The sequence below is a fragment of the Falco cherrug genome, chromosome 5 (genome assembly GCF_023634085.1).
Source record: "Falco cherrug isolate bFalChe1 chromosome 5, bFalChe1.pri, whole genome shotgun sequence".
Lineage (NCBI taxonomy): Eukaryota > Metazoa > Chordata > Aves > Falconiformes > Falconidae > Falco > Falco cherrug.
Genome location: NC_073701.1, coordinates 93,536,949 through 93,681,127, shown reverse-complemented (window position 1 = coordinate 93,681,127; position 144,179 = coordinate 93,536,949). Strand labels below are relative to the sequence as shown.

Sequence of the window (144,179 nt, the reverse complement as noted above, 5' to 3'; positions counted from 1 at the left end):
TCCACCGGGGAAGGTGCCAGACAGGAGTTCTCCTGGTAGTTTTTACATTGCTCCGGTAGGCATCAAAAAGACACTACAAAAGTTGTTCTACCTGCTTTCTGGGCTGAGATGGGGAACCGCTGAATTTTGGACTCGGCTGGTGAAAAAATGTTCCAAACACACCCCCTGCACAACTCCACCGGGGAAGGTGCCAGACAGGAGTTCTCCTGGTAGTTTTTACACTACCTTGGTAGGCAGCTGAAAGGCACCACAAAAGTTGTTCTACCTGCTTTCTGGGCTGAGATGGGGAACCGCTGAATTTTGGACTCGGCTGGTGACAAAATTTTAATAAATACACCCCATGCACAACTCCACTAGCGAAGGTGCCAGGAAGGAATTCTCTTGGTAGTTTTTACATTGCTCCGGTAGGCATCAAAAAGACACTACAAAAGTTGTTCTACCTGCTTTCTGGGCTGAGATGGGGAACAGCTGAATTTTGGAGTCGGCTGGTGACAAAATGTTCCAAACACACCCCCTGCACAACTCCACCGGGGAAGGTGCCAGACAGGAGTTCTCTTAGTAGTTTTTACACTACCTTGGTAGGCAGCTGAAAGGCACCACAGAAGTTGTTCTACCTGCTTTCTGGGCTGAGATGGGGAACCTCTGAATTTTGGACTTGGCTGGTGACGAAATGTTCCAAACACACCCCCTGCACAACTCCACCGGGGAATGTGCCAGACAAGAGTTCTGTTGGTAGTTTTTACACTACCTTGGTAGGCACCAAAAGACAGCACAAAAGTTGTTTTACCTGCTTTCTGGGCTGAGATGGGGAGCAGCTGAATTTTGGACTCGGCTGGTGACAAAATGTTCCAAACACACCCCCTGCACAACTCCACCGGGGAAGGTGCCAGACTGGAGTTCTCTTAATAGTTTTTACACTACCTTGGTAGGCATCTGAAAGACACCACAAAAGTTGTTCTACCTGCTTTCTGGGCTGAGATGGGGAACAGCTGAATTTTGGACTCGGCTGGTGACAAAATGTTCCAAACACACCCCATGCACAACTCCACCGGGGAAGGTGCCAGGAACGAGTTCTGTTGGAAGTTTTTACATTGCTCCGGTAGGCATCAAAAAGACACCACAAAAGTTGTTCTACCTGCTTTCTGGGCTGAGATGGGGAACAGCTGAATTTTGGAGTCGGCTGGTGACAAAATGTTCCAAACACACCCCATGCACAACTCCACCGGGGAAGGTGCCAGACAGGAGTTCTCTTAATAGTTTTTACACTACCTTGGTAGGCATCTGAAAGACACCACAAAAGTTGTTCTACCTGCTTTCTGGGCTGAGATGGGGAACAGCTGAATTTTGGAGTCGGCTGGTGACAAAATGTTCCAAACACACCCCATGCACAACTCCACCGGGGAAGGTGCCAGACAAGAGTTCTGTTGGTAGTTTTTACACTACCTTGGTAGGCACCAAAAAGACACCACAAAAGTTGTTTTACCTGCTTTCTGGGCTGAGATGGGGAGCAGCTGAATTTTGGACTCGGCTGGTGACAAAATGTTCCAAACACACCCCATGCACAACTCCACCGGGGAAGGTGCCAGACAAGAGTTCTCTTGATAGTTTTTACACTACCTTGGTAGGCATTTGAAAGGCACCACAAAAGTTGTTCTACCTGCTTTCTGGGCTGAGATGGGGAATCGCTGAATTTTGGACTCGGCTGGTGACAAAATGTTCCAAACACACCCCCTGCACAACTCCACCGGAGAAGGTGCCAGACAAGAGTTCTCCTGGTAGTTTTTACACTACCTTGGTAGGCACCTGAAAGACACCACAAAAGTTGTTTTACCTGCTTTCTGGGCTGAGATGGGGAACCGCTGAATTTTGGAGTCGGCCGGTGACAAAATGTTCCAAACACACCCCATGCACAACTCCACCGGGGAAGGTGCCAGACTGGAGTTCTCTTAATAGTTTTTACACTACCTTGGTAGGCATCTGAAAGACACCACAAAAGTTGTTCTACCTGCTTTCTGGGCTGAGATGGGGAACCGCTGAATTTTGGAGTCGGCTGGTGACAAAATGTCCCAAACACACCCCCTGCACAACTCCACCGGGGAATGTGCCAGACAAGAGTTCTCCTGGTACTTTTTACACTACCTTGGTAGGCACCTGAAAGACACCACAAAAGTTGTTTTACCTGCTTTCTGGGCTGAGATGGGGAACCGCTGAATTTTGGACTCGGCTGGTGACAAAATGTTCCAAACACACCCCATGCACAACTCCACCGGGGAAGGTGCCAGACAAGAGTTCTCTTGATAGTTTTTACACTACCTTGGTAGGCATTTGAAAGGCACCACAAAAGTTGTTCTACCTGCTTTCTGGGCTGAGATGGGGAACAGCTGAATTTTGGACTCGGCTGGTGACAAAATTTTAATAAATACACCCCATGCACAACTCCACTAGCGAAGGTGCCAGGAAGGAATTCTGTTGATAGTTTTTACATTGCTCCGGTAGGCATCAAAAAGACACTACAAAAGTTGTTCTACCTGCTTTCTGGGCTGAGATGGGGAACCGCTGAATTTTGGACTCGGCTGGTGACAAAATGTTCCAAACACACCCCATGCACAACTCCACCGGGGAAGGTGCCAGACAAGCATTCTGTTGGAAGTTTTTACACTACCTTGGTAGGCACCTGAAAGACACCACAAAAGTTGTTCTACCTGCTTTCTGGGCTGAGATGGGGAACAGCTGAATTTTGGACTCGGCCGGTGACAAAATGTTCCAAACACACCCCATGCACAACTCCACCGGGGAAGGTGCCAGACAGGAGTTCTCCTGGTAGTTTTTACATTGCTCCGGTAGGCATCAAAAAGACACTACAAAAGTTGTTCTACCTGCTTTCTGGGCTGAGATGGGGAACCGCTGAATTTTGGACTCGCCTGGTGACAAAATGTTCCAAACACACCCCCTGCACAACTCCACCGGGGAAGGTGCCAGACAGGAGTTCTCCTGGTAGTTTTTACACTACCTTGGTAGGCAGCTGAAAGGCACCACAAAAGTTGTTCTACCTGCTTTCTGGGCTGAGATGGGGAACCGCTGAATTTTGGACTCGGCTGGTGACAAAATTTTAATAAATACACCCCATGGACAACTCCACTAGCGAAGGTGCCAGGAAGGAATTCTCTTGGTAGTTTTTACATTGCTCCGGTAGGCATCAAAAAGACACTACAAAAGTTGTTCTACCTGCTTTCTGGGCTGAGATGGGGAACAGCTGAATTTTGGAGTCGGCTGGTGACAAAATGTTCCAAACACACCCCATGCACAACTCCACCGGGGAAGGTGCCAGACAGGAGTTCTCTTAGTAGTTTTTACACTACCTTGGTAGGCAGCTGAAAGGCACCACAAAAGTTGTTCTACCTTCTTTCTGGGCTGAGATGGGGATTGGCTGGTGACGAAATGTTCCAAACACACCCCCTGCACAACTCCACCGGGGAATGTGCCAGACAAGAGTTCTGTTGGAAGTTTTTACACTACCTTGGTAGGCATCTGAAAGACACCACAAAAGTTGTTCTACCTGCTTTCTGGGCTGAGATGGGGAACAGCTGAATTTTGGACTCGGCTGGTGACAAAATGTTCCAAACACACCCCATGCACAACTCCACCGGGGAAGGTGCCAGGAACGAGTTCTGTTGGAAGTTTTTACATTGCTCCGGTAGGCATCAAAAAGACACCACAAAAGTTGTTCTACCTGCTTTCTGGGCTGAGATGGGGAACAGCTGAATTTTGGAGTCGGCTGGTGACAAAATGTTCCAAACACACCCCATGCACAACTCCACCGGGGAAGGTGCCAGACAGGAGTTCTCTTAATAGTTTTTACACTACCTTGGTAGGCATCTGAAAGACACCACAAAAGTTGTTCTACCTGCTTTCTGGGCTGAGATGGGGAACAGCTGAATTTTGGAGTCGGCTGGTGACAAAATGTTCCAAACACACCCCCTGCACAACTCCACCGGGGAAGGTGCCAGACAAGAGTTCTGTTGGTAGTTTTTACACTACCTTGGTAGGCACCTGAAAGACACCACAAAAGTTGTTTTACCTGCTTTCTGGGCTGAGATGGGGAGCAGCTGAATTTTGGACTCGGCTGGTGACAAAATGTTCCAAACACACCCCATGCACAACTCCACCGGGGAAGGTGCCAGACAAGAGTTCTCTTGATAGTTTTTACACTACCTTGGTAGGCATTTGAAAGGCACCACAAAAGTTGTTCTACCTGCTTTCTGGGCTGAGATGGGGAGCAGCTGAATTTTGGACTCGGCTGGTGACAAAATGTTCCAAACACACCCCCTGCACAACTCCACCGGAGAAGGTGCCAGACAAGAGTTCTCCTGGTAGTTTTTACACTGCCTTGGTAGGCACCTGAAAGACACCACAAAAGTTGTTTTACCTGCTTTCTGGGCTGAGATGGGGAACCGCTGAATTTTGGAGTCGGCCGGTAACAAAATGTTCCAAACACACCCCATGCACAACTCCACCGGGGAAGGTGCCAGACTGGAGTTCTCTTAATAGTTTTTACACTACCTTGGTAGGCATCTGAAAGACACCACAAAAGTTGTTCTACCTGCTTTCTGGGCTGAGATGGGGAACCGCTGAATTTTGGAGTCGGCTGGTGACAAAATGTCCCAAACACACCCCCTGCACAACTCCACCGGGGAATGTGCCAGACAAGAGTTCTCCTGGTAGTTTTTACACTACCTTGGTAGGCACCTGAAAGACACCACAAAAGTTGTTTTACCTGCTTTCTGGGCTGAGATGGGGAACCGCTGAATTTTGGACTCGGCTGGTGACAAAATGTTCCAAACACACCCCATGCACAACTCCACCGGGGAAGGTGCCAGACAAGAGTTCTCTTGATAGTTTTTACACTACCTTGGTAGGCATTTGAAAGGCACCACAAAAGTTGTTCTACCTGCTTTCTGGGCTGAGATGGGGAACAGCTGAATTTTGGACTCGGCTGGTGACAAAATTTTAATAAATACACCCCATGCACAACTCCACTAGCGAAGGTGCCAGGAAGGAATTCTGTTGATAGTTTTTACATTGCTCCGGTAGGCATCAAAAAGACACTACAAAAGTTGTTCTTCCTGCTTTCTGGGCTGAGATGGGGAACCGCTGAATTTTGGACTCGGCTGGTGACAAAATTTTAATAAATACACCCCATGCACAACTCCACTAGCGAAGGTGCCAGGAAGGAATTCTGTTGGTAGTTTTTACATTGCTCCGGTAGGCATCAGAAAGACACCACAAAAGTTGTTCTACCTGCTTTCTGGGCTGAGATGGGGAGCAGCTGAATTTTGGACTCGGCTGGTGACGAAATGTTCCAAACACACCCCATGCACAACTCCACCGGGGAAGGTGCCAGACAAGAGTTCTCTTGATAGTTTTTACACTACCTTGGTAGGCATTTGAAAGGCACCACAAAAGTTGTTCTACTTGCTTTCTGGGCTGAGATGGGGAACCGCTGAATTTTGGACTCGGCTGGTGACAAAATGTTCCAAACACACCCCATGCACAACTCCACCGGGGAAGGTGCCAGGAACGAGTTCTGTTGGAAGTTTTTACACTACCTTGGTAGGCACCTGAAAGGCACCACAAAAGTTGTTCTACCTGCTTTCTGGGCTGAGATGGGGAACAGCTGAATTTTGGAGTCGGCTGGTGAAAAAATGTTCCAAACACACCCCATGCACAACTCCACTAGGGAAGGTGCCAGACAAGAGTTCTCCTGGTAGTTTTTACACTACCTTGGTAGGCACCTGAAAGACACCACAAAAGTTGTTTTACCTGCTTTCTGGGCTGAGATGGGGAGCAGCTGAATTTTGGAGTCGGCTGGTGACAAAATGTTCCAAACACACCCCATGCACAACTCCACCGGGGAAGGTGCCAGACAAGAGTTCTCTTGATAGTTTTTACACTACCTTGGTAGGCAGCTGAAAGGCACCACAAAAGTTGTTCTACCTGCTTTCTGGGCTGAGATGGGGAACCGCTGAATTTTGGACTCGGCTGGTGAAGAAATGTTCCAAACACACCCCATGCACAACTCCACCGGGGAAGGTGCCAGACAAGCATTCTGTTGGAAGTTTTTACACTACCTTGGTAGGCACCTGAAAGACACCACAAAAGTTCTTCTACCTGCTTTCTGGGCTGAGATGCGGAACAGCTGAATTTTGGACTCGGCTGGTGACAAAATTTTAATAAATACACCCCATGCACAACTCCACTAGCGAAGGTGCCAGGAAGGAATTCTGTTGGTAGTTTTTACATTGCTCCGGTAGGCATCAAAAAGACACTACAAAAGTTGTTCTACCTGCTTTCTGGGCTGAGATGGGGAACCGCTGAATTTTGGACTCGGCTGGTGACAAAATGTTCCAAACACACCCCCTGCACAACTCCACCGGGGAAGGTGCCAGACAGGAGTTCTCATGGTAGTTTTTACACTACCTTGGTAGGCAGCTGAAAGGCACCACAAAAGTTGTTCTACCTGCTTTCTGGGCTGAGATGGGGAACCGCTGAATTTTGGACTCGGCTGGTGACAAAATTTTAATAAATACACCCCATGCACAACTCCACTAGCGAAGGTGCCAGGAAGGAATTCTCTTGGTAGTTTTTACATTGCTCCGGTAGGCATCAAAAAGACACTACAAAAGTTGTTCTACCTGCTTTCTGGGCTGAGATGGGGAACAGCTGAATTTTGGAGTCGGCTGGTGACAAAATGTTCCAAACACACCCCCTGCACAACTCCACCGGGGAAGGTGCCAGACAGGAGTTCTCTTAGTAGTTTTTACACTACCTTGGTAGGCAGCTGAAAGGCACCACAGAAGTTGTTCTACCTGCTTTCTGGGCTGAGATGGGGAACCTCTGAATTTTGGACTTGGCTGGTGACGAAATGTTCCAAACACACCCCCTGAACAACTCCACCGGGGAATGTGCCAGACAAGAGTTCTGTTGGAAGTTTTTACACTACCTTGGTAGGCATCTGAAAGACACCACAAAAGTTGTTCTACCTGCTTTCTGGGCTGAGATGGGGAACAGCTGAATTTTGGACTCGGCTGGTGACAAAATGTTCCAAACACACCCCATGCACAACTCCACCGGGGAAGGTGCCAGGAACGAGTTCTGTTGGAAGTTTTTACATTGCTCCGGTAGGCATCAAAAAGACACCACAAAAGTTGTTCTACCTGCTTTCTGGGCTGAGATGGGGAACAGCTGAATTTTGGAGTCGGCTGGTGACAAAATGTTCCAAACACACCCCATGCACAACTCCACCGGGGAAGGTGCCAGACAAGAGTTCTCCTGGTAGTTTTTACACTACCTTGGTAGGCACCTGAAAGACACCACAAAAGTTGTTTTACCTGCTTTCTGGGCTGAGATGGGGAGCAGCTGAATTTTGGACTCGGCTGGTGACAAAATGTTCCAAACACACCCCATGCACAACTCCACCGGGGAAGGTGCCAGAGAGGAGTTCTCCTGGCAGTATTTACACTACCTTGGTAGGCATTTGAAAGACACCACAAAAGTTGTTCTACCTGCTTTCTGGGCTGAGATGGGGAACCGCTGAATTTTGGACTCGGCTGGTGACAAAATGTTCCAAACACACCCCCTGCACAACTCCACCGGAGAAGGTGCCAGACAAGAGTTCTCCTGGTAGTTTTTACACTACCTTGGTAGGCACCTGAAAGACACCACAAAAGTTGTTTTACCTGCTTTCTGGGCTGAGATGGGGAACCGCTGAATTTTGGAGTCGGCCGGTGACAAAATGTTCCAAACACACCCCATGCACAACTCCACCGGGGAAGTTGCCAGACTGGAGTTCTCTTAATAGTTTTTACACTACCTTGGTAGGCAGATGAAAGGCACCACAAAAGTTGTTCTACCTGCTTTCTGGGCTGAGATGGGGAACCGCTGAATTTTGGAGTCGGCTGGTGACAAAATGTCCCAAAAACACCCCCTGCACAACTCCACCGGGGAAGGTGCCAGACAAGAGTTCTCCTGGTAGTTTTTACACTACCTTGGTAGGCACCTGAAAGACACCACAAAAGTTGTTCTTCCTGCTTTCTGGGCTGAGATGGGGAACAGCTGAATTTTGGACTCGGCTGGTGACAAAATGTTCCAAACACACCCCATGCACAACTCCACCGGGGAAGGTGCCAGGCAAGAGTTCTCTTGATAGTTTTTACACTACCTTGGTAGCCATTTGAAAGGCACCACAAAAGTTGTTCTACCTGCTTTCTGGGCTGAGATGGGGAACAGCTGAATTTTGGACTCGGCTGGTGACAAAATTTTAATAAATACACCCCATGCACAACTCCACTAGCGAAGGTGCCAGGAAGGAATTCTGTTGATAGTTTTTACATTGCTCCAGTAGGCATCAAAAAGACACTACAAAAGTTGTTCTTCCTGCTTTCTGGGCTGAGATGGGGAACCGCTGAATTTTGGACTCGGCTGGTGACAAAATGTTCCAAACACACCCCATGCACAACTCCACCAGCGAAGGTGCCAGACAGGAGTTCTCCTGGTAGTTTTTACATTGCTCCGGTAGGCATCTGAAAGACACCACAAAAGTTGTTCTACCTGCTTTCTGGGATGAGATGGGGAACAGCTGAATTTTGGACTCGGCTGGTGACAAAATTTTAATAAATACACCCCATGCACAACTCCACTAGCGAAGGTGCCAGGAAGGAATTCTGTTGGTAGTTTTTACATTGCTCCGGTAGGCATCAAAAAGACACCACAAAAGTTGTTCTACCTGCTTTCTGGGCTGAGATGGGGAGCAGCTGAATTTTGGACTCGGCTGGTGACGAAATGTTCCAAACACACCCCATGCACAACTCCACCGGGGAAGGTGCCAGGAACGAGTTCTGTTGGAAGTTTTTACACTACCTTGGTAGGCATCTGAAAGACACCACAAAAGTTGTTCTACCTGCTTTCTGGGCTGAGATGGGGAACAGCTGAATTTTGGAGTCGGCTGGTGACAAAATGTTCCAAACACACCCCATGCACAACTCCACTAGGGAAGGTGCCAGACAAGAGTTCTCCTGGTAGTTTTTACACTACCTTGGTAGGCACCTGAAAGACACCACAAAAGTTGTTTTACCTGCTTTCTGGGCTGAGATGGGGAGCAGCTGAATTTTGGAGTCGGCTGGTGACAAAATGTTCCAAACACACCCCATGCACAACTCCACCGGGGAAGGTGCCAGACAAGAGTTCTCTTGATAGTTTTTACACTACCTTGGTAGGCAGCTGAAAGGCACCACAAAAGTTGTTCTACCTGCTTTCTGGGCTGAGATGGGGAACCGCTGAATTTTGGACTCGGCTGGTGACAAAATGTTCCAAACACACCCCCTGCACAACTCCACCGGGGAAGGTGCCAGACAAGAGTTCTCTTGATAGTTTTTACACTACCTTGGTAGGCATCTGAAAGACACCACAAAAGTTGTTCTACCTGCTTTCTGGGCTGAGATGGGGAACCGCTGAATTTTGGAGTCGGCTGGTGACAAAATTTTAATAAATACACCCCATGCACAACTCCACTAGCGAAAATGCCAAGAACGAATTCTGTTGATAGTTTTTACATTGCTCCGGTAGGCATCAAAAGACACTACAAAAGTTGTTCTACCTGCTTTCTGGGCTGAGATGGGGAACCGCTGAATTTTGGACTCGGCTGCTGACAAAATTTTAATAAATACACCCCATGCACAACTCCACCGGAGAAGGTGCCAGACAAGAGTTCTCCTGGTAGTTTTTACACTAACTTGGTAGGCATTTGAAAGGCACCACAAAAGTTGTTCTACCTGCTTTCTGGGCTGAGATGGGGAACAGCTGAATTTTGGACTCGGCCGGTGACAAAATGTTCCAAACACACCCCATGCACAACTCCACCGGGGAAGGTGCCAGACAGGAGTTCTCTTAATAGTTTTTACACTACCTTGGTAGGCATCTGAAAGACACCACAAAAGTTGTTCTACCTGCTTTCTGGGCTGAGATGGGGAACCGCTGAATTTTGGACTCGGCTGGTGACAAAATGTTCCAAACACACCCCATGCACAACTCCACCGGGGAAGGTGCCAGACAGGAGTTCTCTTAATAGTTTATACACTACCTTGGTAGGCAGCTGAAAGGCACCACAAAAGTTGTTCTACCTGCTTTCTGGGCTGAGATGGGGAACCGCTGAATTTTGGACTCGGCTGGTGACAAAATGTTCCAAACACACCCCCTGCACAACTCCACCGGGGAAGGTGCCAGAAAGGAGTTCTCCTGGTAGTTTTTACACTACCTTGGTAGGCAGCTGAAAGACACCACAAAAGTTGTTCTACCTGCTTTCTGGGCTGAGATGGGGAACCGCTGAATTTTGGACTCGGCCGGTGACAAAATGTTCCAACCCACACCCCATGCACAAGTCCAGTAGGAAAGGTGCCAGACAGGAGTTCTCCTGGTAGTTTTTACATTGCTCCGGTAGGCATCTGAAAGACACCACAAAAGTTGTTCTACCTGCTTTCTGGGCTGAGATGGGGAACAGCTGAATTTTGGAGTCGGCTGGTGACAAAATTTTAATAAATACACCCCATGCACAACTCCACTAGCGAAGGTGCCAGGAACGAATTCTGTTGGTAGTTTTTACATTGCTCCGGTAGGCATCAAAAAGACACCACAAAAGTTGTTCTTCCTGATTTCTGGGCTGAGATGGGGAACCGCTGAATTTTGGACTCGGTCGGTGACAAAATGTTCCAAAGACACCCCATGCACAACTCCACTAGCGAAGGTGCCAGACAGGAGTTCTCCTGGTAGTTTTTACATTGCTCAGGTAGGCATCTGAAAGACACCACAAAGGTTGTTCTACCTGCTTTCTGGGCTGAGATGAGGAACCGCTGAATTTTGGACTCGGCTGGTGACAAAATGTTCCAAACACACCCCCTGCACAACTCCACCGGAGAAGGTGCCAGACAAGAGTTCTCCTGGTAGTTTTTACACTACCTTGGTAGGCACCTGAAAGACACCACAAAAGTTGTTTTACCTGCTTTCTGGGCTGAGATGGGGAACCGCTGAATTTTGGAGTCGGCCGGTGACAAAATGTTCCAAACACACCCCATGCACAACTCCACCGGGGAAGTTGCCAGACTGGAGTTCTCTTAATAGTTTTTACACTACCTTGGTAGGCAGATGAAAGGCACCACAAAAGTTGTTCTACCTGCTTTCTGGGCTGAGATGGGGAACCGCTGAATTTTGGAGTCGGCTGGTGACAAAATGTCCCAAAAACACCCCCTGCACAACTCCACCGGGGAAGGTGCCAGACAAGAGTTCTCCTGGTAGTTTTTACACTACCTTGGTAGGCACCTGAAAGACACCACAAAAGTTGTTCTTCCTGCTTTCTGGGCTGAGATGGGGAACAGCTGAATTTTGGACTCGCCCAGTGACAAAATGTTCCAAACACACCCCATGCACAACTCCACCGGGGAAGGTGCCAGGCAAGAGTTCTCTTGATAGTTTTTACACTACCTTGGTAGCCATTTGAAAGGCACCACAAAAGTTGTTCTACCTGCTTTCTGGGCTGAGATGGGGAACAGCTGAATTTTGGACTCGGCTGGTGACAAAATTTTAATAAATACACCCCATGCACAACTCCACTAGCGAAGGTGCCAGGAAGGAATTCTGTTGATAGTTTTTACATTGCTCCGGTAGGCATCAAAAAGACACTACAAAAGTTGTTCTTCCTGCTTTCTGGGCTGAGATGGGGAACCGCTGAATTTTGGACTCGGCTGGTGACAAAATGTTCCAAACACACCCCATGCACAACTCCACCAGCGAAGGTGCCAGACAGGAGTTCTCTTGGTAGTTTTTACATTGCTCCGGTAGGCATCTGAAAGACACCACAAAAGTTGTTCTACCTGCTTTCTGGGATGAGATGGGGAACAGCTGAATTTTGGACTCGGCTGGTGACAAAATTTTAATAAATACACCCCATGCACAACTCCACTAGCGAAGGTGCCAGGAAGGAATTCTGTTGGTAGTTTTTACATTGCTCCGGTAGGCATCAAAAAGACACCACAAAAGTTGTTCTACCTGCTTTCTGGGCTGAGATGGGGAGCAGCTGAATTTTGGACTCGGCTGGTGACGAAATGTTCCAAACACACCCCATGCACAACTCCACCGGGGAAGGTGCCAGACAAGCATTCTGTTGGAAGTTTTTACACTACCTTGGTAGGCACCTGAAAGGCACCACAAAAGTTGTTCTACCTGCTTTCTGGGCTGAGATGGGGAACAGCTGAATTTTGGACTCGGCTGGTGACAAAATGTTCCAAACACACCCCATGCACAACTCCACTAGGGAAGGTGCCAGACAAGAGTTCTCCTGGTAGTTTTTACACTACCTTGGTAGGCACCTGAAAGACACCACAAAAGTTGTTTTACCTGCTTTCTGGGCTGAGATGGGGAGCAGCTGAATTTTGGAGTCGGCTGGTGACAAAATGTTCCAAACACACCCCATGCACAACTCCACCGGGGAAGGTGCCAGACAAGAGTTCTCTTGATAGTTTTTACACTACCTTGGTAGGCAGCTGAAAGGCACCACAAAAGTTGTTCTACCTGCTTTCTGGGCTGAGATGGGGAACCGCTGAATTTTGGACTCGGCTGGTGACAAAATGTTCCAAACACACCCCCTGCACAACTCCACCGGGGAAGGTGCCAGACAAGAGTTCTCTTGATAGTTTTTACACTACCTTGGTAGGCATCTGAAAGACACCACAAAAGTTGTTCTACCTGCTTTCTGGGCTGAGATGGGGAACCGCTGAATTTTGGAGTCGGCTGGTGACAAAATTTTAATAAATACACCCCATGCACAACTCCACTAGCGAAAATGCCAAGAACGAATTCTGTTGATAGTTTTTACATTGCTCCGGTAGGCATCAAAAGACACTACAAAAGTTGTTCTACCTGCTTTCTGGGCTGAGATGGGGAACCGCTGAATTTTGGACTCGGCTGCTGACAAAATTTTAATAAATACACCCCATGCACAACTCCACCGGGGAAGGTGCCAGACAGGAGTTCTGTTGGTAGTTTTTACACTAACTTGGTAGGCATTTGAAAGGCACCACAAAAGTTGTTCTACCTGCTTTCTGGGCTGAGATGGGGAACAGCTGAATTTTGGACTCGGCCGGTGACAAAATGTTCCAAACACACCCCATGCACAACTCCACCGGGGAAGGTGCCAGACAGGAGTTCTCTTAATAGTTTTTACACTACCTTGGTAGGCATCTGAAAGACACCACAAAAGTTGTTCTACCTGCTTTCTGGGCTGAGATGGGGAACCGCTGAATTTTGGACTCGGCTGGTGACAAAATGTTCCAAACACACCCCATGCACAACTCCACCGGGGAAGGTGCCAGACAGGAGTTCTCTTAATAGTTTATACACTACCTTGGTAGGCAGCTGAAAGGCACCACAAAAGTTGTTCTACCTGCTTTCTGGGCTGAGATGGGGAACCGCTGAATTTTGGACTCGGCTGGTGACAAAATGTTCCAAACACACCCCCTGCACAACTCCACCGGGGAAGGTGCCAGAAAGGAGTTCTCCTGGTAGTTTTTACACTACCTTGGTAGGCAGCTGAAAGACACCACAAAAGTTGTTCTACCTGCTTTCTGGGCTGAGATGGGGAACCGCTGAATTTTGGACTCGGCCGGTGACAAAATGTTCCAACCCACACCCCATGCACAAGTCCAGTAGGAAAGGTGCCAGACAGGAGTTCTCCTGGTAGTTTTTACATTGCTCCGGTAGGCATCTGAAAGACACCACAAAAGTTGTTCTACCTGCTTTCTGGGCTGAGATGGGGAACAGCTGAATTTTGGAGTCGGCTGGTGACAAAATTTTAATAAATACACCCCATGCACAACTCCACTAGCGAAGGTGCCAGGAACGAATTCTGTTGGTAGTTTTTACATTGCTCCGGTAGGCATCAAAAAGACACCACAAAAGTTGTTCTTCCTGATTTCTGGGCTGAGATGGGGAACCGCTGAATTTTGGACTCGGTCGGTGACAAAATGTTCCAAAGACACCCCATGCACAACTCCACTAGCGAAGGTGCCAGACAGGAGTTCTCCTGGTAGTTTTTACATTGCTCAGGTAGGCATCTGAAAGACACCACAAAGGTTGTTCTACCTGCTTTCTGGGCTGAGATGAGGAACCGCTGAATTTTGGACTCGGCTGGTGACAAAATGTTCCAAACACACCCCATGCACAACTCCACCGGGGAAGGTGCCAGACAGGAGTTCTCTTAGTAGTTTTTACATTGCTCCGGTTGGCACCTGAAAGACACCACAAAAGTTGTTCTACCTGCTTTCTGGGCTGAGATGGAGAACAGCTGAATTTTGGAGTCGGCTGGTGACAAAATTTTAATAAATACACCCCATGCACAACTCCACTAGCGAAGGTGCCAGGAACGAATTCTGTTGGTAGTTTTTACATTGCTAGGGTAGGCATCAAAAGGACACCACAAAAGTTGTTCTTCCTGCTTTCTGGGCTGAGATGGGGAACCGCTGAATTTTGGAGTCGGCTGGTGACAAAATGTTCCAAACACACCCCATGCACAACTCCACCGGGGAAGGTGCCAGACAGGAGTTCTCTTGGTAGTTTTTACACTACCTTGGTAGGCATCTGAAAGACACCACAAAAGTTGTTCTACCTGCTTTCTGGGCTGAGATGGGGAACCGCTGAATTTTGGACTCGGCCGGTGACAAAATGTTCCAAACACACCCCATGCACAACTCCACTGGGGAAGGTGCCAGACAGGAGTTCTCCTGGTAGTTTTTACATTGCTCCGGTAGGCACCTGAAAGACACCACAAAAGTTGTTCTACCTGCTTTCTGGGCTGAGATGGGGAACAGCTGAATTTTGGAGTCGGCTGGTGACAAAATGTTCCAAACACACCCCATGCACAACTCCACCGGGGAAGGTGCCAGACAGGAGTTCTCTTAATAGTTTATACACTACCTTGGTAGGCATCTGAAAGACACCACAAAAGTTGTTCTACCTGCTTTCTGGGCTGAGATGGGGAACCGCTGAATTTTGGAGTCGGCTGGTGACAAAATTTTAATAAATACACCCCATGCACAACTCCACCAGCGAAGGTGCCAGGAAGGAATTCTGTTGGTAGTTTTTACATTGCTCCGGTAGGCATCTGAAAGACACCACAAGAGTTGTTCTACCTGCTTTCTGGGCTGAGATGGAGAACAGCTGAATTTTGGAGTCGGCTGGTGACAAAATTTTAATAAATACACCCCATGCACAACTCCACTAGCGAAGGTGCCAGGAACGAATTCTGTTGGTAGTTTTTACATTGCTCCGGTAGGCATCAAAAGGACACCACAAAAGTTGTTCTACCTGCTTTCTGGGCTGAGATGGGGAACCGCTGAATTTTGGACTCGGCCGGAGACAAAATGTTCCAAACACACCCCATGCACAACTCCACCGGGGAAGGTGCCAGGCAGGAGTTCTCTTGGTAGTTTTTACACTACCTTGGTAGGCACCTGAAAGACACCACAAAAGTTGTTCTACCTGCTTTCTGGGCTGAGATGGGGAACGGCTGAATTTTGGACTCGGCCGGTGACAAAATGTTCCAAACACACCCCATGCACAACTCCACTGGGGAAGGTGCCAGACAGGAGTTCTCCTGGTAGTTTTTACATTGCTCCGGTAGGCACCTGAAAGACACCACAAAAGTTGTTCTACCTGCTTTCTGGGCTGAGATGGGGAACAGCTGAATTTTGGAGTCGGCTGGTGACAAAATGTTCCAAACACACCCCATGCACAACTCCACCGGGGAAGGTGCCAGACAGGAGTTCTCTTAATAGTTTATACACTACCTTGGTAGGCATCTGAAAGACACCACAAAAGTTGTTCTACCTGCTTTCTGGGCTGAGATGGGGAACCGCTGAATTTTGGAGTCGGCTGGTGACAAAATTTTAATAAATACACCCCATGCACAACTCCACCAGCGAAGGTGCCAGGAAGGAATTCTGTTGGTAGTTTTTACATTGCTCCGGTAGGCATCTGAAAGACACCACAAGAGTTGTTCTACCTGCTTTCTGGGCTGAGATGGAGAACAGCTGAATTTTGGAGTCGGCTGGTGACAAAATTTTAATAAATACACCCCATGCACAACTCCACTAGCGAAGGTGCCAGGGATGAGTTCTGTTGGTAGTTTTTACATTGCTCCGGTAGGCATCAAAAGGACACCACAAAAGTTGTTCTACCTGCTTTCTGGGCTGAGATGGAGAACAGCTGAATTTTGGACTCGGCTGGTGACAAAATTTTAATAAATACACCCCATGCACAACTCCACTAGCGAAGGTGCCAGGAACGAATTCTGTTGGTAGTTTTTACATTGCTCCGGTAGGCATCAAAAGGACACCACAAAAGTTGTTCTTCCTGCTTTCTGGGCTGAGATGGGGAACAGCTGAATTTTGGACTCGGCTGGTGACAAAATGTTCCAAACACACCCCATGCACAACTCCACCGGGGAAGGTGCCAGACAGGAGTTCTCTTAATAGTTTTTACACTACCTTGGTAGGCATCTGAAAGACACCACAAAAGTTGTTCTACCTGCTTTCTGGGCTGAGATGGGGAACCGCTGAATTTTGGAGTCGGCTGGTGACAAAATTTTAATAAATACACCCCATGCACAACTCCACCGGGGAAGTTGCCAGACAGGAGTTCTCCTGGTAGTTTTTACATTGCTCCGGTAGGCATCAAAAAGACACTAGAAAAGTTGTTCTACCTGCTTTCTGGGCTGAGATGGAGAACAGCTGAATTTTGGAGTCGGCTGGTGACAAAATTTTAATAAATACACCCCATGCACAACTCCACTAGCGAAGGTGCCAGGGATGAGTTCTGTTGGTAGTTTTTACATTGCTCCGGTAGGCATCAAAAGGACACCACAAAAGTTGTTCTACCTGCTTTCTGGGCTGAGATGGAGAACAGCTGAATTTTGGACTCGGCTGGTGACAAAATTTTAATAAATACACCCCATGCACAACTCCACTAGCGAAGGTGCCAGGAACGAATTCTGTTGGTAGTTTTTACATTGCTCCGGTAGGCATCAAAAGGACACCACAAAAGTTGTTCTTCCTGCTTTCTGGGCTGAGATGGGGAACCGCTGAATTTTGGACTCGGCTGGTGACAAAATGTTCCAAACACACCCCCTGCACAACTCCACCGGGGAAGGTGCCAGACAGGAGTTCTCTTAATAGTTTATACACTACCTTGGTAGGCATCTGAAAGACACCACAAAAGTTGTTCTACCTGCTTTCTGGGCTGAGATGGGGAACCGCTGAATTTTGGAGTCGGCTGGTGACAAAATTTTAATAAATACACCCCATGCACAACTCCACCAGCGAAGGTGCCAGGAAGGAATTCTGTTGGTAGTTTTTACATTGCTCCGGTAGGCATCTGAAAGACACCACAAGAGTTGTTCTACCTGCTTTCTGGGCTGAGATGGAGAACAGCTGAATTTTGGAGTCGGCTGGTGACAAAATTTTAATAAATACACCCCATGCACAACTCCACTAGCGAAGGTGCCAGGAACGAATTCTGTTGGTAGTTTTTACATTGCTCCGGTAGGCATCAAAAGGACACCACAAAAGTTGTTCTTCCTGCTTTCTGGGCTGAGATGGGGAACCGCTGAATTTTGGACTCGGCCGGAGACAAAATGTTCCAAACACACCCCATGCACAACTCCACCGGGGAAGGTGCCAGGCAGGAGTTCTCTTGGTAGTTTTTACACTACCTTGGTAGGCACCTGAAAGACACCACAAAAGTTGTTCTACCTGCTTTCTGGGCTGAGATGGGGAACGGCTGAATTTTGGACTCGGCCGGTGACAAAATGTTCCAAACACACCCCATGCACAACTCCACTGGGGAAGGTGCCAGACAGGAGTTCTCCTGGTAGTTTTTACATTGCTCCGGTAGGCACCTGAAAGACACCACAAAAGTTGTTCTACCTGCTTTCTGGGCTGAGATGGGGAACAGCTGAATTTTGGAGTCGGCTGGTGACAAAATGTTCCAAACACACCCCATGCACAACTCCACCGGGGAAGGTGCCAGACAGGAGTTCTCTTAATAGTTTATACACTACCTTGGTAGGCATCTGAAAGACACCACAAAAGTTGTTCTACCTGCTTTCTGGGCTGAGATGGGGAACCGCTGAATTTTGGAGTCGGCTGGTGACAAAATTTTAATAAATACACCCCATGCACAACTCCACCAGCGAAGGTGCCAGGAAGGAATTCTGTTGGTAGTTTTTACATTGCTCCGGTAGGCATCTGAAAGACACCACAAGAGTTGTTCTACCTGCTTTCTGGGCTGAGATGGAGAACAGCTGAATTTTGGAGTCGGCTGGTGACAAAATTTTAATAAATACACCCCATGCACAACTCCACTAGCGAAGGTGCCAGGGATGAGTTCTGTTGGTAGTTTTTACATTGCTCCGGTAGGCATCAAAAGGACACCACAAAAGTTGTTCTACCTGCTTTCTGGGCTGAGATGGAGAACAGCTGAATTTTGGAGTCGGCTGGTGACAAAATTTTAATAAATACACCCCATGCACAACTCCACTAGCGAAGGTGCCAGGAACGAATTCTGTTGGTAGTTTTTACATTGCTCCGGTAGGCATCAAAAGGACACCACAAAAGTTGTTCTTCCTGCTTTCTGGGCTGAGATGGGGAACCGCTGAATTTTGGACTCGGCTGGTGACAAAATGTTCCAAACACACCCCATGCACAACTCCACCGGGGAAGGTGCCAGACAGGAGTTCTCTTAATAGTTTTTACACTACCTTGGTAGGCATCTGAAAGACACCACAAAAGTTGTTCTACCTGCTTTCTGGGCTGAGATGGGGAACCGCTGAATTTTGGAGTCGGCTGGTGACAAAATTTTAATAAATACACCCCATGCACAACTCCACCGGGGAAGGTGCCAGACAGGAGTTCTCCTGGTAGTTTTTACATTGCTCCGGTAGGCATCAAAAAGACACTAGAAAAGTTGTTCTACCTGCTTTCTGGGCTGAGATGGAGAACAGCTGAATTTTGGAGTCGGCTGGTGACAAAATTTTAATAAATACACCCCATGCACAACTCCACTAGCGAAGGTGCCAGGAACGAATTCTGTTGGTAGTTTTTACATTGCTCCGGTAGGCATCAAAAGGACACCACAAAAGTTGTTCTTCCTGCTTTCTGGGCTGAGATGGGGAATCGCTGAATTTTGGACTCGGCCGGAGACAAAATGTTCCAAAGACACCCCATGCACAACTCCACCGGGGAAGGTGCCAGGCAGGAGTTCTCTTGGTAGTTTTTACACTACCTTGGTAGGCAGCTGAAAGGCACCACAAAAGTTGTTCTACCTGCTTTCTGGGCTGAGATGGGGAATGGCTGAATTTTGGACTCGGCCGGTGACAAAATGTTCCAAACACACCCCATGCACAACTCCACTGGGGAAGGTGCCAGAGAGGAGTTCCCCTGGTAGTTTTTACATTGCTCCGGTAGGCACCTGAAAGACACCACAAAAGTTGTTCTACCTGCTTTCTGGGCTGAGATGGGGAACAGCTGAATTTTGGACTCGGCTGGTGACAAAATGTTCCAAACACACCCCATGCACAACTCCACCGGGGAAGGTGCCAGGAACGAGTTCTGTTGGAAGTTTTTACATTGCTCCGGTAGGCATCTGAAAGACACCACAAAAGTTGTTCTACCTGCTTTCTGGGCTGAGATGGGGAACAGCTGAATTTTGGAGTCGGCTGGTGACAAAATGTTCCAAACACACCCCATGCACAACTCCACCGGGGAAGGTGCCAGACAAGAGTTCTCCTGGTAGTTTTTACACTACCTTGGTAGGCACCTGAAAGACACCACAAAAGTTGTTTTACCTGCTTTCTGGGCTGAGATGGGGAGCAGCTGAATTTTGGACTCGGCTGGTGACAAAATGTTCCAAACACACCCCATGCACAACTCCACCGGGGAAGGTGCCAGACAAGAGTTCTCTTGATAGTTTTTACACTACCTTGGTAGGCATTTGAAAGGCACCACAAAAGTTGTTCTACCTGCTTTCTGGGCTGAGATGGGGAACCGCTGAATTTTGGACTCGGCTGGTGACAAAATGTTCCAAACACACCCCCTGCACAACTCCACCGGAGAAGGTGCCAGACAAGAGTTCTCCTGGTAGTTTTTACACTACCTTGGTAGGCACCTGAAAGACACCACAAAAGTGGTTTTACCTGCTTTCTGGGCTGAGATGGGGAACCGCTGAATTTTGGAGTCGGCCGGTGACAAAATGTTCCAAACACACCCCATGCACAACTCCACCGGGGAAGTTGCCAGACTGGAGTTCTCTTAATAGTTTTTACACTACCTTGGTAGGCAGATGAAAGGCACCACAAAAGTTGTTCTACCTGCTTTCTGGGCTGAGATGGGGAACCGCTGAATTTTGGAGTCGGCTGGTGACAAAATGTCCCAAAAACACCCCCTGCACAACTCCACCGGGGAAGGTGCCAGACAAGAGTTCTCCTGGTAGTTTTTACACTACCTTGGTAGGCACCTGAAAGACACCACAAAAGTTGTTCTTCCTGCTTTCTGGGCTGAGATGGGGAACAGCTGAATTTTGGACTCGGCTGGTGACAAAATTTTAATAAATACACCCCATGCACAACTCCACTAGCGAAGGTGCCAGGAAGGAATTCTGTTGATAGTTTTTACATTGCTCCGGTAGGCATCAAAAAGACACTACAAAAGTTGTTCTTCCTGCTTTCTGGGCTGAGATGGGGAACCGCTGAATTTTGGACTCGGCTGGTGACAAAATGTTCCAAACACACCCCATGCACAACTCCACCAGCGAAGGTGCCAGACAGGAGTTCTCCTGGTAGTTTTTACATTGCTCCGGTAGGCATCTGAAAGACACCACAAAAGTTGTTCTACCTGCTTTCTGGGATGAGATGGGGAACAGCTGAATTTTGGACTCGGCTGGTGACAAAATTTTAATAAATACACCCCATGCACAACTCCACTAGCGAAGGTGCCAGGAAGGAATTCTGTTGGTAGTTTTTACATTGCTCCGGTAGGCATCAAAAAGACACCACAAAAGTTGTTCTACCTGCTTTCTGGGCTGAGATGGGGAGCAGCTGAATTTTGGACTCGGCTGGTGACGAAATGTTCCAAACACACCCCATGCACAACTCCACCGGGGAAGGTGCCAGGAACGAGTTCTGTTGGAAGTTTTTACACTACCTTGGTAGGCACCTGAAAGGCACCACAAAAGTTGTTCTACCTGCTTTCTGGGCTGAGATGGGGAACAGCTGAATTTTGGACTCGGCTGGTGACAAAATGTTCCAAACACACCCCATGCACAACTCCACTAGGGAAGGTGCCAGACAAGAGTTCTCCTGGTAGTTTTTACACTACCTTGGTAGGCACCTGAAAGACACCACAAAAGTTGTTTTACCTGCTTTCTGGGCTGAGATGGGGAGCAGCTGAATTTTGGAGTCGGCTGGTGACAAAATGTTCCAAACACACCCCATGCACAACTCCACCGGGGAAGGTGCCAGACAAGAGTTCTCTTGATAGTTTTTACACTACCTTGGTAGGCAGCTGAAAGGCACCACAAAAGTTGTTCTACCTGCTTTCTGGGCTGAGATGGGGAACCGCTGAATTTTGGACTCGGCTGGTGACAAAATGTTCCAAACACACCCCCTGCACAACTCCACCGGGGAAGGTGCCAGACAAGAGTTCTCTTGATAGTTTTTACACTACCTTGGTAGGCATCTGAAAGACACCACAAAAGTTGTTCTACCTGCTTTCTGGGCTGAGATGGGGAACCGCTGAATTTTGGAGTCGGCTGGTGACAAAATTTTAATAAATACACCCCATGCACAACTCCACTAGCGAAAATGCCAAGAACGAATTCTGTTGATAGTTTTTACATTGCTCCGGTAGGCATCAAAAGACACTACAAAAGTTGTTCTACCTGCTTTCTGGGCTGAGATGGGGAACCGCTGAATTTTGGACTCGGCTGCTGACAAAATTTTAATAAATACACCCCATGCACAACTCCACCGGGGAAGGTGCCAGACAGGAGTTCTGTTGGTAGTTTTTACACTAACTTGGTAGGCATTTGAAAGGCACCACAAAAGTTGTTCTACCTGCTTTCTGGGCTGAGATGGGGAACAGCTGAATTTTGGACTCGGCCGGTGACAAAATGTTCCAAACACACCCCATGCACAACTCCACCGGGGAAGGTGCCAGACAGGAGTTCTCTTAATAGTTTTTACACTACCTTGGTAGGCATCTGAAAGACACCACAAAAGTTGTTCTACCTGCTTTCTGGGCCGAGATGGGGAAACGCTGAATTTTGGACTCGGCTGGTGACAAAATGTTCCAAACACACCCCATGCACAACTCCACCGGGGAAGGTGCCAGACAGGAGTTCTCTTAATAGTTTATACACTACCTTGGTAGGCAGCTGAAAGGCACCACAAAAGTTGTTCTACCTGCTTTCTGGGCTGAGATGGGGAACCGCTGAATTTTGGACTCGGCTGGTGACAAAATGTTCCAAACACACCCCCTGCACAACTCCACCGGGGAAGGTGCCAGAAAGGAGTTCTCCTGGTAGTTTTTACACTACCTTGGTAGGCAGCTGAAAGACACCACAAAAGTTGTTCTACCTGCTTTCTGGGCTGAGATGGGGAACCGCTGAATTTTGGACTCGGCCGGTGACAAAATGTTCCAACCCACACCCCATGCACAAGTCCAGTAGGAAAGGTGCCAGACAGGAGTTCTCCTGGTAGTTTTTACATTGCTCCGGTAGGCATCTGAAAGACACCACAAAAGTTGTTCTACCTGCTTTCTGGGCTGAGATGGGGAACAGCTGAATTTTGGAGTCGGCTGGTGACAAAATTTTAATAAATACACCCCATGCACAACTCCACTAGCGAAGGTGCCAGGAACGAATTCTGTTGGTAGTTTTTACATTGCTCCGGTAGGCATCAAAAAGACACCACAAAAGTTGTTCTACCTGCTTTCTGGGCTGAGATGGGGAACAGCTGAATTTTGGAGTCGGCTGGTGACAAAATGTTCCAAACACACCCCATGCACAACTCCACCGGGGAAGGTGCCAGACAGGAGTTCTCTTAATAGTTTATACACTACCTTGGTAGGCATCTGAAAGACACCACAAAAGTTGTTCTACCTGCTTTCTGGGCTGAGATGGGGAACCGCTGAATTTTGGAGTCGGCTGGTGACAAAATTTTAATAAATACACCCCATGCACAACTCCACCAGCGAAGGTGCCAGGAAGGAATTCTGTTGGTAGTTTTTACATTGCTCCGGTAGGCATCTGAAAGACACCACAAGAGTTGTTCTACCTGCTTTCTGGGCTGAGATGGAGAACAGCTGAATTTTGGAGTCGGCTGGTGACAAAATTTTAATAAATACACCCCATGCACAACTCCACTAGCGAAGGTGCCAGGAACGAATTCTGTTGGTAGTTTTTACATTGCTCCGGTAGGCATCAAAAGGACACCACAAAAGTTGTTCTACCTGCTTTCTGGGCTGAGATGGGGAACCGCTGAATTTTGGACTCGGCCGGAGACAAAATGTTCCAAACACACCCCATGCACAACTCCACCGGGGAAGGTGCCAGGCAGGAGTTCTCTTGGTAGTTTTTACACTACCTTGGTAGGCACCTGAAAGACACCACAAAAGTTGTTCTACCTGCTTTCTGGGCTGAGATGGGGAACGGCTGAATTTTGGACTCGGCCGGTGACAAAATGTTCCAAACACACCCCATGCACAACTCCACTGGGGAAGGTGCCAGACAGGAGTTCTCCTGGTAGTTTTTACATTGCTCCGGTAGGCACCTGAAAGACACCACAAAAGTTGTTCTACCTGCTTTCTGGGCTGAGATGGGGAACAGCTGAATTTTGGACTCGGCTGGTGACAAAATGTTCCAAACACACCCCATGCACAACTCCACCGGGGAAGGTGCCAGACAGGAGTTCTCTTAATAGTTTTTACACTACCTTGGTAGGCATCTGAAAGACACCACAAAAGTTGTTCTACCTGCTTTCTGGGCTGAGATGGGGAACCGCTGAATTTTGGACTCGGCTGGTGACAAAATTTTAATAAATACACCCCATGCACAACTGCACCGGGGAAGGTGCCAGGAAGGAATTCTGTTGGTAGTTTTTACATTGCTCCGGTAGGCATCTGAAAGACACCACAAGAGTTGTTCTACCTGCTTTCTGGGCTGAGATGGAGAACAGCTGAATTTTGGAGTCGGCTGGTGACAAAATTTTAATAAATACACCCCATGCACAACTCCACTAGCGAAGGTGCCAGGGATGAGTTCTGTTGGTAGTTTTTACATTGCTCCGGTAGGCATCAAAAGGACACCACAAAAGTTGTTCTACCTGCTTTCTGGGCTGAGATGGAGAACAGCTGAATTTTGGACTCGGCTGGTGACAAAATTTTAATAAATACACCCCATGCACAACTCCACTAGCGAAGGTGCCAGGAACGAATTCTGTTGGTAGTTTTTACATTGCTCCGGTAGGCATCAAAAGGACACCACAAAAGTTGTTCTTCCTGCTTTCTGGGCTGAGATGGGGAACCGCTGAATTTTGGACTCGGCTGGTGACAAAATGTTCCAAACACACCCCATGCACAACTCCACCGGGGAAGGTGCCAGACAGGAGTTCTCTTAATAGTTTATACACTACCTTGGTAGGCATCTGAAAGACACCACAAAAGTTGTTCTACCTGCTTTCTGGGCTGAGATGGGGAACCGCTGAATTTTGGAGTCGGCTGGTGACAAAATTTTAATAAATACACCCCATGCACAACTCCACCAGCGAAGGTGCCAGGAAGGAATTCTGTTGGTAGTTTTTACATTGCTCCGGTAGGCATCTGAAAGACACCACAAGAGTTGTTCTACCTGCTTTCTGGGCTGAGATGGAGAACAGCTGAATTTTGGAGTCGGCTGGTGACAAAATTTTAATAAATACACCCCATGCACAACTCCACTAGCGAAGGTGCCAGGAACGAATTCTGTTGGTAGTTTTTACATTGCTCCGGTAGGCATCAAAAGGACACCACAAAAGTTGTTCTTCCTGCTTTCTGGGCTGAGATGGGGAACCGCTGAATTTTGGACTCGGCCGGAGACAAAATGTTCCAAACACACCCCATGCACAACTCCACCGGGGAAGGTGCCAGGCAGGAGTTCTCTTGGTAGTTTTTACACTACCTTGGTAGGCACCTGAAAGACACCACAAAAGTTGTTCTACCTGCTTTCTGGGCTGAGATGGGGAACGGCTGAATTTTGGACTCGGCCGGTGACAAAATGTTCCAAACACACCCCATGCACAACTCCACTGGGGAAGGTGCCAGACAGGAGTTCTCCTGGTAGTTTTTACATTGCTCCGGTAGGCACCTGAAAGACACCACAAAAGTTGTTCTACCTGCTTTCTGGGCTGAGATGGGGAACAGCTGAATTTTGGAGTCGGCTGGTGACAAAATGTTCCAAACACACCCCATGCACAACTCCACCGGGGAAGGTGCCAGACAGGAGTTCTCTTAATAGTTTATACACTACCTTGGTAGGCATCTGAAAGACACCACAAAAGTTGTTCTACCTGCTTTCTGGGCTGAGATGGGGAACCGCTGAATTTTGGAGTCGGCTGGTGACAAAATTTTAATAAATACACCCCATGCACAACTCCACCAGCGAAGGTGCCAGGAAGGAATTCTGTTGGTAGTTTTTACATTGCTCCGGTAGGCATCTGAAAGACACCACAAGAGTTGTTCTACCTGCTTTCTGGGCTGAGATGGAGAACAGCTGAATTTTGGAGTCGGCTGGTGACAAAATTTTAATAAATACACCCCATGCACAACTCCACTAGCGAAGGTGCCAGGGATGAGTTCTGTTGGTAGTTTTTACATTGCTCCGGTAGGCATCAAAAGGACACCACAAAAGTTGTTCTACCTGCTTTCTGGGCTGAGATGGAGAACAGCTGAATTTTGGAGTCGGCTGGTGACAAAATTTTAATAAATACACCCCATGCACAACTCCACTAGCGAAGGTGCCAGGAACGAATTCTGTTGGTAGTTTTTACATTGCTCCGGTAGGCATCAAAAGGACACCACAAAAGTTGTTCTTCCTGCTTTCTGGGCTGAGATGGGGAACCGCTGAATTTTGGACTCGGCTGGTGACAAAATGTTCCAAACACACCCCATGCACAACTCCACCGGGGAAGGTGCCAGACAGGAGTTCTCTTAATAGTTTTTACACTACCTTGGTAGGCATCTGAAAGACACCACAAAAGTTGTTCTACCTGCTTTCTGGGCTGAGATGGGGAACCGCTGAATTTTGGAGTCGGCTGGTGACAAAATTTTAATAAATACACCCCATGCACAACTCCACCGGGGAAGGTGCCAGACAGGAGTTCTCCTGGTAGTTTTTACATTGCTCCGGTAGGCATCAAAAAGACACTAGAAAAGTTGTTCTACCTGCTTTCTGGGCTGAGATGGAGAACAGCTGAATTTTGGAGTCGGCTGGTGACAAAATTTTAATAAATACACCCCATGCACAACTCCACTAGCGAAGGTGCCAGGGATGAGTTCTGTTGGTAGTTTTTACATTGCTCCGGTAGGCATCAAAAGGACACCACAAAAGTTGTTCTACCTGCTTTCTGGGCTGAGATGGAGAACAGCTGAATTTTGGACTCGGCTGGTGACAAAATTTTAATAAATACACCCCATGCACAACTCCACTAGCGAAGGTGCCAGGAACGAATTCTGTTGGTAGTTTTTACATTGCTCCGGTAGGCATCAAAAGGACACCACAAAAGTTGTTCTTCCTGCTTTCTGGGCTGAGATGGGGAATCGCTGAATTTTGGACTCGGCCGGAGACAAAATGTTCCAAAGACACCCCATGCACAACTCCACCGGGGAAGGTGCCAGGCAGGAGTTCTCTTGGTAGTTTTTACACTACCTTGGTAGGCATTTGAAAGACACCACAAAAGTTGTTCTACCTGCTTTCTGGGCTGAGATGGGGAATGGCTGAATTTTGGACTCGGCCGGTGACAAAATGTTCCAAACACACCCCATGCACAACTCCACTGGGGAAGGTGCCAGAGAGGAGTTCTCCTGGTAGTTTTTACATTGCTCCGGTAGGCACCTGAAAGACACCACAAAAGTTGTTCTAACTGCTTTCTGGGCTGAGATGAGGAACCGCTAAATTTTGGACTCGGCCGGTGACAAAATGTTCCAAACACACCCCATGCACAACTCCACCGGGGAAGGTGCCAGACAGGAGTTCTCTTAATAGTTTTTACACTACCTTGGTAGGCATCTGAAAGACACCACAAAAGTTGTTCTACCTGCTTTCTGGGCTGAGATGGGGAACCGCTGAATTTTGGACTCGGCTGGTGACAAAATGTTCCAAATACACCCCATGCACAACTGCACCGGGGAAGGTGCCAGACTGGAGTTAGTTGGTAGTTTTTACACTACCTTGGTAGGCATTTGAAAGGCACCACAAAAGGTGTTCTACCTGCTTTCTGGGCTGAGATGGGGAACAGCTGAATTTTGGACTCGGCTGCTGACAACATTTTAATAAATACACCCCATGCACAACTCCACTAGCGAAGGTGCCAGGAACGAATTCTGTTGGTAGTTTTTACATTGCTCCGGTAGGCACCTGAAAGACACCACAAAAGTTGTTTTACCTGCTTTCTGGGCTGAGATGGGGAACCGCTGAATTTTGGACTCGCCCAGTGACAAAATGTTCCAAACACACCCCCTGCACAACTCCACCGGGGAAGGTGCCACAAACGAGTTCTGTTGGTAGTTCTTACACTACCTTTGTAGGCATTTGAAAGATACCACAAAAGTTGTTCTACCTGCTTTCTGGGCTGAGATGGGGAACCGCTGAATTTTGGAGTCGGCTGGTGACAAAATTTTAATAAATACACCCCATGCACAACTCCACCAGCGAAGGTGCCAGGAAGGAATTCTGTTGGTAGTTTTTACATTGCTCCGGTAGGCATCTGAAAGACACCACAAGAGTTGTTCTACCTGCTTTCTGGGCTGAGATGGGGAACAGCTGAATTTTGGACTCGGCTGGTGACAAAATTTTAATAAATACACCCCATGCACAACTCCACTAGCGAAGGTGCCAGGAACGAATTCTGTTGGTAGTTTTTACATTGCTCTGGTAGGCATCAAAAGGACACCACAAAAGTTGTTCTTCCTGCTTTCTGGGCTGAGATGGGGAACAGCTGAATTTTGGACTCGGCCGGAGACAAAATGTTCCAAACACACCCCATGCACAACTCCACTGGGGAAGGTGCCAGGCAGGAGTTCTCTTGGTAGTTTTTACACTACCTTGGTAGGCACCTGAAAGACACCACAAAAGTTGTTCTACCTGCTTTCTGGGCTGAGATGGGGAACGGCTGAATTTTGGACTCGGCCGGTGACAAAATGTTCCAAACACACCCCATGCACAACTCCACTGGCGAAGGTGCCAGACAGGAGTTCTCCTGGTAGTTTTTACATTGCTCCGGTAGGCACCTGAAAGACACCACAAAAGTTGTTCTACCTGCTTTCTGGGCTGAGATGGGGAACAGCTGAATTTTGGAGTCGGCTGGTGACAAAATGTTCCAAACACACCCCATGCACAACTCCACCGGGGAAGGTGCCAGACAGGAGTTCTCTTAATAGTTTATACACTACCTTGGTAGGCATCTGAAAGACACCACAAAAGTTGTTCTACCTGCTTTCTGGGCTGAGATGGGGAACCGCTGAATTTTGGACTCGGGTGGTGACAAAATTTTAATAAATACACCCCATGCACAACTCCACCGGGGAAGGTGCCAGGAAGGAATTCTGTTGGTAGTTTTTACATTGCTCCGGTAGGCATCTGAAAGACACCACAAAAGTTGTTCTACCTGCTCTCTGGGCTGAGATGGGGAACCGCTGAATTTTGGACTCGGCTGGTGACAAAATTTTAATAAATACACCCCATGCACAACTCCACTAGCGAAGGTGCCAGGGATGAGTTCTGTTGGTAGTTTTTACATTGCTCCGGTAGGCATCAAAAGGACACCACAAAAGTTGTTCTACCTGCTTTCTGGGCTGAGATGGAGAACAGCTGAATTTTGGACTCGGCTGGTGACAAAATTTTAATAAATACACCCCATGCACAACTCCACTAGCGAAGGTGCCAGGAACGAATTCTGTTGGTAGTTTTTACATTGCTCCGGTAGGCATCAAAAGGACACCACAAAAGTTGTTCTTCCTGCTTTCTGGGCTGAGATGGGGAACCGCTGAATTTTGGACTCGGCTGGTGACAAAATGTTCCAAACACACCCCATGCACAACTCCACCGGGGAAGGTGCCAGACAGGAGTTCTCTTAATAGTTTTTACACTACCTTGGTAGGCATCTGAAAGACACCACAAAAGTTGTTCTACCTGCTTTCTGGGCTGAGATGGGGAACCGCTGAATTTTGGAGTCGGCTGGTGACAAAATTTTAATAAATACACCCCATGCACAACTCCACCGGGGAAGGTGCCAGACAGGAGTTCTCCTGGTAGTTTTTACATTGCTCCGGTAGGCATCAAAAAGACACTAGAAAAGTTGTTCTACCTGCTTTCTGGGCTGAGATGGAGAACAGCTGAATTTTGGAGTCGGCTGGTGACAAAATTTTAATAAATACACCCCATGCACAACTCCACTAGCGAAGGTGCCAGGGATGAGTTCTGTTGGTAGTTTTTACATTGCTCCGGTAGGCATCAAAAGGACACCACAAAAGTTGTTCTACCTGCTTTCTGGGCTGAGATGGAGAACAGCTGAATTTTGGACTCGGCTGGTGACAAAATTTTAATAAATACACCCCATGCACAACTCCACTAGCGAAGGTGCCAGGAACGAATTCTGTTGGTAGTTTTTACATTGCTCCGGTAGGCATCAAAAGGACACCAGAAAAGTTGTTCTTCCTGCTTTCTGGGCTGAGATGGGGAATCGCTGAATTTTGGAGTCGGCCGGAGACAAAATGTTCCAAAGACACCCCATGCACAACTCCACCGGGGAAGGTGCCAGGCAGGAGTTCTCTTGGTAGTTTTTACACTACCTTGGTAGGCATTTGAAAGACACCACAAAAGTTGTTCTACCTGCTTTCTGGGCTGAGATGGGGAATGGCTGAATTTTGGACTCGGCCGGTGACAAAATGTTCCAAACACACCCCCTGCACAACTCCACCGGGGAAGGTGCCACAAACGAGTTCTGTTGGTAGTTCTTACACTACCTTTGTAGGCATTTGAAAGATACCACAAAAGTTGTTCTACCTGCTTTCTGGGCTGAGATGGGGAACCGCTGAATTTTGGACTCGGCTGGTGACGAAATGTTCCAAACACACCCCCTGCACAACTCCACCGGGGAAGGTGCCAGACAGGAGTTCTCTTAATAGTTTATACACTACCTTGGTAGGCAGCTGAAAGGCACCACAAAAGTTGTTCTACCTGCTTTCTGGGCTGAGATGGGGAACCGCTGAATTTTGGACTCGGCTGGTGACAAAATGTTCCAAACACACCCCATGCACAACTCCACCGGGGAAGGTGCCAGAAAGGAGTTCTCCTGGTAGTTTTTACACTACCTTGGTAGGCAGCTGAAAGACACCACAAAAGTTGTTTTACCTGCTTTCTGGGCTGAGATGGGGAACCGCTGCATTTTGGACTCGGCCGGTGACAAAATGTTCCAACACACACCCCATGCACAAGTCCAGTAGGGAAGGTGCCAGACAGGAGTTCTCCTGGTAGTTTTTACATTGCTCCGGTAGGCATCTGAAAGACACCACAAAAGTTGTTCTACCTGCTTTCTGGGCTGAGATGGGGAACAGCTGAATTTTGGAGTCGGCTGGTGACAAAATTTTAATAAATACACCCCATGCACAACTCCACTAGCGAAGGTGCCAGGAACGAATTCTGTTGGTAGTTTTTACATTGCTCCGGTAGGCATCAAAAGGACACCACAAAAGTTGTTCTTCCTGCTTTCTGGGCTGAGATGGGGAACCGCTGAATTTTGGACTCGGTCGGTGACAAAATGTTCCAAAGACACCCCATGCACAACTCCACTAGCGAAGGTGCCAGACAGGAGTTCTCCTGGTAGTTTTTACATTGCTCAGGTAGGCATCTGAAAGACACCACAAAGGTTGTTCTACCTGCTTTCTGGGCTGAGATGGGGAACCGCTGAATTTTGGACTCGGCTGGTGACAAAATGTTCCAAACACACCCCATGCACAACTCCACCGGGGAAGGTGCCAGACAGGAGTTCTCTTAGTAGTTTTTACATTGCTCCAGTTGGCACCTGAAAGACACCACAAAAGTTGTTCTACCTGCTTTCTGGGCTGAGATGGAGAACAGCTGAATTTTGGACTCGGCTGGTGACAAAATTTTAATAAATACACCCCATGCACAACTCCACTAGCGAAGGTGCCAGGAACGAATTCTGTTGGTAGTTTTTACATTGCTCCGGTAGGCATCAAAAGGACACCACAAAAGTTGTTCTTCCTGCTTTCTGGGCTGAGATGGGGAACCGCTGAATTTTGGACTCGGCCGGAGACAAAATGTTCCAAACACACCCCATGCACAACTCCACCGGGGAAGGTGCCAGGCAGGAGTTCTCTTGGTAGTTTTTACACTACCTTGGTAGGCACCTGAAAGACACCACAAAAGTTGTTCTACCTGCTTTCTGGGCTGAGATGGGGAACGGCTGAATTTTGGACTCGGCCGGTGACAAAATGTTCCAAACACACCCCCTGCACAACTCCACTGGGGAAGGTGCCAGACAGGAGTTCTCCTGGTAGTTTTTACATTGCTCCGGTAGGCACCTGAAAGACACCACAAAAGTTGTTCTAACTGCTTTCTGGGCTGAGATGGGGAACCGCTGAATTTTGGAGTCGGCTGGTGACAAAATGTTCCAAACACACCCCATGCACAACTCCACCGGGGAAGGTGCCAGACAGGAGTTCTCTTAATAGTTTATACACTACCTTGGTAGGCATCTGAAAGACACCACAAAAGTTGTTCTACCTGCTTTCTGGGCTGAGATGGGGAACCGCTGAATTTTGGAGTCGGCTGGTGACAAAATTTTAATAAATACACCCCATGCACAACTCCACTACCGAAGGTGCCAGGAAGGAATTCTGTTGGTAGTTTTTACATTGCTCCGGTAGGCATCTGAAAGACACCACAAGAGTTGTTCTACCTGCTTTCTGGGCTGAGATGGAGAACAGCTGAATTTTGGAGTCGGCTGGTGACAAAATTTTAATAAATACACCCCATGCACAACTCCACTAGCGAAGGTGCCAGGGATGAGTTCTGTTGGTAGTTTTTACATTGCTCCGGTAGGCATCAAAAGGACACCACAAAAGTTGTTCTACCTGCTTTCTGGGCTGAGATGGAGAACAGCTGAATTTTGGACTCGGCTGGTGACAAAATTTTAATAAATACACCCCATGCACAACTCCACTAGCGAAGGTGCCAGGAACGAATTCTGTTGGTAGTTTTTACATTGCTCCGGTAGGCATCAAAAGGACACCACAAAAGTTGTTCTTCCTGCTTTCTGGGCTGAGATGGGGAACCGCTGAATTTTGGACTCGGTCGGTGACAAAATGTTCCAAAGACACCCCATGCACAACTCCACTAGCGAAGGTGCCAGACAGGAGTTCTCCTGGTAGTTTTTACATTGCTCAGGTAGGCATCTGAAAGACACCACAAAGGTTGTTCTACCTGCTTTCTGGGCTGAGATGGGGAACCGCTGAATTTTGGACTCGGCTGGTGACAAAATGTTCCAAACACACCCCATGCACAACTCCACCGGGGAAGGTGCCAGACAGGAGTTCTCTTAGTAGTTTTTACATTGCTCCAGTTGGCACCTGAAAGACACCACAAAAGTTGTTCTACCTGCTTTCTGGGCTGAGATGGGGAACCGCTGAATTTTGGACTCGGCTGGTGACAAAATGTTCCAAACACACCCCATGCACAACTCCACCGGGGAAGGTGCCAGGCAGGAGTTCTCTTGGTAGTTTTTACACTACCTTGGTAGGCACCTGAAAGACACCACAAAAGTTGTTCTACCTGCTTTCTGGGCTGAGATGGGGAACGGCTGAATTTTGGACTCGGCCGGTGACAAAATGTTCCAAACACACCCCCTGCACAACTCCACTGGGGAAGGTGCCAGACAGGAGTTCTCCTGGTAGTTTTTACATTGCTCCGGTAGGCACCTGAAAGACACCACAAAAGTTGTTCTAACTGCTTTCTGGGCTGAGATGGGGAACCGCTGAATTTTGGAGTCGGCTGGTGACAAAATGTTCCAAACACACCCCATGCACAACTCCACCGGGGAAGGTGCCAGACAGGAGTTCTCTTAATAGTTTATACACTACCTTGGTAGGCATCTGAAAGACACCACAAAAGTTGTTCTACCTGCTTTCTGGGCTGAGATGGGGAACCGCTGAATTTTGGAGTCGGCTGGTGACAAAATTTTAATAAATACACCCCATGCACAACTCCACTACCGAAGGTGCCAGGAAGGAATTCTGTTGGTAGTTTTTACATTGCTCCGGTAGGCATCTGAAAGACACCACAAGAGTTGTTCTACCTGCTTTCTGGGCTGAGATGGAGAACAGCTGAATTTTGGAGTCGGCTGGTGACAAAATTTTAATAAATACACCCCATGCACAACTCCACTAGCGAAGGTGCCAGGGATGAGTTCTGTTGGTAGTTTTTACATTGCTCCGGTAGGCATCAAAAGGACACCACAAAAGTTGTTCTACCTGCTTTCTGGGCTGAGATGGAGAACAGCTGAATTTTGGACTCGGCTGGTGACAAAATTTTAATAAATACACCCCATGCACAACTCCACTAGCGAAGGTGCCAGGAACGAATTCTGTTGGTAGTTTTTACATTGCTCCGGTAGGTATCAAAAGGACACCAGAAAAGTTGTTCTTCCTGCTTTCTGGGCTGAGATGGGGAATCGCTGAATTTTGGACTCGGCCCGAGAAAAAATGTTCCAAACACAGCCCATGCGCAACTCCAACGGGGAAGGTGCCAGACAGGAGTTCTCTTAATAGTTTTTACACTACCTTGGTAGGCATTTGAAAGACACCACAAAAGTTGTTCTACCTGCTTTCTGGGCTGAGATGGGGAACAGCTGAATTTTGGACTCGGCTGGTGACAAAATGTTCCAAACACACCCCATGCACAACTCCACCGGGGAAGGTGCCAGACAGGAGTTCTCCTGGTCGTTTTTGCATTGCTCCGGTAGGCACCTGAAAGACACCACAGAAGTTGTTCTACCTGCTTTCTGGTCTGAGATGGGGAGCGGCTGAATTTTGGAGTCGGCTGGTGACAAAATGTTCCAAACACACCCCATGCACAACTCCACTGGGGAAGGTGCCAGACAGGAGTTCTCTTGGTAGTTTTTTACATTGCTCCGGTAGGCACCTGAAAGACACCACAAAAGTTGTTCTAACTGCTTTCTGGGCTGAGATGGGGAACCGCTGAATTTTGGAGTCGGCTGGTGACAAAATGTTCCAAACACACTCCATGCACAACTGCACCGGGGAAGGTGCCAGACAGGAGTTCTCTTAATAGTTTTTACACTACCTTGGTAGGCATCTGAAAGACACCACAAAAGTTGTTCTACCTGCTTTCTGGGCTGAGATGGGGAACCGCTGAATTTTGGAGTCGGCTGGTGACAAAATTTTAATAAATACACCCCATGCACAACTCCACTAGCGAAGGTGCCAGGAACGAATTCTGTTGGTAGTTTTTACATTGCTCCGGTAGGCATCAAAAAGACACTAGAAAAGTTGTTCTACCTGCTTTCTGGGCTGAGATGGAGAACAGCTGAATTTTGGAGTCGGCTGGTGACAAAATTTTAATAAATACACCCCATGCACAACTCCACTAGCGAAGGTGCCAGGGACGAGTTCTGTTGGTAGTTTTTACATTGCTCCGGTAGGCATCAAAAGGACACCACAAAAGTTGTTCTTCCTGCTTTCTGGGCTGAGATGGGGAATCGCTGAATTTTGGACTCGGCTGGTGACAAATTTTAATAAATACACCCCATGCACAACTCCACTAGCGAAGGTGCCAGGAACGAATTCTGTTGGTAGTTTTTACATTGCTCCGGTAGGCATCAAAAGGACACCAGAAAAGCTGTTCTTCCTGCTTTCTGGGCTGAGATGGGGAATCGCTGAATTTTGGACTCGGCCGGAGACAAAATGTTCCAAAGACACCCCATGCACAACTCCACCGGGGAAGGTGCCAGGCAGGAGTTCTCTTGGTAGTTTTTACACTACCTTGGTAGGCATTTGAAAGACACCACAAAAGTTGTTCTACCTGCTTTCTGGGCTGAGATGGGGAATGGCTGAATTTTGGACTCGGCCGGTGACAAAATGTTCCAAACACACCCCATGCACAACTCCACTGGGGAAGGTGCCAGAGAGGAGTTCTCCTGGTAGTTTTTACATTGCTCCGGTAGGCATCTGAAAGACACCACAAAAGTTGTTCTACCTGCTTTCTGGGCTGAGATGGGGAACCGCTGAATTTTGGACTCGGCCGGTGACAAAATGTTCCAAACACACCCCATGCACAACTCCACCGGGGAAGGTGCCAGACAGGAGTTCTCTTAATAGTTTTTACACTACCTTGGTAGGCATCTGAAAGACACCACAAAAGTTGTTCTACCTGCTTTCTGGGCTGAGATGGGGAACCGCTGAATTTTGGACTCGGCTGGTGACAAAATGTTCCAAACACACCCCATGCACAACTCCACCGGGGAAGGTGCCAGACTGGAGTTAGTTGGTAGTTTTTACACTACCTTGGTAGGCATTTGAAAGGCACCACAAAAGGTGTTCTACCTGCTTTCTGGGCTGAGATGGGGAACAGCTGAATTTTGGACTCGGCTGCTGACAACATTTTAATAAATACACCCCATGCACAACTCCACTAGCGAAGGTGCCAGGAACGAATTCTGTTGGTAGTTTTTACATTGCTCCGGTAGGCATCAAAAAGACACCACAAAAGTTGTTCTTCCTGCTTTCTGGGATGAGATGGGGAATCGCTGAATTTTGGACTCGCCCAGTGACAAAATGTTCCAAACACACCCCTGCACAACTCCACCGGGGAAGGTGCCAGGCAGGAGTTCTCTTGGTAGTTTTTACACTACCTTGGTAGGCACCTGAAAGACACCACAAAAGTTGTTCTACCTGCTTTCTGGGCTGAGATGGGGAACGGCTGAATTTTGGACTCGGCCGGTGACAAAATGTTCCAAACACACCCCCTGCACAACTCCACTGGGGAAGGTGCCAGACAGGAGTTCTCCTGGTAGTTTTTACATTGCTCCGGTAGGCACCTGAAAGACACCACAAAAGTTGTTCTAACTGCTTTCTGGGCTGAGATGGGGAACCGCTGAATTTTGGAGTCGGCTGGTGACAAAATGTTCCAAACACACCCCATGCACAACTCCACCGGGGAAGGTGCCAGACAGGAGTTCTCTTAATAGTTTATACACTACCTTGGTAGGCATCTGAAAGACACCACAAAAGTTGTTCTACCTGCTTTCTGGGCTGAGATGGGGAACCGCTGAATTTTGGAGTCGGCTGGTGACAAAATTTTAATAAATACACCCCATGCACAACTCCACTACCGAAGGTGCCAGGAAGGAATTCTGTTGGTAGTTTTTACATTGCTCCGGTAGGCATCTGAAAGACACCACAAGAGTTGTTCTACCTGCTTTCTGGGCTGAGATGGAGAACAGCTGAATTTTGGAGTCGGCTGGTGACAAAATTTTAATAAATACACCCCATGCACAACTCCACTAGCGAAGGTGCCAGGGATGAGTTCTGTTGGTAGTTTTTACATTGCTCCGGTAGGCATCAAAAGGACACCACAAAAGTTGTTCTACCTGCTTTCTGGGCTGAGATGGAGAACAGCTGAATTTTGGACTCGGCTGGTGACAAAATTTTAATAAATACACCCCATGCACAACTCCACTAGCGAAGGTGCCAGGAACGAATTCTGTTGGTAGTTTTTACATTGCTCCGGTAGGTATCAAAAGGACACCAGAAAAGTTGTTCTTCCTGCTTTCTGGGCTGAGATGGGGAATCGCTGAATTTTGGACTCGGCCGGAGACAAAATGTTCCAAAGACAACCCATGCACAACTCCACCGGGGAAGGTGCCAGGCAGGAGTTCTCTTGGTAGTTTTTACACTACCTTGGTAGGCATTTGAAAGACACCACAAAAGTTGTTCTACCTGCTTTCTGGGCTGAGATGGGGAACAGCTGAATTTTGGACTCGGCTGGTGACAAAATGTTCCAAACACACCCCATGCACAACTCCACCGGGGAAGGTGCCAGACAGGAGTTCTCCTGGTCGTTTTTGCATTGCTCCGGTAGGCACCTGAAAGACACCACAAAAGTTGTTCTAACTGCTTTCTGGGCTGAGATGGGGAACCGCTGAATTTTGGACTCGGCTGGTGACAAAATGTTCCAAACACACTCCATGCACAACTGCACCGGGGAAGGTGCCAGACAGGAGTTCTCTTAATAGTTTTTACACTACCTTGGTAGGCATCTGAAAGACACCACAAAAGTTGTTCTACCTGCTTTCTGGGCTGAGATGGGGAACCGCTGAATTTTGGAGTCGGCTGGTGACAAAATTTAATAAATACACCCCATGCACAACTCCACTAGCGAAGGTGCCAGGAACGAATTCTGTTGGTAGTTTTTACATTGCTCCGGTAGGCATCAAAAAGACACTAGAAAAGTTGTTCTACCTGCTTTCTGGGCTGAGATGGAGAACAGCTGAATTTTGGAGTCGGCTGGTGACAAAATTTTAATAAATACACCCCCATGCACAACTCCACTAGCGAAGGTGCCAGGGACGAGTTCTGTTGGTAGTTTTTACATTGCTCCGGTAGGCATCAAAAGGACACCACAAAAGTTGTTCTTCCTGCTTTCTGGGCTGAGATGGGGAATCGCTGAATTTTGGACTCGGCTGGTGACAAAATTTTAATAAATACACCCCATGCACAACTCCACTAGCGAAGGTGCCAGGAACGAATTCTGTTGGTAGTTTTTACATTGCTCCGGTAGGCATCAAAAGGACACCAGAAAAGCTGTTCTTCCTGCTTTCTGGGCTGAGATGGGGAACCGCTGAATTTTGGACTCGGCCGGTGACAAAATGTTCCAAACACACCCCATGCACAACTCCACCGGGGAAGGTGCCAGACAGGAGTTCTCTTAATAGTTTTTATACTACCTTGGTAGGCATCTGAAAGACACCACAAAAGTTGTTCTACCTGCTTTCTGGGCTGAGATGGGGAACCGCTGAATTTTGGACTCGGCTGGTGACAAAATGTTCCAAACACACCCCATGCACAACTCCACCGGGGAAGGTGCCAGACTGGAGTTAGTTGGTAGTTTTTACACTACCTTGGTAGGCATTTGAAAGGCACCACAAAAGGTGTTCTACCTGCTTTCTGGGCTGAGATGGGGAACAGCTGAATTTTGGACTCGGCTGCTGACAACATTTTAATAAATACACCCCATGCACAACTCCACTAGCGAAGGTGCCAGGAACGAATTCTGTTGGTAGTTTTTACATTGCTCCGGTAGGCATCAAAAAGACACCACAAAAGTTGTTCTTCCTGCTTTCTGGGATGAGATGGGGAATCGCTGAATTTTGGACTCGCCCAGTGACAAAATGTTCCAAACACACCCCCTGCACAACTCCACCGGGGAAGGTGCCACAAACGAGTTCTGTTGGTAGTTCTTACACTACCTTTGTAGGCATTTGAAAGATACCACAAAAGTTGTTCTACCTGCTTTCTGGGCTGAGATGGGGAACCGCTGAATTTTGGACTCGGCTGGTGACAAAATGTTCCAAACACACCCCATGCACAACTCCACCGGGGAAGGTGCCAGACAGGAGTTCTCTTAATAGTTTATACACTACCTTGGTAGGCAGCTGAAAGGCACCACAAAAGTTGTTCTACCTGCTTTCTGGGCTGAGATGGGGAACCGCTGAATTTTGGACTCGGCTGGTGACAAAATGTTCCAAACACACCCCATGCACAACTCCACCGGGGAAGGTGCCAGAAAGGAGTTCTCCTGGTAGTTTTTACACTACCTTGGTAGGCAGCTGAAAGACACCACAAAAGTTGTTTTACCTGCTTTCTGGGCTGAGATGGGGAACCGCTGAATTTTGGACTCGGCCAGTGACAAAATGTTCCAACACACACCCCATGCACAACTCCAGTAGGGAAGGTGCCAGACAGGAGTTCTCCTGGTAGTTTTTACATTGCTCCGGTAGGCATCTGAAAGACACCACAAAAGTTGTTCTACCTGCTTTCTGGGCTGAGATGGGGAACAGCTGAATTTTGGAGTCGGCTGGTGACAAAATTTTAATAAATACACCCCATGCACAACTCCACTAGCGAAGGTGCCAGGAACGAATTCTGTTGGTAGTTTTTACATTGCTCCGGTAGGAATCAAAAGGACACCACAAAAGTTGTTCTTCCTGCTTTCTGGGCTGAGATGGGGAACCGCTGAATTTTGGACTCGGCCGGAGACAAAATGTTCCAAAGACACCCCATGCACAACTCCACCGGGGAAGGTGCCAGGCAGGAGTTCTCTTGGTAGTTTTTACACTACCTTGGTAGGCACCTGAAAGACACCACAAAAGTTGTTCTACCTGCTTTCTGGGCTGAGATGGGGAACGGCTGAATTTTGGACTCGGCCGGTGACAAAATGTTCCAAACACACCCCATGCACAACTCCACTGGGGAAGGTGCCAGACAGGAGTTCTCCTGGTAGTTTTTACATTGCTCCGGTAGGAACCTGAAAGACACCACAAAAGTTGTTCTACCTGCTTTCTGGGCTGAGATGGGGAACCGCTGAATTTTGGAGTCGGCTGGTGACAAAATGTTCCAAACACACCCCATGCACAACTCCACCGGGGAAGGTGCCAGACAGGAGTTCTCTTAATAGTTTATACACTACCTTGGTAGGCATCTGAAAGACACCACAAAAGTTGTTCTACCTGCTTTCTGGGCAGAGATGGGGAACCGCTGAATTTTGGAGTCGGCTGGTGACAAAATTTTAATAAATACACCCCATGCACAACTCCACCAGCGAAGGTGCCAGGAAGGAATTCTGTTGGTAGTTTTTACATTGCTCCGGTAGGCATCTGAAAGACACCACAAGAGTTGTTCTACCTGCTTTCTGGGCTGAGATGGGGAACCGCTGAATTTTGGACTCGGCTGGTGACAAAATTTTAATAAATACACCCCATGCACAACTCCACTAGCGAAGGTGCCAGGGATGAGTTCTGTTGGTAGTTTTTACATTGCTCCGGTAGGCATCAAAAGGACACCACAAAAGTTGTTCTACCTGCTTTCTGGGCTGAGATGGAGAACAGCTGAATTTTGGAGTCGGCTGGTGACAAAATTTTAATAAATACACCCCATGCACAACTCCACTAGCGAAGGTGCCAGGAACGAATTCTGTTGGTAGTTTTTACATTGCTCCGGTAGGCATCAAAAGGACACCACAAAAGTTGTTCTTCCTGCTTTCTGGGCTGAGATGGGGAACCGCTGAATTTTGGACTCGGCTGGTGACAAAATGTTCCAAACACACCCCATGCACAACTCCACCGGGGAAGGTGCCAGGCAGGAGTTCTCTTGGTAGTTTTTACACTACCTTGGTAGGCATTTGAAAGACACCACAAAAGTTGTTCTACCTGCTTTCTGGGCTGAGATGGGGAACAGCTGAATTTTGGAGTCGGCTGGTGACAAAATGTTCCAAACACACCCCATGCACAACTCCACCGGGGAAGGTGCCAGACAGGAGTTCTCCTGGTAGTTTTTGCATTGCTCCGGTAGGCACCTGAAAGACACCACAAAAGTTGTTCTACCTGCTTTCTGGGCTGAGATGGGGAACGGCTGAATTTTGGACTCGGCCGGTGACAAAATGTTCCAAACACACCCCATGCACAACTCCACTGGGGAAGGTGCCAGACAGGAGTTCTCCTGGTAGTTTTTACATTGCTCCGGTAGGCACCTGAAAGGCACCACAAAAGTTGTTCTTTCTGGTTTCTGGGCTGAGATGGGGAACCGCTGAATTTTGGAGTCGGCTGGTGACAAAATGTTCCAAACACACCCCATGCACAACTCCACGGGGAAGGTGCCAGACAGGAGTTCTCTCAATAGTTTTTACACTACCTTGGTAGGCACCTGAAAGACACCACAAAAGTTGTTCTTTCTGGTTTCTGGGCTGAGATGGGGAACCGCTGAATTTTGGAGTCGGCTGGTGACAAAATTTTAATAAATACACCCCATGCACCACTCCACCAGCGAAGGTGCCAGGAAGGAATTCTGTTGGTAGTTTTTACATTGCTCCGGTAGGCATCAAAAAGACACTACAAAAGTTGTTCTACCTGCTTTCTGGGCTGAGATGGAGAACAGCTGAATTTTGGAGTCGGCTGGTGACAAAATTTTAATAAATACACCCCATGCACAACTCCACTAGCGAAGGTGCCAGGGATGAGTTCTGTTGGTAGTTTTTACATTGCTCCGGTAGGCATCAAAAGGACACCACAAAAGTTGTTCTACCTGCTTTCTGGGCTGAGATGGAGAACAGCTGAATTTTGGACTCGGCCGGAGACAAAATGTTCCAAACACACCCCATGCACAACTCCACCGGGGAAGGTGCCAGACAGGAGTTCTCTTAGTAGTTTTTACACTACCTTGGTAGGCATTTGAAAGACACCACAAAAGTTGTTCTACCTGCTTTCTGGGCTGAGATGGGGAACAGCTGAATTTTGGAGTCGGCCGGTGACAAAATGTTCCAAACACACCCCCTGCACAACTCCACCGGGGAAGGTGCCAGACAGGAGTTCTCTTAGTAGTTTTTACATTCCTCCGGTAGGCATCTGAAAGACACTACAAAAGTTGTTCTACCTGCTTTCTGGGCTGAGATGGGGAACCGCTGAATTTTGGACTCGGCTGGTGACAAAATGTTCCAAACACACCCCCTGCACAACTCCACCGGGGAAGGTGCCAGACAGGAGTTCTCCTGGTAGTTTTTACATTGCTCCGGTAGGCATCTGAAAGACACCACAAAAGTTGTTCTACCTGCTTTCTGGGCTGAGATGGGGAACAGCTGAATTTTGGAGTCGGCTGGTGACAAAATGTTCCAAACACACCCCCTGCACAACTCCACCGGGGAAGGTGCCAGACAGGAGTTCTCCTGGTAGTTTTTACACTACCTTGGTAGGCATTTGAAAGGCACCACAAAAGTTGTTCTACCTGCTTTCTGGGCTGAGATGGGGAACCGCTGAATTTTGGACTCGGCTGGTGACAAAATGTTCCAAACACACCCCATGCACAACTCCACCGGGGAAGGTGCCAGACAGGAGTTCTGTTGGTAGTTCTTACACTACCTTGGTAGGCATCTGAAAGGCACCACAAAAGTTGTTCTACCTGCTTTCTGGGCTGAGATGGGGATCCGCTGAATTTTGGACTCGGCTGGTGACAAAATGTTCCAAACACACCCCCTGCACAACTCCACCGGGGAAGGTGCCAGACAGGAGTTCTCTTAATAGTTTTTACACTACCTTGGTAGGCACCTGAAAGACACCACAAAAGTTGTTTTACCTGCTTTCTGGGCTGAGATGGGGAACCGCTGGATTTTGGAGTCGGCCGGTGACAAAATGTTCCAAACACACCCCATGCACAACTCCACCGGGGAAGGTGCCAGACAGGAGTTCTCTTAATAGTTTTTACACTACCTTGGTAGGCACCTGAAAGACACCACAAAAGTTGTTCTACCTGCTTTCTGGGCTGAGATGGGGAACAGCTGAATTTTGGACTCGGCTGGTGACAAAATGTGCCAAACACACCCCATGCACAACTCCACCGGGGAAGGTGCCAGACAAGAGTTCTCTTGATAGTTTTTACACTACCTTGGTAGGCATTTGAAAGACACCACAAAAGTTGTTCTACCTGCTTTCTGGGCTGAGATGGGGAACAGCTGAATTTTGGACTCGGCTGGTGACAAAATTTTAATAAATACACCCCATGCACAACTCCACTACCGAAGGTGCCAGGAAGAAATTCTGTTGATAGTTTTTACATTGCTCCGGTAGGCATCAAAAAGACACCACAAAAGTTGTTCTACCTGCTTTCTGGGCTGAGATGGGGAACCGCTGAATTTTGGAGTCGGCTGGTGACAAAATGTTCCAAACACACCCCATGCACAACTCCACTGGGGAAGGTGCCAGACAGGAGTTCTCCTGGTAGTTTTTACATTGCTCCGGTAGGCACCTGAAAGGCACCACAAAAGTTGTTCTACCTGCTTTCTGGGCTGAGATGGGGAACCGCTGAATTTTGGAGTCGGCTGGTGACAAAATGTTCCAAACACACCCCATGCACAACTCCACCGGGGAAGGTGCCAGACAAGAGTTCTCTTGATAGTTTTTACACTACCTTGGTAGGCATTTGAAAGGCACCACAAAAGTTATTCTACCTGCTTTCTGGGCTGAGATGGGGAACAGCTGAATTTTGGACTCGGCTGGTGACATTTTTTAATAAATACACCCCATGCACAACTCCACTAGCGAAGGTGCCAGGAAGGAATTCTGTTGGTAGTTTTTACATTGCTCCGGTAGGCATCAAAAAGACACTACAAAAGTTGTTCTACCTGCTTTCTGGGCTGAGATGGGGAACCGCTGAATTTTGGACTCGGCTGGTGACAAAATGTTCCAAACACACCCCATGCACAACTCCACCGGGGAAGGTGCCAGGAAGGAATTCTGTTGATAGTTTTTACATTGCTCCGGTAGGCATCTGAAAGACACCACAAAAGTTGTTCTACCTGCTTTCTGGGCAGAGATGGGGAACCGCTGAATTTTGGACTTGGCTGGTGACAAAATGTTCCAAACACACCCCATGCACAACTCCACCGGGGAAGGTGCCAGACAGGAGTTCTCTTAATAGTTTATACACTACCTTGGTAGGCAGCTGAAAGGCACCACAAAAGTTGTTCTACCTGCTTTCTGGGCTGATATGGGGAACCGCTGAATTTTGGACTTGGCTGGTGACGAAATGTTCCAAACACACCCCCTGCACAACTCCACCGGGGAAGGTGCCAGACAAGAGTTCTGTTGGAAGTTTTTACACTACCTTGGTAGGCACCTGAAAGATACCACAAAAGTTGTTCTACCTGCTTTCTGGGCTGAGATGGGGAACCGCTGAATTTTGGACTCGGCTGGTGACAAAATGTTCCAAACACACCCCATGCACAACTCCACCGGGGAAGGTGCCAGAAAGGAGTTCTCCTGGTAGTTTTTACACTACTTTGGTAGGCACCTGAAAGACACCACAAAAGTTGTTTTACCTGCTTTCTGGGCTGAGATGGGGAACCGCTGAATTTTGGAGTCGGCTGGTGACAAAATTTTAATAAATACACCCCATGCACAACTCCACTACCGAAGGTGCCAGGAAGGAATTCTGTTGGTAGTTTTTACATTGCTCCGGTAGGCATCAAAAAGACACTACAAAAGTTGTTCTACCTGCTTTCTGGGCTGAGATGGGGAACAGCTGAATTTTGGACTCGGCTGGTGACAAAATGTTCCAAACACACCCCATGCACAACTCCACCGGGGAAGGTGCCAGACAGGAGTTCTCTTAATAGGTTGTACACTACCTTGGTAGGCAGCTGAAAGGCACCACAAAAGTTGTTCTACCTGCTTTCTGGGCTGAGATGGGGAACTGCTGAATTTTGGACTCGGCTGGTGACAAAATGTTCCAAACACACCCCATGCACAACTCCACCGGGGAAGGTGCCAGAAAGGAGTTCTCTTAATAGTTTTTACACTACCTTGGTAGGCAGCTGAAAGGCACGACAAAAGTTGTTCTACCTGCTTTCTGGGCTGAGATGGCGAAGCGCTGAATTTTGGACTTGGCTGGTGACGAAATGTTCCAAACACACCGCCTGCACAACTCCACCGGGGAAGGTGCCAGACAGGAGTTCTCTTAATAGTTTATACACTACCTTGGTAGGCATCTGAAAGACACCACAAAAGTTGTTCTTCCTGCTTTCTGGGCTGAGATGGGGAACCGCTGAATTTTGGACTCGGCCGGTGACAAAATGTTCCAAACACACCCCATGCACAACTCCACCGGGGAAGGTGCCAGACAGGAGTTCTCTTAATAGTTTTTACACTACCTTGGTAGGCATCTGAAAGACACCACAAAAGTTGTTCTACCTGCTTTCTGGGCTGAGATGGGGAACAGCTGAATTTTGGACTTGGCTGGTGACAAAATGTTCCAAACACACCCCATGCACAACTCCACCGGGGAAGGTGCCAGACAGGAGTTCTCCTGGTAGTTTTTACATTGCTCCGGTAGGCATCTGAAAGACACCACAAAAGTTGTTCTACCTGCTTTCTGGGCTGAGATGGCGAAGCGCTGAATTTTGGACTTGGCTGGTGACGAAATGTTCCAAACACACCCCCTGCACAACTCCACCGGGGAATGTTCCAGACAAGAGTTCTGTTGGAAGTTTTTACACTACCTTGGTAGGCACCTGAAAGACACCACAAAAGTTGTTCTTCCTGCTTTCTGGGCTGAGATGGGGAACCGCTGAATTTTGGACTCGGCCGGTGACAAAATGTTCCAAACACACCCCATGCACAACTCCACCGGGGAAGGTGCCAGACAGGAGTTCTCTTAATAGTTTTTACACTACCTTGGTAGGCATCTGAAAGACACCACAAAAGTTGTTCTACCTGCTTTCTGGGCTGAGATGGGGAACAGCTGAATTTTGGACTTGGCTGGTGACAAAATGTTCCAAACACAACCCCTGCACAACTCCACCGGGGAATGTGCCAGACAAGAGTTCTGTTGGAAGTTTTTACACTACCTTGGTAGGCACCTGAAAGACACCACAAAAGTTGTTTTACCTGCTTTCTGGGCTGAGATGGGGAACCGCTGAATTTTGGACTCGGCTGGTGACAAAATGTTCCAAACACACCCCATGCACAACTCCACCGGGGAAGGTGCCAGAAAGGAGTTCTCCTGGTAGTTTTTACACTACTTTGGTAGGCACCTGAAAGACACCACAAAAGTTGTTTTACCTGCTTTCTGGGCTGAGATGGGGAACCGCTGAATTTTGGACTCGGCTGGTGACAAAATTTTAATAAATACACCCCATGCACAACTCCACTACCGAAGGTGCCAGGAAGGAATTCTGTTGGTAGTTTTTACATTGCTCCGGTAGGCACCTGAAAGACACCACAAAAGTTGTTCTACCTGCTTTCTGGGCTGAGATGGGGAACCGCTGAATTTTGGACTCGGCTGGTGACAAAATGTTCCAAACACACCCCATGCACAACTCCACCGGGGAAGGTGCCAGAAAGGAGTTCTCCTGGTAGGTTTTACACTACCTTGGTAGGCAGCTGAAAGACACCACAAAAGTTGTTCTACCTGCTTCCTGGGCTGAGATGGGGAAGCGCTGAATTTTGGACTCGGCTGCTGACAAAATGTTCCAAAAACATTCCATGCACAACTCCACTAGGGAAGGTGCCAGACAGGAGTTCTCTCGGTAGTTTTTACATTGCTCCGGTAGGCATCTGAAAGGGACCACAATAGTTGTTCTTCCTGCTTTCTGGGCTGAGATGAGGAACCGCTGAATTTTGGACTCGGCTGGTGACAAAATGTTCCAAACACACCCCATGCACAACTCCACCGGGGAAGGCGCCAGACAAGAGTTCTCATGATAGTTTTTACATTGCTCTGGTAGGCATTTGAAAGGCACTACAAAAGTTGTTCTACCTGCTTTCTGGGCTGAGATGGGGAAGCGCTGACTTTTGGAGTCGGCTGGTGACAAAATGTTCCAAACACACCCCATGCACAACTCCACCGGGGAAGGTGCCAGACAGGAGTTCTGTTGGTAGTTTTTACATTGCTCCGGTAGGCACCTCAAAGACACCACAAAAGTTGTTCTACCTGCTTTCTGGGCTGACTTGGGGAACCGCTGAATTTTGGAGTCGGCTGGTGACAAAATGTTCCAAACACACCCCATGCACAACTCCACTAGGGAAGGTGCCAGACAGGAGTTCTCTTGGTAGTTTTTACATTGCTCCGGTAGGCATCTGAAAGGGACCACAAAAGTTGTTCTTCCTGCCTTCTGGGCTGAGATGGGGAACGGCTGAATTTTGGACTCGGCTGGTGACAAAATGTTCCAAACACACCCCATGCACAACTCCACCGGGGAAGGTGCCAGACAGGAGTTCTCTTAATAGTTTTTACACTACCTTGGTAGGCACCTGAAAGACACCACAAAAGTTGTTTTACCTGCTTTCTGGGCTGAGATGGGGAACCGCTGAATTTTGGAGTCGGCTGGTGACAAAATGTTCCAAACACACCCCCTGCACAACTCCACCGGGGAAGGTGCCAGACAGGAGTTCTCTTAGTAGTTTTTACACTACCATGGTAGGCACCTGAAAGGCACCACAAAAGTTGTTCTACCTTCTTTCTCGGCTGAGATGGGGAACCGCTGAATTTTGGAGTCGGCCGGTGACAAAATGTTCCAAACACACCCCATGCACAACTCCACCGGGGAAGGTGCCAGACAGGAGTTCTGTTGGTAGTTTTTACACTACCTTGGTAGGCATCAAAAAGACACTACAAAAGTTGTTCTACCTGCTTTCTGGGCTGAGATGGGGAACCGCTGAATTTTGGAGTCGGCTGGTGACAAAATGTTCCAAACACACCCCATGCACAAATCCACTAGGGAAGGAGCCAGACAAGAGTTCTCTTGATAGTTTTTACACTACCTTGGTAGGCAGCTGAAAGGCACCACAAAAGTTGTTCTACCTGCTTTCTCGGCTGAGATGGGGAACCGCTGAATTTTGGAGTCGGCTGGTGACAAAATGTTCCAAACACACCCCATGCACAACTCCACCGGGGAAGGCGCCAGACAAGAGTTCTCATGATAGTTTTTACATTGCTCTGGTAGGCATTTGAAGGGCACCACAAAAGTTGTTCTACCTGCTTTCTGGGCTGAGATGGGGAACCGCTGACTTTTGGAGTCGGCTGGTGAAAAAATGTTCCAAACACACCCCATGCACAACTCCACTAGGGAAGGTGCCAGAATGGAGTACTGTTGATAGTTTTTACACTACCTTGGTAGGCATTTGAAAGGCACCACAAAAGTTGTTCTACCTGCTTTCTGGGCTGAGATGGGGAACCGCTGAATTTTGGACTCGGATGGTGACAAAATGTTCCAAACACACCCCATGCACAACTCCACCGGGGAAGGTGCCAGACAAGAGTTCTCTTGATAGTTTTTACACTACCTTGGTAGGCATTTGAAAGGCACGACAAAAGTTGTTCTACCTGCTTTCTGGGCTGAGATGGGGAACCGCTGAATTTTGGACTCGGCCGGTGACAAAATGTTCCAAACACACCCCATGAACAACTCCACCGGGGAAGGTGCCAGACAAGAGTTCTCTTGATAGTTTTTACATTGCTCTGCTAGGCACCTCAAAGACACCACAAAACTTGTTCTACCTGCTTTCTGGGCTGAGATGGGGAACCGCTGAATTTTGGACTCGGCCGGTGACAAAATGTTCCAAACACACCCCATGCACAACTCCACCGGGGAAGGTGCCAGACAGGAGTTCTCTTGATAGTTTTTACATTGCCTTGGGAGGCACCTGAAAGGAACCACAAAAGTTGTTCTACCTGCTTTCTGGGCTGAGATGGGGAACCGCTGAATTTTGGAGTCGGCTGGTGACAAAATGTTAAAAACACAGCCCATGCACAACTCCACCAGGAAGGTGCCAGACAAGAGTTCTCTTGATAGTTTTTACATTGCTCTGGTAGGCACCTCAAAGACACCACAAAAGTTGTTCTACCTGCTTTCTGGGCTGAGATGGGGAACCGCTGAATTTTGGAGTCGGCTGGTGACAAAATGTTCCAAACACACCCCATGCACAACTCCACCGGGGAAGGTGCCAGAAAGGAGTTCTGTTAATAGTTTTTACATTGCTCCGGTAGGCACCTCTAAGACACCACAAAACTTGTTCTACCTGCTTTCTGGGCTGAGATGGCGAAGCGCTGAATTTTGGACTCGGCTGCTGACAAAATGTTCCAAAAACATTCCATGCACAACTCCACTAGGGAAGGTGCCAGACAGGAGTTCTCTTGGTAGTTTTTACATTGCTCCGGTAGGCATCTGAAAGGGACCACAATAGTTGTTCTTCCTGCTTTCTGGGCTGAGATGAGGAACCGCTGAATTTTGGACTCGGCTGGTGACAAAATGTTCCAAACACACCCCATGCACAACTCCACCGGGGAAGGCGCCAGACAAGAGTTCTCATGATAGTTTTTACATTGCTCTGGTAGGCATTTGAAAGGCACTACAAAAGTTGTTCTACCTGCTTTCTGGGCTGAGATGGGGAAGCACTGACTTTTGGACTCGGCTGGTGACAAAATGTTCCAAACACACCCCATGCACAACTCCACCGGGGAAGGTGCCAGAAAGGAGTTCTGTTGGTAGTTTTTACATTGCTCCGGTAGGCACCTCAAAGACACCAAAAACTTGTTCTACCTGCTTTCTGGGCTGAGATGGGGAACAGCTGAATTTTGGAGTCGGCTGGTGACAAAATGTTCCAAAAACACCCCATGCACAACTCCACCGGGGAAGGTGCCAGACAGGACTTCCCTTGATAGTTTTTACATTGCCTTGGTAGGCACCTGAAAGGAACCACAAAAGTTGTTCTACCTGCTTTCTGGGCAGAGATGGGGAACCGCTGAATTTTGGAGTCGGCTGGTGACAAAATGTTCCAAACACACCCCATGCACAAATCCACTAGGGAAGGAGCCAGACAAGAGTTCTCTTGATAGTTTTTACACTACCTTGGTAGGCAGCTGAAAGGCACCACAAAAGTTGTTCTACCTGCTTTCTGGGCTGATATGGGGAACCGCTGAATTTTGGACTCGGCTGGTGACAAAATGTTCCAAACACACCCCATGCACAACTCCACCGGGGAAGGTGCCAGAAAGGAGTTCTGTTGGTAGTTTTTACATTGCTCCGGTAGGCACCTCAAAGACACCACAAAAGTTGTTCTACCTGCTTTCTGGGCTGAGATGGGGAACCGCTGAATTTTGGAGTCGGCTGGTGACAAAATGTTCCAAACACACCCCATGCACAACTCCACCGGGGAAGGTGCCAGAAAGGAGTTCTCTTGGTAGTTTTTACATTGCTCCGGTAGGCATCTGAAAGGGACCACAAAAGTTGTTCTTCCTGCCTTCTGGGCTGAGATGAGGAACCGCTGAATTTTGGACTCGGCTGGTGACAAAATGTTCCAAACACACCCCATGCACAACTCCACCGGGGAAGGCGCCAGACAAGAGTTCTCATGATAGTTTCTACATTGCTCTGGTAGGCATTTGAAAGGCACCACAAAAGTTGTTCTACCTGCTTTCTGGGCTGAGATGGGGAACCGCTGACTTTTGGACTCGGCTGGTGACAAAATGTTCCAAACACACCCCATGCACAACTCCACCGGGGAAGGTGCCAGACAAGAGTTCTCTTGATAGTTTTTACACTACCTTGGTAGGCATTTGAAAGGCACCACAAAAGTTGTTCTACCTGCTTTCTGGGCTGAGATGGGGAACCGCTGAATTTTGGAGTCGGCTGGTGACAAAATGTTCCAAACACACCCCATGCACAACTCCACCGGGGAAGGAGCCAGACAAGAGTTCTCTTGATAGTTTTTACACTACCTTGGTAGGCAGCTGAAAGGCACCACAAAAGTTGTTCTACCTGCTTTCTGGGCTGAGATGGGGAACCGCTGAATTTTGGAGTCGGCTGGTGACAAAATGTTCCAAACACACCCCATGCACAACTCCACCAGGAAGGTGCCAGACAAGAGTCCTCTTGATAGTTTTTACATTGCTCCGGTAGGCATCTGAAAGGGACCACAAAAGTTGTTCTTCCTGCCTTCTGGGCTGAGATGAGGAACCGCTGAATTTTGGACTCGGCTGGTGACAAAATGTTCCAAACACACCCCATGCACAACTCCACCGGGGAATGTTCCAGACAAGAGTTCTCATGATAGTTTCTACATTGCTCTGGTAGGCAGCTGAAAGGCACCACAAAAGTTGTTCTACCTGCTTTCTGGGCTGAGATGGGGAACCGCTGACTTTTGGACTCGGCTGGTGACAAAATGTTCCAAACACACCCCCTGCAAAACTCCACCGGGGAAGGTGCCAGACAAGAGTTCTCTTGATAGTTTTTACATTGCTCCGGTAGGCACCTGAAAGACACCACAAAACTTGTTCTACCTGCTTTCTGGGCTGAGATGGGGAACCGCTGAATTTTGGACTCGGCTGGTGACAAAATGTTCCAAACACACCCCATGCACAACTCCACCGGGGAAGGTGCCAGACAGGACTTCTCTTGATAGTTTTTACATTGCCTTGGTAGGCACCTGAAAGGAACCACAAAAGTTGTTCTACCTGCTTTCTGGGCTGAGATGGGGAACCGCTGAATTTTGGACTCGGCTGGTGACAAAATGTTCCAAACACACCCCATGCACAACTCCACCAGGAAGGTGCCAGACAAGAGTTCTCTTGATAGTTCTTACATTGCTCCGGTAGGCACCTGAAAGGCACCACAAAAGTTGTTCTACCTGCTTTCTCGGCTGAGATGGGGAACCGCTGAATTTTGGAGTCGGCTGGTGACAAAATGTTCCAAACACACCCCCTGCACAACTCCACCGCGGAAGGTGCCAGACAAGAGTTCTCCTGGTAGTTTTTACATTGCTCCGGTAGGCACCTGAAAGACACCACAAAAGTTGTTCTACCTGCTTTCTGGGCTGAGATGGGGAAGCGCTGAATTTTGGACTCGGCTGCTGACAAAATGTTCCAAAAACATTCCATGCACAACTCCACTAGGGAAGGTGCCAGACAGGAGTTCTCTTGGTAGTTTTTACATTGCTCTGGTAGGCATCTGAAAGGGACCACAAAAGTTGTTCTTCCTGCTTTCTGGGCTGAGATGAGGAACCGCTGAATTTTGGACTCGGCTGGTGACGAAATGTTCCAAACACACCCCATGCACAACTCCACCGGGGAAGGTGCCAGAAACGAGTTCTCCTGGTAGTTTTTACATTGCTCCGGTAGGCATCTGAAAGACACCACAAAAGTTGTTCTACCTGCTTTCTGGGCTGAGATGGGGAACCGCTGAATTTTGGACTTGGCTGGTGACAAAATGTTCCAAACACACCCCATGCACAAACCACCGGGGAAGGTGCCAGACAGGAGTTCTCCTCGTAGTTCTTGCACTACCCCGGTAGGCGCCAGAAAGGCACCACAAAAGTTGTTCTACCTGCTTTCTGGGCTGAGATGGGGAACCGCTGAATTTTGGACTCGGCTGGTGACAAAATGTTCCAAAAACACCCCATGCACAACTCCAGTAGGGAAGGTGCAAGAAAGGAGTTCTCCTCGTAGTTTTTACATTGCTCCGGTAGGCAGCTGAAAGGCACCACAAAAGTTGTTCTACCTGCTTTCTGGGCTGAGATGGGGAACCGCTGAATTTTGGACTCGGCTGGTGACAAAATGTTCCAAACACAGCCCATGCACAACTCCACCGGGGAAGGTGCCAGACAGTAGTTCTCTTGGTACTTTTTACTTTGCTCCGGTAGGCACCTGAAAGGCACCACAAAAGTTGTTCTTTCTGCTTTCTGGGCTGAGATGGGGAACCGCTGAATTTTGGACTCGGCTGGTGACAAAATGTTCCAAACACACCCCATGCACAACTCCAACGGGGAAGGTGCCACAAAAGAGTTCTCTTGGTAGTTTTTACACTACCTTGGTAGGCACCTGAAAGGCACTACAAAAGTTGTTCTTTCTGCTTTCTGGGCTGAGATGGGGCACCGCTGAATTTTGGACTCGGCTGGTGACAAAATGTTCCAAACACACCCCATGCACAAACCACCGGGGAAGGTGCCAGACAGGAGTTCTGTTGGTAGTTCTTACACTACCTTTGTAGGCATTTGAAAGACATCACAAAAATTGTTCTTCCTGCTTTCTGGGCTGACATGGGGAACTGCTGAATTTTGGACTCGGCTGGTGACAAAATGTTCCAAACACACCCCATGCACAACTCCACTAGGGAAGGTGCCAGAATGGAGTTCTGCTGGTAGTTTTTACATTGCTCCGGTAGGCATCTGAACGGCACCACAAAAGGTGCTCTACCTGCTTTCTGGGCTGAGATGGGGAACCGCTGAATTTTGGAGTCGGCTGGTGACAAAATGTTCCAAACACACCCCATGCACAACTCCAACAGGGAAGGTGCCAGAAAAAAGTTCTCTAGGTAGTTTTTACACTGCCCCGGTAGGCATATGAAAGACACCACAAAAGTTGTTCTACCTGCTATCTGGGCTGAGATGGAAAACAGCTGAATTTTGGTCTCGGCTGGTGACAAAATGTTCCAAACACACTCCATGCACAACTCCACCGAGGAAGGTGCCAGAAACGAGTTCTGTTGGTAGTTTTTACATTGCTCCGGTAGGCAGCTGAAAGGCGCCACAAAAGTTTTTCTACCTGCATTCTGGTCACAGATGGGGAACCGCTGAATTTTGGACTCGGCTGGTGACAAAATGTTCCAAACACACCCCCTGCACAACTCCACCGGGGAAGGTGCCAGAAACGAGTTCTGTTGGTAGTTCTTACACTACCTTGGTAGGCATTTGAAAGGCACCACAAAAGTTGTTCTACCTGCTTTCTGGGCTGAGATGGGGAACCGCTGAATTTTGGGTCGGCTGGTGACAAAATGTTCCAAACACACCCCATGCACAACTCCACCGGGGAAGGTGCCAGACAGTAGTTCTCTTGGTACTTTTTACATTGCTCCGGTAGGCACCTGAAAGGCACCACAAAAGTTGTTCTTTCTGCTTTCTGGGCTGAGATGGGGAACCGCTGAATTTTGGACTCGGCTGGAGACAAAATGTTCCAAACACACCCCATGCACCACTCCACCGGGGAATGTGCCAGTAAAAAATTCTGTTGGTAGTTTTTATACTGCCCCGGTAGCCAGAGGAAAGGCACCAAAAAAGTTTTATACCTGCATTCTGGGCTGAGATGGGGAACCGCTGAATTTTGGACTCGGCTGGTGACAAAATGTTCCAAACACACCCCATGCACAACTTCTCTGGGGAAGGTGCCAGAAAGGAGTTCTGATGGTAGTTCTTACACTGTGCCTGTAGCCAGCTGAAAGGCACCACAAAAGTTGCTCTACCTGCTTTCTGGGCTGAGGAGGGGAACCGCAGGAGCCAAACTGTTCCAAGGCACACCCCATGCACAACTTCACCGCGCAATGAGACAGGAAGGAATTCTTGAGGTAACAGCTCTCTTTCCCATCACAGGGAGCGGCTCTGAACACAAGAGCTCCTTATTGCTTAGTTAGTTGTGCAAGGGGAAACCTAGTGTGAGCTTCTCCTAAGCCACCCATTTACACCGCTCGTTTTTCCCTACTTAGAAAGTGCAGTCTTGCAAAGTCTCTTCTCTTTTGTAAAAAAATAATTTAAAGGTGCTGTTACTAACAGCTGCTTCCAAATGCAAACAGAGCAAATGCACCCGTTCCCCACAGCGAAACAGAGCGCATCATACGCAAAGGACTGAAATGCTTGAGGCACGTAGATCCTTTTGCATACGGAGGCAATGAGTGTGAATGCCGGCTGCGAGTGGGCAAAGGGCAAAGCGCAGGGAACCTCGCAGCCGCAGCGAGCACTCCCGGGGCCCGGTGGTGTAAACTGGGCTGAGACCCGGCCCAGTGCTCGCCCGGCCGGTGCTCAGCACAGGGCTGGTGGGGACCTGCTGCCACCTCCTGACCAAAGGTGGGTACTGCACCCGCCCGGGACCTAGACCCCTGGGACCAGGACCCCCTGCGGCTCGAGACCGGGACTGGGACCCACGTGGCTCGGGACCGGGACGCCGGGGACTGGGACCCCCGCGGCTCGGGACCGCGACCGGGACCCCGGGACCGGGACCTCCGTGGCCCGGGACCGCGACCGGGACCACTGGGACCAGGACACCCTGAGGCTCGGAACCGAGACCCGGACCCCCGCGGCTCGGGACTCCGGGACCCCCGCGGCTCGGGACCGGGACCTCCGGACCCCGGGGACCGGGACCCCCGCGGCTCGGGACCGGGACCGGGGCCCAGGGGACTGGGACCCCCGTGGCTCGGGACCGCGAACGGGACCCCCGCGGCTCGGGACCGGGACTGGGGCCAAGACCTCGGGACCGGACCCCCGCGGCTCGGACTGGGACCGGGACCGGGATTCTCGCAGCTCAGGACTGGGACCTGGACCACTGGGACCCGTGACACCCGCGGCTCGGGACCGAACCCAGACCCCCGGGGACCGGGACCCCTGCTGTGTGGGACCCGGACCTCCGGACCCCGGGGACCGGGACCCCCGCGGCTTGGACAGGGACCGGGATTCTCACAGCTCAGGACTGGGACTTGGACCACTGGGACCCGTGAGCCCCGCAGCTCGGGACCGAACTGGGCCCCGGAACCCCGCAGCTTGGGACTGGGACCCCGGGGACACGGACCCTAGCGGTTCGAGACCGGGACCAGCACCTCCAGGACCTTGACGCCCGCGGCTAGAGACCGGCACCGGGACCCTCGGGACCGGGACCCCCGCAGCTCGGACCAGGACCAGGGCTAAGACCTCCGGGGCTCGGGACCCCCGCAGCTCGGGACCACGACCGGGACCCCAGGGCTCGGGACCCCCGCAGCTCGGGACCGGGACAGGGACCCCCAGGACCGTGACGCTCGCGGCTAGGGACCGAGACCAGGACCCTCGGAACCGAGACCCCCGCGGCTCGGTCCCGGAACAGAGACTCCCGGTGACCGGAAATACCGCGGCTCGGACCAGGGACCGGGACCGGGACTGCCGGGACCAGGACCCCCGTGGCTCAGGCCGGGCCCAAAACCAGGACCGCCGGGACCGGGATGACCGGGGCCGTGTCCACCGCGGCTGCGGACCGGGACTCCCGCGGCTCGGACCGGGATGGAGACGATCGGGACAGCCGGGACTGGCACCCCCACGGCTAGGGACCGGGACCGAGATGGCTGGGCCCAGGACCCCTGCGGCTCGGGCTGGGACGGGGACCCCGAGGACTGGGACCCCCGCGGCTCAGAACGGGGACCTCCAGACCCCGTGGACCGGGACCCCTGCGGCTCGGGACCTGGACCAGGACCCCAAGGACCGGAACCCCCGCGGCTCGGGACCTGGACCGGGACCAGGACCCCCCGGACCGTGAAGCTCGCGGCTCGGGACCGGAACAGGGACCAAGACTCCCGGGTTCGGAAACCCCGCAGCTCGGACCAGGGACCGGGACCGGGACTCCCGGGTGTAGGACAAGGCCTCAAGGACAAGAGTCCAAATACTGATAGCCTGATGAATAGAGACTTGTTAGAACTTGTAGGGCACAAGCCCTGGGAGCAAAGGAACAAGCTAACTGCAGACCCCTGAGCCGCTACAGTTGAGGAGGCAACCAGACGGACAGAGAAACAAGTAGCCAGATAACGGAACGGATGGCGCCGATATGTAATCAAGAAAGCCGCGTAGAAAGAAACTCCCTAACCTTGGAATAGAAATTACTGCTATGTCAAGATAAACTAGTAAGTACCTATTGTTCTAACGGTGTGCCTTAAATATTAACCAATCAGTGTTTTTTACGCTTAAGATTTAACCAATCAGTGTGTAATATGTAGAAGGTAGAAACATATATAATTGTGAGAAAATCACTAATAAATGGACACTTGCTTGCATCAAGCGGCGTCCCGTCTCTTCATTCGCCGCATATTGGTGACCCCGACGTGATACGTTTAAGGATCTAACGTGAAGGGCTCTCGAATCGCCTATCTGAGCGACATGCAGCGAATCCCACAGAACTTTGAATGATCTGCTGAAAGGAAGCAGGAGCCGGCTGGCCATAAATCCCTCCAGAGTTGAGAGGTGAGCTGTGGGAAATCTGTAACGGGGAATCAGGCTTCGTCCCCAGAAAAAGACGTATATGGACTCATAAAGGGTCTTCTAGTCAGATCAGGGAGTCCGTGCCTCAGTCTCCTCAAATGGTGACCCCTATGGTGGTGTTCCGAAGGCTTGGAAGAATAAGGACGGAAAAAAGACAGCTCGTGGAAGAGGGCTGCGTTCCGGAGGAGACGGCTTGGCTGAAGGATCGTCTTGCTGTCTGGACCAGGCGGACAACCTAAACCCCGAGGATAACGCCTGTATGCATCGAGACAGGTGAGCAGCAAAGAAACCTTAGAGATTTTAAATATTTGAAGAAATTTTAAGAAGCTTTAGAAACCTGTACTCATTGAGACAGGCGAGCAGTCAAGAAACTTTAGAGACTTTGAAAGAAATTAAAGCGGTCAGCAGACAATTGCATGATGCTGCCGCAGAGGGGAACTCCGTGTCGGGAATGCATTTAGCACCTTGGTGGCAAATTCTGACTACTCTTTTGTTGCAGAATGGACGAAAGAGAACGGCCACGGTTCCATAGAAGGACTGTGTGATACAGCTTTTTGACATAAGTCTGGAGTGAACCAAGCTAGGCCGCAGCGAGAAATTACCAGACTTGCTAGAAATGGAAAATTACCAGGCTTGCTAAAAATGGAGAATTACCAGGCTTGCTAATAAGGGAAGAGAGATAAGGTTATGCTGACCTTGTAAATAACTTTGAGGAATTCACATAGATAAGAGAGAAAAAAAAATATATGTAGTTAGCTATCCGCAGAAACCGCAAATAGGAGGACGTATGAAAGTGTAATCCTTTAGAGCTTAGCCAATCAGCAGATGATTTGTAGGCATAATTAACTGGAACTGTATATAAGACATAATCGCGCCGTAATAAATTGAAGCTTGCTCTATCACTCACATTGAGTCAGCCGCATGCTTCCCCTCGCTCGTCGCAAGTGGCGCCCGAACAGGGACCCCCAATCCCTGTTCTTCACCGGACAGCGAGGACGGAGAAGCACTGGTAGCAGCGACCAGGGAGCAAAGATCAACTGATGCTGGCATCGTACCCGATCCGTGCTTGAACCAACGTTAATCAAGGAAAGGTTCGCCGTCCGTGAGTGACTACCCAGGGAAAAGGCTGCATCTTAATCAAGGAAAAGAACTGTTTAAAGCGCGCTATGGAAAAAGAGGTAGCACTCGCTCTTTTACAATGCTTTTTAGAAAAGCGGGGAGTAGGCCCTTTAAAAGATCTGGCCGCGTTAATTGCATTAGGTAGAGCAAAAGGATATTTTGCAGATCCTGAGCATATGTTTGAAGTAGAAGAATGGCGTAATTATGGGGATTGTTTATGGGATTCAGTAATTGATGATGATAAAGCTGCTAAGAAATTAATGAAACCTTGGAGAGAAGTTATTAATTGTTTAAAAAGATATAAAGTTGAAAAACAAATGGCAGCAGCTGCTTCCAGCCGACTCGAATGGTCTGACCCGGCTGCTGGGCGTCTTACGGCAGGAGGTGATTATTCTACCCCCCCTGCCTCGGGAATCCCTGTTCCTGTTGTTCGCCGACCCTCAGACCATCCTCCTCCCCCTCCTTCTCCGGAAGAAAAAGCTTGTCCCTCGGCACCACCTCAAGAGGAGGTGCAGGGAGAATCACAAGAAAGTGAAACTGAGGAGGAGACAAGTGACAAAAATGAGGGGGCAGACGATGGGAAGTTAAAAACTGATTCAGCTAATAAAACTTTTAAACCGCCTTGCCTTCACCCGCAGCCACGACTAATTCGAGTCGGTTGGGACAAAATAGTCCGAGAAGTGATGGAACAAAAAGACTTTGATGTCGTAGCTCAAATTAATCATCAAGCCTATCCAGTAATTTACACTGTTGATAATGCAGGAGTAATGACAGGAGAACATCATACTTTAGACTGGAAAATATTAAATCAGTTACGGAGTACAGTTAATGAGTCAGGTTTACATGGCGAACCTGCAAGGCAAATGTTAAACTATATTTGGAGTAGCGGAATGCTTTGTCCAGAAGACATTAAAAATATAATGAGACTCATTTTGAAACAATCACAACAGTTGTTATGGCAAGCCCATTGGCAGAAACTTTGTGAACTGTCTGTACATATGCCTCGTGCACCGAATGATCGTTTAAAAACTACACCAGCTACGCCCTCATATATGTCAGTCAAACAAGGAAGGGATGAATCTTTTGCCTCTTTTGTAGATAGGGTTACAGATGCTATTAATCGTGCAGATATGGCTGACTTTATGAAAGGACCTTTGTTAAGACAATGTGTGCTGGAAAATTGTAACTCTTATACAAAAGGCATTTTAGTTACTCTTCCTCTGGATGCCTCTATTGAAACCATGTTAGAGCGAATGAGCAGAGTTCCTGTAGGACCCCAAGCTCTGTTAGTTGAAGCGCTTAGAGAGGTAGGGGACAAATTAGTTAAGGCTCAGCAGCAAGCATTTGCAGCCCTCGCTCCACTGAAACCTCCAGATGAACGTCGAGACAGAATACACCATCGAAGGGACTATATATGTTTTCGTTGTGGACGTTCGGGTCATATGCACCGGCAGTGTCGAGAATGCCAAGTATGGTGCCAAAACTGTCAAATAAATAATCATAATACCGCAGCTTGCCGGCGTTCGGGAAACGGGAAGTGGAGCGCCAGGAGTCGCGGCGCGCCGACCCCAATAGCGGCTCCAGCAACCTGCATGCCGATGACTGCCCCCAGCCAGCTCCCCAACCAACAACCAACACCTCCCGCCTTCAACCAGCCACAAATTTACGACCAGCAACCCGAGGGAGCCTCGGATCGGATCTGGCAACAGCAATAGACATTACTCTACTTGATAATCGTCCACAGAAAGTTGCCACAGGAATCAAAGGACCTATAATGATAAACGGACAACCTCATGGAGCTTTGCTGCTGGGTCGTTCTTCCAGTGGCCTCAAGGGACTCTTTGTTTTACCAGGACTTATTGATTGTGACTATAAAGGAGAAATTTTTATAATTGTTCAAACAAGTTTTCCACCTATATATATTCCTAAAGGTAGTCGCATTGCTCAATTAATACCACTCCAACACTTAACTCACCAAATGTCTGCAGTCTCCAATCACGATCGTGGGACAGATTGTTTTGGATCCACAGGAGGCTTAGCGATGTTGACTGTACCTATGAACCGACGACCACTCGCCCAAATTATTCTTGTACATGGGACTGATAAAAAACACATGACTGCACTTTTGGACACTGGTGCCGATATCACAATCATCGCACGTTGTCAGTGGCCTTCTTATTGGCCACTGCAACACGTCCCTGGAGGAGTTGAACGAGTAGGGGGAATAGCGCCTGTTCAGCGCAGTCAACAAAGAATACAAATCATCATAGATGGAAAAACAGCGATACTACATGTTACTGTTATGCCCTTACCTAGTGGAGTGAATGCACTCATCGGAAGAGAAGTGTTGAATCAATTAGGAGTACTACTTACTACAAATTCACCTTTTTAGGAACGGTCACTGTCAATTGGACTTTCCCGATTCCTTTGAAATGGCTAACAGAAGAGCCTGTTTGGATCGGACAGTGGCCGTTGAAAAAGGAAAGTCTGCAACAAGCACATTTGTTAGTTCAAGACCAGTTAACACAAGGTCATCTTAAACCGTCAACCAGTCCTTGGAATACACCGATATTTGTAATCCAGAAAAAATCAGGAAAATATCGGCTTTTACATGATCTACGAGCAGTGAATCAACAAATGCAAGCAATGGGAGCCTTACAACCGGGTCTTCCTAATCCTGCTATGTTGCCCACCGAATGGCATTTATTAATAATTGACTTAAAAGACTGCTTTTTTACAATTCAGCTACACCCCAATGACACTCAACGATTTGCATTTACATTGCCATCGGTTAACAGAGAGGGACCTGACCAGCGATTTGAATGGACTGTGTTACCACAAGGCATGAAAAATAACCCTACCCTGTGTCAGCTATTTGTTGATGCTGCTCTCCAACCTATTCGAAAAGCATGGCCTCATGTTATTATTTACCATTATATGGATGATATTCTATTTGCTCAAAAACAGCCTTTCACTGAACAACAGGAGACCTTTTTACAACGACAGTTAGAGACGCAAAATCTCGTCATAGCAACTGAAAAGGTCCAGCGTTCACCCGCATGGAAATATCTTGGCTGGAATATTACTCAGTCACAAGTGAGTCCACAAAAATTAACCATTTGTAAAGATCTGCATACCCTCAATGATGCTCAAAAGTTATTGGGTGACCTCCAATGGCTACGCCCAGTAGCAGGCATCACCAATGAGGAACTAGACGTGTTACGACCTTTATTAAAAGGAACAGATCCATCTAATCCTGTTATTGTTTCTAAGGATCAACAAGTTATGATTCAACAACTCAGTGAGCGGGTTGTAGAGCGTGCAGTAGATCAAATTGACGCTAATCTTCCTGTAGACCTCACTGTGTTAAATGGTCCCTCACACTTTACTGGTGCACTTACACAGTGCAAAAAGAAAAAGGGGGAGACTGTGAGAGTATTAGAGTGGATCTTTACCAAAATGCAACCAAAGACTACCATCCAAGAAAAAACGCAAAATTTGGCAGAAATCATTCGAAAAGGAAGAACGCGAATTTTACAAATTACCGGAATGGAGCCAAATGTCGTGTATCTACCAATACGCAGAGAAGACTTGGAGTGGTGGTTGCAGAATTCATCAGCTTTACAGTTAAGTTTATTAAGTGAAGCTCTGGAGATTAAAGTTGAGCCTTTAAAAGCACCTATATTAAAATGGATTAGTAATTATGACTGGTTAAAGCGTCCGAAACGAAGTGAGCGACCCTTAGCGGATGCTATCACAGTTTATACGGATGCAGGGAAACGCTCAAGAAAAGCAGCAGCAACATGGCACGAGAACAATCAATGGCACCACCAAATCCTTCCTGCGAAAGCAGGAGATTCGTTACAAACTTTAGAGCTAGCTGCTGTTGTATGGGTATGTACCCAATGGATACATGCGAGGTTAAACATTGTAACGGACTCGATGTATGTTGCTGGAATCGTAAGCCGAATTGAAGATGCTCGCCTTAAAGAAGTGCAAAGTCAACGGCTGTTTGAACTCCTTAGGCAACTGTTGAGCAGCGCACGCAACCCTACTGCGTTATACATATTAGAAGTCATAAATGGTCTGAAGGTTTGGGGGAAGGGAATGCGCGCGCTGACCAGCTCGTGTCTGTAGCAGCTCCACTAAGCGAGTTTGTTAAAGCACGAGAATCACACAACACATTTCACCAAAACGCGCGGGGACTGCATCGACAATTTGACATTACAATGGAAGAAGCTAGAGGAATTGTACGAGCTTGTCCTACGTGCAGTCATCATGGACCGGGACTAGGTATCGGAGTGAACCCCAGAGGACTTAAAGCCAGAGAGTTGTGGCAAATGGATGTCACTCACGTTGCTGAATTTGGCAGATTAAAATATGTACACGTTACAATTGATACATATAGTAAATTTGTATGGGCTACAGCACAAACAGGGGAACGAGCACTCCATGTAATAAGGCATTTAACAAGTTGTTTTGCTGTCATGGGGGTGCCACAGACAATAAAGACTGATAATGGCCCTGCTTATGTCAGTGAAAAAATGAGACGTTTTTGTCAAGCATGGGGAGTGCGACATATTACAGGTATTTCTCACTCTCCCACGGGACAAGCAATCATTGAAAGAACACATCAGACATTAAAGCAATATTTACAAAAGTTTGAGAAGATTACAGATGTACAAGAGAGACTTGCTAAAGTTCTTTTTGTGTTGAATCATCTATGTATATTTGCAGAACAGCAAGAATCACCTGCATGGTTACATGGGTATCTTAAAACATGTAAAGATGATGTTCCAATGTTTGTTATGTACAGGGATCCTTCAACTGGTTTGTAGAAAGGGCCAGCAGAAGTAAAGTATGTTGGAAGAGGTTATATGTGTGTACTTACCCCCACAGGGCCGCAGTGGATCCCAGCAAAATGGACCAAAGCAGCAGTGACTGATGCTCCAGTAACCAATGTCAACTTGTGATTGATTTATTAATATTGTTTTAGCTATATTTTAAGCATAATGTTGAGAATTGTTGTGTTAATTAATTTTGTTGTCTTAGTTGTAGCTTTTGTGCCTAAATCATTGTTTGATTTGCGAGAAAATGTATGGGTAACTTTAAGTAGAGCTATTAACACAACCACGTTTTGTGCAAGTTTGTCAACCCCTAGCGTACCCTTTTTAACTTGTTTAGTAGGTGTGCCATTAAATGACTCAGATTGGATCGCCCTTAACCAGTCTCTTAACCAGATGCCAAAAGTTACCATATTGGCTCGAGGTAATAATATGAGCAGCTTTTTTGAAAAATTTGATAACTGAGATGACAAACTCCCTATTGGTCCTAGCCCTCAAGAAATCGAACTAGTCGATTCACTAAATGCCTCTTATTGTGTATATTTGAATTCTTCCCGGTACCCTTGTGCTGGTGAAGCCTCTAACATGCCTTGTAGTACAACTGCTATCACTCCCGTATATCCAATTAAGAATCAGTTTAATTGGAGTGTTTGGTGTAACCATACCAGTCGAAATCTGTCTAATCCTGCACCTGGAGTATTATATCCTGGGAAATTACCCCCTGGTTTGTTTTTTATTTGTGGTAATAGAGCATGGAATGGAATACCCTCAATGCCTGTAGGTGGTCCATGTACCATCGGTCGTCTGAGTTTAGCCTTACCACATATTCATCCTAACAAATCAAATCCAGTGAGATGGAGAAGAGACACTTCCCAGATCCTTGGTAACACCTGTGATGATAACGTTCAACTTTGGAACAAATGGGAGGTATTTTTTGCTTCGTTATTTATCCCAGGTGCTGCTGCTGCTCAGGCCCACAAAAATTTAGAAAAGCTTTCTTGTTGGGTGGTTAAACAAGCCAACCTCACCAGCAGAGTTTTATCAGACCTAGCTGATAGTTTAACTTTTGTTCAACATGCTGTTTTGCAAAACCGCATGGCCATTGACTTTTTACTATTAGCACGTGGACATGGCTGTGAAGATTTTGAAGGCATGTGTTGTATGGACCTTGAAGATAATTCAAGCTCCATACATAAAGAAATCAAACAATTGATGGAACATTCTCAAAAAATTCAACAAAATGTTGGATTTTTTGGCCTTGAAAGCTTAACAAACTGGCTTGGGATAGGAGGCTGGTTAAAAAGACTGTTGCAAAGTGTGTTGCTTATAGTGATAATTGTTATCATTGGATTTATATGTTTAAGCTGTGCTCTCTCTTGTATTCGAAAATTATTTGAGCGTGTAACTGGACCAGTTTTCCTTGTCCAAAAAGAAAAAGGGGGAATTGTTGCAGAATGGACGAAAGAGAACGGCCACGGTTCCATAGAAGGACTGTGTGATACAGCTTTTTGACATAAGTCTGGAGTGAACCAAGCTAGGCCGCAGCGAGAAATTACCAGACTTGCTAGAAATGGAAAATTACCAGGCTTGCTAAAAATGGAGAATTACCAGGCTTGCTAATAAGGGAAGAGAGATAAGGTTATGCTGACCTTGTAAATAACTTTGAGGAATTCACATAGATAAGAGAGAAAAAAAAATATATGTAGTTAGCTATCCGCAGAAACCGCAAATAGGAGGACGTATGAAAGTGTAATCCTTTAGAGCTTAGCCAATCAGCAGATGATTTGTAGGCATAATTAACTGGAACTGTATATAAGACATAATCGCGCCATAATAAATTGAAGCTTGCTCTATCACTCACATTGAGTCAGCCGCATGCTTCCCCTCGCTCGTTGCACTCTTTGCCAAGTGTGGACTAATTCTACTAACGGTGCTAAACCAGAGGAAGCTGTAAATTCCACCGACAGCGCGACTCTTCTCAAGACACTGTCAGCGATGGCGATTCCGTCCACACCTCCTCTGCCCCCAAAGCTTCTGTCACTGATTGCAGCGACCGTCACAACACAGGACCAAGCACGGGAACAGGACAACTCGGACAATGATTTTATTGACACTGATAAACCTTTTGATCCAGGTCCTATAGATCTGGAAAAGGAGCTAGACCTTTCCCCCACCCCCTTGTCTCTCCTGATGCATTGATTGTATTTTTGGGGAGGGTGAAAGGGAGTCTGAGGGATTGGTGACAGGAATGCAAGTGGGAAACACTTCAGTGATGGGTTTTGGGAGTCGCTATGGCATGTTCAGTATTTTGTCAGACAAATCAACCTGCAGAGTGGCAGCCTGTGCAGTACGAGGCTGTTAAAGAGTTAAGCAAAGCAGTGCGGGAAGGGAGGATTCATAATACATTTGCTATGTCCCTTCTTGAAGCGATGGCAGAGCCTTATACGCTCACACTGCATGATTGGAAGTCATTGCTTTGTATGGTACTAACTGATACAGTATATGATGTGGTTATCTGATTTTTGTGAGCTATGTGTAGTGGCCTTGACTGAAAACCTTAATCGGGGAATTGCTGTTAACTATGAGCAGTTGGCTGGAGAAAATAACTGTGCCGATTCTGTGACTCAGGCAAGGTATCCCAGGGACAGCTGTTTGCAAATGAAGGAATGGCTATTAAGGCAGTCAGGATGCGGGAGTCTTGCCACAGTCTTGCAGGGTCCTAGAGAGTCACTAACTTTAATACTAACTTGATTGATTGGCTTCAGAATATTTTGCAACAAGTCGAACATCAGGAAGCTCAAGGGTTGCTTTTAAAACAGCTAGCTGTGATAATGCCAATGAAAATTGTAAACGGGCAACTTTCACAATCGCAACCCCAACATGTGTCAAATGATTGTAACGCAGAACTCACAGCAGACTGTAATTCTCAGGCTGAGTTCTGGAATGCAGCATAACACATTTTTGCTTCTCTAATCTCTTCTGTAAGAATAGTACACGCTCTTAACTTGCTTAGTAAATTAGGCTGCTAGCTTGCTAAACAAAGTAATACTACAAATACTGTTCTTTTTTTTCTGGCTTATTAACAGATGTTGATTCTGTCCATCATATGTTGCTACAGAACCGAGTTGCTATTGATTTTTATTATTAGCACAGGGACACAAGTGTGAAGACTTTGATAGGATGTGTTACGTGAATCTGAGTGACCACTGTGAATTAATTCACAAAAGTATACAAAACTCAAAAGCCTTAAAACAAAGATCTGCAGCAGAGCCAGGGGCGGGAGGCCTTTGGTCTCTTCTCACGGCTGGGAAACTTTGGGCCCTGACTCAAAAGTATTACAGGATTTATTATAATTATCTTTAACCACCTTATCGATGTTTGCCTTATGTCTCCCATGCTTTTTTCTTCTGTATTCATTGTTTAGTTGATTGTAACTTAAAGCAGGTCATGGTCACCCAGCTACACACACCCTTTGCCTTGTCACAATTAACAAGCAAAAAAGAGGATAGAGAATGTCTGAAGAGAGAGATAGGAGAGGAAGCTGGAGAATATTTGACCTAACAAGAGATGAGAGAACAGCTAGGTATTGTGAAGGAGACTAGGAAAGATAAACATGGTTATCTAGTGTCTAATAGGTGTCTGCATGCTTGTAGTGATATATAGCTATGTAACTACATAAACGATTCCTGCCCTGAGCCTGCTGGCGCATACAGCTGCGGTTTGTGTCCGGGCTCAGAGATGTAAATAGGGGCTTCTCTGTTATGGTAAAAGTGTTTCTCTTTGCATAAAAAAGAGAAGGAATGAAGGGAATGACCCCGAGGTATGTTCAGAGAAGGCATGCGATGTTTCGAACTTTTTGACTGAACCAGTTCTTGTTTGGTGTGCCCTTCCACCTATGTATAATGTTAATCCAAAAGAAGCTGATATTGTTTACACTTTGAATGTCGATAATTGTCTTTCTGTAGATGCTAATGTAGTAGGAGGCTATGATGGGAACGTGTCGCACGGTTCTTCTCTTATCCAGAGTAACAGCAGGGAAAGCATTAAAGAGTTAAATCACCTTGTTTGGTAGGCAGTTAAGAATGTGAGTCAAAATTGCCACTGCTTTTTGTTGTTGGTTCAAGGACATGGCTGTGAGGATTTGGATGGTATGTGCTGTGTTGATTTTAGGCGCCCATTGCAACAACATTTTATCAAAATCTGAGAAAATGTCAGCCTTTTTGGCATCCATTCACTCCATTGGCAGTATTGTTTGTTTGCTATTACCTTGGTTGCTGTCATGTTTGCAAGGGCCCTGCAGAACATGGCAAACCTGGTACTAGCTGTTCAAAAACAAAAAGGGGAAATTGTAAAATTGTACGGAACAAAGACAGGGGGTTATTTTGACATTGATAATATGTCTTAGTTGGTTTTTTATTTGTTCTATTACTTGTGCCTTGTTTTTGTTCGATTTCAGGGGTTCTTTTTGTGCAACAGGAAGGGGGAGATGTAGGACAAGGCCTCAAGGACAAGAGTCCAAGTACTGATAGCCTGATGAACAGAGACTTGTTAGAACTTGTAGGGCACAAGCCCTGGGAGCAAAGGAACCAGCTAACTGCAGACCCCTGAGCCGTCACGGCTGAGGAGGCAACCAGACGGACAGAGAAACAAGTAGCCAGATAAGGGAACGGATGGCGCCGATATGTAATCAAGAAAGCCGCGTAGAAAGAAACTCCCTAACCTTGGAATAGAAATTACTGCTATGTCAAGATAAACTAGTAAGTACCTATTGTTCTAACGGCGTGCCTTAAATATCAACCAATCAGTGTTTTTTACGCTTAAGATTTAACCAATCAGTGTGTAATATGTAGAAGGTAGAAACGTATATAATTGTGAGAAAATCACTAATAAATGGACACTTGCTTGCATCAAGCGGCGTCCCGTCTCTTCATTCGCCACACCCGGGACCGAGACCCTCGCGGCTCGGGACCGGGACAGGGACAGTTATCCCCGCGGCTCAGACCGGGACTGGGGCCAAGACCCCAGGACCGGGACCCCCGCAGCTGGGGACCGAGACCGGGACCCGGACCCCCGGGACTGGGACCCCCGCGGTTCGGACAGGGACCAGGACCGGGACTGGGACCGGGATTCTCGCAGCTCAGGACTGGGACTTGGACCACTGGGACCCGTGACCCTGGCAGCTGAGGACTGAACCGGGTCCCGGACCCCCGTGGCTCAGGACCGGGACCCCAGGGACACAGACCCTAGCGGTTCAAGACCGGGACCGGCACCCCCGGGACCTTGACCCCCGCGGCTAGAGACCGGCACCGGGACCCTCGGGACCAGGACCCCCACAGCTCGGACCGGGACCAGGTCTGTGACCTCCGGGGCCGGGACCCCCGCAGCTTGGGACCAGGACCGGGATCCCTGGGCCAGGACCCCCGCGGCTTGGATCAGGGACCAGGACTGGGACCCCCGCGGCTCCAACGGGGACCAGGACTGGGACGGCCGGAACCGGGACCCCCCGCGGCTTGGATCAGGGACCAGGACTGGGACCCCCGCGGCTCCAACGGGGACCAGGACTGGGACGGCCGGAACCGGGACCCCCGCGGCTTGGATCAGGGACCAGGACTGGGACCCCCGCGGCTCGAATGGGGACCAGGACTGGGACGGCCGGAACCGGGACCCCCGCGGCTTGGATCAGGGACCAGGACTGGGACCCCCTGCGGCTCAGGACCCTCTGCATCTCGCAGCGAGACCAAGACCTGGAGCCCTGGGACCGTGACCCTTGCGGCTGACGGCTCGAACCGGGACCGAAACCCCCGTGGCCGGGACCCCTGCGGCTTGTGACCTGGACCGGGACCCCCGGAACCGTGACCCATGCGGCTCGGGACCGGGTCCGGCACCCCCGCGGCTCAGGCTGGTTCCGAAACCAGGACCACCGGGACCACCGCGGCTCGGATCGGGACGGGGACCGGGACAGCCGGGTCTGGCGCCCCCGCAGCTCGGGACCTGGACCGAGATGTCTGGGCCCGGGACCCCCGCGGCTCGGACCGGGACAGGGACCGGGACAGCCAGGACAGGCGCCCCCGTAGCTCAGGTCAGGCCTGAAACCAGGACCGCCGGGACCGGGATGACCGGGACCAGGACCCCCGCGGCTGGGGACCGGGACCGGGACCCCGCGGCTGGGGACCGGGACAGGGACCGGGATCACCGGGACCGGCGCCCCCACGGCTCGGGACGAGGCTCTCTGAGGTCGGGACCAGGACCGGGACCCCCGCAGCTCAGGACTGGAACTGGGACCGGGACACCCATGGCTCGGGATTTGGACGACCAGGACCGGGACCCCCGCGGCTCGGACCAGGACCGCGACCCCCAGGACCGGGACCCCTGCGGCTCGGGACCGGGAGTGGAACAAGGACCCCCGGGCTCGGACCGGGACTCACCGGACTAGGGCTCGAGACCTAGACTGGGACCGGGAACCCCGGGATAGTGACCCCTGCGGCTCGGACCGGGCCGGGAACCACGGGGCTCAGACCGGGACCGGGACCCCCGCGGCTTTGATAAATGAATTGTAAAGGCAAACCAGCTCGTTTTGTCATGACTTGTGGAAATGCATCCGTATCCTGTGCTGACGTGCTGTTTTGTTTTGCTGCAAACCACACAAGTCTGCATCTAGAGAGGACAACCTATCAGTCATCACCAGTGCCCTTACACAGCCTCTTTACAGCCTCACTGCCGGGACCGCAGGCGTGCTCTTGCCTTTTCCAGGCATCCAAGTGATGGGTTTTGCCTCAATATTGCCTCCACAATATTTTATTTTTCCTCAGTATTTTCAGATGACTCCTAATACAGTTTCACATATGAAGCACTTTACTCACTTGCGTAGATCATTCGAAACAAAAAAACCCCACCCACCCACCATGAATAGTGTATCTACGTATTTTGCCACAATGCAGGTATGGTTTTTAATCATAATTTCTAATTCAGTACCAGAGTTAGTTTAAATAATTTAATTCTTCTTCTAAACGCTTTACCAAAACACGTAACAAATTCTCCCTCTATGAATGCTCTGCCAGCGCATGCTATAAGCTTGGCAACTTGATCGCTTGCTCAAAGTGATGATATATTGAGCTGCTTTTGCTTCACAAAAGTATTTTGCTGAGTTGTCAACCCATGTTTCAGTCTTAATATTTTAACTTTTCTCACTTGTCCGACCAAAGAATCATATTTATCTTTATGTTGAGTTTCGTAGTGTTGACGCAAATTGTATTCCTTGAACGCAGACACTGAATTCTGGCATATCAGACAAACAGCTCGCTCTTTGTACTCCCTGAAAAAATAATCAGAAGTCCACTTTTCTTGGAACACCCCGCACTCGGAGTCCATTTTTCTTTTTTTTTGACATGATGGTGCGCGCGCTTCCCACTGGTGCTGGCTTGCTCGTCCTGCCCGGGAGCTGGAGGGAGGGAGAGACGGGGGAGCCGCCCCCCTCCTCAGCCCGGCCGCGCAGTCCGGACAGGGTGGCCAGAAGGGACTGAAGGGACTTTGCCGCGCCGGGGCTCTGGCGACTCGCCCGAGTTGGCTGGGCCTCGCAGTGCAGAGGCTGCCGGCTGAGCTTGCCCGGCAGAGGAGATGCCCGTGCCTCTCGCCCGCCGCGCACCGCAGAGGAGGAGGAGGAGGAGGGGGGGAAAGGAAAAAGCTCCTTTCTTGAAACTGGAATGGCAGAAGGTGCCATCGTGTTTTAACATATGTGGACAAAATTATTCTTTAGAGAGCCTCAGTTTACTTTTAATGACTCAAGAACCCAAAGCCAGAGTATGCGGTGCATTTGTAGTTTATCAGTTGAGTTTTTACTCCCAGATTCGTTTGGAGCACAAGGCTAAAGTGCATCTGATACCATCAGTACATGCCATTTAGCCCACAGCAATCATCCAGAAAGCATCAAGTAACCTCTCTGTTATTTTCTGGCTGTAAAAGTGCTCATCCACAACGCAAAGCCAAACAGCTTAGCCTGAAACAAGAAAAAGCCGAGAGAGGGTTTACACAGCTGTCACCTAAAGGTTCCCAGCTGAGAGGCACGTCTACAGGTGCTTTCGTTTCTCAAGTCTCAACTAAACTCCTGGCTCACTCTGGCGTGATCTGAAGAGCCCGAGACTGAGCGCTCAGCCATGGTGCTGGAGCAACGCCCGCTGGTTTCCCGCTGCTGCCCCGACAGCCACTGCAGCATGAACAAGGCAAGGTGATGCTGAGCGTCTGTGAGGAGCTCTCTCGCTAACATAGTCCCAAGGTCTTCTCAAGGTGGCTGTGCAGACAGAGTAATAACGAGGAGCGGCTGGCATACAGTGCCCGTCTGCCTCTGCAGTCAGCTGAATAGTTAACTGCATCCTTGGCGTTGTTTTACACAATTCACTGTTGTGCCTGGAGGCTCCTGCATCTCTGCTGTACATCTCCACTGAGGACCCAGAGATGGAGACCTGAACTTCTGCTTTGCCTAACAGCTAAATTACACTTTGTATAGAAAACTGATCACGTGGTACCTTTGGTGGCAAGTTGTATAGATCTGTGACCCAATGAATTCAGAGCTGCTCTCCCAAAGCTCTGAAGTCTACCAGCCTTACGGTTACAGAGTCCCTACAGGGATGCACACACTCCAGCTGGGTTCTGCGCTCTCTCCTGAACTATGAGCAAGGAGGAGGAGGAACTGAGCGTAGGGCTTCTCATCTCTTCCCCTTTCATGCAGCACAAGGCACTCCAGAAGCAGCCACGGCCTCACCGAGCCTCCTGGCCAAAAGACTTCGATCTTGAGGGCAAAGGCTGAAGAGTGCATGAAAGTGAGAGAGACACAGGGGCAAGCACTCGTCCCACCTTGCAACATCACTTGTTGGCATCCTCTCATCTGATCCCAGGCTGCAAAGGGTCGCAGCTCCACTTGTGAATTACTGGGTACCCTTACAGCGGTATTATCAAGTAAGGAACAACGTTAGAGTAGCAAAAAGACACGGCTCTGCCCTCGGCTGGGGAGGCACACTGGGACAGCCTCCAGCGCCAGACCATTTTTAGCAAAAGCAATCACAAATACAGTTAACTTCTTAGCTGACTTGTCTACAAAGAGGGAAAGGCTCCATACGATAAGCAGCACCCATTATTACTCTGCTGCAGAATTTAGTTCTTCCAGAAGTAATACACTCTGTTTTGCCAGCATCTAACAGCAAACCATGTAACACAAAGATGCAGAGTTAAGGTACCTGTAAATGCACTGGTTTTGTTTCCCGGCTTTTGTGCTTCCCAGGGCTGTCCTTTGTTGTGCAGCTCTGATATTTTCCAATTTTTTTATATTTGGATATAGTAATTGCTAACACAGAGTCTAAGGCTAGCAATCATAACATCTATTTACAACACGCACACTGGCTGTGTGCACCTATTCCACCAGCCTCCCGTTTGCTTCAAACATGTCAGTCTCCCTGAGGACACGTTCAATGAGAAACCACGCCCCACCCTGCAAAGCCCTGCTTTACTTGCTGCCGAGCCTCCTGCATCCCCCTGGGCAGATTACTTTTGGAAGGCTGACCAGGGAATATTTACCAGCTATTGAATCAACAGAGTTCAGCCACATGCCAACATTTCATGCTGTTACCTAAACGGTGTCAGAACTCTCAGAACTCCATCAAAACAGAACTGGTTTGCACTTTGGTATTAAAAGTTATGTCCAGGCCTGAACACCTCGTTGAGGGCTGGGCCACACAGCAGGCTCCTCTGGGCAAAGATTTCTTTTCTAAGCAGCCATTACGCAAGTACCAATCTGTGAAAAAAATCTGAAACTCAAAGAGAGAGAACCTTGATTTGACATAGTGCTCTTGCTGCATGTTCCGTAGAAGGGAGGTCACCCACATCTTTAGATCTAACGGAAAGTAGGAAAGAAGCACCAAGTGCAAGGTTCTGCATGTGGGCTGGGGCAACACCAAGCACAAGCACAGGCTGGGCAGAGAACGGACGGAGAGCAGCCCTGAGGAGAAGGACTGTGGGGTGTTGGTGGATGAGAAGCTCAACTTGGCCCAGCAACGTGTGCTTGCAGCCCGGGAAGCCCAGGGCCGGGGCGGGTGGAAACTGGGCTGTAAATCCTGGGCCAGAGTTATTTCCTGCAGCTTAAGAAAACTGCGTGGGTCTGGTGATGTCTGGTCGCTGTTTTTAAACCCACACCCCCCCCAGTCGGTATTTCTAATAACAAAGGGTTAAAAGCCAGCAGGCAGTCCCCGAGGTGGCGCGCAGGCAGCAGGCAGGCAGGTGCCAGCGGAGCCCAGAGCCCCCAGCAGCATCAAGGGCAGCACCCACCGCCGCAGGCAGCGCGGCCGAGCAGAGCGGAGTGTCCGCAGCAGCGCGAGCCCCGCGCACCGCCCCCCCGCGGGGCGCCCCCCCTCGCTGCCGCAGCCGCCCCGCAGGAACTGGGACGGGGTGCAAAGGAAGAGCGGCCGCCGGCCTGGGAACTGCTCCGCCGGGCAGCGGCCGCTGGGTGATACACGTGTCAGCGAGAACCGCTGGAACAGGAAGCAGCTGTTTCTTCCAGCTGTGACACACTCACCCCTGGTCATCGAGAACACGGAGAGAACACCGATGCGACACCCGTTGCCGTGCCAAAGCTCCATTTCTTGCAACATCGCTACACGTCTGACAAGGGAAGCCAGCTGGCAGCTGCTGCACATCTGTCACCGCCAGAAAGCACCCCCGCTTCCAAGGGGCGTCCACCAGCAGACGGAGATCTAGGAAGAAAAGGGAACGCTGAGTACACAGCAGGGCCCGGGTATGTTTCCCTCGGCAGCGTACAGAGCAACCGCATTTCTGTCGGGCACTACAAAATACGCTTCCAACGGCAGACTAGAACCTGATCACCTGAGGCCGACCCTGCCTGGGCAGGGGTACAACAGGGCACACACGGGAAACCACATCCCACCCTGCTCCCGGTAACAAGACTATCGGTAAAAACACCTTTATTACAGAAGGTGCTACTTATTTAAAATACCTTATTACAAAACATCTTATTACAAAAGTTATTTTTAAAAAAGTAGTATCTTGTTACAAACCACCTTATTACAGAAGTTACTACTGGTTAAGAAAGATCTTATTACAGAAGCTGTAAGGAAAGGTTTCGCCTCAGTTCATCTTACTGCCCGGTGCTCCCTTAGCACATCCCGGCCACAGCTGGGAGCTACACAAGCCGAGGCGGTCCTGACAGCTTCTCTGCTCCCTTCTCGTGCGTTTTGCTCAGGGCTGGCTCGTATGAACACGCATGAAGCCATTACATGGATGGTTTAGGTGCTCTTCCACATGGATCTCCTGAACACCACAAGTAGAGGATGTGCCCCCTTTATCCTTCAAACAGTATTTTAACATGAACACAAATGTATAGCTATTAAAAACTTAAGATCTGCTATCAACATAAGTACAATCTTCCTCTAAAAGTTTAAAAAATATTTTCAAGACATAATTAGAACAGAGTACTAGAATAATAAATAACTTATCATTACAGATACCATTAGCATCAAAAGGAAATTATTAAACCAGAAGAATTCCCCAGGAACGTAAAAGATCAGCAGCTGTGACATACATACACTTGCTGGTGAAACAGAGAGCTGGTTCAGGAAGGAAGAAGGTTTCCTGGTTAATCACTTAGAAAATTAGCTCATCTTTCCTTTAGCTGCTCTCCTGAAATCTCAGACCCATTCAGACCCAGAATCTTGCGACTTTCCAATGCTTTTGTTTCATACACGATCCCCAGTAAAGGGCCACGGTACGACTGCAAGCAAAGACAGCGAGAGCACCAACCACCACCTATGCCGAGCATACTGTAGCTCCCAACAACGTTAAATAGATAAATAAATAAGTGAAACAGATTCCTAACAGAGCACTAAAACCCATCTGCTTCCCAGTAAGGATGTCTCAAGAAAGTGTTTAAGGGTTCCTGTAAAGTTCAGACTTTCCAAATCTAAAGAATACAAACAGCTAAGGAATTACTTCATATTAATTACTCTGACCACTCGGTGCTTTATAACTTGACAGGTAGAAAATGTAATGAAAGAGGCCTACTGAACAATACCCTACCAAGTTAAAAAGAAAGCAAAAAATAGAGTGGTGTGGGGCTGGTTTTTTTGCTGGTTTTTTGTTGTTTTGTTTGGGGCTTTTTTGTGTGTGGTCTTTGGTGTTTTGTTGGGGTTTGTTGTTTTTTTTTTAAACACAGCTGAAATGATCCAAAGTGGCTGTTGTGGGCAAAGCTCCACGGCTGCTGGAGTCTGACAGGGGAATCCAGCTGGCAGCTGCTGCACATTTGTCACCCACTTCTCACTCTCTTATTTCATCCTCCAGAAAGCACCCCCGCTTCCAAGGTACATCCACCGGCAGACGGAGATCTAGGAAGAAAAGGGAATACCGAGTACGTATCAGTGCTTGGATATGTTTCCCTTGGCAGCATACAGAGCAATTGCATTTCTATCAGGTACTATAAAATATGCTTTCAATGTCAGACTATAACCTGATCACCTGAGGCCTACTGTTTAAAGAAACAGGAATTCTTCCAATTTTTCAAAAATTTAAATATAAAACCCCAAAGCAGATTATAAGAAAAGTGCTCCCATTCTTCAGTATGTATTATTTAGAAATGCCTTTGCCACCATGGATACCAAAAGCCAAACATTAATTACTATAAGCCCCTGGCAGTATCTACAGAAAGGCCTGACCTGCTTGTGCCATATCCCTTTGTTTACCCAGAAAAGGCACAATTGCCTCAAAGCACACCACAGCCAGCGCCAGGATCCCAGAAAAAAACTCGTGGCGTCACAGAGAGGACAGACAAGAGGCTCCTTTTTTGACAGTTACCTCGATCCACAGCAACACAGAGATACTTCCCACGTATGGCCAGATCTTGCAGGTCAAGAAAGTGAACAAGTACCCCGATAAAGTCACAACAGCGCTACCACTGCAAACATCACCCACAAGAAATTTAACCTCTAAACTAACACATTCACATCTTCCAGCCTCTGTTCGTTCTCTGTACTACAAAGTTCCTGCCCAATAGGCACCACTTTTGCACTTTCTGACACCTGCCTCCTGCCAAAGCAGACTCTGTTGGGAACACATCTTGAAAACGCATAGGGATGGAGAAATGAGGGGGCTTGTAACAATGCACCTCTAAATTATGGCAAGTTAAGACACAGGGTATGACACCCACTCATCCCAAAGAGCAGACTGCCAGGACAGGCAATTTGAAATGCCTTCAATGAATATATAATGACGTCAAGGTAATGGCAACTGAGCTGGAGCAAGCAGCTGCCACTCGGACTCCCGAGAGCAACTTCGCTTTGGGCTTCACACAGATGTTCAAGAGCTCAGGGCCAGGCCTGTCCCCACATTAACTCTTAACACCTTTGTAGGAAGAGATCTCACTGTGACCGGGTAGGAAAACTAAATGAACATTAACAATATTTTTGGCTGGAAGGTGCAGGAAACAGTTCAAGGGAACAGATGTCAGCATGGGAGACCTTGCCTGAATGAAGATTTGCCCTTAGCAATTGCACCTAGAAATCTATTTACCTTGGAGGGAATGAGAGAGAACACACAGCGACACAACTGCAGCGGCATGGGAGTGGGTGGTAAATGTCTAGGGCACCTTGCAGCATAAAAAAGAAAAAAAGTCAGAGAAAGTCATCAGATTATTTGCAGGACTAGACGACTCACAGAAAATATATGGTCAGCCATCGAGAAAGAAAGATTTTTTGCTTAATGTCTCAGCATCAGCTTAAATGCTTCAATCCACAAGTAACAAATTCCCCCTGCTCCATTCTGAGATGCCTATTTCCAGAAAGACGGGCTGCAAACAAAAATTCCTCCCATCAGAATCTGGTCCTTCTCCCGTGCTCTTTTAGAAGAGGAAGCACAAGCCACAGATATTAGGTCCAGTACAGCTGTGCTCACGAGCTGAGTGTGCCTGTGGAGCACAATGCAGAGGAGATGGGGAAGGAGACTCAAAGTATGTACAGAGTTCCTCTCAATCCTTTGTGAAGTCCAAAAGGACTCCTGTTGCAAGTGTGTATGCTGCCAACAAAAGCGGACAGATTTATTTCAAAACTCCCATTTTAACAGACAAGCTCAGCTAGAAAGTAGTGGGAAAAGCAGATGCATCATCAGCACCTTCAAATCTATGTCCTAAGAGCGAGCTTGGGGCTGAAAAAAAGCAGTCCCTGAAAGGTGAACTATTCCTTGCACCTCCGTGTGATAAACACGGCAGGAGCTAGAGCACCATACCCATCGCCTCTCAAGAAAAGGAGTGGGAAGGGAACAGATGGCACAGCCTGTAATCATTTGCAATGATGTATCTTAGCGCCGAGTTAAGTTCTGCACCCTTTGTAGCAGACTCTGGCTCCCGGGAGGACTCAGAAGTAGTTGAAGAGGAGGGTTCTTCACCCGCTGTGTAGTTAATCTGCATTAATGACATTAACTTACAAAAACCACAGTGGATGCTAAATGTTTGCACAGCTTCAAAAAGGGACTCTAAAAATCAACTGAAGGTTACTGAGGCCTTTTCTGCTTAATGGTACAGAAATGCCGAAGACACTGTTGGAGACAGGACAATGAACTAGAGACACCTTTCATCTAGATTCTGCTGGGCAGAATGTTCTTAAAACTGGTAAACTAGAATTTAGCTGAGAAGGCTGGTTAAATACATTGGTTTTCCATTTGAAGGAAGCAGATAACCCATCTCAGTGATTTATGGTGCTGCAGAGATGGGCTGGCAGCTACGGAGGGAAACCCTGGGGACGGTGTTTTAGGGAAAGGACGCTTGTCTTTTCTTGCTACAGAACAGCTGTGAAATGCAAAGAAGTCCAGTCCACTCTTTGGAGGGAAGCAATGCCTTCTCCACAAAGGCGGGTTTGATTCTTGGTGCGTTTTTACAGATTAACAGCTCGGGTTGGGCTCAGAGCTGCTCCCAGTCACTGAAATGTACCACATTATATTGGCTCTCGCTGTGTGGTATCTAGAACTTGGTGTCACCACGTAACAAAGAAAAGTGATGTTAAAGAAAAGTGACATTAACATAGAAAAAAACAGCCTACTGAAATAGATGGAAGAAGAGCCTTTTTCACAGCAGGGTGCATGTATCAAACTGCAGGCTCAGAAAACTTGCAAAGGAGTGCCCAAAGGAAAACAGGAAAACAGAGAGGACTCCATCACACTCAGAGGGCAAGTTGCCAAGAAACACCTGGAAATCATCGTGATGCATTTTAGCACAGAGAGATTAAAAAAGAAGTTGTTTCCAGAGTCTCACAGAGGACAGGAGGTGCTGACAGACAAAGGTGTAGTCAGAGCAGCAGAAGTCAGCTTGCACTTGAGCCTGCCTGCTTCAGGCTTACAGCTGACATGCAGCCGACAGGCTATGCCAGCTTGGAGGCTTCTATCATGCACCCAACTGACTTTGGGCTAGCTTGAGCCTGATCACGTTTGGCTCAGGTGTGCTGTCTATCTCTACCCTTAACACGCACACCAAGCCCCAAAGGTACAACAGTGGAAATGCAGACCTGGATGACCGTCACATTTCCCAGAGAGTAGACTATGCCAATCGTTGCTAATAAGCGTTAGCACAACAGTGTTTCATCCCTGTGGAACAATCCCATGGGAATGCTTTCCAACATGTTCCTGTACATAACTTTACAACTGGCACGTTAAGCAAATGTTTTGCTTCAGATATGAAAGCTGAGAAGTTTGCTAGTTATCTGTGATACCAGGAAGTAATTGAACAAGAACTCTCGATTATGTGTTTTAAACAAAAGCTTGTCTTTTTTCAAGGTGGCATCCCACCTTTTTTCTCAGCTTCCTGACAGAAAGACTTTATTCCTTACTTAAATGTTTGAAACTGATGGGCATTATGAGCTGAACTATTAACCAGCATCATGATCTGGAATCTAGAAACCACCCTTTGAAGTGAGCAACAGCTCTTCAAACCCCACCATCGGCTCTTTGATGAACAGCTGTGAGGGAAACAGCTTCTTAGAGACTTGCAGGCTGAACCAAATTCCCCTCTAGAATGGATCCCAAGTACTTTTTGTGTCCTCTTATGTCTCTCTAATCTGTGGGCATTTCGGTTTTCCCTTCAGTTACTAGATTTGTGAAGTTTTTAGCCTCAGATACTCTGTGGCTTGTTTTTCTCATGTGCTTCAGGACACTACCAGACTGGTACAATGTGTTCAGTGATCTGAGACAAAGAGTTCAGACTTCTACACTAGCTTCATCAGTTTGGTGGGTTTTGCCCCTGGAACTTCCATAGTTACCTCATTACTCAGTGTTTCCTTCACAGCACTGTCGCCCTCCAGCGAACACGTCTATGGACTTAATCTCAGTATTGTGACATCCAGGTTTCTGGCACAACTCCCAGAACTTCAAGTTTTATTTACTTACATAATTTATACCCTTGCCCACATCAGAGTAATTAGCATAAGTGTCTCTATTGAAGTGTGTTGGTAAGTACACTAAGAGGTTGTACAAGTTTAGTATTTTAACGGAAGGAACAATGAAGTACTCACACGGCAGACAACAAGTAAATTCTTCTACTCTCCCCTTTCTGTAATAGTTAGTTTCAGAGTAGCTGTCACCGTAATCTCTGAGAAAACGTAGAATCTTTCTTACCGAGAGAGTTGCCTGTGTCTGAACTGCGTCTTTTCCGGGAGAAAGATTTTACAGATGAATCTGTCTGTTCTACAGATTCGTTCACAGGCTCAGCTCCTGAAGTGAATTGTCTCTCTTCTGTCTCCGATGTCCTGGATTCACTTTTAACACTAGTATTCTCCTTAAAAAAACACAACACAACACCAAAAGAAATAAAACCAAAGATCACTCAATGTTATCTTATAATAAAACTAATATAAAACCAATAAAACAAAATAAAAGCTATTCTTCTCCACTCCAAAAGGGCATCTAACAGGTGGTGAACACTGCCTAGACAGTTGACATAGTAAGTGTTTTTAACTCAGAAGTAAGGTTGCTAAATTGAAACAACCTCTTACAAAACATCATATTAAGCAAAATATGAGATCAGAAAACTAGAATACACAAAGTTAGGGTACATGTCCCCACAGTCTGAACTTTTCCCTCAGTTATTAAAATAGCTAGAAGAAATAAGCTAGAAGAAATACAGGTGCACTCATTCTTACCAGCACGTGTAATAATAACGACAGATCTAGCTCAACTTGACAGAGCTGTGTGATGCAGAACCACACGTGAACCACACATTTCTGGTTGGGAATCTCACCCCACCCCACACAGTCGTTAAGACATTAAGTTATAATGTGTTGCTTGCTTTTTAGAGCCCTCTGCTGCTGCTCTACATGTATTTTGCAGGCAACCATTTGGCAAACTGGTACATTTCCATGATCATGTGGCAAAAACCTGTAGCTTAAAAAAAAAAAAAAAAAAAAGACCCGGACAACCAAGTTCTGTTTCATTTTCACTGAGGCAGTACAGGCCCAAAGTTAAGCACCTGGAATCTACCTTTAGACAGAAAAATTTTCACAGTATCACCTGTTCTAGAATAGTCATCTCTTCTGCAAATATCTTATGCATCAATAACCTAAAGATGAATGACTGCTCAGAGCCTGCAATGTTTCCTTCTATTAAGGGGAAAAAAAGCTTTTGAAAACCATTATGTGCGAGTTTACAGAAGACAAGAGGTCACACCTGGTAATAAGATAGTCTTTCCAAAAATCATGCTCACCACCTTGAGTCTGTCATTACTCAATGTTGAGTATATAACAGGCTATGTGTATACGTATCAATAGAAACACACATACATTGCTTGACAAAGTTGTATAATAACATTCAAAAAGGCCTGTGCAAATACAGTAATGGAGTACTCCAGGGAGAACTAGTTCCCTCCCACACACCTCCTGCACTTGCTGGATACCCATTTGACTCGGTTTTTCCTCTTTGAAATGTGCTGTCTGGATGTATTGCTTTAGTACTGTTAACAAGGCCACGTGAAAAACACGTGGCTAGCAGTGCCTTTTGTCTGATGTCTGAACCACAACTCCTTCCCAGGCACAAAAACAAAGAAGGCAGGCAGGCTGTAGGTCACTACCTTCACCAGCTAGAATCCAAGTCTCACGAGTGATGATGACTTCTCTATTCCTGGTGACATTTCCATAATAGCAAGTTCTAGAAAAATCAGTGAGCAGCCTTCATCAAGTAGTGAGAGAAGGGAAGATTTCTCAGGTAAGCATTCTAAACCAGATATTCCACTGGACAACTGCTCTAGAAACAATTCTGCAAACTTCATTATTTAAAAAGAAGAGACTAATGAAAAGCAATACCAGGCAGGGGATGTAGAAACCAAACTGCAGTGTTTGATAAAGAAAAAACAAGTAACATGCATATTGGGATCACCATTATTAAGAAACCGTTACTAGCCTACGTGGTGAAAGTAGTCTAGACACTCTAACTAGCAGTTCTGCAAAGGACCTGGGGATGCTGCAGTGCCCAGTAAGGCTAACGACACCTTGGGCTACACCGGGACGAGCGTGGCCAGCAAACTGAGGAAATTTCATTCCCCCTCACTGGTGAACCTGTACTTCCAATGCTGTGTCCAATTTTAACCCTTACAGCTGCGTGTGTGGAAACTGAAGAGCAGTCATACTGCACAGCACCCCTTTCAGATTTCTTTTTATCACTGTGTTTATAGAATCTTACACACCAACTCTTCAGTAATCTAATGTAATAGGTAATAATACCATTTTCATCCTAACAGCATCAGCCTAGCCCACACAAGTCTGGTTCCCAAGCTATCCCTTTTTTTTATTGTTCGGTCTTTTAAGCGAACATGTTTCTGACCATGGATTCACCGCACCTGTGGACAGACCCTCCACTCAGGTCTAATACTTCTGCAACTTCAGAGTCCAAAACATTGTTTGGCAGAGAATCAAGCAAAGCTACCAAAGCTGACAGACGTGAAAGTTTTGCCTTTTCACTTCAGTTACTGAAAAACGCCAAAACTGCTGCATCTCACTACTTACATGACTTACGAGACACTGACTGGACTATACCTATACCCAGCTGGAACCATGATGGGAAGCTGAGGTACTAAAATTAGCAACTCGCATGAACGGGGTTTGCTGGATTAACCCTCCCCAAAGAAAGCAAGTGTTTCAGCCTTCACATAGGTATGCTGCCAAGGAGACTTAACGAAATCGGAGGCAAATTCCTCTTGATCAAGCATTACAGAAATGTTCTATTTCCACTTTAAGAAGAAAATAAAACATTTCTTAGGAGTAGGAGTGGAATAAGAGGTGCCCATAGAAGGCCAAAGCCTCTAAAAGTCTAGGACAGAAATTCACTGAGGCTGAGAGGACAACGCTGGATCTGAACTGTTGAATGTACTAACTCTTTTCATGTAAAGAGCTGCTCTTTAATTTGCTGTCTTTTAGGAAATCGGGAAAGCAGAATAAAGCAGGTTTCTACTAAACTGTTACTTCTACGAGGAAGACAGTTCAAGGCTCAGTGCTGGTCACAAGAGTAATTAAATGCTGGGAAATACTGTGAACGAAACAGAAAACAAAACAGTACCAGCTTGGTCAAAAGGTCCCGTATGCTAAAACCGACAGTTTCAAGGGCTGACTTCAGTCCACAGAGCAGAAACCCAAGATGAAGTACACAGTATCATCGCAAGTCTTCCGGCTGAAAGTAGCTGGAATGTGTAAGCAGGAATGCCCTGCTCTGTTTGCGCTCCTTGTTCTTGCTCTTCCCTACACATCAGGTTACAGCTGTTGTTTTGAGACTTGACGCTGGGCAAGACAAACCTTTGATCTGACCCAGCAGAGCTGTTCTGATGCTCTTGTATGAACAGTGGAGGAAATTGCTCCCCCTCTGCTTGTGTAGAGAGGAATAGAGCGGTCTTCTGTGCACGCCCACTATTCTGTCATAAGCTTGCTCTAAAACACATGGTACCAACAGCCACTGAAAGCCTGAGTGCTTCCAGATTCAGGGATGAGGAAGAAAACTGTGCTGGAGCCTGATGTGAGGAGTACAGGCACCGAAGCCTCCTCTGGAGAGTTCTGCACCTGCCATGACCCCAGGCTCTGGACAAGTAGGGTGTTAAGTTAACCTTCCCTCTCCTGAGTTTGGGAGGAGGAGACTAGTTAAAGAGTAGTTCTAACAGAAAGAGGGAATCTGTCAAACAAAACGCTGAACAGTCCCTGAATTGCTTTTCAATTGCTCAAAAAATGAGGCCAGTTATTTAACCCGTTACAGTCCAGGACCAACATCAGGATTCTCACAAATATACAAAACCTCCCTCCCAAACAACTACGTGGTTCGTGTGCTTAATTCCCCCAGTTCTTGACAAGGAAGTTCGGGTCACGGACTCCAAAGGCCTTCAACAAGGGACAACCTATCATTCTAAAAATGCAGTTCCAAAATTCTAAAACTGACAACATTTAAAGTGCGGTCAACACTTAATATAATGAGTGGGCACCAATTAAGGAGTGCTGCCAACTCTATGCACTAGGCACAGGGATGTGCTCTTCCCTACACGGTACTGAGCAGAACGGTCTAGTCTAGGCTTGAGCTATGCAGAGGCTTGATCAGGATACACACCCCTTTCTAGAAAGATACCCAAGAGGAAGATGACTAATCTTTATAACGCTGAAAGCAACAACGGGAGGTTTGCGCCAGCTGATGATTTCCGATCTAGAAACTTCAGTGAAGGCGTCAAGCTACCGACAGAACAATAAGACAGTAGCTTCAATGCACACACAAAAATGAGATTGAGTGCCTACATGCAAGGTAGGTCTCATGCAGCAGAAACAGATGCAGTCAATCTCCTGAGCTTACCTTGTTTTCAAAACAAAACAAAAAAAAAAAAGCAGAGCACGCATTTGCTGCCTTAACAGAGTAACATCTAGAATGCCCCTCACCCCTCATGAGACTTATAATTTTACATACCGGGAAGACCAGGTACAGGTAGACCGAAGTACAATTACAACTTGTTGTACACCACAAAGTATAAACCAATGAAGATGCTTTATACCAGTCAAATGTGAATAAACTATACTTTCCACAGAAAACAGAACTTACAACTATTTATCAGAAACAATCTAACCCTTTATCTAAATTTAAGCAAAAATCTGCCTCCAGCAGCAATTCTCAAAATACCCTTCTTTGTTGGAGATTAAAGATGGTATGTTACAACCTAAAAAAGCATCCACTTCATCACCACGAATACACCTGCACTACGCATGTTTCCCATGCAAATGAGCACCCTAACTTGGCCAACAGGCTGACACATGTCATGCTCATTAACATGGGAAACATGGGATACTTTTTCATTCCGTCTTCTTTTTTATATCTTGCTTTACCAAGCAAACCCTTCACTGTCCATAAAAAAAAAGCCATAAAAAGGCTTAATTAAAGAAGCCTTCAGTTCTTAAGCAGGCAAGAATATTGAAAAGCTACCGGTCCAGACCCTAGCATTACTATCAAATATAGTTAGCTCAAGAAAGATGTTGGTTTACCTCCCCTTACCCCTTACCTGCTCTGGACTGAACAATTCTTCCTGAAAAAACATGAGGGAGAACTCAGCTGGGCGGTGATCTGGTTCTTTGCTCCATTTTTCATCTGCTTCCTGTGTGGTCAGAAGTTCCTGTAGTATTTTAGCAGCAGCAGCAGTTTCCATAGACAGAGTGGGATCGGCAGCACAAAGAATGTCAGAAGGCTGTAATGGAGACAAATTCAGTGCTCCATCTGCTTCCACCAGAAATGATGTGTCTGAAGTTACAGGAGTGAGACATTCCAGCTGGCTTTCCTCAGTTGAAGAAGGTGCGTAACTATTAACAGGCGGTGCCTGATTTCCATTAAACTCCAGGATCGAATACTGGCTCTCTACAGGTGCCACTCCCACCTTTTCAGCTTTGCATGATGAATGCACCTCAGCGGCAACCTGAAACGTGGCTTCAAGACTGACTTCTGCCTTCTTGTTTTCTTCAGATATATTACATAGCCAGTCAGACGGCATCAGTTCAGCTTCATAAGATGACTGCATTGGAGGATTCTGGAAAAAACAAAATACAGTGAACTTGTGTATCAAAAAATTACCGTGACAGGATGTGTACTGATTCTGTTTATCCATTTATCCAAGCTTGAAAGATTGTCCGTTATTCTCAGTTAAATAGCAAGTTTAACCAGAAGAAAAAAGAAAAAAGCTACTGCTTTGTCTTGGTTTTCATTAACCACCTTACTCTTGGCACGCTTCCTTTCTTCTATTCATGGTCTACCCTGGAGAGAAGGTTACTTACTAGGAGCTGGTGTATGCCTGCAGATGCATTGTCTGCACACCCTTTGCACCGCAGGTGTTAAATATACCCAAGCATTCAAATCAGAGACTTCTGGTCTTAGTAGGACCTGTGGGGGTACACTAGAACCACCCTCTTCATGTGCCACATACGTAATAGAAAATGAGAGAGAAAATCCACCCGCCTTCAGTTCCTTCTAAAACTCAAGCATTCCTGTTGTTGTAGTATAAAAAAATCAGTATAAACCACATCATTTTTAAGCAAAAGAAAAAGGTCCACATGCTGTAAATGTGCATATGGACAACACAACTTGAGGAACTCACCGCTTCTTAACCAATAATACCATTTTCCTCCTCAAGTGATTGTCCATAGGCACATCTACACAAGGGGTGCCCCCCAGGAACGCCCCAGTCCCAGGATGAGTGGGAGTTCAAATACCGGTGAAAGCAAATACTGCAAAACTGCCCTGCCTGTCACAGCCTCACATCTGGACTCTCCGGTCATGACAGTGTCCCACAGAGGCACAACCCAAAGTCTGCATCGATCTGCATAAAAACCCGACAGAATTTCAGGTCAGAAACACTTCTTGTAGAACCTACAGAGACTGCCTTTGCCATCACAGATCAGGTCTGAACACTACTAAAATTTTTCACTGTAATGACATCACAGGATGACAGGACACAATCAGCAATCCAGTGATGATTTTTTTAGTAGCATTCATATATATCGAATAACCTTTAAAACAGAATGAAGACAATGAAAGAGTTTTTCCAAAGCAGCAAGTCCTACCCAAGTGAAATGATAGATGGCATTTTAACAGCCAGTGTCTGTACTGCTACTTCTTCTGGAGGTGACTCAGTCAAAGGACACTAGAAGGGTCATTTCTTCTGACAAATACAAGTCATACAATGATGTTGAACAGAAACTCAGGTCTATTTAAAATACAGCCTTCTTTTGGAAGAGATCCAGTATGAAGGAGTAGTCCTTAGTGCCTGACTATCCTTAGACCTTCTAGCTGAGGTCATGGTTAATGAAAAGCTACTTCCAGAGACGAGTAAATTAGAGAACAGGAAGCTACAGGATCACCTACTAGGAAAGCCGTATCAGATCAAATGCCAGTGAAGGACTTGGTCTCTCCCTGATGGAGATACCACAAAGAGATGAGATCCTGTCTCCTGGGTGTGTGAAGGCAAGTCCTAGTGTGGATTCGTGTAGATGTGCCAGTTTGCAGATAGCCACAAACTGTGGAGGGTGGGGGGAAACGGAGGGGGAAATAAAACCTGGAATTTGAGAAATTTAGGTTAAGTTAAGCAAAATCTTTTCATTAAAGGCTAAGCCACCTTTATGTTTTTATGAGATAGGTTCAAACATTATTCCTCTCATTTGATTTTTTTTTCAGTTCTATTTTTTTAAAATGTTAATAAGGTGTTTCATTTCTGTTGCATTGCTTGTTCAGTGTCATAAGTAGTCAGGATTCTAAGTAAGATCTGGATTACCAAACCATCCAGGAATAAGATCATCCCTGCCAAAAACCAACCAACCAACCCACCCATACTGAATCTTTTTCTGCCTCTTCTTAGGGGACCTCAGCTTGAAGCTGTTACAGCACATATTGTCCTCTTGGATGCACTACAGGATCTCGTGTGTATTTCCAACAGGAGAAAGGGGCCACACAAAGGTACAATTTAAATCCTTTTAGTTCACCTGGAGAAGGATGGGGGGAGGCAGCAATGAAACAAGGAAAACCGATAAAAGATTGAGAAGTCAGGGCCTGAAAGACTAATAGCTTGCTGGTCATTCAAGCTCAAGAGGAAAAATGGTCTAACTTAGCAGAAGTGGTGAAAGAGAAGACGGGCATTTCACTTACAAGATTAGCGTAGCGTGTGCAGGAATTAAAGCACAACCACACCTTTTCAGGGACCGCTAGGACTACACAAATCTGGCTTGAGTGCTTGGACAATCGGAATTAGTTCAGACTTGATTTCTTTTTGAAATAACATGGCTGATTATCATTCCTTATTACAAATAAAAGCAAACTACTTAGGACTGCTTTTAAGGTCAGAAAGTTGTTCTTTTTTCTTGCACGTTTATTTCTTCCATTTCCCGTTACCTCTTGCTTCAGTTCCACAAGGAAATACCGACAGCTTAATAACCACGGTAATAGCAATAATCAAACGGCAGGGCTGCTATTAAAAAAAAACAAAACGAGGTGAGGGCAGGAAAAAAAAAATTAAAAAAATCGCTGAAATCCAATATGTAGCCTCAGTTCACATCTATGATAAAGCAGCGGGGAAGTATTGAGCTAATGGTTGTGAGCTGCCAGCACTGCTGTTGCAGAAGATAGCAGGAGGTCTCTCAAAAGACTCATTCCTACCCAAGGATACTGATTCACCACACTAATCCAAACCCCACTTAAGAGAACCCAAATGAAAAATGGGTAAGAAGTTGTACCTGAGCTCCCTGTTTTGTAACCAACCGTGATGAGAGTGTAATACAAACCTCTGAAACCCCGATTTCAGAAACCTGGTGAGATACACCATCATCAGCCACCGTGTCTGGGTATAACCACCTATGTCCCCTTGCCATTCCACGCAGTAATTCTCTGTAGCTTTTCCTGGAGAGCAAACTGCAGCCAACCAACCAGTTAGTTACCGGCCTGGTCTGCCCATGTTCCAGTCAGGGTCACCTAACACTTTCAGCAGCTCAGGTGCGTACTGTACAAGCCCAGCAGCTGGCCTCCAAGACCCAGAAACTCCACCTGTCTTAATCTCTCCTAAACTTAAAAGTGATGCTCTCTGCAAGACCCAGTAAGAACAGCACAAGGTTAGGCTTCCTTGTCCAAGAGTGCCCGCTTTTCCTTCTGAGACCACAAAGCACCGTCTGGATCCAACAGAAACGGGGCTGGTAACCAGCTTGCTGACTACTAGTGTGCCGATACGGTTCGCTGTCTTCGGGACTGGTCCAGCAGTTTCGTATAGGCTTTGCCACTCCTACCTAGCAGCACACAGCGTGACCAAACAGCCTAAAACGCCCCGCAAACCACACTTCAACAGCATCGCACTGAATTCCTGCAACTGGTAGAAGGTATCGAGTGGAACGATAGGAAATATACCATGCAATAGTTCTATTTTTTGTGAAGAACAATAAAAATGCTTAGTCAGCCAGGGCTGATAAATTTTACCGCTTTTGAGGATTTGTGCAAGTGGTTACTGATGGATGATCAGTACACCAGCCGGGCAGGATGCTCAGTACTGCAGCTTGCCACATCGCCCAGCAGAAGTTTGGGGAAGTATATGCCCCAGAACACACAAAAGGCAAACTGATTATTCCCCACAGCTCAGCAAGAACCGCAGGCAAACTGCTGTCTTCTGTACCACCTGCACAGCCTGTCACCACGTTCCAGGAGAAATGACCTAGGCTATGCTAAGACTCGGAAATCTCAAGAAGTCCCGTTGATCCACGCGGTACGATAGCTGTGTTACCCTGCTCAGAGACAGCCGGTTACTGACCTGGTGGAACTGATACAGGGCACTGCTCGCCTTTGGCCTTCTGTCTGCCCAGATGCTCGGCAGCTTTTTGCTGGGGGTTTCCAGGAAACAAAGCAACCACTAGCAAGTGGCCTAAAGCTCTTCTGACTCCACACACTGCCCATGGACTTGCTTCTCCAAACAACTGATTTTTACTAGACCCTTCGGACACTGTATATTATCCTTCAATCTAGCCACAACACCACCTCTGACAACTCCTTTGGAATGATTTACTATCCCATGGATCTCGGCCTTCCGAGATAAGCTATTTAATTGTGACTGCCCATCGCTCAGATGGATCCTCATGTCCTGGAGGAAAAAAGCAGCTCACAATGAAAGTGAGATGACAAAGATGCACTGTGCAAAAAATAAGTACTACAATATCGACGGCATGACTGGCTGTTGGCTATTTATAGCCTTACACTAACGTGTTACCCTGGCCATAACCTGCCCATCTTGGATAAGCTTATTTTTTAAAAGAAGTCATGAATAAAAGAGAAAGGTTGATATTTGCAAGACAGGAAACTGGATGATCAAGCTTGGGTAGGTCAACCCTTTTTCAACACGCATAAGCATAACTTGCTTCGCTTGTCCTCTGTGAGGGGGAAAAAAGTATATGCGTTATGCTGTAATAGAAAAGGAAGCTCTTGCATTTTTACTTCAGATCTTCTGATATCTGATAAGCCAGGCCCTCCAAATAAGGCGCAGTTTCCACTAAAATTACATAAAGCATTTACAGGAAGTACTGGAGTTATCTTTAATAAGAGATCTCCGAGGTGGGGCCCATTCCACAAAGTCACCTTAGTTTTTCTCGTTCATCAAATCAAACTCAGGACTGCAGGAAACTATCTGAGACAAAGAAGTGGAGCTGCTTCTCAGTATTTTCATAATATTAAAGAATTTCTTTTTGTCCAGGCAAGAACATTCTTCCAATACAAATGCAGGCTCATTAACTAAAAGTGATTCTGGTGAAGTCAAGCAAAAACACTCCACTGATGAGGACACCCACTATGCTGCTACCCTGAAACCTAACCTGAATTACAAAACTACTCGTTTAACATTCAGTGGTTCTTTGAAATAGGTATTTGTAAACCACATCACTTTCACTTTATCAAGCAGATCCATTTTCAAATTTATATCCTTAATTTCACAAGTGTATAAACCTGCAGTTCATTCATACAGTCTCCTTCGCTTTCACCTCCTTTCAGTAGGCTACGCTCACCTGGAGAAAGCTGTCGTGGGTGCACGCTGAAGCAGTAGGACCAGCACAGCCAGCCAGAGGATCTGTGTGGGCTGCTGCTGAACAGCTCTGCGGTGTGGCTGCAAGAATTCAAACACAGCTATCAGACTGCCGGGACTTGTGCCAGGTGTGCAGAGTTCTATTGCTTACTTTGATTAAACATTTCAATAATCACACAGTAAGCGAAATTCCAGAAATTTATTCTTAACCAAGAGTGTATCATTCCGAAGAATATCATGACTACTCCTAAACTACCACTCACCAGAAAGGTCTTCATAGGTAAATGAACCCTACAGCCACAGATGCATTCAAAAGGCGCGACTGGACTTGCACTGTCAGGTGGCACCAATAACTAATATTTCTCACATGGTCTCCATGACTGATTTTTCATTATTAGACACTCTCGGATAATAAAGCTTCAACGCATTTCTTTGACGCGATTCTACTACTGTCAAAGGTTTTGCAGATAGTTGAAAGTAAACAGAACTAAATCCTTAAACTAATTATGGTCTAAGGCTAGTGGGGAAAAAAAAGACTTAGATGAGCGTATTTTATGTTACTGACTTTTCAATAAGAATCATAATGAAAAACCAGGGAAATCTTTTTGTCACGGAAGTTAACAAACAAGTTTGAATACACACAAAAAGAAATCTTTTGACAAAGTTCTACTTTGATTTCATTTAATGGGACTTCAAAAGTGAAATGAAGAGAGTCAAGAATAAGATTGAACATACATTCTTTAGTTCTCTCACTTACTAAATACATATCTTAAGGTTAACTATCACTTTCCAAACAAACTAATCTTGCTGCTGTGCTTTCATGATGAAGGAAACCAGACTTTTTCATGTGGACATTTGAAGAAACACGCCTTCAGCATTCTGTATGTTATAATATATAGAAGAAAGGATAGCGGAGAGATTAAGAGATACACAGGCACAGAAGTAAAACCGCTGAGACAGTCCTAGAGTGACAGTGAAAATTAAAAGATTTATCATACTCCAGTGAAATGTCACTTACACTCTCAGAAACGCGAATTAATTCACTGGAGGTTTCAAACGCCTCAGATTCCCTAAGTTTCTGTATTTTAGTTTTGATTACACCTTGCAAAATTTGGTATGTTTTCACTGCGTTCTCGCACCCACCTCCCACCCGAGAAGATTCTACCTGAGCAACATAGCCAAGTTATCCTTTAAACTTAAAGCAACGAGCGTCATCCAGTGAGAGAGATCTCCATATTCATGTCTAAATCTACGCTGGTCTCCCTCAGCTCCCCTACAGGCAGTACTTCAAAACAGGCACTTCCAGGACACCAGTAATCTTACCCCAAGACAAACTCTAAACCGAGCTACGTGAAATCGCACCCGAGACGCCCCTTTCCTTCCCTTGACTACGGGAGAGGGCTGGGGCCTTAGCTGAGACAGAGACAACTACAATTCATCATGATGAGTTTCAGCCTATGCTCTGTAACCAATAGAAACGCAAAGCGGGGACCACCTCCCACCTTAATTAAGCAAGTATTCTGGATGAGGCTTGGAGCTACCTGGTCTAATAGAAGGTGTCCCTGCCCATGGCAGGGGGGTGGGAACTTGCTGATCTTTAAGGTCCCTTCCAACCCAAACCATTCTATGACTCTCAGGACACCTGCTCCTGGGAGAAGACTTAATAGTTAGCAGCTGGTGAGGCAGGCTCCACACTCTGGCCACCACAGTAACCTTTGCATAAGGAGCATGTGGCAGAAGTTGCCTGTCTCTTAAACATTTAAGTGTGTCTACAAGAAATGCCCAGCTCCTCAGAACCCTTCCTTGACAAAAATGACATTATGGAAACTGTTGATTATTGTCTGAAATGTTCTCAGCAGAGGTCTCAGAAGACATGCACAAAAGATGTAATGATTTCATTGTGTAGGATTTCTAAACAGGGATAGCTAGCTGTCTTTGTGAAGGTGCGGCTGCCAAAGGAGGAGCAGGCAGAAGGAAAGAATAACAACTGAGCTTTAGTTTGTTCAAGGAAAGATCACTGTTCTGAATTTCAGAAGTTTTAGGAAAACTAAAAAAAACACCACAAACCCACAACAAATACACCACCACTCCCCAGAAAATACCCCATCATGTGATTTTTCCCATTCAAGGTAAGGGCAAGGAAAAGAACAGTAATTTGCTTCAACTCCTCTTCTGAAGAATAAAAACACTTCAGTGAGACTGATTTACTTTGTAATTGAGTGATTAAGTGAGACTGACAATTGTGGCAGAAATAATTTAGAAAAAAGAAAGGAGCCAAGACTTTTGTACTTTCTAGTCTTCAGTGCATAAAAAAATACAACATAAAGAAGCTAAGCAAGAAAAAAAAATTTAGATACAAAAATAGTATGAGCAGAATGAAATATTCTACACCAGGAGTCCTCAAACTATGGCCCACGGGCCGGATATGGCCCCCCAGGGTCCTCAATCCAGCCCCCCCTATTTACAGAACACCCACACCACCCCCACCCGCGCCGGGGGTTGGAGGGGGAAACCAAGCAGACGCAGATGACTTCCTGCCATCTAATCCGCGCGCCGGCCCCCTGTTTGTAAAGTTTGAGGACCCCTGTTCTGCACAATACTTTTGACTGATCTTTGAGTTTAAAACCTTAACCTGGAAAAACATGAGACCAAGGCCTAGGATACTACTTCTTAACAAGGTCTCAGTGCTTTAATACCATTGTCCAAGTTTTGCTTAATTAAAAAAACAAAAATGAAAGTTAGCCTCACACCGAGTAGTATTGGACAAATGTTCTTCTCCTCGCCCTTTCACCTCAACAGAAAGGATATCCAGAAAATCACCAGGGGACACACAAAATCTGGAGGAAGGACACGAATACCAAACAGAAACTCCTTTTGCTTTAGGTCCATCTTCCTTTTAGACTTGACACTTTCTAATTCTCACTTGAGATATACACATGGTGGAGTATTGTAGAAAAATATTTGAAAGTCTCACTTTAAAATCTATTTTTGAAAAGCAAATGCAGAAATTTTTTTTCATACCTGTTGGATAGCAGGCTTGTGAGTACGGCACTGAAGATGCAGAGCTGCTGCAATTTGCAATGGATGCGGCAACGCTTTGAGTCCCTTGCTGAAGTGGCGGAAGAGAAGCCACAGGCTGGAGGGTGTACGTGGCTCCTGTTGGAAGTGTCTGGAGTACAGGAAAGGCAGCCCCTTTATCTGGAAAAGCTGGGGAAGCCCCTTGCCCTGGCAGCAACCCAAGTGGTCCCTGCTGGATCCAAGTGGAAGGGACTGGAGTCAGATCTAATCTTTGTGCTGGTAAAGTGCTGGGGGCTTGGCACGAGGTTGCCATGTAGGAGTAAGGAGAGAAAACACCTTGACCGTAAAGTTGATGAAACTGTCCTACAGTCAGCAGTCCTGCAGTGGGTACAAAATAAAGCGAAACAAGTGTTAAGGAAAGGAGTTTTCACAGGCAAAGAAAGGCAATATGAGGAGCCAAGGCTCTACAACATGATTTGGGAAGACTACCTTTGCTCCAGCGTACTTAATCCAGAAAGGAGACTGTACTCTTAGACCCGAGCATGCAGGAACTGCTGTGTGGCACACGAGTGAAGCGCCAACACAGAGGTGTCTGCGTAGCATTCAATCTCCTTAAACTGGCAGTAACGAGTTACCCATATTTAGAAATGTGCTATAAATCAAAATGTGTAGTAACTTACTAAACCAAACAAAAGCAGTTTTGAAAGTACGGTGTGTTAAATCAGACAATACATTTTAAAAAAGGGACATCATAAAGCAAGATTTGACCAAACTCCACTACTGACAGCTCACAAACAGCTAAGGGAAGGGCAATGTCAAAATCCTCCAAAGGACTTTGCAAGTACTTTATGACAAGTCATTTATTTGGTCAAGAAAAAAATTTCAAAGCCAGTTTTTTCTCAGTCAGCTCAACTAGTTCAGTGCAGACTAAAATATCCCAGACTTTGCCATTTTGTTATTTCCTAGACAGTCCTTTTATTCTTCTCTATTATTTTATAGTTTCCTCTCTCAGACAGTTACTGTTTCATGAAATGGTATTTGCTTTTATACCATGACAGCTCAATTTCTGTTTTGGTGACTTTGTGGAAACACTGACAGTAACACCGCAAACGCCTGTGCTCATTGATTTCTGCAAGAACTACTGCATTTGTGACTCCCCTGCAGGATTGCATTTAGCCATAAGAATTACGAGTTTCAGGATGGTTCACGTCAATAGGGTTTATCTAGAAGCCAGGCTTTCTCAGACCTGTAGTTTCCAATTCTCACCCAAAAGGACTTTTTTTAAAAATAGCCTCACATTTACCTCTTGCACTCCTCTGATGAAATCAGTAACATACAGTCATTATTCTGCAAGTTCACATTTAACCATTAAGAATCATTAAATAAATACCAGCTGACCCTGAAGATTTGCTAAGACTTAATGTATAGGACCCGTTTATTTCCTGTTCAGTACTTTCACCATTTATAAACAGAGAAGGAACAGGGGTATGAAAATTCTTTTGTTTATATTTTACCTTTGGATAGGGACATGAAGATTATCTAGTTCTAACACGTAAACAAGACACCGTGGGATGCCAAGTTACCAACCTCCAGTTGCTGTCCAGGAATTGTTCCTGAATGTTTAACAGAGCGTTACACCCTGCAAGACACTGGGAACAGACGTGCCCCTAAACAGTCAGTACAGAGCGCACAGTGCATTGTCAGCCTGTCAGAACTTGACTGCATAGAAACCCCAATGTTTTCCTTGTTCTGTCTTTCTAGAAAATGAGACTCCTAGAGCAAAAACTCTGAAACTGCAGCCATAAAAACAGAGGACAAAAAATGAAAGTCATCTCTTTCTCATAATTTCCTTTACCAATGGTCTGCATTACATCAGACAAACCACGTCACTGAAGTCTGCAATGACTCATCTTAGCCTTAACAAGGTTAACATCAAATCATTAGTTTAAATGTTTCCTAGCCTCCCTACTGAAATAAGTTCCATCCCTTCTCAGATGCTTCATTTTGTCTTCTTGGTATTGCACGTGCAGTTCCACACACATCACGGAAAACACCACTTGAATTAGATGACAGTTCCTACCCTGACACAGTAACCAAGAGTATGGGGATACCCTACTCTGCTCTAAAGGCCAGCCGGTGCTGCAGAGAGCAGTACCGTCAACTGCTTCTCCCCTTCTCCTGGTCGCACAGTCCTGCCGCTTCTCCTACACCGCGCCTTACAGCTCTGCACCCATGGGGTGCATCACTCGGGTCCAAGAGCCAGCCACAAATAGGCTATTAAAGTCTCCTCCGATCACTGCGCTGAACCAACACGTTGCTGTATCAGCTGCAAGGAAGATGACAGTTAACATGCCACCAAGGGAATGGGAAGACGGAGTGCTCTTCTGGCAGCAGCCCAAGAGCACTGCAAAGCAAGATATTCACATCTTCCTTACACAGCACCAACTACAAAGCTTTAGGGCCGATACAAAATTTGTGGAATAATCCTGAGGGCTCACACTTGTCTTGGGAAAACTCAGATCCTCTCAAAGAGGGTTAGAAAGACAGAAAACACGTTCTAGGGCTTTTCAGCAGTATTATTTTCTAATTAGCTCTCACCTACTCATTCAATCAGTTTTAAAAACTACGTAGCTTGTGAATTCTTTTTCAGGAGACAACTGACAAAAATCTTACTACCAGGTCTTGTCTCCTTTGCACAAAACTAACAGGATGCTCTAGTTATCACTTCACATGACTCACTGCTTCACACACATTTAATGACAGCATATTAAGCATCCCTACTGATGGGCATCCTTACTGACGGGCAAGAAGCAGTAACGTTCATCTGGTAGAGCTGTGCCAGCTCCACAGAGATCGAGCAAGGGTGTTCTTAGTGTAGCACGCAATGGAGACTGTACTGTAGTCTACAGGCAGCCTGAAATACATGTGAACCATGCTACTCATGCTTACTGGCAGCAGATCTACCTGCATAAACAACAACAGCTTCCCTACACCAGCTGAACTGAGATGCCACCGGCAAGGACAGGTAACCCTTCTCCCTCAGGAGAGCGTTGATTTTCAAATCCCATGCCACCCAGCGCTTCTCAAAAACCCACCAAGGCCCCACATGGCCCACTCTGACTCACCAGGCCTGCTGAGCGTCGAGGGCGGAGGCAGCGGCTGCCCGTTCAGTGGCGTGCCAGGCAAGCGCTGGAAGCGGTTGGGTGGGCGGCTGGTCACATCCAGCCCGCTGCCATCTTCGCCTTGCTGCCCTTCGTCAGGCGCTTCAGGTGGACAAGGAGGTCGTGGCGGTCGCGGCGAAAGTGGGGGCTGCGGAAGCGATGCAGGGGCCCAGTGCAGTTGCCACCGTTGCCTTGTCCACCCTCTGGGCCCGGCCCCCCCACCACACTGCTCCCCGGCAACATCCCCACCTTGCGGAAGCCATAGAGACTGAGCTGTCGCATGAAGCTGCTGAAGTTCTTGGTCTTGAAGAAACCGGCGGCTGCCGCTGCCCCACGGCCACCCGGCTGCGCGGCGACGGCCGGCCCGGCGCCCAGCAGCTCGCACTCACAGCGCGGCTGGTTGATGACCAGCCCCCGGCCGGAGGCACCCCAGCGAACGGAGCGGCAGCGCGGGCTGTTGACCAGCCGCCACAGCCTGGCGGGGAAGGTGTCGGCACCGACGGGGACGGGCTGCTGCGACGCGTCCGTGTCGGTAGGTGGCACCAACGCCGCGCTCAACCGCCGCCCCGCTCCTCCGCTCCCCCCGCCACGCGCCGAACGGCACGTGCCCCGCCTGCGAGGCGCCGCCCGCCGCGCGCGGCCCCCGGCCCTCAGCCCCGCCGCGGCGCTGGTCCGCGCAGCGCCCCGGTCCCTCGGCACGGCACGGCCGCAGCCCGGCCCCCCCTCAGCCCCACCTCAGCCCCGCCATCCCCCTCAGCTCCCCCTCAGCCCCGCCATCCCCCTCAGCTCCCCCTCAGCCCCGCCATCCCCCTCAGCTCCCCCCCGTCCATTCAGCTCCCCATGTCCCCTCAGCCGGGCCATGTCCCTCAGCCCCGCCATCCCCCTCCGCCCCGCCGGTCCCCTCGGCCACCCCCTCCGCCCCGCCGGTCCCCTCACCCCGCCGGCCCCTCACCTCCGCTGCCACCAGCATCTGCCGTAGCTTCCGTGAGCGACCGGGCGGCTGAGGCCCGGGGCCGAAAGCTGCCGCTCGGGGCGGCCCCGCTGCCAGCCCGGAGCCGTCCCGGGGGCAGCCTGGACGTCCTTGAACCACGGCGCGGGTGGGCGCCGGGCCGTGGAAAGCGGCTGCAGGCGGGGCAGAGCGGGGAACACGCGCTCCGCAGCCCCGCGCCCCGCCATGGCTGCCCGGCGCCCCGGGACCGCGCGCGGGAAAGGGGGCGGGGCCGCAGGGCCACGTGACACAACATCGAATCCCAGGGAGGGGAGGGGCGGGGCGGGGCGGGTTCTGCTGAGCAGCCGGACCTGCCCGGGCGCCGCGGCTGCCGCGGGGTGCGGGCGGCGGGGACGGAGAGGGGCGCGGGCGGCGGGGGCTCGGGAGCTGCTCCATGTGCCGGGGGCACCCCGGGCTGGTGCGTACCCCTCCGGGAGGAATGCAGCCGGCAGAGCAGGTGTTGCAAAGTGTCGGCTTAAAAACCACTGGCAGTTCACAAAAGGAAAAGCAAATTTATAAAGAGTGCAGAGGAACACGGAACAAATCGGGAATTGTGTCACATTTGCCCTAAACCCAGCCCAGACCTGTGCAGCTCTGATCCCCACGCCAGAACAGATCAGGTGGAGTTATAATGGGGCAGAGAAAATCAGCAGCGAGGGTAAGAACTAGCTTCAGCGGAAGGAAATACTGAAGAAGGAATCTTCAGAGGGGCAGTTATTGTGTAAAAAGATAGGTAGTAAAGTTGTAGTTAGTGTAAAGGAGGCAAGCACGACTAATGGAGGATTTCAAATAGGAGAAATCAGATCAGGTACTTAATCACAGGGAAACCGGGGAACTAATTGGCACAGGATGTTTTGGGTACCACAATGTTACTTGGCTAAGGGAGGGTGTGGGGGGGTGCGCGTGTGTGAAGAAAAGAGAGAGGAAAAAAGAACAAGATTAGCTACATTCACAAAGACTAGAACTCTTAAAGCGGCACCTTTGTCACTGCGAGTGCTTGCACTGAGCGCTGGCACAGCTCTGAGGCGGTGCCTGAGCTGCACTGGTGCAGATCTGCCCTCTCCTCAGCCTTGTGCTGCCAGCTGTGACTGCAGGCAGACTGCAGGAACCAGCAGAACCATCCTTACCGCTGCAGAACAGGAATCTGCTATGAACCAGCAGGCAAAGAAGAGCAGGGAGCCGGGGAAGGAAGAGTGCGGTGATCTCTCTCTGCTTGCATCTTGCCCACAGGTCACCAGCAGTGGCAGAAGAAAATGACATTCCTCTGTCTTGGCTGCCCTCAAAGCAAGACAGTGAGAAGACTGAGCACCTGTGTGTTTTGTGAGCTCAAATATATTATCTTGACCTCAAATATATTATCTTGGAGTTGTCGTAAGATTTCTTAGCAAGAAGGTACAAAACCAAACCTCTTCTTTAACTAAAGTCGTCCTTATTGCTTTGGTTTACAGCACAGCCCCTAACCACCAAGGCAAGTAAAAGCGCAGTAAGTTCCAGAAAGGGGGCAAAATTGAATAAACTGATGGGAAACTGTTCCTATTTTTAAACTGAAAGTAATATCCCTCTGCTCTTCTGCATAGCTGAAGTGAGGAAGATGATGTTTGGGTGGGGTTGCTAACAGAGTTTCACACTTCAAATTAAACCAGAAGCAGAAATTTTGTCAATGTTGTCATCAAAGCTGAAATCCAGCACCACAGAAGGATGCTGCTTTACCCAAGGAATTAATGGCCTACGATTCTAGTAAGCTCATGCTGTCATCTTCCCAAGAGGCTTTGCAATTTTTTTCCCCTCGGTAATAACTTATTAAGAATTACGTTGCTCAGTGTAAACAGCCAAAACTTAAGTAAAGCAAATCTGAAAAATCCAGAAAAATGTCCACAAAGAAATGCTTCTTGGCATTCTTGAGGTTGTCTTTTGCATTACTTCAGTGAAATGAATTTGGGTTTCTTTCTCCCTGTGCAGCAAGAGTGCCAGAAGACCATGACTACCTGATGGTGGGACAGGTGAGGTTTTTAGTGTATCATCCGTAACTCAGGGCAGAGCCAGCAATATGTAGTCCATAACTGAAATGCAGAGCATGATTCCCTAAAACTAACACACAGAAACAGCAGTCCCGGCCATTCTTGACTTCAGCTAAAGAGTGGATTCATTTGCCACTTCTTGGTCAGTGGGTTAAATTTGGTCCTGAGGACTTTAATCGTTACTTTACTGTCAAAGATTGTTATTAGCCAAAGGTGATGGGAGCTGCAAGAATAAATAGCTTATTACTAATTTGTGTCATTGACATATGAACTCAGTGCTTTCCTTCTTTTTCACCCATGTGAACTCAAATTGCTGTTAGCCCACACGCCCCTATTTGCCATGTACCATGGCAGTTACTCTCTGGTGTCTGCCTCTCTCACAGCTGTGCCTTTCTCTGCAGCTAGCTTTCTTCCTCCTTCCCTGCTGCGGGACACCAGAGATGTGTCCATTGTACAGACGAGAAGGTGGGCCTTTGCCAGAAATTCATAATCCTCTTCTGCCAGTACTTAACCTCCATTCCAACCTTTTGTAATAACCTCCTAGTTTTCTACATTTCCCTTGCTTATACATATATATAGTACAAAAAACCCCTACCAACTTAACTATGTAGATTACACATTTTGCAAACTGATTCTGCAGAGCTGAACAAAAATGTTATTGTTAGCTTGTCTACTGTATGTCAGGGCAAGGACAGCTGCATTTCCATGCAGTGTGCTGACCCTGACTACCATCCAAGGACATACCACTGTTAGTAAAGGCAGCACTTAATCCCTGGAAGGTTTTACCAGGTTAAGTGGAGGATTTTTCATCCCTTGGAAAATGTAAATCAATGTGTGCTTTTGTTCAGCTGCCAGTTAGTTGAGGAAGTGACCAGTTTACATTATCAAGCCTGTAATTTGCAGAAGGCCAGACACGCTACGTACAGTCACCCTTCCTGGGCTGAAAATGTCCACCTCTAAATGCATAAGAGGAATGTACATATATAATACAAAGCTGGAAAATAACTGTTCTTACCATGATTATATGCATGTTAGATTTGTGAGTGGTAAGAAGTGTTGCTGTAATTAGTTTCAGTTTTGTTAGGAAGGTAACAAAGAACCGTTGAGAAACATTCCCTAGAGAATTAACATTTTGGAAGAAAAGTGATTTTTCTTACATTTTTTTTCTAGCTAAAGAAATAATTAGCTAGTACAGAAGGATGGATATTATTTTCTTATTGATGTATAGCAGTACAAATCTTTGAGCTCCAGACCTCTTGTAACACAGCTAAGACAGAGTCTCATACTACTACATTTTAATTTGTTCTGAATCAACATAAGTAAACATTGAGTATTTCTATCCATTTCATCTTAGTTAGGAAGGAAAGAAGGACCTAGATGCTTTGCTAATAAGTCAGATAAGACTAAACTCAAAACTGTTTTCAGATCTGACAAATTTTGGCAAATAATCTCTATTTTTAATTACGGATGGGATTAGGTCCGGAAGCACAAGCACAGTACAAAACAACCAACTTTCCTACTCAGCTGACTCATCTGAAACTATGGAACATGAACGGAAGCCTAAGAACATATCATCAGCCCATTTTTCTCAGTTCTGTTTTAAGTGATCTTTGAGAATCATAGTTAACCTCTGTTTCATGTGTTAATACCGTATTAAATTGCCTTATTGCTTTGTGATGTAGAGAAACTTTGGTGTTGATTTCTCTGATTCATTTCAAGAATGTTTTTTTCTTGTAAGCTTGAAAAAAGGATATTCCACTGAAATAAGTTGATTGCAAGGAGTTTCAGTAATTGAATCCCTAGATAGTTGTCTTTATGCTGGGAGGTTTTGTCCCACTTCTAATGGATTTTCAATGCTGAAACAGTTTCATTTAAAACTGTTGCCGTAAAACATGTTAGAATTTTCTAATTTTGTTGCAGGATTTTTTTTCCCCCAAAACCTTTTTAAAAGCTGAGGTTGAAGATAATATTATTACACTAAGAAATACTGTAAAATATATTCTGAGAAATTAGAAAGATTTCTACAAGATAGACCTGTTAAGACTATCATGCTGTCAGTCTGTTGCGGAGTGTTCACCAGTACTAAAACGACTGCATTTAAATACTATTATAAGTTACTGGGGTGTTTTTTCAGCGGGAAGAAAAATCCTTTGTCACCAAAATGTAAACCAAAGACCTATCTTCCACAAAGTTCAGAAGTCTGTGGCTATCCAACTGCACAGCAGTTCTGTCATCAGAGCAGCTTACCTAAACTCACCACCTGTTAAAGGGGGATGATGAACTTCTTGCTTCCTTTAATTGCACCCTCTATAAAACCGGTTTCATTTCACTCCCTGCTGTTCCCTGGTGTGGGGTCAGCAGGATGCAGACAGCACCCTTCTGTGCTGTGAATTGGGGTCTGGTGGGTGAGCAGTCTGCGGGGGCAGGGTGGGGGGGCAGGAAGGGTACCGAGGTGACACCCCCCAAGCCCAGGGCACACTCGCTCCAAGGACAGGCAGCCCCCCTAATTCAGCATTTGAGAACCAGAAGATGCTGGTGAGGGCTCCCAGCATAGGGCTCTACTCCATTGTCTGTGGAGGAAAGAGGGTTGATGACTTTGATGTTTATCAAGACGAGTGCTCTATAAATTCATGTTCCCAAAAATTTATGCACTACTATCATGATTTTGGGGTGCAGAGCGCAGGAATTTAGTTGGTGGTCCTAATCCACCAAGCTAATGCAGCTTCATAAGATACTATCTGTCAGCTGAGCTACGGTAGCAACGGGTGTGCTCTGGTCAGCCTGAGTTGCAAAGCAGTTTGGCTAGATAAGCATCTTCTGATACAAAAAGTTTTAAGGGTAGGACAAGCCTTACATGACTGTTTCTTGTAATTATTCATTCACACAGATCATCTTTTTTGACATACTTTGGAAAAATTTTGAAGTGTTCCCAAGATGTAGGACAAGTGGCTGGATCGTAAGAGCATAGATATTTCAGATCCAGGTGGGTAAGTATCTGAACTACCTCAGGCAAGATAAACCCAAAGTTTTGGTCCTCACAAACCAGTCACAGAAATGAAAAATTACCGTTATTGTAATATGACTATATGTAAAATGACAAACAAAATATGACAATAGGGAAGTCAGTGGCTTTGTTACATACTCTCATAATCTGGTCCTTAAAAGCTATCTCCTGGCTACATCATTGTTGCAGTGAAATTCATTGTTCTCTTTACACATCTTTGAAACTCTCATGTATCAATGACTATAAGATCAGAGTATGATCATCTTCAAGGAAGAGTTGGTAGCTCACTCTTCGCCAAGGTTGTAGAATGACCAAATCTGGACTTCTGCACACATTGTCAGGAATTTTGTCTGATTTTCTATTTTGAGGGATGTGGGGTGGGGGGGTGTGTGTGTCGCGCAGAATGTGCTCTTAATTTCCTGTATTCAGTTAATGCTGTGATCATGCTCAGGAAGGTCCTCCACTGAAGTCAGGGCAGGTACAACAAAATGAGAATTCTGGATTTGGCTTCATTGTCCAAATTCACAGTGTCTGGGAGATGAATAAGCCAGGCTGATACTTACAATGATGCGTAGCCATTCTCAGACAGTTTAGCATGATACGTTATTCCAAAATTCTTTTGAACATGCCAGCATTTGGACATTCATAAGGTTTTTAACAAAGAACTCTCTAAATGCATTTAAAACCATTTTAAGCCTTGTATCACTAACAAGAAGACCGGAAGAATTAAGTTGCTGTGACTTTGCATTAGTGGCCATGACAGCATACATTCAGTTCTGACATTTACTGTTATTCCCATGACACCCATAAATATTGCAGACAGCTAGCTGGCTGATCACACATTGCTTGGTTTAGCTGCTTCTATAATTTAGGAGGGGTTAAGTTAGCATTTGGAAAATAGAAACTTTTTTACATTTCATATTTATTACTTTGCAATCTTCAAAAGGAAAATCACCCCACACACACCATGTTCTGATCCATCCAGTGAAAAGTTCCTCAAGGACCAATAATTCCTGTTGTTGTTAGTCAGTTCTCTAATATTACAGATTAATGTGGAATATCTTTTTCTGACTCCTGTTTGTGGCCTTGCCCATATGATTTCCTTCACGATATTTTGGGATGTGTCATTTAATCATTCAAGGTCATCACAGACATTTTGCCTCCTGCAGCAGTGAATCCCACAGTTTACTTACACATGTTAAATATATTTCCCAATAATTGTAAAACATGCCGCTTCTTTCCTTTTCTTTCTCTCCATTCGCACTGCCAAATGTTACAGTAAAAAGACCTCTAAAGCTTATTTTTCCTGCTACCATTTCAGCTAGTCCCTGTTCTTAAAATCTTTGCTTTAGCAAAGCATTTCAAATACAACAGTAGCATTGAAGAATATAAAGATGTCATATGTTTGATTTTCCTCTGCTCATTTAAAAAATGTGTTATCTGTATTTTCTGTAATTTCTGGTGGAGGCTGGGCAGAAATCGATATTGCTATTTATGTTTGCTCCTACGGAGAGGTTCTGCCTACCCAGAGCACAGTAATTGTGCTCAGTAATTGAAGTATGGGATTATTTTAGGCTAATGTGTGTTTACTTACTCCAAGTTAAATTTCATCACTGCTACTTCTATTTCCGTCTGAAATATTTCTTAATCCTCCATAATTTTTCACCACCTCTGCTGAAGCACTTCTCCAATAGTATTACTGACTGCCCTGTTTCTGTCTTCTTCCTTCCGCACATCAAATGTCTTGGATTTTTTGGTGTTATCTTAGAAGTTTAATTTCTATCTAATGCAGATTTGGACCATTATATCAGATACTGAGCCAGAGTCGTGTGGCTTTTGTGATGAGCAGTCCTGTCTCACCAACCTGCAGGTTCTAGGAGTTGACAAGCATATTGATAGGGGCTTGACTGCTGGTTTTCCAGAAGGCTTTTGGCAAGGTCCTTCACCAAAGGCTCTTAAGGAAATTCAGACATTATAAGGAGGAAGGCAGTTGCATGGTTAAATAACTGGGTAAAAGACAGGGAACAGAAGATAAGGGTAAACGTTCAGTAAACGGTCAGAAGGCTGTTTTTCACCTTCATGAGCAACTTAGGAGTAGGTATCAATGACAGATGAGGTATCGATCTTTACAAATAATATGAAGTTATTCAGGATGGAGCAACTGTCAAGGACTGCAGAAGCTGCTAACAAAACTGAGTAACTGTTTAAATGTATTTTGCACCCAGTTATTAAATGTGTTGCTTTATTTGCCTCATCTCATAAAGACAGAGTGGGAAAAAGCTCATAGGAGAACAGCAAAGATCAGGGGTATGGACTATCTTCCATGTGAAGGAAGACTGTGCAGACCAGGACTCTTCAGCCCAGAAAAGCTCCAATATGTGACAGAGGCATATAAAAGCATAAATAGCCAGAGAAGTTTATTGTTTATTTTCTTTCCCTGTGGGACAAATAGGGTTCAGCCAATGAAGCTCGCAGGAAGCAAGTTCACACCGAACAAAACCGGGTGAATCTTTATACAATATGTAGTTAAACTGGTGGAAAGCCTTGCTGTAGGATGCTATGAATGATGGCCATTTACACGATCTCAAGAGGACACTGTGTAAAAGCCTGGACAGGAAATCCTGTTGAGCTATTAAATGCAAAGATTTTCCTGAATCCCTCTGGAGAGGTCCATAAGCTGCACATTCGTGGCAAGAGTGCATACCAGGAGGTGCCACTGGAGGCTTTGCATCCCCAGGCACCTGCTGGTGGCCACGACTGGCGACAGGACACAGGGTTAGACACCGTGCAGCCATTTCTTATGGTCTGCTCCCCTCAGGACACTTGGAACAGCTTCTCTTCTTAAGCGACAGCAGATGTTGTGCCTAACTGATGATATCCCAGTCAGCAAAGTTACAAAAAGACCCGTCAGCTGTATATTGAGGCCAAGAAAGTTCAGGCTGAGACACAGGTTTTAAACACGTAAGGTCATTTCTGTTTGGAAGCCTTAGTCCAGCCGCAGCACGCTCCTGCTCACTGAAAGCTTTGGAAGCAACTAAGATTTCCCTGTGGCTGCTGAGCTCAGCAGAACGGGAACAGTTTGCTCCTGCGGACTGTCCTTTCTTTTGCTAGCTGCATGCTTCCCAAATCCCTCCCTGCTAATGAGAGCCACAGAGAGGCCACCAGGACCCTTCTAGTTGTGAAGGAGAAGTTGAGTAATTGCTAGCTGCATGTGCCCCTCTCTCCGTACCCTTCCCAGCAGGTGCGCTGGCTCTTCCCTTGCTACGCAGCCCCTCCTCGCTTCCCCAGTTGCTGCATTGCTGCCCCTACCAGATCTTGGGAGCTCTCCTGATGTTGTAAACTGAAGGAGGGTGGCTATCCTCATTTCCCACTCTTGCTATTAATCCTACTCCTCTGTCCTTGTCGAGATACTATTTCCACCTTCGCCCTGCTGATCTCCCACCTTCCAGGGCCGATGTCGCCCATGCAGCCGCCCCTGCCAGGCACCACTGCCTGCACCTGCCTGTGGCTCCTGCTGCTCTCCGCAGACCTCACCTTGCCCCCTGCGGAACAGTGGGGCTTGCTGGGCGGCTTTGCCTCTTTGCTCTGTTTTCTTCTGCCTGAGCTCTAACCGTGGAATTGTTCCTTGCTTTGTGCTTAAGGTTAAGAAGCTGAACTAGTTCCCCAGGTGTTCCTTATTGAAAATGTCCCAAACCCAAAAGTAGTTAAGTATTTATATGCCCCTTGTTACTCCTGAAAGCGAAAGGAAAACACACTTTCCCTACCATTGTCCCTGTTTGACATTTGCCATAGCAAAATTTACAGAGGAGTTTGGTGTATGGCCCATTTGTGCATCATATTTTTAATTTGGAAACACAAGAAACCCAAAGCCTCATTGCCATGAAAAAGTAATGCTCAAATCTGTAAGAATATAAACTATACTTTATAAAACAAGCTCTGCTTTTCTCTCACAGCTCCCATCTCAGGTTGCTTTCACTTGGTCCTTAGTGATAAAATGGCACCATAAACTTGTTTTATGTCCTGCTCTGTAGTAAAGCACAGTGTAGTAGGTGGCAGACACAAGAAATTTATATTCTTAGTCACTTCACTGTGAAAGGTATTGATCACAAATGAGCGGTAGCCTCAACATGTCAAATTTATAAACAGCAGAGAAAATGGAGACGGACCAAAGTAAAGGTATGAAGAAAAGTTCAGTCTTTACCAGCCCCTGATGACTGATGGTGTGATTTGCCTCTGAGTGGTGGAAGGGAGTCAGAGAGGGTCTTAGACTTCCTCTTGTGCTATCCTCCTGCAGATGGCTGGGCTCGGGGCTGGTGGGTGTGCACGTGTTCTTCGCAGAACTCTGCAAGGGAATGCTGAGATGTGGTGCTAGAAGACATGAAGCTCGGTGCACGGCAAATGCTGTGTCTGCAGCTCACTGCTTGCAAGTCCCGATGCAGACGGAAGTGGAAGGGTGAATGATGCATCTGATACTGCAACTGTGACTAGCTGTGGCTTTGGAAAGAGCAGAAAACTAGTCATGCAGTAAGTGTGCCTGAAGCTTTGATCTCCCTATAAAATTATCACTTTTCTCCACTATTGAAATAGACGTACCACATATGCATTAAGCCAAATGGAAGAGAGCATTAGTTTTTGGACTGTCACCGTCTTTAAGCACCAGCAAGAAAAGAGGAATTTGTTTTCCTGCTTCAGATACTACAGATTCTGTGGGACGTTGACATTTTCTTACAAGCCGTCTGTGAACTTACTCAAGAGAAGGGCAAGCTAATGAGGCAAACATTGTTTGCCTTAAGTGTCTGTTTCTCCTGTGTGTCCGGGGGCTGTGACACAGTCCTGCAGACTTAAATGCAACCCCCAACAAACACTAACGATAAAAAAGGAAAGCAAACAGAAAAATCCCTTACCGTCTCAGAGATTTGCTTTTCCTTGCTCTTTCTTCTTACTTCCTCGGTGTTTTCCACATGAAATCCCGTGGCTTCACTGTCACACCATGGGCAAACAAGCAGGGCCGGTCTTTCACGTTCCTGCACTCAGCATGGTCCCCAAAGCTATTTTGATGGGTGGGCGGGAGGGGTGGGCTGAGCTTGGGTGGCCGCTCTGGCTTCCAGATGAAGCTGGATCTCCCTGGTACAAGAGGCAGTCGGCGGCTGCAGAGCCTGGACAACTGACAGACCACCCTAAGCCCCTAACCAGAGAGCTCCAGCCATGGGAGGGATAATAACAGACACCCAGTTGCCTCCCTCTGGAAAACTAAAGGAAGAGGAAAGGCTAGCGCAAAGTTTCTGGAGGTCATAATCTGGGGCATCCTGCTGTCAGTGGGAAGAATTAGTGGCTGCAGAAAAAAAGGATCAATGCAGAGGTCAAGAGTAATGTGGAGAGCTACACACACGGAGGGGAGAGGAGGGAGGGCAGACAGCCTGGAACGTGCCTGGGTCGCAGATGAGCATGAACCAGGTTTTGGTTCGGCCTTGTGGACATCAAGAAAATGATGTGGCCCTGTTGTATCCTGCACAGCGTGTTGTCGGTTTTGTGCGTTGCCTGTGCTGCACCTCTCTGGCCCTGGCTGAGTTAGTGCACAGGCAGAGACCCCCTCTCCTGTCTGGCACGCCACATCCAGCACAGCCCGGACACAGCCTGCCTGCTTCTGGTTCTGCAGAAGCTCGTCTCTTGCCTGTGTGAGACCCTCTTCGGAAAGCTGGCCACCAGAAAAGGCAGTTCTTCAGTACTGAGAATCCTTCCCCTACAGGTCAAAGAACTGTAATTTTGGATTCTCTGCTGTCCTGGGTCTGGCTGGGATGCAGTTTATTTTCTTCACAGCAGCCCACACAGCACTGTGTATTAGATTTCTGACCAAAACAGTGTTGATAACACACCAGATTTTTACCTAGGGCTGAACAGCGTCAACAACTTCTCTTTCTCACTTTGCCACAACCCACACAAGTAAGTTCAGGGTGGGCAAGAAGTCAGGAGGGTACACAGCTGCAAGAGAAAAGGTGGAGCGAGAAGCAGGGCAAAAAATCCTGAGATACCTGCAGTGCAAAAACCTGAGATACCTCACCCTTTTTAAACACATGAAATACTTCTATGCCTGTGCACACACTCATGTAATTAATCAGAATTTGTGCACGTGACCTTATCGTTAACTTGGCCAGCATGCTCAAGGCACTCTAAACAAAAAAGAAGTGTTTGTCAACACAAAGCGCATCAGGTAGTGTGGTCACACGAAAGAACAAGAATCTTCATATGCATCATATTTGCCAAAAAAACTGAAACACAACAAAACCCCAAACTTGCCTCCAGCTCTCAGGTCAATTTTTATCAGTAAGTTGTATTTGTAACATTCCTTATATGCATACCTTCCTTCATCCTCAGATGTTTCACTGGAAGTGCTATCATCCGGTACTTGACCATGATTGCCACTGGAAGAGCTCATCTGCTGATGAGCCCTCTGCTTTGAAGGCTGTCTTTTACTTTTGTTTGCAACTTTGGCATTCAGGGCAATTTTACTGCATTAAACAGAAAGAAAGAAAAAAATCACCAAGTGAGTAGGTTTGCAAAAAATATTTCTGTGAAACAGATATACTTAAGATGATGTCCAGAAACAACTGAGACAACAAATATCTATGATAAAATCACAGACCTGACTGCAATGATCATGAAAGATACCCAAGTATTTAAAATCCTTGCCCTAGGAGTCAGGGGGACACATGGAATCTGAGCTAGATCCAGGTTAAGCTGGACTATATCCAAATAGCCACAGTACAGAAAGCATCTAGAGCAGAGAGGTTCTTCATCTTTGAAGAACAGACAGGAAAAAACTCCTGCTTAGGTTTACATTAAAATATGTGTGCCTTCTTTAGACTTTTGAGATTGGTTTGATACTATCATCTTTTCCTGACAAAGGGCATATTAACTTAATGAAAACACCAACTGCACAGAGATCACTAAAATCACCTAAAAAAGGGAGTAGTAGCAAACCGCAAGTTCCTACTTTTCTTTTCTAGGTGGCCATTTCCTACAAAAATAACTGCTTTTTCTAGTCTTCAGTTCTGGTTTTGAAGATGCATTTTGCCTCAGTATTGACAAGGAAATCACAGGAATTTGGGTGGGGGTTTACTTTTTTTTTCCCCTTTTCTTTTTTTAGAGCAGGCAATAAATTTGAACCTCCATCATGCACTTCGTGTTTTCTAAAAAGAAATTTTCTTCATTTTTTGAGAAGCAGTGGACTACTCACTATGGCTTTCACCACTGAGGAAACTACTTCAACTACTACAGTATTAGAAAACCTAAGACACTTACATAGTACTACAAATAAGAATTAGAGATTATTTCCTTAGCTTACCATTTCATTGGCATTTTAATCAATTTTGAGCTCTCCCCAGATGAAAAACTCTTTTTGTCTTTTTCTTCTATCGTGTTTTCATTCTCCATTTTCAAACAGTCATTCTTCCTTACAGTAATCTTTTGTTTCATTTGCCGATTAGTGATGTTATTTAATTTATCCACACATTCCTGTTTTGCCACGGCCTGCACTTTTGAACATCTTTGTTTGCTTTTTTCGTTCTCAACCTATAAAAACAAAGTTAAGCTTCATGTATTTCTAGAAGACAGAAACTCCACATCCAAGATTGATTAATTCAGGGTTTACCCCTGAAATAATCTAAAATGAAATATTTTTTTTAATTCATAGAGAAGCATTTTCACAAAATTACACTACAAAATGTATTACGCCATTGAAAGTACTTTGAATTCACTCATGATGCAAGACATAACAAAAATACAGCCCTTAGAAAGAAAACAGTATCTTAAAACATGAACAACAAAAAAAGTGAAAGCATTACTGATGGACAAAGAGTTAGGAGGACTGCACAATGTTAGTTGTAACACCACCAGAAAAAAATCAAGTGGAACTGTGCTGGGCTACTGCTCCCTGAACAAGGGGAGGAAAGAAAAAAAGATCCCAAACCCACAAACACAACTGGTTTCACAGGAAAGAGGAATTTTAGTGAAAGGCAATGAAGACACACCATGCAGATATCACAGCACATGAATTATTAGTCAAGACCCTGTTCAGAAGCTATTTTCATTCTTTGATTCAGAATCAGAACCGATAGAATTGTATGGATTTCTTTTTAAGGGAATGAAGTGATAACTACTTGCACTGGAACCGAATGCCACCTACTGTTAAACTGGAACAATAATGCATTCCGTTTTCCAAAAATGGGGAAAAAGACAACTCTCCACTGCCCTCTTTATTCACCAGTCACCTATTTCCATTAGAACAAAACCCGGTTTGTAGGAAGCATCTTCCCTTCATGAGGAATAGCTCAAGTGAAGAGGAAATATTCTGCCTGGCTCCAGAAGGCTGCGGGTCTCCCCAGGCTCTTTTACACACGCTCCATCGCTGCTATTGCTTCAGCAGCGGTTTTACCTCCCAACAGAGACCTCCTTAAAAACATGTTCTGACTTTCCTGAACAGTGGATTGTATCTCACAGTTTCATTGATTTGGACAGCAGAATCCTGCAGTTTCCATTGAAGCTAACGAAGACTGTGTGCTTTCAAAACCAAGCACGTTCAGCACCTCCATCATAACTCTGAATTAGAGCTATTGCCTAAACCACTACATGCTGCACACGCTGCCCGTGCCCGCCCTGGCTAGCCCAGCCCTGTTTTACCGATTCATCCAGGCACTTGCATCAGTGCGTCTGACTTGGTGAATTTACACATGAGAAACCAGGCATTTCTGACCAACACCCATGCTCTTTAACTGCACTGGTTATTTTTAAATTGATGACACATTACTAATAGTCAAAATCACATACACCACAGATTTTCCCTGAATTTCTTCATAGAATCACCTGTGATTGCTGTTGTCAAATAACATGACTGCTTCTTTCTTTACCTGCAGAAAGCTTGGCACAACACGTACAATACTGCACAACATACAGCTCCATCTGACAGTCAGACCAGAATGACCTTCCTGCAGTGCAGGCGGGCTGCATATCTCCAGTAGCACCCACAGCCCCAGCCTGCACTGCCTTAGAGACAGCAAAGATCCGCGCTGACGAGAAACGCTCTCATGCACATGGCATTTCACCTTGTCCACGGATTTGAAACACGGGTTGCTTTGCGAAATTTAATTTTATAGTTTCGTTCCAAGGCAAAACAGACTGTCCAACAACTTTTGACTTACACTAAAAACCATAAATATCCACCTTCCATATGAACGGGTACATGCCAGGATATGTACTGCTGATGAATTTTTTCGCATGTTGCTGGGGAGCAATACCTGCACGTGTTCATCTTTTTGTCCATCTCTACTGGGATTCCTTCTAGCTGGGTACGTTGCATCTCAGGGTTGTATGGAGGGGATTACCTCCAAGCAGCGGGACAGATCACCAGCCACCCCTGTCGCTCCTAAACTGCCTCTGCTGAGCATCTCAGTGCGTCCCAGAGTGGTGGCTTGCTCAAGAAGAGGTGGCCTGTGATGGCTCCTCTCCAGTGCACATGCCCACAGGACCACCGAGCAAAGGACTATCCCACACCATCCTTCCCCACTTTGAGAAAGAAAGCACGTACGCATCTATGGCTAATCTCCCTTCTGAAGCAGTACAGCTCAGCTGAGACCTCAGACTGCTTTTCTGCAGCACCTGGGATTCTTACCAACACTGTCTCCATGAACTCTACCCGGACTCAGTTTTGTGCAGAGGAGGTGTTTACTGCCGCATGCACAAGAGCAACGGCAAGGGCAGGCAGCGCAGCGATGTCCTGTTACCGAACGTGCTGCTCTGGGACTCCCAAACAGGCGGTCAGTTAGATCCCTGGCAAAGTTCTCCAGCAAAGCCACCCGTGATTTGTATCCACCTCAGCTGTACAAACACGGTGTAAACAGAAGCAGAGCGGCTCTTTACCTCCAGCACTGTATGTCCCTTTCCTTCCCATGTCACCACCACCTGTAAAAGCGCTCACGGAAATGAGCAAACCCCACCCGCCAGAAAGAGGCAGGGCTTTCAAAGGAAAGGAGGGTATTCAATGGGAAGCTGCAGATGTGCCCTGCCTGGAGAAGGCACCACTGGCAACCCCTCCTCTGTGAGAGCTGGGGAGATGCAGAGGGGGCAGGAAGGCAGGCGTCCGGGAGTAACTAGAAGCCCTGGTTTGCTACTGCTGCAGTAGCCCTGGCTGTGGGGACAATAGAGCTCGCCATGAAATGACGATCAACCAAAATATTTCAGAGGGGCACAGCAGGGAGCACAAGCTGCTGGGCAGCAAAGGGCTGTGCTCAGCTTCTCTGCGGCAGGTTGCCATAGGCAAGGTGAACACGAAGCACAGGGAGGATCTGCAGTTCTACCTGCCTTGCAGGGGCTTGGCCTGAGCTCCCCCTTTGCAAACCAAGTCACCCTCCCACCACACGGCACAATCTCTGCTTAATGTATGTCCCAGCAACTGGGGTACCACATGCAGAGAAATCTGAGAGGTCCCCCCTGGTCACAGCTCTAGTCATCAGTGGTTCCAACAGCGTCTGATGCTCAGGGTGTCCCCTGCGCCAGTGGTCCTCCCTCCAGGCGCCCCTCCTCCTCTCCATTTGCCCCGGAGTAGACGAACTCAACATAACACCCATTCTGGGGAGATTTAAGCCCCGAAGAGCTCAGAACTGGCTGAAGCCAGCACAAAAGCCTATCTTCTCTCTGAGAGTTGCAATGTCCTTACACCCTCCCTGTCCTTCCCCTCTAGATCAGAAACCAAACAGGGGAAGCGGTGCACGCAGATACACAGAGAATACTGAATGGGACACACTGGCTCCTCTTCCAACTCCTTTATTGTCTCAAAGGTGTTTTCATTCTGTTGGAGGAAAAAGAGAGAAATATGTAGAGTCCCCAGGTTTATCCCTAGTAAGCACTTTCACATGTTCATTTAGTAAAGCAGATTAGATTGATTCCTCAGATATTTTTTTTTGGGGGGGGGATTATAATGAACTCATTCAGTTTTTAAATCAGGCTTAGGAGCCGTGACTCACTGGCTGCGAATACATGTACACACATGCGTGTACAGGACAGCACAGAATACTCTATTTACTCATATGGGTCTGAAAAGACATTTTTTTTTCTATCATTTTTTGTTCTGTGCATCATTTATGGCTGGACTGCATGGACAAGATGGTTTTCTTAATTCTGTGAAAACACTTGCATCTATTGACGCCTGCACCTCTAAACATAGTGATATGGTCATACAGCCAAATTTGCAAAGCCGGTAACTGTTCTTACACCATTCTGGGCATAGCAGACACACCCATAGAAACACCCCTAATGGTCATGCCTATTTACACATTTATTTCTGCTATTTCATCATCTGTAAAGAACAAGTGCTCCTTTCCTCGACCTGTTTCAGAAGAAATCTGAATATTTAAGGAATTAAAAACAGATGAGTCGGCCAAAGGAAAATTTAAACATACTTACTTTAACAATGCCAAGGTGTTATTACTAAAATGCAAGCACTTTGACAGCAGGTATCTTATGAGCGCTGTGCAAAGTGACAGAGAAAAGCCTCAAGAAAAATCTACCAGAGTTTGGGTTAATACACTAAATCCCAGCACAATGGTTCAAGGGTAAGGGCACTTTAAAACAGAATGTGTCCTGAATCATGTTAGGAAGAAGACAAAGAACATATCCTGCTGGGAAGATCATTAATGATTAGGAAAACTTGACCAGGCTACTATAAATTTGTCCCAGGTTAGAAAAAGCCAAGAATCTTTTAAAGGACACTACAAAAAAATAACATTTAAGACAAAAGGCAGCGTAGTAACAAATGGAATTAAAAGGAGTCCTAGAAAGTAAATCTTTCAGTAATAAGCAAACAAAGCTAATAACAATCTAGGGCATAGAAAAGATTAGTTCAGCAGCAGGATGCACAGCAGATAGGAGAGCAAATTAGTTCTGTTTTACCAAAACGTAAATGGAGGGGGGAAAAAAAATTCAGAACTTAAGTGTTTCTCTTTATTTTTCCTGCATCTAATTTTTAACTGTTAAGAGAAATAACACAAAAGCTTTATTTTTGCTAATGCCAGGCAACGGGAATCTGGAATTTAAATTAATCCTTCACACACTGCCATTTGGGGATCATTTCTACCAGATCCAACAAGGATACAAGGGATAGGACAAGAGGAAATGGCCCCAAGTTGCCCCAGGGGGGTTTTAGATTGGACATTAGGAAAAAATTCTTCACTGAAAGGGTTGTCAAGGACTGGAACCAGCTGCCCAGGCAAGTTTCAGGGTGGCCTCACCATCCCTGGAGGCATTTCAAATATATGTAGATGTGGTGCTCAGGGACACAGTTTAGTGGTGGACTTGGCAGTGTTAGGTTAATGCTTGGACTCAATGATCTTAAAGGACTTTTCCAACCTAAATGATTCTATGATTCTACACTGTTCAAAATTACCTACAGTCTTCCGTCAAAAAACAGGGTTTATACTGCTGTTTCAATTGTACTGGTTATCAGGTAATCCAGCCTCGTAGCACTCTTTAATTTAAAGTTTACAAGCACCAAGATATCCCCCAGTGACTGCACTTTAGCTAGTTTGATATTAAGCTATACATTTTTCTTAACGTGATTAGCAGCATATCTCAAGCTATGTTTGAACATATTCTTAGGTGAATGGGAGATACTATCAGCTTTTCATTAGACAGAACATGTGAGTATTTTAAAAAGCCAAACTCCAACAGAATACACAGCACAAGCATGTGTTTCTGCCAAGGTATTTTCTATTAAGCAAATCAAATGCACATGTTCATTCTCTCCCTCTTCTGTCCATACTTAAAATCCAGGCAAATTTGCAGAACAGCGCAAAGAGCAAGGTGTTAGAACTTAGAGAGAAGACCCACAACTTCTCTCGCACATGCTCTTCTGCTACCTGTAGCTACGTGCTTACCTTTGCACTCACATTTGTTACACAACACACTTTGGTGCCCGGGAATTTGATTGATTTAGATTCGCCCTGACAGAAGCAAACCTTTTTTTTTAACCGTTTGACCTTGTTTCACTTCTAACTGGAAGATCAGTCCTGCCAGGAAGGAGAGGTGAAACCTCACGACAGCTAGAGGGTGAATAATCTCTCTTCAAACTTTAAAACTCTGTGTATGAAGTTTCCTTTACAATTTGTACTCCACCTGGCTATTAAAAATGTATGAAAAGCACAGCAAGAAATCAAGCCGACCGTTAGTACAGAAGGTGCCAGCAGTTCCTCCTCGTTTCGCGAAAATCCAGCCCTCACCCTGAGGCTGCGGGACCAAATCCTGTGCAGCTGGAAGCGGCAGCGAGCCCTGGCCCCGGGGAAGGGCAGCTCAGCACCCTGCAAGGACGAGGCGCATCGCTCCGCTCCCCGCCACCCCGGGATGCCACACAGCCCCGACGCCGGGCAGCGGCGGCAGCACGGGCTCGCTGACGGTAACGGCGACCCTCCTGCCTCCCCCGAACGCGTAACGAGAGGCGAAAGCACCGTCCGGGCCGGCGGCCAAAGCACCTGGAGCCGCATCTCCCACCCCGGCAGGCCCGCCACCCGCCGGGCCGCCACCCCCCTCGCACCCAGACGGGGGGCGAGCCCCGGGAAGGGCCGCTGTCGCACCGGGACGTCGTGCAGCCCCTCCGAGCACCGAGGCCGGCCGGGGCTGGCAGCGACCGTCTCCTCGGGACCTGATGCTGCCGTCCAACGGCCGGATCCCATCGCCCGACGTGCAACGGATCGAGCACCTGCACGGCCGAGGGACCAGCTACGCGTGTCTGCGGGGACGGGAGCTGGGGGGCAAACCCACAAAGCTAGCACAGCTCTTTGCAACAGGAAAATACTTTATACACCTGGAAAAACCGTTTACAATGACCTTTAGTCACACTTAATCCTCACTGGGTCTTACGAGCCTCGTCCCCATTTAAAGGCACAGCGGTCTTTACTTTCACTCAAGTGTTCATGCACAGTTCAAGTAATTTCTGTTTGGTCTCATTACCCAATTGGTTCTCCCTGAGCTTACCTTATGCCCCAGCTTGACCCATGGCGTCTGTTCCCTCTCCCGAGGCCGTGTGCTGCCAAGCGCCTGCAACACACGCTGTCCTCCGGACCCTCTGCTGTGCTTCGCTGCAGGCCCTCACATCTTTTCTCTACGTCGCCACTTAAGGCGCAGAGCTGCCTTCTGCTGACCACCTACGTGCAAGCCGTCGGTCCGCAACGCTTCCCGGGGCGCCGGGGGCTGCCTGCGGCGCGGCGCGGCGCGGTGCGGGGCCGGGGGCGGCTCTGCGGGGGCTGCCTGCGGCTGAGGCGGAGCCGCGAGTGCGGAGCCGCGGCGCAGCCCCCGGGTTCGCCCCCTGCGCAGGGCTGCCCGCTCCCTTCCCTGCGCGCTCCCCGGCGCTCGCCGCCTCGCTCCGGCCTCTCCCGGAGAAGGGGTCCGCTCTCCGGCTGGCCAACGCCTGCCCCGAGCCGGGCACGGCCAGCGCCGCCGTCGCAGGAGCGTGTCGGGGCGAGGGGCGGCGGCGAAACGTCTCGAACCTCGGCAGCGACAGCCCCGACCGCGCGGAGACCCAGCAGTGAGCCCGGGCCCCCCACGGGAGGCGGCTCCGGCTGACCGGCACCTTCACGCCGCACTCGCGGCCTCTGCCGCGGTCGTGCCCGTCCTCCGCAGCCGCTCGGGGGGCGCCCGTCACCCGCAGCTCCCCCGGCTCGCCCGCGCCGCTCCCGCAGCCGCCCCCGGGCAGGGCGGGGGGGGACGGCGGAGCCCTCCCCGGCTGCCGTGCGGGGTCTGCGGCCCGGGCACAGCGGCCCCGCCGGCGCACCCCGCAGCGAGCGCACCGCGGCGCCGGGGGGCGGCCACCGGCTCCAGCCGCCAGCTGTCCCTGACGGAGGGGCGGGCGGGGTCGCTCCAGCCCGCGGCACCGGTGCCGGACCGCCCGCCGGCCGGGAGGGGTGTCCCCCCCCGCCCCGGGTGGCCCCGCGCCCCCCGAGCCGCCCCCCTCTCGCAGCCCGGGCTGCTGCCGAGCTCCGCTGCCGAGAGCCCGAGGGAGATCGCTGCCCCCCGGGCCCCGGTGCCCACCCGGCGCTGGAAAAGCGCAGCCCCCTGCGGCGGGCTTACAGGCACCAGGGGCTGGGGGCTGCCTCTGCCTGCCTGTGCGGGTGTGTACACCGCATAACCCAGCGCTGACCCTAACTGCATGCACACGTGTGTGTGGCGGGCATGCCCGCTCGGCACGCGTGTGCCCACTGGAACACACTTTCTTGGCCGCAGCCGGGGCGCGGGGCTGCAGCAGCCTCCCCTCTCTCCTGGGCTGATACCTCTGGGAGGACAGATTTGCCTCCAACAACGAACATTAAAGGTAATGCTGCGGAGAGGCAAAACAGTTCACTGACTTACACCCAAGCTGGTATTTCTACTGCAAATGCCTACTCTGTTTAAATCATTTCATTACATCATACTGACGTGCGGAATTAGACTCTATAACTCGAAAGTTATAAAGTAGGTATGTTTATTGAGCACAGATGCACGGGGGATCGCTCCTCCACAAGCGTGCATGCCTGAAGTGACGAACCATCTCACAGTTCGTTACCTAAACCCGCTTACTCTCACTTAGTATGTTAATTAGCTTATCAGTCCGTTGCCTGGAATGTGGTGGTCTTGCAGGTTTGTAGGTGATTCAGTGAACCTTTTTTACCTTCTTGTTTCTGCGCAGACTCTCTTCCTCGATAGACTAATGAGCATGATTCAAATTCCTTGTTTAGGTAGCGTTATATACACAACAGAAACTTAGGACCAGATGGCCCTTATAACAAATCCAAGGACCTTGTGTCTAGTACATCCGTGGTGCTGACACTTAAGGGTCTTGGTGTATTCATCATGTTGACAATAAGGGTCCCTGAACACCTCCCAGCTTTGAATAATTATATATAAGCACATCATTTTCTAAAAAAGTAGTATACCATTCATCACTCATTGTACGTAGCTCATTATTCAATCCCCCCTGTTCTAAAAACTATCATTATGCTCTCTGATCATTATGCTTTCTGATCATTCTTCGGCAGCACCAAACAGAACATTGAAGTAATAAGGAGTATGTAATTGCCAATCTATTCCCAATACTGTACTCACTTGTTGTACTATTTTGGCACAAAAGTGTGAGTCTCTATTGGAAGAGATTGTTGCCGGAACCCCAAAGCGGGGGATAATTTCATTTAACAATCCCTTCGTTACCTCTCTTGCTTTATTTGTTCGACAAGGAAAGGTTTTTGGCCAGCCTGAAAACATATCAGACATAACTAATAAATATTGGTACCCCCCTTTTCTTGGGAGTTCGGAAAATCATCTTGCCACTGTTGTCCTGGATAATTTCCTCTACTAATGTTCCCTAGTTTTATTTTATTTGCTGTATTGGGATTATTGTGTAAACACATTTCACATTGTTGAGTCACCTGTTTTATTACAGTATACAAGTTTCCCCCAATCAATTTCTGATTTAGACTTTCATATAAAGTATCAGCTCCCCAATGCGTCTTATTAATAATAGGGCTGTGGTCAATATTAAATTGGATGGTACCACTATACGACCATCCCTTAAATAAGTCCACTTATTTATTTTTATTTTATCATTCATGTCCTGAATTACCTTTAAGTTTTCTTTAGAATAGTTTGGCTCCTGATCTGTACTTTCAGTTTGGATTTTATCATCTGGTATTAAGGATAATTCCTCCTTTCCTACCTCCTCTGTTACTTGTCTGGCCTCATGGTTGACCAGGCGGTTTCCAATTTCCAAATCAGTGCCTCAATGGGCCATCTTATGTTCTTCCTTCCTGGATGACCCTCTTATACCAGCGAGGGCCATTCCTCACATCAAGGTCTGGCATGGCACATGTTCCCACCACTCGGCACCTACTGGCTTGCAGCCAACAGCAGAATTCAAGATTCTTCTTGGTGGCAAACACAGAGGCCAACCCAGTCTTGCCCTTGACTACGGTAGGAGGCACTTGACCAACCTTATTCCTTGTACTTTGTTGTCAATGCAGAGTTTCATCTGCGCATCCCATAACAAGTCGCTGCCATGGCAAAACACACAGATTTACATTGGTAGTAGAACCACTACACAGTGCGTTTTATTTCAGTTTTTGTGCCAATATCCCCCACAGCCCTGCTGACCACGGGATATTGTTTTTATCTGAACTGGGCAAGCCTCCCCCTTATCATTTTTACTGTAACAGGTAAAGCATTTTTCACCTTTCCTGGAATTTATTTTCAGATACACCTGGTTAAAAATTTCTTTTACTTCAGGGAGGTCCTCTTTTCCTCTTTTCTGTTGAATTGAAGATAAACTCAATATTTCAATTACTTGATCATTTTTAACTTTTAGTTTCATTTCTCCTTCTTTAAACGCCTAGATGTTCTAATAAATCTCATCCCAACAAAGATTTTGGTGAATTTGGCATTATTTGTTTTCTTAGTTTGTACTTTAAAGGTTTCAGGATGTTTTCCTGGTGGCCAGCAGCTCCCACAACTGTAACAAATTATTTTTTTTTACTGAAGTTTAACAAATAAGTTGGTTTTGTATTCACTAAAATTCCACCTCATACCCATTCCCTGCCCTAGAGGGGCCGTTACCGGTCCCGTTGTACTGCAAATGCTGCAGCAATTGGGGTGACATTGTCAGGTCCTTCTGCTCAATTGTCAGCAACAGCAACCCCCTCCTCCTCACCACCAGAAGGGTTCGGGGCAGGAGATGCTCTTCCTGCTCTGCAGGTTACACAGGCCTGCCTCTGCAGCAGCACTTCTGTTTTAACTCTTTCTTACCCTGAATGCAAATCTGCTACTTGTTGCTCTGTGTTCTTACATATCACGCCTTCGCAGGCAAACAGCAAACACCCTGCCATGCGTCCCAGCATGATTCAGTCGCACCTTCGAGGGGGTACGGGGGTTTGTACAAACTCACCCCAATACTTCAACACTTTCACAAGGTCTTTGATTCTCCACCACCCCCACCCCCCCGCCTCAGGTTTTACATACATTAGTACAAGTTTTTATCTTAACAACGTGTTTCATTCTGGTTGCTCCACAGAAGGAACCACAACCTGGGCTTTTTAATACAAAAATTTCAACAAGAACATCTTTCTAGTTTAGGTCTCAGGTGTTTTTCCTTATCCTTTTCTAGAGCCATAATCAAAGATCAGGTGATGTTAATCCCGCACTCTTTCTAGTGCTAGTACCATAGGATCCCGAGGGGGTACTAATCCACAGTCCTTTTGCCACTCGGGTTTGTCCCGGAGGACGAAGAACATGTCTGCATATGATACTTCGTCCCATTTTCCCTCTCTCCTCAGAAACAACATTAATTGCAGGAGAGTGTTGTAATCTAACGTTCCTCCCTCCTGAGGCCATTTCGCATCACTCTCCAATTTATACAAAGGCCACCACTGATTACAATATTTAATCAACTTCCTTCTATTTTCGGTACCACCCTGTCCTACAATATCCCTCCAATGTTTTAATATACAACCCAAGGGCGATTTTTCACAGGGCTTACTTCTTCCATTTCCCATTTTGCAATTTTAATTACTTTGTTTTTCTCCGGCCGCCTTAGCCACCCAAGGTCGGAAACGTGGATAGAGCTCCTTACTTGTTTTGCACTCAAACACGTGTCTCAACCACTCTTGCACTCACACTCAGTCAAAATAACTAAGCTATACACGGAAAATCAAAATGTGCATCTCAATCACACCATTCACACTCTCCGGGCAGCCCTCAGTCACACAAGCAGTATGTTATACGGTACCGTGCACTTACGTACAACTTTTAGGAACACTGACAGTTCCCAAAGTATGCATTTCAATGAACAATTGCCAAAAAACAAACAACAAGCAAAAAACCAAATTTTTCCTGGTCTTATGCAGAGTTTAAAGTTTTCCGCTATTTGCCTAGAATTACCAGAATATTATTATTTTTCAACATACATTTCATAACTCCGAGTTTTGAACATATACAATCACAATCGATGTCCATTGTCCCCATTTCACACTATTTCTCCATATCAATACCTCAAAGCATTATTTTCCTGAAGCCAAATCACGACCAAACACACGCAAAAACTACGCTGACCTTAACGCCGAGCGGCTCTGCCTCCCGGTAGGCAAGCTGTAGCGCTCAGGGCTGTGCCCCCCCGACCCCAGACCGCGCGGTGCCCCCCGAAAGCCGGGCCGCAGGCAGGAGCCGCCCCGGGGCCAGCAGCCGTCGGCAGGCGGGCAGGAGCCTCCCTGCCTGCAGAGAAGGGCTGGGGCTCGGCCCGCTCAGCGCCTCGGGGGGCAGCCAGGGCAGGGGGAGCTGAGCCCCACCGGCGTGTGAATACGGAGCCTGCTGCAGGGGCCTGCGAGCTGCTGGAAGAAAACAGGCTGCTGAAGGGGTAAGGCTCAAGGACACCAGGGTACAATCACTGTGGTAGGGGGAGATCCCGACCTCCTACTCAAATGGGCCCCCTGAAGAGAGTGAATCTCCCCGCTCGGGGAGCACGGGGAGTAAATTTAAAATGAACTCTACCTTTAAATTGAAGCAAGAATGCAACTAACCAATATTTAGCTCGTAGGTGTAGACTTTGGGCAGAACTAACCAACTTCACTGTGTAAATATGTATCGTGAGTAAAACTACGTGTGCAAGTCAGGAGGAGCGACCCCCCTTGCACCCGGCACCGCAATAAACACCCCCGCTTTATAACTTACCCTGGGTTACGGAGTTTAATTCCGCACGTCAGACGGAATAAGCAGCCTTTTTACTAAGCAGTTAGTTCTTCACCTACCATTTCCCCAGCTATTCCCTCACCTGAATACGCTCAAACATCGACCTGTAATAAAACTTCTGCAGAGCCTCTGTGCCTGCTCTGCAGCCTCAGGATTTCAGGCAGGGAGAGCAGTTTGCTGCCGCTCCTCTCCTGCCCCTCCAGATGCCTTTGATCCTGTGCTCACTGCCTGCTGCCCGGGGGGGATGGGGGCGGGGGCGGGGGGGTGGTGATGGCTCACTCCCACCCATTGCCCTGCAGGACAGAGAAATCCACCGCATTACAGACAGGGTCGGCCCGGCAAGTCTCTCCCTCCTCTTTCATGAGGTCAAGGGTATCGTATAGGAAGTTTTCACTGTATTAACATTTCTCTTAATACAGGAGATAGGACTTCAGTAAGTTCCATGCTACTGCCAATAGTGTTGCACTGCAATTAATTTGAGAGAAATCTCAAATAATATCCTGCAGTAGGAGAGAAATTATTTTAAAATTTGTTTTGATTATGCTCAACTTACTTGTTCAAGATTTTGTCAGCAAGCAAGCATTGCTGTTTTTCAGTCTTTGACAAAGTGGAGCTCTCCCATTACCATTCCTCTGTCAGAACTCCAAGCAAGGATTACAAAGTTCGGGAGAGAAAAAATCCTTTAATAGACTGAACTGACAGGATTTTTTTGTGTGTATGTTTTCTCTTAAAATATAGATATACAGTGAATGCCTGATGAAAAGGTATATAATAAAAGGATTACCAAAGTTAGCATGACATTCAAAAAACAATCAAACTCTTTTCTCTTTCTCTAAGCATTAGTTCATATAGTAGCAGTACTTTGAATAAAAATGAATCTTGACAATAGTCATACTATAAACAGTGGAAATGTTTATTATTTTTCTTGTGCTCACTGGAATCCGTATATAATACAAAACACTAACAGTCAGACCACAGAGGATGCCATTATGATTTGACATAATGAGTAACTGCTTTATCTGTCTTTGTCCAGGCGTTACTGTACAATACAAAATTTGCATGTGAGTCCAAAGAACAGCAGACGTTGATGTTGGGATGCTGCATATTCAGTTGTTCCACTTCAATAATGAGCTAAGTGGATGCCAGGAAGAATTTCTCCGGATAAAACCTTAAATTTACCAGAGGAGGGACCTAATTTGGCAGACTTTTAGTTACCATGCCTTATCCTTTGGTTTTTCCTGTGTTCCCAAAGCCTTGCTGATGTTACAGATTTTTTGTACTTGAACATGACTGTGAGCAAGAGTTGGCCATCAGGCCACAAATCAATAGGCAGTACTAATCAGAGCAAGAGTCAAGTTGAAGTTGGTTCAGTCAGATTAAGCTTGCTTTTTGCTTAGCATGGTAAATGTTGATCTGCATCGATCATCAAGTTGTGTTCAGCAATCCTCTCAATTCCTCAGGACCGCTACATTCAAACAGACTTTGTGCAGAAATCTTCAAACAAACCCAAAACCCCCAATCCAAACAAAACAAAACTTTCATCAATTCCAACTCCCTAACGTTTGGAGATTGTATTAAGATATTTTTAGATCTGTGGGTGAAAAATTGGCACAGTGGCGCAGAACATCATCACAGATGAATTATCTTATATGTCTGATTTATTATTTTTTTTTGTCTGCTTGCAATTTCAGATTTTCCGGAAAGGAAATTGGTTCAGTATGTCTTCCAAACATTCTTGCTACTTGACACAGTGCTTTGCAAAGAATGATGAAAACACAGTCTATGCCATAGGAGGCAGATGATTAAAAAGAAAAGAAGCTTTGATCTGTTACTTCTGTGTCATTCAAGAGTAATACCACTGTAAATAGTACTAAGATGTTACAAGAGTGTATATGAAATCAGAATATGTTACAAATATCAGAGGTAGAGACATCAAGGAGCAATGAGAAAAAGGGAAAGAGATAAATGTAAAAAGAACTTTTGAGATAGACTAATGTTAGCACAAAGCAGATTAGTAGTTCTTAAGGTGGTGGGAGAAAAGATTCTGTTTAGTAGTATAGCATGTTCCAAAATAGAAATATTTTTGTGGCTACAATTTAAACTTGGTAAAATAGATTCATTAGAGCTATTTGTTCATCTATGTAAGTGCTTTGTGAGCCATGTAATTTTAAAAAAAGCTTGATATTAAATATATCTTGAACCTATGAGTTAGTAAGATCTATCCGATAAGTCACGTATACCTAATTGCATACCCGTAGTTTAAACCAAGCCTCATCATTGCTGTTGGGGCAATGCACAGGACCTTAACGAGCTGTAGGTGAAACCCCAGGATGAGTTGTGGAGTTTATGTTTGCTTTACAGAGTCCATGCTGACTACCCAAACATCCCAGCTATTTCTGCAAAGCGGTGTTGGGGTATGCTTCCAACAGAAACCAGCCTAATGGGTATTTTCTAGGGTAACAGAGAGAGCGGCGTGTACTAATCAGCTGCCACTTTCTGAAACTCATTATAGTTCAACAGCTACATTGGTAACTGATTCCAAATCTTCAGCTGCTGTTTCTGAAATGCTGAACTGCATTTCAGTCTTTTTCATCTTGTTAGCAGCTCCATCTTCATCATGGCACAGGCCAACAAATGCCCAGATACAAAGTTAAATTTCCACTAGTAGATATGGGAAGCATCCTTTCTTTTTCTTTTTTAAATCTGCAGATCCATTTTTCCAGAAAATACAGTTCTTGATTTTTTATTCCTAATCCTATTAATCAAGTGAAATATTTTTCCCACTGCTTATTCCAACAATTTAAGGAAGTGATCATGAATAATTTTTGCTGGCAACACACATTCCTTGAAAACAGAAGTTACTGTCCATATGCCTTTGCAGTAAAATATGTCTACCTTACAGAAAATAGGAAATTAATCTTTTTCATCTTCTCACATTGAGCAAATCTCACATAACAAAATATTTAAAGAGGTACATTGGAACAGGATCTTGTTGAAGTAATCCCTTCCAGGAGGAAGTGATCATTACCTTGAGGCCACCCCCTTTATAGAAATACCTATATAGATTTCCAGATATATATATATGTGGAATATATACATATATATTACACACACACACGCATGCATGCACATTTCCACAAAGAAATCTACAGGTACAAATGGCTTATATCACAAGCACATATAGGCACAAAAGTTCAAGGGGACAAGGCACTCCCCCAGATTATAATAGCAATGATGGTAGCGAACCTCATTCTAAATATGTTATACTTCCTGCATACTCTAACTTTTTGTAAAACTCCATCCTCATACACGCTTAGGCAATGTTGGCTGCTCTAAGCGACATAGTTTAACACTAGCAAACGTATGCAGGCAGAGTATGAAATTATTGAAGGGGATTCAAGGAAAGAATGGGCTATACTATACAGAAAATGTGGAGAAGTAGGGGAGACATGCAGAATTATTCACAAGGTGAAAAGGGGAAACTATTTCAGGCACTGTGTTTCAGAGACAATTCAGAGAAATATTTTAACAGTCTGATTTGATAAATAACATCAAGCATACACACATAAAAAGCACACTAAAAAAACATACTCAAACATACTCCTGGAAGAAGATGTATTTTGGACTTTCATACCTCAAACAGCCACACATACGTTAGTAATTACATATGCATTCTCAAGTTCATATGCGTTCTGCTGTGTTTTGGAGGTTTATCTGATGAACTCACTGTGAAAAGAAGGTTTCATATAGGCACTGGGATCTGATAACATCACTAACAACAAAAAGCAATTCTTACAAATCAGTTCCAGTTACTTCTGAGCTCCAAACATTAACTAAAGACTGTTTAAAGAGGCTCCTGAGAAGCAGAAATGCTTTCCAGCTGTAAAATCTAATATAGAAGATACAGCTCAATGCCCCAGGCTGTCAGCTGGGAAAGCTCAGGTCAGAATTTAGGGAAGCCTAACCATAACCTTCAGATAATGGGTAAAAGTCACAGCTTCAAGAAATGAACAGGATCATCTCATCAATGCAAACAGGGCAGGCAATGCTTCAACAGTAGCTGAACACTTGTCTCCTAAGGCAAGACAGGGCACGGAAGGAAAGGCCAAGGAAGTCCCTAGACACAGGAGGGAATGCGGTTTGTTGTGATTCTTTTGTTCTATGCGTTGGAACGTACCATCTTCTTCTAATCGCATACATTTAGCTTGATTCTTCATACAGTTGTTTATGACACACACTCATCTCAGGAATGGGAATGGAAAAAGAAACACCGGATATTGGTACTGCAAATTTGCGTAAGAAAAAATACTCAGGTGTAATGCATTTAGGATATGGGTGAAAGAGAAATTCTTGTCAAGATGTGCAGTGACATAACATCTAGATTAATTTTGTCTAAGAAATTAATAAACTAATCTGTTTCGGTTATTCAGCAAGAAAGATGACTTTTCCCCAAGACAACCTGGGTTCATAAAGAATTAATGTCTGTGACTCTTTCTGTGAAAACAATAACCATGAATAGTTTTACACAATTTTTATAAAAGACGATTCAGCACAAACAGTGGAGTAATTATTGCCTTCCTCTATCTGTCTTTTAAAAAATAAATATAGTCAATCTTAACCTGTAATAGGTCGAGCACATTTGCAGAGTGGGACTGAGAAACAGCCAGTTTGGAACATTCTGCTATAACTGCAAAATTAAAACACAAATGCACCGGTTTTTCTTTAAAAAGCACAGGAAAGAAACTAGGGCTTACAGCACTGCAGTTACATTTTCCATACAGGATTTCTAATACCCACAAAGCTCTTACCAGCTACTATTATTTCTAACAAACACCAAAGCAACGTGTAGCCTTTTTCACTTAGTGATAATGGATTAAGTCTAATTCCTACACAACAGCAAAGATAATTGGGAAAATCACCACATACAGTTCACCAGCTCAAAGAATGATGAAGATAAGGTGAAACTAAGAGACTCTGATCACAGTATCAAAAAACCTCAAACGAATTGCTAAGAGACAAGCAAAGGTGCAGAGTGAAACAAAGACATGATTAAAGGGTGTATTAACAATGGCCAAGAAAAAATGGCCTATTAACTAACCATTTACCTACCTAACATTTACCTAGGAGACTGACTACCTATTTCATGAGAAACATTTAACCTATGAATTAATGCCTGCTTCAGTTCTGTGGCAACATGACGACGCCTAAGGAAAAAAAGGTATTTCGAAAAGCTGTCGGTTTCCACTTCTAGGACATGGGGATGTAGATCAGAGCAGAGCAGGTACGTTGTTCCTGCTACCCTTCTGCTTGAAAAATCACTAGAAGTTGAAACCAGCTTTTCTAGAACACTGACAGAGAAGAAAGGTTTGATCAATAAATTTCTTAAGGCTGGACAAGATACATGAAAGCTTATGGGCATGTTTTGTGAAAGAACACTGAGAATAGAAGGCTGAAGCTTGAGCAAGTTTTGGAGCAGCTTCTGTTCATCTGTGTAGGACTGCAGAAAACCCACTCCTCTCTCAGACTCTTTCTGAAAAATTCTTATTAAGTAGGAATTTTAACTGCAACTAACATTCTTGATCTGTTCCTGTATAGCAATGTGAAAGTTTATATATTAAGTTCTGATTTGGATAGCTACTTAGGAAAAATAGCATATTTCCATATTGCAATGTTTAACTTTGTTTTTTCTCCATCTACTCATAAATATTATTTACTACTGGTATTATAATTGCTTTATTGTAACTAAACCAACCAAACAGCAAATAAAGTTTTCTATTTCACTTGTTAAACTCCTGAATTCATGAAGCTGTGGTCTGATTTCCTCCAAAGACAAACAGGCTTGAAACAGTAATTCATGTCCTGTAGTAACTGTGCTTTATGCTTTTCATATGCTGCCTGCAGGCACAGCGAATAGGAATAAAAATGGGAACACAACACCAACAAATCTTGTTCTGTTCTCTGTATCTATGCTTTTAGCTCCCACACTTTGATTATTTGTTACAGCTCCTACAGCTCTGGGAAATGACAGACTCACAAATATGCTGAAAACAGCAGCCCTCCTCCCTTCAGGGTCTCGTTCTCAGGGCGAACGGAAGAATTGCAGAACCAGCGTGCCGTTCCCTTCCCACCTCAGAGACTGAGATCAGTGGCCCATGGAAAATTTCATACCAAGGAGGTCACAGGCAGGAGTTACTAGGAAGTCAAATGACAACGGTGGATGAAGATACATAATTTTGTCAACTAACTTTTGACATTCTATTAGTATATTGTATCACTGTCCTCTATATCACTTTGTTTCTTACAGCAAAGAAGGAAAGATCCTTCCTATAAAAGCAAAGTGATTCTATATCCTGCATTGCCTTTTCCCCTCTTACTAACCAGTGGGCATGAAAGTTCTCCAAGTAAGCTCCTTTCTGCAAATGAGGGAAATGTTCCATCACCTCCCATACCAACTGGAAACTGGATGGGCATCGAGAATGCAGAAAACAGCTAGCGTTCTGCATATACTTAATACTGAACCTATCGTTATCTTCTCAAAATGGAAGTTTCCAAGGAAACAAGAAGAAAAGAGGATATGAGAAATGTAAATGTGAAAGAGCAAAAAAGAAAAAAAGTGGTATTATTTTTTTAATTTACATATACATGTACACTTATTAAATTGCAATTATGATCCATAGGCTTATCATTTCATTCATTTATTGACAGTAATAGCTACTTGGATTACCAAGATCAAGCTTCAGTCGTGCTAACAACTGCATATTCACAAAGGAATTCCTGTTCCACAAGATGTATTCTCTAAATAAATAAATTTAAATAAATCTCCTTCTACGACAAGGTGAGCCACCCAGTGGACAAGGGAAATGCTGTGGGTGGTGTCTACCTGGACACTGACACCGTCTCCCACAGCATCTCCCGGAGAACCTGGCTGCTCCTGGCCGGGCCGGGCGCTCTGCGCGGGGTTAGGAGCTGCCTGGAGCGAGCCCAGAGCGCGGTGGGGAATGGAGCTACATCCCGCTGGCGCCGGGCACAGGGGGTGTCCCCAGGGCTTGGTGGCGGGGCCAGACCTGTTCAACATCTTCACCGAGGGCGCAGACGAGGGGATGGAGCGCACCCTCCGTCAGTTGGCAGAGGACACCAAGCTGGGCAGGAGCGTCGATCTGCCGGGGGGGCAGGGGGCTCTGCAGGGGGCTGGGCAGGCCAGGCCGAGGGGCTGAGGCCACTTGGATGGGGTTCAACAGGGCTCTGTGCCGGGCCCTGCCCTGGGTCACACCAGCCCCAGGCAGCTGCAGGCGGGGGGCAGGGGCTGGGTTGCTGCTGGTGGGAAAGGGCCTGGAGGGGTGGTCAGTGGCCGGCTGGGCACGAGCCCCCAGTGTGCCCAGGTGGCCAAGACGGCCAGCAGCAGCCTGGCCTGTATCAGAAACAGTGTGGCCAGCAGGACCAGGGCAGTGACCGTCCTCCTATACCCGGCACTGGTGGGGCCGCACCTGGAATGCCACGTTCAGCTTGCGGCCCCTCACTGCAAGAGAGACACCGAGGGGCTGGAGCGTGTCCAGAGACGAGTAGGGGGCTGGGGAAGGGGCTGGGGCACAAGGCTGACGGGGAGCATCTGAGGGCACTGGGGGGGTTGAGGCTGGGGGGGTGCTCAGGGGGGACCTTCTCACTCCCTACAGCTGCCTGACAGAGGCTGTAGGCAGGGGGGGTTGCTCTTTTCTCCCAGGTAACAAGCAACAGGACAAGAGCAAATGGCCTCAAGCTGCACTAGGGGAGGTTTAGATTGGATATTAGGAGACATTTCTTCACTGAAAGGGTGCCCAAGCATTGGGCTGCCCAGGGAGGTGGTAGAATCACCATCCCTGGAGGTGTTTTGAAAACACATAGATGCTGCGCTTAAGCGACATGGTTAGTGGTGGGCTTGGCGTGCTGGGTTAATGGTTGGGCTTGATGATCTCAAAGGTCTTTTCCAACCTACATGATTCCATGATTCTAAACAGACAATATAGACAATAAGAAGCATCAGCCCCATGTTGACCTAACTGAAAAAGATAATGATAATAAAATCAAATAAATTGTTAAAATCATAGACAAAATCTGTATCAGTCAGGAACAGGACACAGATCTCCTTAGACTGTAGTTAACTGGCATAAAGACTGTGAGACAACCGCACGAACTGCAGGGTCCCTGCTTGAAAACGGCTTCCCCAGAAATTTACAGTGTACCTATAGCTTTATTGTTTATTGTGATAACATAGTGTATTTTCACAGAGGTGTCTGGTTTTGCACTTTCTTAAGAAAGTCTCCAAACTATTTTGACTAATTTTGTTTTTCTAATCACCCTTTGTTACGGCCTGTAAACAGATCCCTAGCTCCAAACATAATTTAAATATATTGGGCTGCAAGTTCAAAATAATAATAATAAAAATACCACCAAAAACCCAAAACCGTAAGGAAGGAAAATTGAATTTCAGATAGTCTTTACTTACTACTAGACAAGGACTGTTCATCCAGCTTTGAGCAGAATAGTGGAGTAGATGGCCTACTGCAGTTCCTTCAAACCTGAATTACCCTATTACAAGATTCTTGGTTTTGGGTATGTTTTCAGAAGTCCCTTATGATTTAATTTACATGGAATATCTTATTACTGGCTTCCTTCAGACTGAGTGGAAAGTCAATGGCTTTGTGACCTGTAAAATCACTCTCAATGTATTGTTGGAAATGATTTTAATCAGTTCTCTGGGATGTACATCTTATTTTTCTTGGATGAAAGCCCATGATTAGGAAACAAAAAAAAAAAAAAGACATGGACCTGGAGGAATAAAGACTCAAAGTCTAAAACTCATAACAGAAGAATGAGAATTCTTAGCCTGTACAAACTGCTTTTCATGTGTGGCTCTCAAAGTACACGGCAATGAGAATTCTTTAACCACTGTGCATGAAGCCAAAAAAAACCCACAACAAAACAGGTTTATTAATGTGCAGACTTCCCTCAAACACTGCATTTTGGTGCAGTTTACACTGTATACAAAAAAGTTATTTAAGCTATTATTAGCAGCAGAACATATATTAGTGCAATTGTATATGACTTTACCTTATCAGGAAATGCATAACTAAAAGCAGCAAAAGCTATAGTTCAGATGGCTACTTAATTACTTGCTATGAATAGATCAATAAACAGCTTTGATTCTGATTTGTTTGAATATGTTAATTGAGCAATTTATCCCTGAGCAGGAATGATTTTGCAAAATGCCATGATCCCCAAGAGACAAAAAGGTGCAAACAGTTGAGCTGCTGCACTATTTTCTGAATTTTCTGTTCTCTCTGATGCAATTTTATACAAAAGGGCTAGTCTATTCTAAGTGGTTGATTGAACATCTGAAAGTTGTAACAGAAATGGTTCAACCTAGAAAAGCACCGGTGGTCAAGGCCACAAATGTTATCCTGACCCCAGGAAATCTATAGAGGTTTTACCATTGGCTTCAATACAACCAGGATTCCGCTTCCTGAGGAATACAAAAATGTAGTTGTTTTTTTTTTTATTTGCTTGTGTGGGCACCATAATGGAAAAATTTATATAGAAAGCTCTGTGGTGGAAGAAGCCATATGAGCACTTGGAGCGGTGCTGTGAGATGAATAAGGTGTCATATTTAGCAAATAAGGCAATCCTCCGGGGTGGGGAAAAAAACAAAACAAAACAAAACAGAAAGGTATGTAAAATTAGTTCCTTAGCTTAGAAGCTACAGACTGAAACCAAGAATACATAGCTTAGAAAGAAAATGTATTGGCCTCTTCCCTATGAACACACAAGTCATTGCTGTACTATATGTACAAACTATTACAGGTGTTATGCGAACACTGCGGTGCAATTTTTTGTTACTGTCTAGCTTAAAATGCTTTGTTGTTTCTTTCTCTCACTTAAAGAAAAAAAAAAAGAAAAAACAAACAAAACCCCCCCACAAACAACCCATCTCAGAATATCTCCAGAAACCTACTTTCCAGCCCAAAAAGCTGGCTTAGAAGGAGTTTCTAAGACAATTTATCTTTCCATATAAAAGGTGAAAATGTGGAAAGGTATCTGCAAAATACACCCAACCATTTATAAGAAGCTTAAAAATGCAAATAGCTGGAACTGACTATTCCTTAAAGAAATCTTCATTAAGTTATTATTTTGTGTGCTGCTTAATTGGTCCTTTAAATCTAGAAGCTAGGGCAAACACCTGCAATTACAGTATATATTTCTTTTATTATAATATAAATACATCCTAACAAGTACAATTTGGTCCTGAAATAATAGTCTTATACATTTAGAGGAGAATCTAGAATCTAACCCTGTACTCCGTGCAAACGACGAGCTTTCTGTGAAAATTATCTCCAACTCTGTCCCCAGGTGAATTCAACTTCTAAACACCTGCCAAAGATACATCCATATACTACTTTTTTGAAACATATGCAAGAGGGGAGCTTGTATCCATCAGCAGAATCTAATCACAATACTTCCAGTTTATTAACATGATTCAGGATCCTATATGTTAAGGCCCAAGGAAGAAGAAATCATTTTCCACTTGCAGAGTCTTTGTGCTACACTAAATTAAGCAAAATAATAGCAACAGAGACAAACCATGCATTAGAAATAGTCCACAAACAGCAGGGAGGAGAGAAGGCATAACAAGCATTACAGTATCTATTAACTAACGGAATGCTTATGGAAATAGGGATAACATGCACATGCATGCCAAATGAATCCTTATCTATAGCACCGTAAGAAAATATACCAAAATAAATCCATGAGGGAAAGCAGTTTAAAATGTAAGACTGTAAGCATACAGCCATTAGTTTCATCTGAAATGCATTTTAATCGCTCCCATCACAATGAACTCATTTCACATCCATGAAAATGTGTTCTGTGTTTCCACTTATAACCCAGTCTTTGATCAGTACCATTAAGGATTTATATAACATCAAATGCTATCATACACCATTAGAGCATAGAAGAAGTACTGGGTGCGTATTAAAAGAGCTTCTAAAACTGAATTCCATCTTTGGCATCCCTCTTGGCCTGTGTCCCTGCTGCTCCTCTCTGTGGCTCTGTGCCTTTCCTGTGCCACGCTGCAAGGGATGGCTTTTCCAGCTGAACCGAGGGATGCACCAGCCTGCTCCTGGCTACACATGTGCCTTGTCTTAATGCTTGTGAACATGTGCTTCAAAGCAGCTTCAGAAGAATAAAGTCCTGTTTCTACTTGTAACCTTTCTGATTTGTGTCCTTGAAAGTGTTTACTGAGCCAAGAAACCCCTGGCATTTTAGGGATGATACTATAAAACAATGAAACTATGAAACAGTCTCATTGTTATTGAACTCATGGTGAGAACAAGGAATGGAATGGAATGGGAGTAGACTAGTTGTGTTGCAAGGTACCTACAGCAGCCATCTCATTGAACTGTCTGATGACTTCAGGGATGAGTAAAAGCAAAGCATGGTGTTATATAATGGTATTATATATTAATGGGCATTATCCAAATGCTTCTTAATCACTGAAAGGAATGGGGTAATGTCCACTTGGCCAGGAAGCCTGTTCAAGGGTTTAACCACCCTCTTTGTGTTGTCAACGTAGCTTTGAGCCATTCCCAGGCATCCTGGCACCGGGCACCAGGGGGAACAGCTCAGCACCTCCTTCTCCATGTCCCTTCCTCAGGCAGCCGTAGAGATCACCCGTGTCACCCCACAGCTGCCTTCTCTCCAAACTAGACAAACGCAGAGTCCTCAGCCACGCCACAAAGGACATGGGACATGCCTTCTAGCCCTTCACCAGCTTTGGTGCCCTACTTTGGGCACAACCAAGGACCTTAACAGCCTTCCTAAATGGGGGGGGGGGGGGGGGGGGGGGGGGGGAGGGGGCTGCACACAATGCTCAAGGTGAGGCCGCCCCAGCACTAAACGCAGCGGGATGATCACCCTTTGGACGGGCCGGTGACGCTGTGCTTGGTGCACCCCAGGTGGGGTTTGCCCCCGTGGCTGCCCGGGCACACTGCTGACTGCTGCTGAGCCTCCTGTCAGCCAGCACCCCCAGAGCCCTTCCCGCAGGGCTGCTCTCCCGCCACTCCTCTCCCAAGCTGTACTTGTGGCCGGCTTTACTCCCTCCCAGGTGCGGGATCCGGCATTTGGTCTTGTTATATTTCATGCCACTGATGATTGCCCATTGCCCCCGTCTATCCAGAGCGCTCTGCAAATCCTGCATCCACGTCACTGATACAAATATTGAAGAGAACTGGCCCCAGAACTGAGCCCCGAGAAACACCGCTGGTGACTGGTCACCAGTCAGGTATTGCCCCGTGCACTACTAACTCCTTGAGCCATTCATCCAGCCTTTCACCCCATGCGCTGTGTACCTTGTTGTTGAGGGGTTTTGTGCCTTTTTTTCTCTTTCTTTTTCCTTTTTTCTTTTCCTTCTCCTCTTCCTCCTCCTCTCCTCCCCTCCATTCCCTTTCCCTTTCCTTGTCTTCTCCTGTCTTTTTATTGTGCTTCTTAACTAGTGGACAAGTCTATTGAAGAAGTACAACGAAACTTTGGCCCATTGAATTAATTGGGGAATATTTGTGTGTTCACTGGTTTCTTTCTGCATGTAATTTTAATGTGTGCATGTTTGGAATTGTTCAGATAGTATAGAAGAAATAAATATAAGTTGTCGTGCAATTTTCAGAGCTGCATTTGGAAGTCTGCAAGCAGATGGATTTCTGTAGCTACACAGTATGCAATGAAGTCAGTAGTCTTCATAAAGTTTCAGTGTTTGGTTAATGGATTTCATCTTCTGTAGCGGATATTTGAAGTTAAACAATGAGGATAATTTGTCATAGTGTGGGAAATTCTAAAACTGAATATTGAAGTGTGAATAAATACATGTCTGTTGGGCAAGAAAAACTTCAGAGACCTCTTGGATGTCATTAGTTCAATTTGATCCATAGATAATTTAATGTTCTTGTGTTTACAGAGAACTCTAGAAATCAGAAGGTTGCCTGATTATAAAAGATGGTATCATTTGTTTCTCTTGCTCAAGGAAGTCAACGTTCTATTTGTTAAATATGGGGAAAGCTAATGAAATAAATAGGAAACTTGTTAATATTTAGATAGCTTCCATTACAGTCAGTACTTCCACTTGAGACTTATATGTTTTATTCCAGATGTCATCTTTTTATATTATGATGGAGAAATCCTTTAAAGCGCTATGTAAAACATAGTCAAACAGCTAAACGTCCAGCAAAGCTGCATGAAATGCAACTGTACTTGCCTAGAGAAAAGATGATGTATGTGTAAAGAGTAGTCATGGAGGGAGGCCGAAGTGCAGGCCCAGACCGAATACGCTGGAGCATTTGGGGAAGCTTTTGCAGTAATCCACTTGATCACATGTGGGACCTTGCCTGATCCAGCATAGTATTCTCTATAATCCCTATACATACATGCATGTAAACACAGACACACAGAGGTATTCACAACTTGAACTGTATTTGTAACCAACCTGAAATACTGCAGCAAAAGTTCATTCTGGTGAACCATTAATATAGTATTTTCCAGCTTTGGGCTCTAACCATAGTTACAATGTTAACACAACAAACTAAACGTTTTGCTATCTGCTGTCCTAGCTTTTTGCTATCTTTTTTGCTACCCTCATGAACATGTCAGAACCCAGAGCTCCTATAGGGGGACAGTAAGAGGACCCTGCCTAGTGTAAAGCTGTGCAGCTACTGCGCATGCTTGCAGCCGTGAGCCCTGGGTGCCCGTTGATGGTAATGCTTCCTTGGATGGAAACATTTAGCACACTGGCACAAAGGGCAGGGAACCTTCGGCGCCCAGGTGCTGGATCATTGCCGCAAGGTTCTGACTTTTGCTGGAGAGGCATTCCCTGATGAGCAGCAATAAAAAGAAGCGGACGATGTGGATGAGATCTTCACAGGGCTCATGGCATCTCCCTCCTGCAGCTTCCAGCGGAGCTCTCGGTTAGTCCTGCTCAGCTGCTACATCTCCTCCATTTCTTTCTCAATGTATTCTTGAAGATACACATTCTCCTCTGACAATGGCCTGGAGAGAGAAGGACAACATGGTGGCATTAACGCAGCCAGCACTACACAAGAGGCATGGCCAGGCAGGACCCCGAGCACCTCAGTCCCATCCCATCCACCTGCCCTCAGGGCTGCAACTGAGCTGCCCAAGCTGGGGCACAGATGGTTCTCTTCACTGCTGGGCTAAAGAGGGATCTCCACAAGTCACAGCTGCCCCCCATGCCTGACTGCGCCTCTGGCTGTGCCTGTGTCTTTGCTCTACACCCCTCCGAGGCAGCCCAGCTGCCAAAGCTTAGATGGGCTTTTGACCCAGCAAGGGCCTGGGTCAGTGGGCACTTGTGCCCCCTGCACGTGCCGCTCCTTGGCCAGTCCTTCTGTTTCTGCACCAAGAAGACAAGGGGCTTCAGAGATCCAACCAACATGGTCTGCCACAGCAATGGCACCTCTGCAGGTGACCACTAAGCAGCACAAAGTGCAGGTGGGCTCCTTAAATCCTGCTTTCTCCCCAGCTTCAATGCCTGGCTCCAGCCACCTTTGCCCTGTGGCATTTCACAACCCAGAGGTGCTTGCAATGCTGCCTCATTTTTTTCTCCAAAGCAGCACAGCAGCTAGAGCAGTCCCCAGAGGGGGACAGTCCTGAGTTTGAGGCCCTCTTCTGTCTGACTCAGGATGAAAAGCCAAAGTCCCAACTCTGTGGACAGCTGTAACTCTCACCCTTGTTTCTCAACCCTGCCACCAAAGCTGTGCCGTGAGCCGAAGAGCATTTGTGGAGTGGCAGAGCAAGAGCAAAGAGGTGAGAGAGAGCAGCTGCATCCCTGACTTTTCCAACTAGCTGCTCCTGCACAGAAAGGGAAAGGAGTATGTGCTCTCCGTGCGTTTTTAGCTGATGTCCTGATGTGGGATGCAGCTCAGCTTCGAGGCCTTCCCTCTCCTCTGTCATTGAGGCTGTTACAGATTTGCTAATAAGTTAATATTGATTGACTTTATTGGATTGATTCTTTGATTTTATAAAATCATTTTATAAAATAGAAATATAGAAGGATGTAGGACAAGGTTTCAAGGGCAAGAGTCCAAGTACTGATAGCCTGATGAACAGAGACTTGTTAGAACTTGTAGGGCACAAGCCCTGGGAGCAAAGGAACAAGCTAACTGCAGACCCCTGAGCCGCTACAGTTGAGGAGGCAAGCAGACGGACAGAGAAACAAGTAGCCAGATAAGGGAACGGATGGCGCCGATATGTAATTAAGAAAGCCGTGTAGAAAGAAACTCCCTAACTTTGGAATAGAAATTATTGCTATGTCAAGATAAACTAATAAGTTCCTATTGTTCTAACGGCGTGCCTTAAATATCAACCAATCAGTGTTTTTTACGCTTAAGATTTAACCAATCAGTGTGTAATATGTAGAAGGTAGAAACGTATATAATTGTAAGAAAATCACTAATAAATGGACATTTGCTTGCATCAAGCTGCCTCCCGTCTCTTCATTCGCCGCAGAAGGATAAGAAATATATTTTAATGAAACTTACAGTTATATAGTAAAAGCTGCTATGAGATCCTCTGTACATCCCGTACCAAGGCCAGAAGAAGGGGCTAGAATCATTGTTAAAACTTAGGTAATAACTTTAGGGTTTGAAAGGTTTCTTTGTATTTGACCAGTCTTCTGTATGTAGAAAGTGTATTGAAATGTCAGAATATGAGATTAATGGAAACTGGGAAGAGTCGACTGGCACAGCTTGTAGTTGCCTGCCAAGAAATCGTGAACTTTAGTAGCAGGGAATTCCGGCAGGGGGAGATCGCGACCACCGACTCACATACCACCTACCCAAATCGTACCCCAGACCCATTTCTAGACCTTTCTAAGCTCTACTGCGCAGAATCGGATATAGGAGGAGAGTATGTTAATGATTTACGGGAAATATCATGGTTATGCATGAATACTTAATGAATATGTATGAATAAGTTCTATATATGGTGTCTGATTTTGAGACCTGGTGTGCGTTATCGTGAGAAGACTCACTCACGCACCCGGCCGTTAATAAAGAAGTGTCTGCTTATCTACATCACATTGGTGTCGATAAGTTCTTCATTCCGAGATTTTGGTAACAGTTTTGGCGACCCAGATGGGACCTCGCTGAAGGAGACCGGAGGAGTCGGGGACCTGATCGGTTCCAGCTGGCACCGAGGATTTCTCGGGGATACCCATCGATCCCCGATCCGTAAGGCTCTTCGCGACGTTCCCTGGATTTTTGGTAAGACACTTCTTTTTCTAACTGCAGTAAGTGGGTTAGAGTCCCACTAAAGTAAGTGCACTGGAGGAAGTGGGTTGGAGTCCCATTAGAGTAAGTGTATGGTAAGGAGTGGGATGGAGTCCCACCAGTGGGTTTGAGTCCCACTGAGTAAGTCTGCCTGTCAGACGCAGTGAAAGCTGCGCAGGGTAGGACTAAGAGTCTGCCCGTAAGACATAAGTGAAAGCTATTGCAGGGTTGGACAAAAGTGGAAACAAAAGAAACTATATGCTATAGTGTTCTCTAAGGTAGTGCCTCTAACAAGAAGTTAGGAGGGGGTTTTCTTTGGATACGGAATTGTTTATTGTGTCTGTGTATTGAGAAGAAAATTAAGAAGTGTATAATATTGTGTTTTATGTCTTTGTTTAAAGTAATTGTGGAAAAGTGTGAGTGTGGCTGTAAGGGTGAGACATGCAATTGAGCGCGAAAGCGAGTGTGGAATGTGGATCCGCGGATCGGAGTGACAGAGTTGAATAATTGTGTAATGTACTGTGAGTGATTACACCATGGCAACTAAGTTAACTAGGTTGTTTAAAAGTAAAAGCATGGGTAATCTTGCTGTAAATGACAAAATCCCGAAAAATTCTTTGTTGGGATGTTTATTGGCACATTGGGGAAATTTATATGATGATCTGCAAAAGAGCCAGATGATTGAGTACTGTAATAATTTGAGTATTGTAATAATTGGTGGCCTTTGTGTATATTGGATGATCAGGAAAAGTGGCCCACGAATGGGACACTGAATTATAATACTATTCTGCAGTTAATGCTGTATTGTAAAAGAGAAGGGAAATGGAATAAAATGCCAAATGTGGATTTGTTCTTTTACTTAAGCCAAAGAAAGGATTGGCAGGATGAATGTAAGCTAACTATTAGAGATAATTTGGTAATGGCTATAACTTCTGATAATAAGAAAGTGGAAAAAAAAATGTTGTTCAACTTGTGAGATTGGGAGTGGATACAAGAGAGACATTTTTTGTATTAAATACCTGTAAAGGAAAAATTGGAACAAAACCAGGCCATTCCTGCAACCCCTGGATTTGAAATTTGGAAATAAGATAATTACACATGAATTCTTGTATGTACCAGAATGTCCGATACCCTTCTTAGGAAGAGATTTGTTATCCAAATTAAATGCACAACTTGTTTTTGACGAAGGAGAACTTTTCTTGAAAATACCTGAGTCAAAAACGGGAGAAATCTTGATGATACAAGAAAGAGTAAAGGAACAAGAAATTCCACCCGAGGTGGATTTGGCAGTGATCCCTACTGTATGGGAAACAGATATTCCTGGTAAATCGAAACTAGCAGAGCCTGTTAAAATAGATTTGAAGGAAGGCGCAGGAACAGTGAGAATTAAACAATATCCAATCAAATCAGAAGTGAGACAGGAATTGAAGAAATTGATTGGTAAATTTTTGGAGTATAAAATTTTGGAAGAATGTGAATCTGAGTATAAGACTCCTATTTTACCAGTCAGAAAACCCTCGGGTGAATATAGGCTGGTGCAAGACTTGAGAGCAGCAAATCAAATAGTTAAGGACATTTATCCTGTAGTAGCAAACACTTATACACTGTTAACAGCATTGAGGGAGACTTATCAGTGGTTTACAGTGCTTGATTTAAAAGCTGCTTTCTTTTGTATACCTTTGGAAAAGGGAAGCAGAAAACTGTTTGCTTTTGAATGGGAAAATCCTCAAACCGGGCGAAGGATGCAGTTGACATGGACTAGATTACCCCAAGGATTTAAAAACAGTCCAACTATTTTTGGAAATCAGTTAGCAAAGGAACTTGAAATCTGGAAACAGGATAAATCAAGAGCTGGACATTTACTTTTACAATATGTGGATGATATATTGATTGCTACAGAAGAAAGATTTACTTGTATACAGGTGACTATCGACCTCTTGAATTTCCTGGGACTAAATGGGTACAAGGTATCCAGGAAGAAAGCCCAGACAGCCTGCCAGACTGTGATATATCTGGGCTTTGAGATTTCAAAAGGACAACGACAATTAGGAAAAGATCGCAAAGAAGCTATTTGTGGTATACCTGAGCCGAGAAATATTCATGAACTCAGAGCATTTTTGGGAATGACTGGGTGGTGTCGCCTTTGGATCATGAACTATGGGCTAATAGCTAAACCGCTGTACGAGGCCCAAAAGAACTCTCCCTTTGCATGGGGCCCACAACAACAAAAGGCTTTTGTAGAGTTGAAACGTGCCTTAATGTCTGCACCTGCCTTGGGACTGCCAGATCTAACCAAAGATTTCCAGTTGTTTGTTCATGAAAGACAACACCTTGCACTGGGCGTGTTAACCCAGAGGATAGGAAGCTGGAAACGACCAGTCGGATATTTCTCTAAACAACTGGACACAGTGAGTAGAGGGTGGCCAAACTGCCTTTGAGCAGTGGCAGCAACAGTGATGCTCATACAAGAAGCTCGGAAATTGACTTTGGGAAGAACAATAACAGTCTATGTCCCACACATGGTGATAACTGTCCTAGAACAGAAGGGGGGACACTGGCTGTCCCCCAGCCAAATGATGAAGTACCAGGTAGTACTGACTGAACAAGATGATGTGATTCTAAAGACAACTAACCTGGTAAATCCTGCAGTGTTTTTAAGTTCCATACAGGAAGAAGGACAACTGGAACATGATTGCTTGGCTACCATTGAGTATGTTTATTCCAGTCGTGAAGATCTGAAGGATGTACCACTGGAGCAACCAGACTGGGAATTGTATACTGATGGAAGCAGCTTCATGGAACAAGGAGTCCGATACGCTGGATATGCGGTAACAACAGAGACTACAGTCATAGAAGCAGGAGCATTGGCGAGTACCACATCAGCCCAGAAAGCGGAACTTATTGCCTTGATTCAAGCCCTAGAATTAAGTAAAGACAAGAAAGTAAATATCTGGACAGATTCAAAATATGCCTTTGGGGTAGTGCATGTCCATGGGGCTTTGTGGAAAGAAAGAGGGCTATTGTCCTCTCAAGGATCAAACATTAAGCATCAAAAGGAAATTATACAATTATTGCAAGCAGTTCAAAAACCAGATCAAGTAGCAATCATGCACTGTAAGGCACATCAAATTAGGAATACAGAAATAATAGCTGGAAATAATTTGGCTGATAAAATGGCAAGAAAGGTAGCAAAGAAACAAGCATTACAGATGGCAATAATTCTTTCTAAAACAGTAACCCTTCCCAGGGAAAAACCAAATATTCAGAAGAAGATGACAAATTGGGTCAGTTATTAAATGCTAAGAAAAACCTAGCTGGGTGGTGGATAATTCCTAATGGACAAGTAGTAATTTCACCTCTTCTGATGAGAGAGATAATTCAAACAAGACGTCAGGAATGTCACTGGGGGGCAGAAGCCTTTGTAACTTCTTTACGAAAACAAGTAGTATCAGTTAAAATGTTGGGAATAGCTAAAATGGTAACTGCAAAATGTGAACTATGTTTGAAAACCAATCCAGTGATTAAGAAAAAGGTTCAAATGGGTAGATTGAAATCTGGTACAGAACCTGGAGATTATTGGCAAGTAGATTTTTCAGAGCTACCCAGACAAAATGGGTACCGGTACATCCTGGTAGGGGTTGATACTTTTACAGGATGGCCAGAAGCCCTTCCCTGTCGCACTACACAAGCAAAAGAAGTAGTGAAGTGGTTATTACAAGAAATAATTCTGATATTTGGAGTTCCTATTGGAATTTCCTCTGACAGAGGTCCACACTTTGTTGCTGAAGTAGTCCAAAGTGTTAGCAAAGCATTGGGTATTAATTGGGATTTACATGCATCTTGGAGGCCACAATCTAGTGGGAAAGTGGAGAGGATGAATCAAACTTTGAAACCACAAATAAGTAAAATTTGTCAAGAAACCAGTCTAAAGTGGCCTCAGGCACTTCCATTGGCATTATTATGAATCAGGGTACAGCGAAAGAGTGGAACCTCAGTCAGTCCTTATGAATTATTATATGGAAAAACATATGAGTCTCCAGAACCAAATATAAACGTACATGTAAAAGGAAAACAAGATGTGTATAACTATTTGCTTTCTCTAAGGAAAACTTCAGCTGCAATTCGGAGTGCAGTAAGTTGGAATAGACCTTTATTCCAGGAAAATTCAGTGCATGATTTCCAACCAGGAGACTATGTCTATGTGAAGACCTGGGCCTCCGAACCTTTGCAGGAGCGCTGGAGAGGACCTTTCCAGATACAGTTAACCACTTTTACAGCTATCAAGATAGCAGAATCAGATGCTTGGAGACATTATACTCGAGTGAAGAAAGCACCTACTCCATGGAAGATTGTCAATTGTGACCCAGAGACTTTAAAATTGACACTGAAACATGTCTAATTTTTATATTGGATTTTATTTTGGTCGGTAGTGTTGGTGGGATCATGGACTGACTTGGTGGACAGGAACAAAAGACAAGTAGAAACAGAACAAGTGATTGACATTCCCAAACAAATGGCTGAGGAAAATTTGATGGTAGGATTGATTAAAGGATTTGCCAATTTACAAAATGTCACGCAGATCACTGCTTGTTTGCCAATATCGAGGGCAGTAGGTGAACCTATTCCATGGGGAATTTTAACTATGAATCTGACCAATCTGGAACATAAAAATGAAACCACCTATTGTGAACAAAGGCCAGTGACTCAATGGTATGAACACGTAAAGGTTATTAGAAAACAGTGGAAGTCACCAGGTAAAGAAACAGATTGTAAAAAAATACTGAATTATAATTTTATAACAGGATCCTGACCTAGTGCCATAGCTCGAGTTTTTCTTCCTGGGGGTCCAAATCCCCAGTTAGGATGGTGTTCTTATGATGAACAACTTAAAGCCAATGTAAGCAAAAATATCATGGAATGGAAGTGTAACAAAACTGGCCAAGGTACACAATTAGTAGAGCAATGGGACTCTATATGGTCTATGTCCATATTTTCCCAATTTCAGTACATGGCCAGAACTTTTTGGTGTTTCACCTGGGATGGAAAAGTTTTTGCAGTGTTACCCTTAGTTAATGATAAAACAACTTTATTGAGAGAAAAGGAAAATAAGATAGTACCATGGTGGAAATGTGAAAAAGTGTATGACTGCAGCAATGCAGACTTAACAATTCAAAGAATTCCTCCTTTGGCTGCTGCTTTGAAATATGGTTGTTTCTGTCGAGATCTTAAGAATACTCTCAATTTAACTGGTACTTTTACACTCAGGAAAGGAACTCTGTTTAGTTGCAGAAAATCTACTATTCAAAGTCCAGGACATTTAGTTCGGGCATTAAGTGATTGAACCTGGACAACTCATTTACCATTAGATGGTAAGGTGAAACAAATTACTTTAGGCGTGCCAACATTGTGTCCAATTTGGAAGAAATCACCATTTAGAGGACCCCTAGAGAATTTAAAATTGAAACGAACAAAGAGATCTGAGACAAATGATGATATTTGGAATGAACCATCTACAGGAGTGAAAATTGGCTGGGCAATTGAATCGCTTTTAAATCCTATAGCTTCATACAGAAACAGAGCATGGCTCTATCAGTTAACTGGTCGAGTGGAAAAATTAGCAAACGTTACCAAAAAGGGGTTTAAGGAATTGAATATTCAATTATAGGCGGCCTCCAGAATGACTTTATAAAATAGAATGGCACCAGATATGCTCCTACTTAAAGAACATGGAGTATGTG

The 144,179-nt window shown here is 46.4% G+C and overlaps 1 long non-coding RNA gene and 1 pseudogene across 2 annotated transcripts; both read right to left on the bottom strand.

Annotated features, from left to right (window-relative positions):
* Positions 1 to 72,363: 72,363 nt before the first annotated feature.
* Positions 72,364 to 97,566, bottom strand: LOC129736196 (heat shock factor protein 5-like; annotated as a pseudogene). The gene is made up of 8 exons (XR_008732459.1): positions 97,343 to 97,566; positions 96,355 to 97,003; positions 93,233 to 93,607; positions 90,195 to 90,292; positions 84,686 to 85,204; positions 79,795 to 79,954; positions 73,706 to 73,883; positions 72,364 to 72,928 (listed from the first exon to the last, which is right to left on the bottom strand). The product of XR_008732459.1 is annotated as a heat shock factor protein 5-like (transcript).
* An 11,194-nt stretch (positions 97,567 to 108,760) lies between these two features.
* Positions 108,761 to 116,940, bottom strand: LOC129736173 (uncharacterized). Its single transcript, XR_008732445.1, has 3 exons — positions 116,417 to 116,940; positions 109,743 to 109,969; positions 108,761 to 108,906 (listed from the first exon to the last, which is right to left on the bottom strand). It is a non-coding gene; the product is annotated as an uncharacterized LOC129736173 (long non-coding RNA).
* Positions 116,941 to 144,179: the final 27,239 nt, after the last annotated feature.